The 144,179-nt window shown below is 39.3% G+C and overlaps 1 pseudogene across 1 annotated transcript; it reads left to right on the plus strand.

Moving 5' to 3' along the window:
• The first annotated feature begins 30,381 nt into the window (after positions 1–30,381).
• Positions 30,382–76,721, plus strand: LOC308352457 (5'-AMP-activated protein kinase subunit gamma-1-like; annotated as a pseudogene). Its single transcript has 4 exons — positions 30,382–30,557; positions 31,899–32,007; positions 32,986–33,073; positions 75,621–76,721. The product of its transcript is annotated as a 5'-AMP-activated protein kinase subunit gamma-1-like (transcript).
• The last annotated feature ends 67,458 nt before the right edge of the window (positions 76,722–144,179 follow it).

Genomic DNA, 144,179 nt, shown 5'->3' on the forward strand with positions numbered 1-144,179 from the left:
TGGCTAAAGAATGGGGTGGGGGTGAAGGGCAGATGGGAGGGAAGGAATACAGGCTGGAAATAACTCAATTCTTGTTTTAGTAAGTTGTGTGTGTAGAACTCTGCTGGAAAATTTCACCGGAGTTGCACTTTCAGAAAGATGGTAAGATTAGATTACGTCTTTAAAATAATTGTTCAAATAAGTGGGCTAGCACGGAGAAGCCTGTATTGACTCTCTGTTTACCCAGAAGGGGGAGAAAAGTACAAAACAAGCTTTTCTTTAACTACAATGGCAATCTTCTAATAGCGGCACTGACTTACTCCAAAATACAAGACTCAGAGGTTGATAATCATCTTCAAGCTCAGGTTATTGCATGCAATTTTTCACATTCATTCGACTTTTTTCACAGAGCTCTTAGTAAAGTAACTCTCTTAACAATAAAAGCTTTTATGGAGCCCATTACTCTGGAGAGCTAACCACTCCTGGGGTTTTTTTTTTTTTTCCTTCTTCTTCTTCTTCTTCTTCTTCATCTTCTTCTTTTTATTGGCTCCTTGGAATATTTATGGCTGCCTTTGTTCTCACTGCAAACTTACACATCTGGCTGTGTGTGGCCAGTTTTGTGGGTTTTGTTGTTGTTGTGGGGTAAGCAATGGGTAAGCGGGTGTGTGGATGTTTGGGTGGCTTCGTTTATGCACATGTGATTCGCTTTTCATCACCTTGTCACTGCAAATCTTCGTTTTTTAGCTAGGGAGTGTTCTCTCCTGGACTCTTTCCACTGGGAGCTGTGTGACCTAAAACTTTATGAGCTGCTGTGCTGTCTTCTTCCTGATAAACAGGTTCCCTGATGGAGGGTGTCTTGAGTGAGGCTGGGCTTCAGAAGGAACAAAAGCTTGACTCCCTGAACACGGAATGAACAGATTAGATTCCCCGGTAAAGAGTTTCACTGGGACTGACTTCCACAGGCAGAGCGAGTGCTGTCTGGCCTGAATCAGGTGAGAACAAGGGATCTTGTTCTCCATGGCATTCTCATGGACACAGGTGCAGTGTGCATGAGAATTTTCCATCTTTACTGCTGCTCCGAAGGACTGTATTTAGGCATTAAAACACTGGCACCGGTCTCCAAACTCATAAAGGACAACTCTGCCTTGCCATTATCATCCCTCCTGCAATTAAGCCCGTCTTCTGACCTTGAAGATCAGATAGTGGTTTAGATAGCTGGCTCTCCAGCCAAGGTGTCTGGGCAGGTTAGCTTGCTGAGCCCCAATATCTGCCCCTTGCAAATTGGGAATAATAATAGTATTGACGTTAGAGGTTTGTGGTGGGGATTGAGATAATACAAATAAAGCACTTAAACCCATACTTGACCAGTAGTGAGGTCTCAAAATATTGGACCTTATTAGCCCTCTCATTAGAATTCGAGCTCCTCGAGGGTAGATTTGGTTCTTTGTGTTTGCTGCTGTATCTCTAACACCTGGAACTTTGTAGGTGCCAATAAATACTTGCTGTAGCAATTCCACACCAGCTTAACCTAAGAACTGCCCGTTAAGGAATCAGGGAGAGGGGTTTTCCTAAATATCAAGTACAAGGAAGCCATGGGCCCCCGTGGTTACCTGGTTCCTGTTAAGCACCCATCCAAGGAGGATTTGAAAGGAGTTGGGAACGTTTCACCTCCCAGTAATGCTCATAGGACAGTAACTCTCAAACCCGTCTAGAAAGCAACACAGACAATTCCCCAACTCACCTAAATCCACCTTCCTTACTAGAAAGGACCCCCAAAATTAGCACACCTCCCTCAACATAGCTCATCCTGGAGAAATGCTCCTCACCCACAGGTGTCATGCCTCCTGACCCCTCTCGGCTGTGAGGCTCACTTTGAAGCCCTTTAGCACAGGAGGCTATAAAGTGCTAATCCCCTTGTTTCTGAGGCTCTGTGGCCAATCTAAGCATAAAACTATTTTTTGTGGCCAAAAACAATTGGAGATCATGGGTCTCTGGGCTTTGAATGCAGGACTTTGCAAAGACTTTTTTGTGTGTGTGTGTGTGTGGTCAATATAAATTAAAGCTTTCACAAAACAAACATTCCAGCCCCACTGAGGATGAGGGGGTGCCAGGGAACGTGCAAAGACATTTTTATACCAGCCTGTTCTTTACTGTATCAACGTCATGGTATGTTATCCCGGGGCTTTTTCTGGATACATTTTAGCTGAGACTCTGAAAAGCATAAAAGCAATAGATGGCCTGTGTGTTGTGTGTGTGTGTGTGTGTGTGACGGTATTAACCTCCAGCTTCATTTCCCACTGGATCCACGCTTAGTCTCATCGCTCCTTGAGATGACCAGACGAGTTGAAGACAGACTTGATCCCTTGCCTTCTGCATGAAGCCAGTCCACATGATGGGGTCCATGAAGGACCCATGAGTGGCTTTGTGGGTGATGAAGTGGAGCGGAAGAGCCTCAGTGTGGACGGCACAACCCCAGGGTTTCCTGTGGCACTGGATCCTGTTAGGAACTGCCTGGGATCTACATTAAACACAGTTGGATTCAGGGGGTCAGCTGTGTTCAGTGTCAGGGGACAGACCACTCCCCACCCAGTCCAGGCCCGGAGACTGTGGGAATTATCACAGCGATCAGGAACTTGCTGGAATGTTAACCACTGCCAGGAAGCAATATGGGGAATCCAGGAAATCATAGACTACTTCAGCCCAGGGCACAAACAGTAAAGAACTTCTTTTATAGGGGCTGAAAGGAAGCAGTTGGATCATTCAGGTGTGCTCCTGGTGGCCAGTGGGTTATGACATACTCTCCTAGCACAAAGGAGTCTTCAGTAGTTTCTGGCTGACTGTCCTCCCATTCTCCTGGCTGTGCTCTCAGGCTGCAGTTAGGGAATGTTTGTGCTGCTGAGCCCCAACTTCGCTTAGGAAGCACTGAAAAAAAAAAATACAGGTTCCTTGTACTCATGTGATATAATTATGTCTATGTAATTGAAAATAGATGAAAAAGAAACCTCAAGGGCCTCCTCTAAAACAACAGAGAGGAACATGTTTTAAAAGGAAGATACAGAGATTCAGTATGTGAGGTCTTTTTTGTGACAGGAAACCTAAAATACAAAGAGATTGGGATTAAGCAAAAGGTAGAGAGGATGGCAAGCTGGGAAGTCTGGACCAGAGCCACCAAGAACACGGTCATGAAACCATGAGCAACGTGGAATGTGCCCAAGCGCCGGGAGGGAAAACCTTAGTGGAACAGCCCCATTCCCTTAAGGGTCAAATGATCTGACTCCTGGGACATTTGTTCAAGCTGATGACTGACCTCCCGCACCTCTCCTCCCACCTGAGATTCAAATCTTTAGTTCTGGAGCTAGAGAAGCAAGGGCAAAGAAAATGCAACTTAAACATACCTCTATTCTGTTTTAAATAGGGTCCAGCCTCCTGTACACTTTGTGGTAGTTTCCTTCTATGTAAGCCTGAAAGATGAACTAACGCTCACTACCCTGAGTTAGCTCAGTCTTTGTTTTTTGGAGTTTCTTCTTAAAGTGTTTGTTTGTTTGTTTGTTTGTTTGTTTTAATTTGAGAGAGAGAATACAAACAGGAGGGGCAGAGGGAGAGGGAGAAACAGGCTCCCTGCTGAGCAGAGAGCCCAATGCAGGGCTCCATTTTAAATCATTACCTGAGCTGAAGGCAGAAGCTTAACTAACTGGGCCACCCAGGTGCCCCAGTTTTGTTTTGTTTTGTTTTTAAAGATTATTTTAGAGAGCTAGAGTAGGAGCAGGGGGAGGGGCAGAGGGAGAGGGAGAGAGGCAGACTCCCTGCTGATCACCGAGCCTACCTCAGGGCTCAAGGCAGGGCTCGATCTCACAGCCAACCCCAAGATCATGACCCCAAGATCATGACCTGAGCCGAAATCGAGAGTCAGCCGCCCAACCTATGGAGCCCCCAGACCCCTCAGGAGTTAGCTCAGTTTTAACTGAAGTTCAAAAGCAGACAGTTCAGTAAAGCTTTGGTATTGAAATATAAGTTGATTATTGAAATGTAAATTCTAAAGATTTTAATCTCTTTAGTTAAATAGTAATCTAGTGCAGAAAAATGGGGACTGGGGGTGGTACCAGGCAACTCAGATTTATCTTTCTAAAATAATGGAAAAATTCACGTTTTGTGTCACTTTAAACTGATTTAAATAACCATGCAGGGTCTTACATCTCATGCACACAAAAGGCAATAATGATTATCTAGGGGTGCCTGGCTGGCTCAGTTCGTGCAGCATACAACTCTCAATCCCGGGGTGGTGAGTACAAGCCCCACATTGGGTGTGGAGCCTACTGAAAAAAAAAAAAGAAAAGAAAAAGAAAAAGGATTTTTCTCTAATTCTTTGAAGGTACAGCCTTGGTTGTTCTGATTTCTAGCAAAGGCTATTGATCACCAAGAACTTTGACCTTAAGGAGGTGAAGCAGTGATTCTCAACCAGGTGACACTGGCAAGAATAAAAATAGTTCTGATTATCACACATTGAGTGGGGCGGAGGGAGAAGAGGGAGAAGGAATTTGTGACTGGCAACTAGTGGGTAGAGGTCAGGGTTGCTCTTAAACGTCCTAAAAGGCACAGAATGACCCCTACACGAGGACAGATCTCGTCCAGAGTGCTCTTAATGCCGGGGTCGAGAAACTACAGCATTAAGGGTAAGACTCGTCTATGGTCATGAAAATGTTAACAAGGGAAGTTACTGCAAAGAAAATTTCTCAAACACAACATGTTTTGGAAAATGTGCATAATGTTATAGCAGTTTTGGTTTAATAGGAAAGAAATATATAATTTTTAATTAAATTTAAATAGGTTTAGTTAATGAAGGGATTCTAAGGATCTGGTGGGAAGACTTCTTGAAAGCATAGTGATATTCCTAACTTAATACACAGAATAACACCATTCACTAACCTTTCCAGGAACAACCCACCCAGCCATAGATGGCTATCTGAGGCATTCTGGTAGGTTACAGACGGTAAACGTGAGGCACTGCCTGTTCTCCTGTGGGCGGCACACTATGTGACTCATTCGAGCCTCTGCAGTACAGATGCAACAGACGTCAAAGTGTCCCATTCTGAAACATTATTTTCAGCTGGTTCAAAGTTTCTCCAGAGGCACAGTGTGCATGACAAGCACCTCACGTGTGTGGGGATGAATTTCAGGCGAATGCAATGGGTTCTAACAGCAAGCCTCTCTAGTAGGAATTTACCCTATTCTTGCAAAGGCCATCTTTCTATTCTCTCTGGCATTTTTTATATATTTGACATGTGTCTTGGACCAGTCAGCTTGCTCTCACAAAATACGGCCAACTGGCTTATACACCACAGAAACTTGTTTCTCACAGCCCTGGAGGCTGGAAGTCCAAGTTAGGGTTGGGCGAGGGCCCTCTTGAGTATCAGACTTCTCACTGTGTCCTCACCTAGCAGGAAGGGCTGGGGCGCTCTGTGGGTGTCTTTTATAAAAGCACCGGTCCTGTTCAGAAAGGGCTCCACCCTTAGGGCCTCATCACCTCCCAATGGCCCTACCTCCTAATTCCATCACATCCAGCTATTAGGATTTCACCATGGGAATTTTAAGGGGACACAAACATACAGACCGTCACACTATGATCATGTCAAATGGTGCCCCTGACTTTTCCCATTTTAGGTTTTATCCGCCTTTCTCCTCACTGCAAACATAAATGATCATGAGCATGATTATTATATAAATCTTCCTTACCACTCGTCTTTTAAAATGAATTGTATTAATTTGAAAAATTATATCACGTTTGTACAAAATTAGTTCTCACTAGGCTGCAATTTTAGGAGGAAGAGACACCCAATAAAAATAATTCTTAGGAGACAAAACATACAAACACAGAGGCAATATTTATATCATGGGCTTCTATAACATGCAAAATAATACCTTACAGTCCAACGACTGCGTGCCCTAGAGAAACACTGACGTGGGTTTCACAGGTCTTCTTGAGGTATGCATATCAGACCCTATTCTTTGACCCATCCATTCCAGAAATGTTTATCGAGTGTCTTCCACATGGATGTGTTATATTGGGCACCATATGGCATACAGTTCCTATAATTTGTTGGAAAAGATTTACTTAAGATAAACTATGATTTATCACTGTGATTGTGTCAATAAAGGAATAAATTATAACGTGGGTTTCATTCATTTATTGAACAGATATCTGTCTGACACACCTCTATGGGCTAGAAATCATGCTACGTCCTGAGGACCCGAAGACTTTTTACTAAAGCTGATAATCCTTATTTGAGGAGGATGGGCGTACAAACTTCGCAGGGTGGATGAACAACAACGGTGAGGGTCAATGCGGGATGGCACTGCGCTTCCACCTTAGCCTCCTTCTGGCGAGCCTTCTCGTGCCCCCAGCAGCTGGGAAGCTAAATGCCTTGTTTTCCCAGAATCCCTTGCAGATGCTGTTCCGAGGGCCTGTTCGGTGCGCTCACGCCAGACGTGATGGCGGACGTGAGGAGGAAGCCATCTTCCCGCTGCTTCACCAGTTTTCCGCCAGCAAGTTCCTCCTGAAGAGGTTGGTTTTGCTGTAGCGCTTATCTCCGCGACTGGTTTCACAAGACGTGGTGGCGGTGGTGAGCAGCAGCTTCCTGAGCCTGAGATCAAAGTCTCGTCCCCCCGTGCGGCAGATTCTCCGTCTTCCGGATTGTGGCCCAGGAAGCGGCTTCCATGATGAGAATGGGCCGGTTTGGCTCTGTGACTCTGAGAGCTGTCCTGGAAGGACGCGTTGTGGGCTCATGTCACCAGACCTTCCAGCAATTTTGCAACTCATTCTCTGAATCTCATTCTGCTTTAAAGAGGCCGGTGTCGCCTCGGACAACAAAACACTGACTTGAAAACAAAAGACACGGGAAACACCCTGCCTCGGGAAGCCGTGAGGGGAGCAGGTAAGCTCAGGCCTTAGGCACGTGTGGGATTAGAGTCTTGGGAGGCAGATGGAAGTCGGCAGGGTCTGCTTTGCCAGGATGGGTAGTTTCCCCTGTCCTTCAAGCACTGGAGGGAACTTTGCAAGTTTTAGGCTGGGGAGTGATGCGGGTGTGAGACTCTGGAAAACAATAGTAATACTTTGTTTATCTTTGTGTCGTCAGTGTCTGGTAGAGTGCTTGATGGTGTATCAGCCCTTAAAAAGGACGAGATGCAACATTTTGAGATTAGTGATCTAGGAACATTTATCTGGCTTTGGTGGCTGGCCAAGGAGAGAGGGGAGGCAGAGAGCCCCTGGCATGACCCAGGCATAAGGAAGAGCGTGGGGGAGTGTGCGAAGGGTTTGAAGGAGAGCTCACCGGGCATTAGGGTATCAGTATCAGTCAGGTTCAACAAGAGAAGCAGAACCCACAGGAGATACGTACTAAGAGATTTGGTGCAAGGAGTTGGCTTACGGCTCCTGATTACAGGAGCTGGCGAGGGGAGTCTGAAATCCACAGGGAAGGTGGGCAGGCTGGAAGTCCTGGGCAATGGTGACACTGCAGTCCGAAGGCAGAATTCCTTTCAAGAAACCTCAGATCTGCTCCTTAAGGCATTTCAGCTGATTGAATTGGGTGCCCCCAGATTTGGGGGGCTCACCTCCCTTAGTTACCACCAATGATTATGGCCTTTAACTACCTCTGCAAACACCTGCACAGCAACGCCTGTTTCTGCTCTAGCCTAGCGAAGCTGGTGTATCAAAAAGACCATCACAGTGGCCAACCACCAGCAAATGAGAGCAAGGGGTAGGGAGTCTGGTGAAGCAGGTCCATCTACTCCTCCCGATGTTCCAGTGTGCAGATCTGAAATACAGCTCACTCAAGCAGGAGCTCTGTGGGAATGGTAGAGGTGGTTTACAGCTGAGTTTACTGATAAGCGGAATAACTTCTCTCTTAAAATTGTGTAGCCCTCTAGCTTATTAATCAAACTGAGACAATACTGAGAATAGAAAGGGGGTTCTTCTAATAATTCTGTCAGGACCACGAACAAAACACAGGACAGTCCCAAACAAAGCAGAGTACATGGTCCCCTCACTCAGCCTGAGATGCTTTGGGTCTTTTTTTTTTTTTTTTTTTTTCCCTTTGGTCTTACAAGTTTTTAAATTCCAGCTAGTTAACATGCAGTGCAGTATGAGTTTCGGGTGTAAAAAGTGAGTCATCACTTACAAGCCCCGAAGCTCATCACAATGGCCGTCCTTAATGCTTTGGGTCCTCCTTTTCACTCGCTTTTCAAGGTTTCTGCAGGGCACGTGGACCTGTCGATATCTTCTGCCCACTGTTCATGTCACAGTGGGGGACGAGGAGTGCCATTAAACACAGAGCTTTGTTAGTTTCCTAAAATTTACACGGAACAATTTTACTAGTATTGGAAAATAATTCTAGAAAGCAAGAATTTTTGTCATTGACTGAACCAGTTTGCAAGTGGAAGGATTATCTTTCAATAAACATTAAACAGATAAAAATGGTGAACAATTAATGACCTCTCTCAACATCCATGCCAAGTGATAAAGTGACATTGAGAAGAAAGAGGCAGCAGGGTAGAACATTTAGGAGTTCGACTTTGGCATGAGACTGCTGTGGTTCACATGCCAACTCCTTTTGTTAATTCTGTGAATTGGGACAAGGTGCTTGGTCTCTCTAAGCCTCAGTTTCCCTACCTTTGAGATAAGGAGAAAAATAAAGCCTGTATCGTGGGAGCGTTTAAGGATTAAATGAAACAATGCATGTTGAAATTGTTTGGCATGGTGCCTGGCACACAATAAATTTTCCATAACCATGACTTATTATCATCGTAATATAGCTACGCAATCTTTGAACCAAAATATCAAGTAAGATTTTTTTCAGGCAACATAATAAAATACTACCCATGTATTTATTTTTATGATTATTACTATTTGCTAGGGTTTTATTTCTGCTTAATAGCATGTCCATTCTGATTATATTATCCTGATGGCAACACCAGACTGAATCTGGAAATATCCGTCCATATGACAAACCTCTCCCAGAGTAATGTTAAGCATCATCCACATCTTCAAAACCTTTTCCATAAATGTGGCTCTTCTCCATGAAGTGTAATTATTGAAAACAGCTATGTTTTTGAGATTTCTGCTGCGAGGAAAACTAGCGAAGGCATAGGACTGTTCAACCTAACTAGAAATGATAGGGAATAGAAGAGCTTTCCCACTATGCTTTGTAGTTTATGAGACTATCTCTAAATAATTCATTAGTTCTAAAGTGACATAAAAATCAATTAATTTTAATGGTGGATAACAGATTATGGTATTTAATAGTTCATCTGCTTTCATGAGGCAGAGTGAATTAGACAACACAGTGCAAATCTAATAAGAGTTCGGAGCTCTCATTTGACTGTTGGTCAAATGGAGAAATGATGAGCAGATCAAGAATTAGAAACGAAAGCATTCTATACCAGCTGCATGTATAGTTTATACATAGAATTAAGTTAGGAGCTTTAAGGAACATAAAACGTGTGCTGCATTCCCCTTTAGCATGCTCTTAAAACTTAGTCATTGAACACTATCAGAACTTGTGTAATCTATTAAAGAAATAAGATACCAATGTATGCCTTCCTCTCTCATCTTTTTTTTCTTTCTAAATATAAGAATAACTTAGATGTTGGCATTAAAAAATTTTCAAAAATGGTTGTTTGCGAATAATTGAAAGAGTACCGACCTCTCGGGTTCTGTTTGTCTTTGTGGTAGTTAAAAGAGCCTATTTGCTCTAACAAATCATTTTTATCATTATGAAACAAGCCAATTTTAACTCAGAAAAGTAGCCACTTCTTGATCAGATTTAGCCAGTTGAGACTTTGGGCTAATGACTCCCTCCCTCCCCACAGAGGACTCCAGGTACAGCCCAGTCTCCATCCCCCAGTGGAGGAAAATGTACAAAGGCAGCCTCACTAGCAACTTTCATTTTAAAATGCTGTTGAATGATTTCTTTGAAATATTTGCGGCTCTACAGTGAAGGAATCACGAGGTCACAGTTGCCTGGTTTCTATTGATTCTCCTAGCTAATAAAGAGTTAAACAGTGAAGTGCGGTCTTTTATTTTTATTTTATTTTTTTTCTTTTTAAAGGCATTTTGAAGGTGCTGGAGAGGGAAGGCCCGGTCCTAAGTGGTCATGTGGCTACCGCCATTCATCTTGGTAGTGACTATCTGTCAAAAGTGGCAAGAGTCCCTGTTAACAGCCCTGACCTGAGCAGTAATGAAGGGAGAGTGCACGGCAAAGTGTCCATTATCAGCAGGTCGGGAGCAGTAAATTGGAGCAGTTTGCTTCAATCTGGCTGCAAGTTGAAATGGAAGATAGGTGGGGATCAGCAAGAGGCAATTTTATCCTATGATCATTTTTGTCAGATCGCATCAGAGTGGCAACTTAGTTCGATGCATGATTTCAATTAACCAACTCTGGCCGTAATGCTTCCACTGCCGGGGAAGCTCTTTTCCAAGCCTGGGTTCCTGGTTATTTCTTATTTAAATCCACGTGAGCACACACAGGTGGGAGAAGCTGCGGTTTTAGTAAAAAGGAAGTGACACGTGTGGAAAGAGCAACGGCTGCCCCAAACCTGGCGTCTGTCCAGCAGGCAGCAGGCCAGCCCTGCCCTGGGGGCTCCAAGTGCTACCTGGCTTATCTGTAAATTTCCCCACTCTGAAATCTGTGTCTGTTGACCTTCAACTCTGGATTTTAAATATGTCAAACTTACACGTTGTTGACTCTTTGACAAAAGAATTAGCCTTTTGGATGATGGTTTGAGGGAGGGTTAGGTCACCAAATTCTGTACTTGGGCTAAGTCACGTGAAGCTGCTCAGAAGCGCCTGAAAATGAGTGTGAGGCTGAAGCCTGAAGCTTAACTCTTAGATCCCTGAGCAGTAATGACCCGAAGACAGAAGTGAGTAGTTGTTTCAGTGATTGTACAAAACATAATGCATACTTATGATGGCAAGGCCATCTCTGGTCTCACAGAACTTACACCCAGGGACAACGAAGATCTACACAAATGGCTGTACGAAAAGTGGGGAGTGCCACAAAGGGGAAATAGAAGTCCTGTAGAAATTTAGAGAAAGATAACTTTTGGGTAGGGAAATCAGGGCAAACATGAAAGAGTTAAACATTTAAACCAGGTCCTGGTGCATGGTAGGGTATTTCCAGGTGAACCTGGAGAGTGACTGTATTAGTTTTCTATAGCTGCCCAATAAATTACCATATATTTAGCTGCTTACAACATCCCTGACTTACTAGCTCACAGTTTCGTTGGGTCAGGAGCTAGGTTAGCTGGGTCCGTTGCTCAGGATCTCAGGGACCTGAAATCAAGGAGTTAGCTAGGGCTGCAGTCCCTGTGGCTTGGTTCCCTCCTCAAAACTCATGAGATTGTTGGCAGAATTGAGTTCCTTGCAGTTGTAGGACTAATTCTCCATAGATTAGTGGCTGCCAACTTTGGTGTGTGTGTGGGGGGGGTCATTCTCAGCTCCTACAGGCTACTTGTCATTTCCTGCCACATGACTCCCTCTACAACATGAGTTTTTTCCTTCAAGATCAGCAAAATGGCAGGGGCACCTGGGCGGCTCAGTTGGTTGAGCGTATGACTCTTGAACTCAGCTTACGTCTTGATCTCAGGGTCATGAGTCCAAGCCCTGCTTTGGGCTCCATGCTAGGCAAGGAGTCTACTTTAAAAAAAATCATCAAGATGGATCTTCCTGATTTTAAAAAGAGCCCAGTCTCCCTTAAGTACTTACCTGATTAGGTGACCCCTACCCAGACTGATGAATCACTTACCTCTACCTCAAAAACCAATAATACATTATATATTAGTTAGTTGAATTTAAATTTTAAAAAAATGAAAAAAAGAAGGTACAGTCAAAAGACTGTGCTATAAAATTAAACGAAACAGATTCACAGTCCCATTAACAGTTCTCAAGAGTTTCCTTTTCTCCACATTGTCTCCACCATTTGTTACCTCCTTTTGGTAATAGTCCTTGTAGTAGGCATAAGGTGATATCTCATTGTGGTTTTTACGTACCTTTCCCTAAAGATTAGTGATGTTGATCACCTTTTCTTGTGTCTGCTGGCCATTCATATATCTGCCTTAAAAAATGTCTATTCAGGGGTCACTTGGGAGGCTCTGTCAGTTGAGTATCCAACTCGATCTCAGCTCAGGTCTTGACCTGAGGTGGTGAGTTCAAGGTCGGTGTTGGGTTCTGCCGTAGGCATGGAGCTTACTTACAGGGAAAAAAAAAAAGGCTGGGGGCACTTGGGTGGCTCAGTTAAGCATCAGACTATTGATTTTGGCTCAGGTCATAATTTCCCGGTTGTGAGATCAGAGCCCTGCAACAGGCTGGTGCTGACTGTGGAACAGGTTCAAGATTCTCTCTGCCCCTCTCTCACCTTTGCTGGCGTGCACGCACACTCTCTCACTAAAAATAAATAAATAAGTAAGTAAATATGTATATCTATATATATTTATATGTGTATACTTAGAAATATATGTGTATACATAGAAATATGTATATATATGTCTAGTAAGGTCCCATTTTTAATCAGATTGTTTTTTGCTATTGAGTTTTGTAAGTTCTTTATGTATTTTGGATTTTGACCCCTTATCAGATACATGGTTTGCAAATATTTTTTCCCATTCCCTAGGTTGTGCTTTCATTTTGTTGATCATTTCTTTTTCTGTGCACTAGCTTTTTAGTTTGATGTAGTCCCACTGGTTTGTTTTTACTTTTGTTGCTTTTTGTTGCTTTTGCTTTAGATGTCCTATCCAAAAAATCATCAACAAGAAGCCTTTTTTTGTCTTCTATGAGTTTTATGGTTTCCAATCTTACACTTAAGTCTTTAATCTACTCTGAACTAGTTTTTGTGAGTAGTGTAAGATAGGTTCTAGAGTCATTCTTTTACATGTTGATTATCCAGTTTTCCTAGTGCCATTTATTAAAGAGACTGTCTTTTCTCCATTGAGTATTCTTGGTCCTTTATCAAATATTTTAAGTCTGTGACTTCAAATATATAGCGTTTGCTAAATGTTGCTTATCAGTGATATGTATATGTTTAAAATTCATATTATATATGTAAATAATTTGGAAAAATTTATAAATGACAACTGGGATTATTGAAGAAATACAAGATAACTAGCTCTCATAAGAAAAGTTTAAAGTAATTGACTCATTTAGTCATAAAAGCTTATAGTGGAAGGTAACATAAGTGCTGTCCCACTCAACTTTTTAACCGATGAGTGTTCTCACAACACCCTCAGTGTAAGATCATTCTACCTTTGCTTGGACAATTCCAGAGACAGTCCACTAGATTTTTAGACAGGCTGTTGAAGTTAATTATTAGTAAGTCTTTCACCTCATATGAAGATATGCCTTTCTTATGACTTAGCTCCTCTGTTCATAGCCTGGTTGTTGGAACAGTGCCCAAGAAATCTAAAGATCCTCCACATGACAGCTGACCAAGGAAAGTTGTGGGATTTTTGTGAGGAATGCATTACTAAGGACCTTCCATATTCAAAATTGATGAAAACTGAGATTGATATAGGGTGCTGATTATTTTTCTTTACTGGCTAAAGCTGTGATTCCATGGAGGGAAGGACAATTCAGTAGCCCTCAGCTTTGAACTTAGACAATTTTTGATTAAATTTGAATTATGGAGAGTTGACTTCAGAGAGTAAGGAGAGCTTTTTCACTTAAAAAGGGAGAGAACTGTATTTCAAGGAAATTTTCATGTCTCCAAGGATTCTTTTCCCAAGCATAGGGTAACAGTTAGAGGTATCATATTATTCTCCCAAAGGAGTCCAAGATATCACCATCTCCAGAGATCTATAGGAACAAGAAAATGAATTGTCTTGAATGATTTAAAGATTTGTATATCCTGATGCTGAGAAGTGGACACACAGATTCGTTAGCACTGATGGCATTCTGACTTTGCTTCTCAAGCCAAGGTTTCTTAAATGTACCTCTGTGACTACACTTAACTCTCTCTGTTGATAGATATGACATATCTAGGGCAGATGTGAGTACCATTGCATGTTTCAATATATTTATGTGTGTATTAAACATGTAATATCAGATATCCCAAAGCCATTCATTTGCTTTGTTTAAGCCTTCAACTTTGCATGGGGGCCAATCACTGTTTTCTTAATTTCTTTCTGCTGCTTGATTATTCATATATAGCAGTGCAATGAATTTCTGTACATTGATTTTGTATCCTGCTACCTTACTGAATTCATTTATCAGTTCTAGCAGTTTTTTGCTGGAGTCTTTGGGGTGTTCTATATATAGTGTCACATCATCTGCAAATAGTGAAAGTTTTACATCTTCCTTATTAATTTGTATGCCTGTGATTGCTCTTTGTTGTCTAATTGCTGTGGCTAGGAGTCCAGTACTATGTTGAATACAAGTGGTGAAAGTGGACATCCTTGTCTTGTTCCTGACCTTAAGGGAAAAGCTCTCTGTTTTTCCACATTGAGGATGATGTTTGCTGTGGGTTTTTCATATACGACCTTTAATGCTGATGTATGTTCCCTGTAGACCTACTTTGCACAGGGTTTTATATTGAATGGAATTTGTACTTTGTCAACATTTCTTCTTTTTTTTTTTAATTTTATTTATTTATTTGAGAGAGAGAGATGACAAGTAGGCAGAGAGGCAGGCAGAGAGAGAGGGGGAAGCAGGCTCCCTGCCGAGCAGAGACCCCCGACGTGGGGCTCGATCCCAGGACCCTGAGATCATGACCTGGGCCAAAGGCAGAGGCTTAACCCACTGAGCCACCCAGGCGCCCCCAACATTTCTTCTTTAATCTGTTGAAATGATCATATGATTTTTATCCTTTCTCTTACATATCACATTGATTGATTGGCAAATATTGAACCACTCCTGCCTCCTGGGGATAAATCCCACTTGATTGTGGTGAATGATTTTGTTAATGTATTGTTGGATTCAATTTACTAGTATTTTGTTGAGGATTTTTCATCTATGTTCATCAAAGATCTTGGCCTGTAGTTCTCATTTTTTGTGATGTCTTTATCTGGTTTTGGTATCAAGGTGATGATGTCCTGATAGAACGAATTTAGAAGTTTTCCTCCCTTTCCCATTTTTTGGGAAAGTTTGACAAGAATAGGTATTAACTCCTCCTTAAATGTTTGGTAGAATTTGCTTATGAAGCTCTCTGATTCTGGACTCTCATTTGTTGGGAATTTTTTGATTATTGATTGAGTTTCATTGCTGGTTAATAGGTCTATTTCTTCCTGCTTCAGTTTTGATAGGTTATATGTCTCCAGGAATTTAACCCTTTATTCTAGGTTGTTCAGTTTGTTGGCATATACTTTTTCATAATATTCTCTTCTAATCATTTGTGTTTCTGTGGTATCAGCTGTTACTTCTCTTTCATTTCTGATTTTGTTTGAGTCCCCTTCCTCCCTCCCTTCCCACTTCTCTCTCCCTCTCCCCCCCTTTTTATGAGTCTGGCTAGGGGTTTATCAGTTTCATTAATTTTTTTCCAAGAACCAGCTCCTGGTTTCATTGATCTGTTACATTGTTTTTTTAGTTTCTATATTATTTATTTCTTCTCTAATCTTTATTATTTCCTTCCTCCTCCTGTTCTTGAGTTTGGTTTGTTCTTCTTTTTCTAGCTCCTCTAAGTATAAGGTTAGGTTGTTTATTGGAGATTTTTCTTGCTTCTTGAGGTAGACCTGTATGGTTATAAACTTCCCTCCTTGAACTGCTTTTGCTGTATCCCAAAGACTTTGGACCATTGTGTTTTCATTTTCATTTCTCTCTATGTAATTTTTAATTTCTTCTTTGCTTTCTTGGTTGACCCATCCGTTGTTTAGTAGCATATTATTTAACCTCCCTGATTGTGATCTCTTCAAATTTTTTCTTGTGATTCATTTCTAGGTTCAAAGTCTTATGGTCAGAGAAGATGCATGGTGTGACTTCAATCTTCTTGATTTGTTGAGACTTGTTTTGTGGCCTACGCGATCTATTCTGGAGAATGTTCCATGTGAGCTTGAAAACAATATGTAATCTGCTGTTTTAGGGTAGACTGTTCCTTGTTTTTTTTTTTTACTTACTTGACAGTGAGCACATAGGTGGGGGGTGGGGAGGAGAGGGCAGCATAGGAGAGGGAGAAACAGGCTTTCCACAGAGTAGGAAGCCTGACATATGGATGGATCCCAGGACCCCAGGATCATGACCCAGCCAAAGGCAGCTGCTTAACTGATGGAGCCACTCAGGTGCCCCAGAGTGGGAATGTTCTGAATTACACCTGTTAAATCCATCTGGTTTAGTATGTCATTCAAAGCCACTGTTTCCTTATTGATTTTATGTTGCGTTGATCTGCCCATTGATGTAAGTCAGGCATTAAAACCCCCTACTGTTACTGTATTACTATCAGTTACTTTCCTTTATTTTTGTTAATAGCTATTTTATGTATTTCGGTGCATAAATATTTACAGTTGTTGTATCTCCTTGTTGGATTGTCCCCTTAATGATTAGATAGTGTTCTTCTTTGTCTTTTGTTATAGTCTTTGCTTTAAAGTCCATTTTGTCTCATATAAGTATTGCTATTCTGGCTTTCTTTTGATATCCATTGCATGATAAATGTTTCTCTATCGGCTCACTTAAAAATCTGCATATGTCTTTAGGTCTGAAATGAGTCTTATACTTATGGATGGGTCTTTTTTTTTTTTTTTTAATCCATTCTGTCATCCTATGTCTTTTGGAACATTTAGTCCATTTGCATTCAAAGTCATTATTGATAGTTGTGTATTTACTGCTATTTTGGTACTTGTGGTTGTTTCCAGTACTCTTCCAGAGTGCTAATTTGTTCCTTAGCTTCCTCTAGCCTGCTATTTATTCTGTCTGGTGTGTTTTTAATTTCATTTGTTGTGTTCTTCACCTCTGATTGGTTCTTTATCTTTTAAGGATTTCACTGATGTCCTCCATTCTTTTCTCAAGTCTAGTGAGTATCTTTATGATCATTACTTTAAAGATTTTATTTATTTAGAGAGAGAGAGAGTGAGAACGAGCACAAGCAGGGGGAGGGGCAAGGAGAGAGGGAGAGAGAGAGAATCCCAAGCAGGCTCTGTGCTATGCACAGGACCTTGATTTCAAGACCCTGAGATCATGACCTGAGCAGAAATCAAGAGTCAGCTGCTTAACCAGCTGAGCCATGCAGGCACCCCTGATCATTACTTTAAATTCTCTATCTGGCATATTCTATTTGCTTTGCTTCAATTTCTTGCTGTGGCTTTGTCCCGTTCTTTCATATAGGATATATTCCTCTGTCTCCTCATTTTGTCTAATTTTGTGTCTGTTTCTGTGTTAGAGAAGTCAGCTATGTCTCCCACCCTCGAAAGTAATGGCTTTAAGAAGAGATCCTCTAATGCCCAGCAGTGCAGTGTTCCCTGTTCACCAGAACCTGGAGCTTTAGGTGCTGTCTTCTTTGAGGGTTGCATGTGCCCTGCTGTTGTGTCCTGGCTGCTTTCTCCTTTAGTCCAGTCGTCTGCAGAGGCTCTCTTTGCCTGTTGTGGGAAGTGTTTGGTCCCCAGCCAGAATGGGGTGCACATTTTTGACAAGGTACAGCTCATGCTTCTGCATGGTTCACCACCACTGCTACCACTGCCTCAGGGACCAAAACCCTGTAAAGCATTCAGGTTGGGAGATGTGGTGTTGGCAAGGTTTGTAGTGGTATTCTCGGGGCACTTGCAGGGCCAAGACTGAGGCAGATGTGACTGGGAGAAGCTGTTCTGCCAAAGTGTGGGCGCGGGGCTTGGAGTAAGCGAGCTAGGTAGTGAATTCCCTCCCTCCCTCACTGGGCTCTTTCCTGCAGGTGGCCATGTTTATGCTGAGGGACGGGGGAGGGAGATGGCTTATGCCAGCTCCTTTGTTCATAGAAAAGTCCCTCCATGATCCCTGCCTCTGCCCTGGTGGGACATGCTCCAGAATGAATAAACCACTCTCCTTCTCATATGCCCCAGGCCGTTCTCAAACTGCTGCTTCTCTGCTGCATCTCCACAGGCTGTTTGTCGTGGTATCTCTCTCAGGATGGGAACTCAGCTTCCTGTGTCCTTCAGGCTTTCCCAGAGCCAGTCCTGCTGATTTTTAAAGTTCTAGGCCATAAAGAACTGGTTTTAAGAACTCATGAAATTTGGCCCCTCTTTCTTTCAAAGCCAAAGGTTGAGGGGATTTATTTTCCCACATGGACTCCATATTGGGATAGTCTGTTTCTCTTCCCTCTCCATGTCTCTGGCTTCCCCAGCCCCCATGGATGGCCGTGGTCTGTTTAATTCCCCACTGTCTCCACCTTTCCTCTCTCTTCACTGTGGCTTTTTCTCTCCCTTTTATTGTGGAGTTTGTTGTGCCAGTGTTAGGGTTGGTTTCTAGATTATCGACACTGATGTGAATGTTACCTAGTTGTATTTTGCAGGATGAGGTGAGCTTATAGTCCTCCTATTCTGCTGTCTTCTCAGGCTCTTCTATGACTGATGAAACTTTTAAGATCAACTAAAACCCCAACTCCATCTTTTTTTATTTTTTTAACAAGTCACAAGGCCACTGATTTTCCAAAGGGCACTTCTACCTCTGAAAAATTTCTTCTGTTTTTCTATACACTGAAAATCCTCAGCAGTGGACAGGTTTATGTACAGGCATAAACTGATTTGTCTGAAAAATTATGAGGCAGTTATTGGACTGAGAGAGAAGTGAAATGTTTCCTTATGTCTGAATCCCTCTCATAGGAAGACAGGAAAAAAGGCTATGAAATTGTTCCTCTAACATGAAAGGTATCTATGTCAAAATATTACATTTCGAAATGATTATTATTTAAGTTTCTCAGTCCAGAGGCATGTACAGAATAGGAGTAAATGTGCTCAAGACCTCCTGGTAGCTGAAGTTTCCTTGGCTCTCAAGAGTTGCTCCCCTGATAGAAGGTTAAATACCAGGTTCATATCTTCAGAGTCTTCACAAAAAATTAGTAAGCTGTGAAAAAATGATGAGGGAACTCCTACCTTCCTCAGTAGTTAACCTTGACCTGGATCCTTTCTGTATTACCCAACAAATACAAAGCTAAGGAAATAATCTGTTTATATTGGCCTCAGGTATAATGAATTAGAGGTCCTCAAATGTCGACATTATGGAAAGAGATGAACATTTCATGTAAAATTGGGGGTTTTTAAGGTGTGAGGAAACAGCTTTTAAGATGGTATATCCAGGGTAGAAAGGATGGGGAAAAAAATCATAGAATTTCTAAACTCCTAATGATACATAGTTAGTAGGGCAAAGAGATTATAAGTATTATCCTAATATATGGGAAGAAACAGGTCACAAGATAGAAAAATGGACAAAGGACATACCCAAAGAAGTTACAAAAGATATACAAGTGACTAAAAAGGAAGACAGAGGCTATATTTTAATAATCAAGTAAGTGAAAATTAAAATTGTAAGTCTGTTTGTCATACAACAAACTGGAAAAGAAAATGTATTCTTATTCATTGTTTTGTAAGTGTAAAAATAGAGTTATAAATTTATATACTTTTCTATATATATATTTGGAATATAGAGAGAAAAATTTAAGATATGTATACTTTTTGGCTCAGCAAGAAAGCAATGAAAGGTGTAACCAAAGGTATGGCTATAAACATATTCTTAGAAGATTTATATAGTATTACACAAATTTGTATGAAATCTAAAGAGTGAAATGGTTTACAGAAGTGTGGTACACTTAAATTTATTATACTCTGCGGTCAATTAAAATTATGTAGAAACATCTGCTATTCACACAACTAGAAACTCTAAGTCAGGTAAGATGAATGAAATCCTGATATGTTAACACAAACATCAAAAATATCATTAATGGGGTGCCTGGGTAGCTCAATTGGGTAAGTGTCTGACTCTTGATTTCCACTTAGGTCATGATCTCAGGGTCATGTATTAGAGCCGCACATCAGGCTCCAGTACTGGGCTTGGAAACCTGCTTAAGATTTTCTCTCTCTATCCCTACCCCTCCTCCTTCTGTCTCTTAAACAAAACAAAACAAAATGAAACAAAACAAAAAACACGATTAACAAGAAAAGCAAGAAGTATAAAAAAGGTACATAAACCTAGAATCAATTGTATACATTTAAAAACACAAAGCTACACTATATATTTTATGGACGCATACATATATAGTAAAAGAATTAAAATACAAATGGAAAATCTACACTTCAAGGAAGTAAGGGAGGTTAAAAAGATTGGGGAAAGTTAAATGAGTGCCTTCACCCATATCTGTAACGTCATTCTGAAGCAGTCTAAAGCTAATATAACAAAATATCAATACTTGTTAAACCTGGATAATGTATACTTTTCTACTGACAGTATTATTCCATTTTAAAATATATTAGCAACACAATAAAAAGTTATAAAAATGAATCTTTAACATAGAAAAATACTTCAAATATATTAGTTATCCACTCAATAAGCAAGGTATAAAACATTTGCAACATATAATGCTATTAAAAATTTTTTATATTTGCATTTGCACATAGCTAAAGCTTATAACCATAGGTTTCAAAGTAAAACGTAGTTAACCATAGTGATGAATGGCTGAAGGGACAGATCATGTGAACTTTTTTTCCTAAATATATATTTTCTGGTCTTTATACAATGAGTTTGTAATAGAAATACTTCTATTTTGGTATCAGTCTTCATTTTATATCAGTATTTATGCTTACTGATTTTAATCTGAAATGAAATTTGCATTCTTGGCATCTACTAGAAACTTTGAGAATGTTCCCACCTGATCCCTCAAGAATGACAAAATGAAGAGGCTTCTGCCAAGGACAAAACTTTGTGTCTGTGAACTTCTTGTTTCTTGACAACGTTTACATGTCTCACCCTATCTTTCAGTGGTCATTTTTTTTTTAAGTTTCTATTTAAATTCCAGGTAGTTAACATACAGTGTAATACGAGTTTCAGGCATGCAATGTAGTCATTCATCACTTCCGCACAACACCCAGCACTCATCACAGCAAGTGCCCTCCTTAATCCCCATCGCCAATTTCATGCATCCCCCCTTCCACCTCTCCTCCATTAACCATCAGTTTGTTCTCTGAAGGGTCTGATTCTTAGTCTCTCTCTCTCTCTTCCCGTCCGCTCCTTTGCTCTTTGTTTTGTTTCTTAAATTCCACATGTGAGTGAAATCATATGGTATTTGTCTTTCTCTGTCAGCAGTTGTTGCTTAGCCTGGGTTTTGCAGAATACAGTCAGAGTTTAAATATTCCAGGATCAGATACCTTGCTCAGCCAGCCATTCTTGGAATTTTCCACATTGATGAAGAAGATTGCATGCAAAATAGCTCAGTAGAATAAGGAAGAAGCTTAGTTTTAACAGCATTTTGGTGACAAGTTTGGGTCTGAAGTTGGATCAGAGTTAGCTGCTAAGTTATTGATAGGTGAAGCAGTAGTATCACTTTGTGTGGAAAATACTGAGGGGCTGCCTGCCTTTCTGCCTACTTGTGATCTCTCTCTCCCTGTCAAAGAGATAATATCTTAAAAAAGAAAAAAAAGAAAATACTGAGGGGGAAAAAATAGAAGGGGAAGCCTGGAGAGACCTTTAAAGTTGGGTGGATTTTTCTCATTTGACCAAAATGAGAATATGCTTGAGTGCTGATGGAAAGAGTCCTTTAGTGAGAGAGATTAAAAACACAATTTCCGGGGAGAGAGTGAAGGAGACTCTGACGTTAAGGAGTAACCAGACTCTGAGAGAATGAGAAGGAGAAAACGGGAACCAGAACACATCTGAACTCAGTGGTCTTTGAAAACAGGAGAAAGAGAGAGTCTAGAAACAGAGGTGGGTTTTTCCATGGTGATGGAAAGGTATGGGAGTTCCCTTTTAGTGATTTCTGTTTTTGAAAGAAACTTAATGCTCCATGCCTCTTATATTAACCACAAATATAGGATGAAGACATAATGCCCCCTTCTCTCTCTCTCTCTCACACACACAAACACACGTGCACACACACATATAAGCAGTCACATTCAGGGCACAGTCACACATACATTCACAGATACTCAAGAAGAGGGGGAAATGACTAGTTTATTTTGTGAGATATCAAAATAACAATCACCATGACGGAAATAACTGACTATATTGGGACTGAATTCCATTCCTTATAGTTCATGCTGAAGACTTAATTAAAGTAAAGTTTTTGCCTAAAATTAATTGCAAACAGGGCTTTAAAAGTCAACCAAAGAAATCAGGTTGATTATTTACTTCTGTCCCAATATATGACTAAAAGAGGATGAGCTGTGTAGCTAATGTGGAAAGTAAAACTTTTCTAGTTTTCTTTTTTTTTTTTTTTTGCATTCTTTGAAATGATGTGCAAATCAGAACCAACTGAATTAAGCAGGCGATGCATCGTACTTGAATACAATGATTAATGGTACCTACACAGTAATTTATGGGAAAATGCTATTGAGCTCAGATATTAACCTGCCATTTTTACCACACACTATAGTTCAATATGTATGTGAGATATCACCTTTTTAAAAATAAAAAACAAATTTACATTATCTATTTTTTTCCACATTATCAATCTCAGTAGATAGACTCTTGACCATTTTCAGTACAAAGCAGTAAGCCTCACCTTGGTTATGCCTGTAGGATAATGTTTCTTTACAGTATCATGTTTTATGGGATCCCAGTGGAAAGGAGATAAAGGATTAAAAGTGTTTAAAATTAAGAAATTCACACACTATTAGTATAGGATCATCATTCTTATTTTTAGTCTGCCCAATTTGAAACCCCAGGACTATATAAATATATGTGTGGACGTGTTTTGCATTATTAAAAAAAAAACCTCAGTGGAAGTACAGAATTAAAAATAACTACAAGTAGTTTATGCACAGTTGCTTGTATCTGTACGGATTTTTAAAAACCCTTACTTGTGTTTCCTATTTGCTTTATGCCCTTTAAAGGACTCAGATTCATAATATACAAAGAAGTTTATATGATATATAGAGCAGAGCCATAAACCATATTTTATGCATAACAGTGATTAAATGCACGCTTGATATATTTCACTAAGATGGAAACCATGTCGAAAGGCTTACATTTTGATAACTTTCCTTTTGGGGGGCATTTCTAAATTATTTAAGTTGAAGAATAAAATGAGTTGTTTGTGAATTTACATGCTCTTTTTAATCATCTTTAGGTAATGCTGATATGGCAAAGATGCTAAATTACAGGCAGCAGTGGGAATCTACTGTATAAAAGGCACAGAATCATTTTGTATATGAGTCCATGAGGAATATTCTGTTCAAGGAGAGGAGACATAAGAAAATTACCTAACTCATGAACCACACATTAAGAGCGTAGTCAGCTGTTGTAAATGCGTATCCAACAACAAACCATTATGTATCTTTGGCTTAATTATATGCGCTTATTACACACCTGTACTGGGGAGTGGAGGCTGCTATTTGCATTACTTGTGGTTTTCTCTATCAAAACAACATTAGCATTACGAAGCTTATCAAGGTTACGAATGAGTTCTCTGGCTTGGATTTGTAGTCCTTGTATTTTGTGCACAGCCCAAAGAAGATGAGGAGAACAAATTAGGAAATATTTTAATCATGTTAGCAAAGAATCTCTAAATTTAGAAATGGAGTGAATTTATAGACATGGACAGACATCAGCAAAATTACTAAGCTTTTGTAAATCAGCCTGACGTTTAGGAAGAGTAAAAAAGTTAGATAAATTCAGCATTTAATTTTTTCCCCTAGAGTTCCATCTTAAAGGGTATTAATTATGGTGATGATGATGTTAGTGTTATTTACTAGTACCTCAAAATAAGGGAAAATGTTAAACCACCAAATAGTTTATGATTTACAGTTTTTGCAAGTCACATTAAATAAACAATCTAGGCAAAAGTGTTTTGTATGTTTAAGAGCATCTCCTAACCAAATGGAGGTATTAAAACATTTATTGTGAGGAAAGTGTAAATAGAAATATGTATGTATCAAAACAGCCTCAAAAGATCGTAAGTGGCTCTAAAAAGAAGAATTTTATGGAGTTCATTTATAAATGTCATCAAAACTTGTTACTTTTACAGATCAGATTCCCCTACTGATTTCGATGTGTGCTTATTTTAAAAGCATCGAAGTCATTAACCCAACCTTGAATTTCACCACTGTCTATCCTTAAACTAATTTTTCCATCTCTTTCCTTTACTCCTGTCTTCTTCCCTTTCTAATGGGGAAAAAGTAAGCTTCCACTGAAGAAGATAACACATGTCCTGATGAACATAATCCTTTTACTGTAATTAAAACAAAATCATTTTGGAGGAATAAACGGCAAATGGTGCCCGGTGCCTACAGAAAATTAAAATTCTATTTGGGATTCCCATGGGGTCTAGGACCAATCCCACAGTTGAAGTTTGATAGTTTCTTAGGAAGACAACAGTTTAGTAAAATAAGGGGTTTGGGGGACGCCTGGGTGGCTCAGTTGGTTAAGCGGCTGCCTTCAGCTCAGGTCATGATCCTAGCGTCCTGGGATCGAGTCCCATATCGGGCTCCTTGCTCGGCAGGGAGCCTGCTTCTCTCTCATCTCTGCCTGTGCTCGCTCTCACTCTCTCTCTCTCTCTCTCTGACAAATAAATAAAAATAAAATCTTTAAAAAAAAAAAAAAAAATAAAAATAAAAATAAAATAAAATAAGGGGTTTGGATCCATGAAAAATATGATAATCATAGCAAAAGGAGAAATACTAAATAATGTTATTGATTTATAGTAGGCACAAGAAAGGAGCAGATGGTTGTTTGGAAAAAACAGATAGTCATTTTAGTAGATGCCTCTTAATAGGAAACATGAATTGCATTTCTTACAACTGCAGAAAACCTACAAATAAATCTCTAGAAGTACCAACAAATTTCTAGAAATTGAAGTAATCCTCTGGTAATCTTTTTTCTTAAAGTTTAGGGTTAAATATAAATATAAACAAAATTTTTCCAGCTCTTACATTGTATTTTAAAGATTCTGTGGCCCCTTCTTTCACAAGAGCAGACACTAAAATAAATACAGTCACTTTTCGGTAACACACTGTAAGTTAGAAACTAATTTGGCCTCATTTTATTAATATTTAGAGAGATTATTTTTCAACTCATTTTTTAAAAAATATTTTTGTTCAGTAATTATCACAACATTTTTCTTAGGGATTGCTTTCAGAATGAAACCATCTGATGTGACTAGAACAATGAGGTAATTTTTTAGAACTTAGATTACCTCCACAATGTCTATTACGTATTTTTGCAACTCAGCAAATTATTTCATTTCTCTCTCCCTAGTATGGAAATTTAATCTAGGTATTTATTTCATTTTCAGTAACCTATTTGAAGGAAGACTACCCTTCAGTATACACTATTACATTATGCATTCACAACTGATACTATAAATTATGCAATCTAACAAAAAATTATTAATGGTTTATGAGAAGGGGGGGCACAACTGTGAAATTTCAAGTGCTAGCAATAGAAAGTAATTTTCTCTCTTGCCCATCAGAAAGGAAAAGGAGCCCAGTGAGTGTGTTTAAACAGCTCCATGACATTTACTCTTTCGCACCTGTCACTGTTTATAAGGACAAACAATGGTAAGACCCCAAAACAAACTGGAAATCTAAAGCTTAGTCTGGCTGGCTGGCTGGCTTTCTTTCTTTCTTTTTCCTTTCCTTTCCTTCCTTCCTTCCTTCTTTCGTTCCTCTTTTATCTCACTGGAAAATTTTTTTTTAACTTTTTATCTAAATTCCAATTAAAAAATACATAATGCCTCACAAATTTGCGTGTTGTCTTTGTGCAGGGCCCATGCTTATTCTTCTCTGTATCGGTCCAATTTTAGTGTATGTGCTGCTGAAGCGAGCACAGGCCAGCTTTAAACATCAATAAACAGGTACTTTCAAACCACAGCTTGGCATTTCAGTACTCTTCTGTGGAGGTCCATTTTAACACGTGGTTTGTGACAGCCACATAAAAGGAATTGTCAATTTACTGTATGACATTGATGACCGAATTTGCCAGCTCTTTCCCTCTGTAGTTGTTACTAGCACTCCCCCCAAATGGAATATTTTATAATTATTAAAATCACTGAATGTAGATTGTAACGACATTTCAGCCTATTTAATATCACCTGAATTAGTTAGAGAAGAGATCCTGCAAACCTGGGAATGAATTCTTGTGCAGGGCTGTGTTGCAGAAAAGCAACTCCTCTCTACACTGGTGTAGAGCAAGTGAGCACCTTGACTAGTATCATTCAGAGACATCCCGGGTCAACCCAGAAGTCCCAGGTGAGGGAGGAAACCGTACACTTGCTCAGCTCCATCCATCCCTAGTGTTGCGTGGTTTATCTTTCCCCAGCAGCACTTCTCAGCACCAGGAGGCTTGGTTCAAAGAGTTGATAACTTTTTTGCCAAAGTGGTTGAACAGAATGAGGTCTGCTACAGTGAACATGGGGCCTGGACTGGGTAGAAAAAGTAGGGAGTGTGTGAGAGATCACAGGATCAAGGTCAGAGCAGTAAATCCATGAAGGAGATCCCTGGGATAGCACAGGTCTTCCCTCTCCTAATCTCATGCCCCCCATGATGATACCTGTCATCATATAGCATTTCATCTCATACAGCCTGCTTCTCCCTCACCCACTTCCCTGCTTGTGTTCCTGTTCTCGCTGTCTCTCTCTCTCTCTCTCTCTCTCTCTGTGTGTCAAATAAATAAATCTTAAAAAAAAAAAAAAAACTGCTTTGCAATTTTAATTTTCCCATATGTTGCTAGTAATGAGTGAAATAAATTATTACACATTGGACTATATAATCAGTATAGTGGGTTGAATTGTGTCCCCCTGAAAAGATATGTTTAAGTCCTAATCCCAGGTATCTATGAATGTGACCTTATCTATAAAGAGGGTCTTTAGAGATATAATCCATTTAAGATGATGTCCTTCTGGATTGGAGTAGGCCCTGAAGCCAATGACTGGTGTTCCTTTGTTTGTTTGTTTGTTTGTTTTTAAAGATTTATTTATTTGAGAGAGAGAGTGTATGTGCACGCAACTGAACATGGAGGAAAAGGCAGAGGGAGAACGAAACCCAAGCCAACTCCATGCTGAGCATAGAGCCTGACTCAGGGCTTGATCTCACAACCCTAAGTCAAAACCAAGAGTCAGATGCTTAACTGACCACACCATCCAGGCACCCCTGACTAATGTTTTCACAAGAAAAAAGAACAGCAGATCTGGGTAGGAGACACAGAGGGCCACATGTAAGGAGAAAGGCCATGTGACACTGGAGGCCAGGGTGATGCCCTGACAAGCCAAAGAGTGCCAGTGATTGCTGGCAACCACCAGGAGCTAGGAAAAAGACATGGAATGGATTTTCCCCTCAGAGTGTCCATAAGGAGCCAATCCTATCAGCACCTTGATGTTAGACTCCTGGCTCTTGAACTGTAAGACAATACATTTTTTTTTTGTTTTAAGCCACCCAGTTTGTGATGTTATGGCAGCCCTAGGAAATGGATATATGCATTATATGCAAATCTGTCAAATAACCACAGTTCAGAGTCTTTTTTTTTTTTTAAGATTTTGTTTATTTAATTAGAGAGAGAGATTTAGAATGAGTGGAAGGAGGGCCAGAGGGAGAAGCAGACTGCCTGAGGAGCAGAGGGCCCGACATGGGGTTCAGTCCGAGGACCCTAGAATCATGATCTGAGCCAAAAACAAACACTTAACCAACTGAGCCACCCAGGTGCCTCACAGTTCAGATTCTTTTCTCACAAAAGAAGAGTTAGCATGAGCCAGAACTTCGCATGCCTAGGATCCTGGGATCATGACCTGAGCTGAAGGCAGACACTTAATGGACTGAACTACCCAGGTGCCCCAGAATTGGTTTTTCTATTAAAAATGAACATGTCATTCATGCATTAATACAGGTATATTAGAAATGTTAGAAGTATGTAAACTCAGAGGAAAAAACATTAATAGATTTGGGAGTTTGCAATTTTCTCCTTTTTGGTGGAGAGAACTTCCTACTTTTTCCTGTAGTATGAATTGCTTGTATAATTAAAAAAATAAAGAGTTTGCTTAGTGTATGGCATGAAATTTACATTTCTCTTAGGTCACATGTTTCCCTGACCTTGTGCCGGGAGAAGTAAGGCAATGGATCTATAGTCTTCTTGCCTTGAAATTTTTTTTCTTACCTGCACACACACACACACACGCGCACACACACATCCAACTAATAAAGGAGTGTTAGCTTTATCAGCAATGAGATGTAAAGGAGACATAAATCATGGATGTATCTGACATTTAACCAGTTTAGATTCCTTTCACACACCACTTTCAAGTGTGTCCTTTGATTCTCCATTAGAGAAAACAACCCCGTCTGCTGATCCAAGAACATCTAACCAAGGCTGCCCCATCCCCACAACTCTTGGAAGCCTACTTAGTCACAACAGAGTAAATTGTGACTGCTGCATGCAACTCAAGGGGCCGTGTGTGGCAGCCCTGAGACTAACCCTGTTTTCTGGAAACAGTCGGCATTTTCTGGGGTCTTCAGCTTTAGAAAATTTAAGAATGCCCTGTTTCATGGCATTACCAGTTTTTAAAAGATGGTGATATTTCTAGGATTCCCACTAATTTAAGATCAAACAATATAGTTGCCCTACAAGGCCCTACATGATCCAGACCTACCTTGCCAGATGCTTCCTTACTCTCTTCAGCACCGGCCTCTCCATACTCCACCGAGTGGGCCATGACCTCTCCTGCCACAGTTTCCGTATACTGTTCCCTTCCTCCCTGCCTCTCAACCTAAATAATCCAACTCATACCTCAGACTTCATCTGGGTTTTTGTTTGTTTTTTTTTTTAAGATTTTATTTATTTATTTGACAGAGAGAGATCACAAGTAGGCAGAGAGGCAGAGAGGAGGGGAGCCTGCTCCCTGCTGAGCAGAGAGCCCGATGTAGGGCTCCATCCCAGGATCCTGAGATTGTGACCTGAGCTGAAGACAGAGGCTTAACCTACTGAGCCACTCAGGTACCCCTTCATCTGGATTTTTATTCCTTCAGAGTAACTTCCCTTTCTCCTCCAGACTATGTCAATCACACAATATAGTATTCCTCTCCTTCCTAGCACTAACCAAGGGTGAAATATTCTGTTAGTATGATTATTTTATTTAGTTCTTTTAAAGATTTTACTTATTTATTAGAGAGAGAGCACACACACAGAGGGAGAAGGAGACTCCCTGCTGAGCAGGGAGCCCAACACGGGGCTCAATCCCAGCACCCTAAGTTCATGACCTGAGCTGAAGGCCATTGCTTAACTGCCTGAGCCACCCAGGTGCCCTGGTATGACTATTTTGTTAATACCTATGACATCCTCCAAAATATAAGTTCTATGAGGGCAGAGATGAAGCTGGTTTTTTGTTGTATTTTTTTGTTCACCATACAATCCCCAGCTCTTAGACAATGCCTGGCACATGTTTAGGCAATAAATAAATACTTAATTGAACAAATAAATGGGTGAATTGGAAATAAAAACTTTAAAAATGTTTCAATGCCCCCAATTCTTGAGAACCTCTCCTTTCAAGTCTGAGCGACACGAAACTGTGCACTGGCTCAGACATAGATGGAAGGAGAGCTTTGAAAGTAGTGGAGTTTTGTGGTTATCCCTAAACCGGTGTTTCCCGTGTAAGTATCATTTTCCTTTTGATGTACATTACCAGCAGTTCTCTCATGTATCCAGTTCCCAGCAAGAAACTTTTAGACTTTGTTCTTTCTGTGTGGGTGATGTTTTACATTGTATTACTCAGTAGAGTTATAATGAGGGTATATTCATGATAAAAAGATAGAGTCCTCCATCCCTAAGTTACACATGTATATGTCTGCATTTTGTTTTTTGTTTTTTATTTTTTACCTGCCAACTATTCTCTGATATCCTGACCAGGCCTCCCAAGATGGTGCCTTTCCAGAATGACCTAGTGTACGGGGTCTCTAGACTCAGCCCCACCACTCAGTAAAGCTTCACACAACCTTTTGATTGCTTTCCAATAGACATACCAAGGGCAAGAACGGAGACCAGTTGCAAAGTTTCATTCTCTCTCCATCCCTTATCAATTGCCAAGCCAGGTATTCCTGAAATTTTTCCTGTCCTCTGCCTGGAGGTGGGATTCTTCAACTGCCCAGACAGTCATGCTCATCGGGGCTCACATAGGACACTTGACCACATTGCTGAGTCCCAAAGGTTTTGCTCAAGACCTCCCTCTAAGCCCCGGCTGTCACCGTGGGATACTCACTCCAGAGGAGGGGAAGATTTTTTCATCTCTCTTTTTGTTTAACCCAAGGCAGGACTAAAGGCTGTGGTGACAGCCAAACACCATGTTCTTAGGCCTCACTTGGAACACAGATGGGCAAGTGTCTGCCTATTCTTTCATAGAAATACAGAAAGAAAATGAGATTTTAGGAAGAAGAGGAGCTCTTACTGGGCTGTTTAATGGTGTTACACGTTCTCTCCTTGCAAACAGACCAGTTGTTTCAGAAAAGAGGCCTTTCAGGTATCCTGCTTGAGATGTTCCCAGTCTATTTACTACTTGCACACCCCCAGAGAAGGAAACATCCTTATACCTTAGTGTCTGGGTCTCAGGCACACGAGGGGCATTTCTCCAAAGGTCTCCCGTGAAATAGAGTCAACTAATGACTTTCAGTGACACTTTTCAATGTGGTGCTCATTTTAATTAGACCCCCTCAGCGGGCCATTATGGTCTGGTTCTCTGAAGGCCCCTCCCTCCTTGGAGCCAGAAGTGCACACCCTGAGGAGGAAGACTTGGAGCCAGAAGTGCACACCCTGAGGAGGAAGACTGTGTCTGCTCTGTCCTTTCCCCAGCCGCTCCCACCACTACCAGGCCTTTGCTCACTTGAATCTCCCTACACAACTTGCCTACCTTTCATGCATGACCCTTTTCCTTGTTTTTAAACAAGTTTTAAAATTTTTGTCAGGATCTGATTGGCTTTCTTCAACAATTCATGAAATGGGCAGCATCCCATTTAATAAATGGAAGGGTGCTCCCAACACTGGGCCTTTTTCATACCTCTTCCTGGCATTGAGCTTGACAAGAAAATGACGAAAAGGGAGAACCACCCACGTATGTTTTAGAGATGAAGTGGGAAGCCTTACATCACCAGCCTTATAAAAATCTCAGGCTTTGCCTCTTCCTGTTTTAAGGGGATATTCTGCTTGTGGAAATCTGACCAGGCTGCATTCTGCACCATCCCAGCCATGGAGAAAGCTCCCTATTCAATATGCATCCAAAGACACGAGTGTATTATTCCTTCCAAAGTCAGCTGCAATTGAAGCTCACTAAATTGACTCCACATCTTCCTATCTTGAGTAGTGACAGAGGAATACCAAGTATTTTTTACTAAAATGCTCATTTTTAACCAACCCCTTCTTTGAAGATTTTTCTATCACTGATGCAGAGGACGTGCTCTTTCCTTCACAGAAGACAGCAGAGCACCAGCAAGTTGGGGTTTGAGTCCAGGGGCTACTGTCAGTGCCTCAGACACTTACCTAGCAACTGTGTCCTTTGGCCAGCAATGTCCCGCAGAATTGAGGGCAGAATTTATTATAAATGTAAGGAGACTAATGTCAGAGGGAAATTCTGGGCATGTGTGTGCATGTGTGGGGAGTAAGGCTGATGCAAGCACATGCCTGTCCTCACCCCCTGATGCACCATATTAATCATGGCCAAGAAAGTAATAATTGATATCTCACATAATAGAAAAAAATGTATTTTAGCAAACAACAGCTTACACCATCTGAGCATTTCCTGAGCATTCTACACTGAGCCAGCTGACAAGTTTCTTTTGATTCATCTGTTCACTCTCCTCATCTTCAGGGGACCCCACCATCTCCCCATGCTGCTCTTCCTCTTGCAGAACCGTCCTGCCCTGGGTTGTGTGGAGATCGATGCAATGGTGGATGATAGAAAAGTAACACAAGGAAAGGCAAGCAAGGGGAAAATGTGGCATTGGGCAATCGGACCCTTAGGTTGTTTTTACTTGATTCACGTGGGAGAAGCACGTCTTCAGCAAACACTAGATTCCTCAAGGTTACTTTTGTCCCATCTCACAGGGATTATCATTTCCTAGATGATGCTGACGCAGCAGGTGCCATGCTGAGAGCTGTGCATGTGTCAGTTCATTTCATTGTCACAGCGCTCCTCTGTGGCCCTGCTGTTATGATCCTTTTTACAGCTGCAAACACTGAGGTTCAGAGAGGTTGAGTAACTCATCCAAGGTCAAATAGACGACGGGAAGATGCAGGGTATCAACTTGACTGTGCAGCCTGGAACCTGTGCACTAAATTAGTGCTTCTCTGCACTTTTTTTTTTTTTTAGTCTTAGAATTCCAAACTATTTCGTAGGTTTCAATAAGCAATCACAAAGAAGTAGCCAAAAATGTAAAACCTATATAGAGAAAGCTCTGAAAATGGGTGAATTTGCCATAATTATAGAGGTAAAACCTAACACTCTGAAATATGAACCTTTTCTCCTGGCCTTACATGAATTTCCTTTTACCCATGGAATCACAAAATGGGACCTCCAGAGCTCAGTGTCACCCCTTGTCTCTCCATGCAGCCGAGATCTAATCATTCTGCAATACAAATATTACTCTGCTGTAAATTAGCCTCAGAGGTGGAGCTGGCCTTAGAGCTGAAGTGCATTTTTAAAATCACAGCTGCTAAGTAGTACTGAGTTTTTGCCAGAATACAATTTGACCAGCCCTGTCCCCCCAGATTTATTCTGAAGTTTACAAATATTCCATATTATCCCCTTGTAAGAACAGGGACATCAAAGGAGGCATTCCTCCCATAGCTGATTTTGCTACCACTTGGTCCATTAAATTCCCCTGGCACTTGTTGAGCTTAAACAAACAACTCCAAATGGGAGAAAATAGCATTCTGGTTGCTATTTGTTTGATCAGGCTGTGAAAAACTCCATCACTCAGTCAAGCCTGCATGCTGAAGGGGCTCGATTGACGGACCACAGATTTGCGGTGCGAGCCTGCATCGGTGAGTGGAGCCGACTCACAAAATGACTATTGATCGTGACGATGGTAAGTTTTTATCTGGTAGCAGCCTGGAGAAACAATACCAAAAAAAAAAAAAAAAGATCTGCTTGTAAGTGATGCCCAGGTAGGGTTTGGACTGAGAGACAGACGTTTGAAGACCTGTTCTTTAGAACACTCCTTGACTTTCTCTTATTTTGAGAGCTACTCTGGCTGCAGAAAAGGTTTACACCCACGCATCTATGGAAATACAGACTTAAAGAAGGGGGGACTGAGAAGCCTCATTTAGAAAGTTAGCTTTTGAATATTTTATTGCTGTCCATCTCCTGTGCCCCAGACTGGCTTCTTGAGAAAACCTGATTTTATTTCAGCCTCCTCCTCTGTTAAAATTCTGCTCTTTGAACCCAACTCTGGGTTGAAACCTTGTTGGCAAAATAAATAAGCTGGTGTCTGCAGCTAGATGGACCCTTCAAGCCTTCCCAAGGTGAGAAAATGTTATTTTTCCTTTTATGTGTTGTGGTTCATTGGATGGTATTTGTCATCTTGTCACGTAATAGGAACCACATTCACAGTGTTGAAATACACCCTGAAGCAGCAAGCGCCTTGGATATGGGAGCGGCCTTAGGGTTGAGGTCCTCATCAGCCCCTGCATGCACTCACAGGCTGATGTGTTCTCGGCAAGAAGAGCCTCCTTAAAGTGTACCATTTCATTCACGTTTTGTCACAAGGGTCGGGTCACACAGGAACGATCTTCCCATTGGAGAGGGAAAGGGATAATTGGATTGCCTTTAGATGCCTTCTACCATATTTTGCATTGACAATTGAAAAGGCATGAAAAATCAGATGATTTTATTTTATCCTCTACCACACACACACACACACACACACACGCACGCACACACACACACCCCATTCTGATGGGGAAAACAAATAGGTGTTTTATTTATTATGAGGCTAGCTATAGTGCAATCATGGTGCTCGTATATAGCCAAGGATTTCTCAAAGGTGCAAACTGAGAGCCCTGCGGAGGGAAATAGTTTTAGGCTTCCCTCTTGGGGAAACTACCCCTTTGCTGTTAGCTCTGTAGAGTCTCCAGGAAGCTGCCTGTAGGGGAGCCTTATACTCAGTCCATGAGCTTAACCCTATTGCTCCTGCTCTCTTGGGTTGCACAGTGTCCTTTAAGATTTTTTTTTAACTTCAAGCACAGTGAAGTGCTTCAAACACAAGGATACTTAATCCTTTGTCCACTATTATATCTTCTTCTCTCCCCCTCCCTCCCTCCCTCCCTCTCTCTTTCACTGTCCCCTGTGGGGAAAGTACATGGGATGATTTTCCCGTTGACTTCTTCCAGTCAGGATTATCATGGCTTCAAATCTCCAGGAGAGATTGACAAATAGATTTCTTGAAGCAGTTTGTAAAAAAAACTTTTTCACAAATGATCTTGGGATCTGTCTGAAGAAAACAGACCCAAGAACACAGAATGAGAAAGTGTACGAATACTTAGAGGCTAACGATCTCACCAGTGGGTTCTTGTGATATTTCTGGTGTTTCAGATAGGAGAACCCAAGTTAAAGAGGAAAAAGAGACCCCCTAAAGCTCTTCAAAGATTTAGGGAGCCATTTCAGCTGTTGCCTAGTATGTTCGGGGAGAATGTCCTGTTGAAAAAAGTAAGAGTTTTCAAACATACAAAAGATATGAACGACCTCATTGCCATGATCAAAGTGTTTCCCTAATGGACTTCTGGCTTTCCTGTCCGATCCTTTCTCTAAATGGCTCTCGATTGGGTTAAAGCCAACTAAAGTGGACAACTAAAAATACTGAAGTATTTTTTATAATACTCTCTATTTTATTTACTTAGTTGCTTTGTATTTATTTAGGCAGCAATTTTTTGTATAGGACACATGAGGAGATAGCCTTGCTCAAAGCGATGTGTTTTGAGTACTCAATTGAACTGGTCTTATGGCTTCACTTGAGTACTGGAGTACACTTACCTGCCTTAAGGATTTCCGTGCTAAAATTGTTTTAGCTAAGGTCTAGAAGTAGAACTTTGAGGCTTCTGGTCCCATTTATCTATACATTAAAATAGATGTAAATTATTTTCTAAGAAGAGGCTTCAAGAAGCTCATAAAGATAGAATAGTTTTAAAGTGCCCTTTTTCTGTGGTCCTATGTTTTTTGCTAGATGCCAGTAATTTCATAAGTGTCAACCATACTCGTGGTTAGAACTTCTAAAGGTATAATTCTAAATTTAGTTGTGAGCAGAGAGCAATCATACTCCATATAATTGCCAAAGAGCACAATCTCTGTACTTGAATTGCCTTTGGGATAAAGATGTTAGCCCATGTCAGTAGGCTCTTAGCACTGGTCATGTACTACCCTTACAGATATTGTTGAGGACATTGGTCATTATGGTGCACAGTACCATGTATGTGGGACCTTCAGGATAATTTCTTCCTCGTCCTTAGTGTCTGGAGGAACTGAGCGTCTTCTAACATTTGTTCATTTTTGTTTTATGGGTAATGTGGCTGGTGTGTTGCCATTTGTTGCTTACAGGGGTGGTCCAGATAGGAGCATACTAATACCAAGATGAGCATGGGCCTTTGGGGTAGTCATTTTATATAGCTTTACCCTGAGATCTGTTTAAGGTCTTTGTCCTTCTTTTTCCTTTTTCTGCCTCTATTTGATTTTCTCTTGCTGCAGTTTAGTAATTTGGCAAATCATTTTTGTGGAAAAGAAGATGAATCAATATTGCCACTTAAGGGAAGGAGGATATTGCCCCCAAAGACGCAGAAGAAGAGCTTGACATATCACACAATAAGCTGGTAAAAATGAGAGATGATTCCTGTTCAATCCCTCAAAAGAATTCAAAAAGAAAAAAAGATCTCTGAAAAAAAGCAGGCATCCTCAGGAAAAATCAAGCTGTGGTAAAGTCAGAGCTACAAATATAGCTAAAATAAGAAAATAGTGCAAGTAGAAAAAAATCACAATAGTGATGGAAAAGTGTAAATTTTTTTTTAGCTTTTGCTTAAATTCCAGTTAGTTAACATACAGTGTAATTAGTTTCAGGTGTACAATATAGTGATTCAGTAACTCCATACAATACCTGATGCTCATCACAAAAGTACACTTCTTCATCCCCATCACCTCTTTCATGCATCCCCCGACCCTCACCTCCCCTCTGGTAACCATCACTTTGTTCTCCATAGCTAAGAGTCTATTTCTCAGTTTACCTCTCTTTTTCTTCTCCTATGATCATTTGTTTCTTAAATTCCACATATAAATGAGACCATATGATATTTATCTTTCTCTGACTTATTTCACTTAGCATAATACTCTGTAACACCACCCACATTGTTGCAAATGGCAAGATCTCATTTTTTTTTTTTTTTATGGCTGAACACATACACACACACACACACGCATACCACATCTTCTTTATCCATTCATCAGTCAAAGGACTTTTGGGCTCTTTTCATAATTTGGCTATTGTTGATAATGCTGCTATAAACATCAGGGTGCTGTATCCCTTCAAATTAGTATGGAAAATGTAAAATTGCTTTGATGTTGTTTATAGATAGCATAAAAAATTTGCAAATCTGAATTCATACTGTGGAGGACACACCACAGTGTACCTGGGAGTTATTCTCCAGAAGCAGAGTAAAAAATGCAAAGAAGTAAGAGAGATGAGAAAAAATGTGGAAGACAGAGATTTCAGGTCAGACACATAATAATTTTCCAAATGCAAAAACCAGAGTGATACATGTGAAATGATAGTCAAAATGTACTGGAAGACATTTTCTTGAGCTGAAATAAAATCACAACTCAAAGGGACTTATCAAAATCTAGGCAAAATTATAAAAAGGACCTACATCTAAATAAACACTAATAATTTTTAAAACCTAAGTTCAAGAAGGATGTATAATTTTCAGAAAGAAGCAACAATAAGAACACTCAAATTTCTCTTTTTTAACATGATTGAAAGGAAGAAAAAAATTAATATCTATAGAATTTTAAGCTATAAAAGGTTGGAAAGCAAGAATTTTATATAAACTCTGATGTCATGGCTGTACAGACAGTCAGTCAAGGGTTAAAGGACATAACACTATGTGTCCTTCCCAAGAAGGATACCTGAAGATGAATCCAGCTGACCTAAATAAATGACTAAGCAAACAAACAATACAAGAATGCAGCATTAAGTGTAAAAGACTGGCAGGATTCGTTGAAACCAATGTAAAATTTAGAAAATTAAACTATTGTAATCACAGAGTTCAGTGAGAAACCTAGAACTATTAGTGAAACAGGAGATTCAAGTGATTGAAAATGTTGTATAGGGGCACCTGGGTGGCTTAGTCAATTAAGTGTCTGCCTTCTGCTCAGGTCATGGTCCCAGGGTCCTGGGATGGAGCCCTGCATCAGGCTCCCTGCTCAGCGGGGAGTCTGCTTCTCTCTCCCCCTCTCCCACTGCGTGTGCTCTCTCTCTCTCTCTAGCCCTTACTCTCTCTCAAATCAATAAATAAAATCTTTTGAAAAATGATGTATAAAGGTAAGCTGGCTTTATAACCTTAAATGAAGTAAAAATTTGGAATTGGAGTTCTGACAGGCCACAGAAAAGTAAGAGACCACTAAGGTCTTAAACATATGTTATGTGAGGTTGTTGAATCAAAATGTATTTTTTATGACCTCAAGAATGAGAGAAACAGAAGTTTCAGGATTAATTTAATATAGGTCACTATAGAATTCAAAATTTCTGCCTTCCCAGTAACTGCAAAAAAATACCAATAGATGAATAAGTGTCTACCTAGCAGAAGATAGAAAACAAAGACAATAGTATCATCAGGAAGCTTAAAATGAGAAAAATAAACATGCCCATTTTGACAATACATGCCAGTAAGCTACCACCTCCCCATATCCCTCGACCCTCAGCCTGATGGAAAGATCATTTTATTGAAGAAACAGAATAGCAATGTGATCCTTGCAGACAACTTGATATAGAAAGTGGTTTTTTGTTTGTTTTGTTTTATTTTTAGGTACATAAATCCATACTTTTGAACATAAATACTGTGGTAGATTGAAGATGGCCTCAAAGTCTTTGTCACTCTTGTCCCACCAAGAGGTGGAGTTGACTTCCCTGACCCTTGTCTTGGACACACCTTGTGACTTGTTTTGACCAATGAAGAGCAGTGGAAGTTTTGTTCTGGGCCTAGGACAGCCCGAGTTTGTGCTCTCTTGGAATCTTAAAGCCACCATGCTGTAAGGAAGCCCAAGTTACCTTGCTTTAGACAGAGGCCACAGGAAGTTTTACCCGAATATATTTTACCACAATAAAAAAGTACATCAAAAGCACAAATACATGTTCCCTTCATGTCATTTTACCCTACCCTTATCACAATTACTTTTAGTATTAATAAGGAATTTTCCCACTTACAGTTTGCTCAATTTTTTTAATTTGAAAAATCCAGATATTTTGGAGGGTTGCCAAATGAAAATCATTATCTAGTGATAATCTATCTAGTGATAACACCCTCAGACTTCAGACCGATGACATTTCTGTGAACACTGCTGGCCAGATGCGCACTGTGGGGGTAGTAGCAAATTCCACACAAGCAATATTTTCTACCAAGGAAATACTCTTCTTTTCTAAAGTTCCAGTTAATAAGCAAAGCAACCTGATTGTTACCATAGTCTCAATTTATTATGTTAGCTATCCCCTCCTAACCCAAATTGTATAGTTAGCATCTAGAGGTGTAGTTTCTGTTCCTGAAGTAAACAGATTTCCAGGGGACCATGTGTGGGAATCTTACTGCATCTTTCTCGTGGCTCAACCTTATTCCATCGTCTTGTCTGCTGGAAATCTCCTGGGTGAACCCTGCTTCCATCTCATACCCACCTTTTCCCTCCTGCCTTTCACTATGTCCTGAACTGCTTGAAGCTATCCTCTACTCCTGCTCTCACCTTGGTATTTCTTAACTCCGTATCCTTTTAGAGCTGTATTCTCCCCCTACAATTTTGTTTGTGCTTCTCCCTTACACACACACACCTCTGGCAAACCTCCACATATCATTGAAACTCTCTTCAACTATCACAGCCTCCTGATAATTTTTTTGGATCCTCTCCACTCCACCTTCGCTAGACATGCAAATCCATGCACACTTCAAGAGGATTTGGATGACTTTCCTCTGGGCTCCTCAGGGTTTTTCTCTCTTATCATACTTATTACATGGCATTACATTTATCTCTTTCTGTGTTCATTCAACACCCCCCCCCCCCCCGCCCATCACCATCCCTTCTCACTCACCTCTAAGTTCTTGGAGGACGGGAGCTCTGCCTTGTGACTTCTGGATCTCCCAGCACCGAGCAGTAACATCAGTGGCTGGTGACTGATTGACCAAATAAAGAAGATGGATTCCTAATGAGTGAGTGAGTGAGTGAGTGAGTAGCATGGACCCCACAATGTTAGTGTGTGCAAATAGGAATGCAGAAAATGGCATGGCCCCTGCCTTTAGTTCATCAATAACCAACTTGTCAGTTATTCAGTAGAGTAGAAAGCCTTTACATTTCTTGTTGTTCCCTCTACCAATAATTACATAAAAAACCTTGAAATGGTCAGCCACAGTTGTAGGATTTATATCTATTGATATGACATTCCTGTTTTACTTCAGAATCTACTTAACTACAAAATGAGTCAGTTTCAGGAAACACTTTCCAGCTGAATGTTGTTCTATAACAAAGTTCATCAGAGACAGAAAGAGTTAACTCTGTACTTTTCTTAATAAAATTGAAGAGGCAGGGCATCATTTTTTTGAAGTATGGCATGCTCTGTGACACCATGTAATTTGGGGGGTATCTATACTTTGCTTGGAAAAGAAAAAACAATACCTAGTTTCTTTTTAAGACTATTTTTGCTGCCAGGAAAAAAAATCATTTGCTCTGTCACAATTATGGCCATAAATCTTAGAGTGAGGACATTTAATGATGGCTACAAAGCTTCCTTTATTTTACCTTACATAGACAGACTTCAGACTTACTAAACATGTCAGGAAAAGCAGACTGGGTCCACTTTAGTTCTTCAAATGTATGTTTGAGAAATGTGCCATTAAAAAGAAATACTTCTCTGGCCCTGATTTTGCCTGGCCTAGGGTAAGACTTCTGTGTTCTCTATGTAATCAATTAATTACAGTAAATGATTTAATGATAAGTAAAAGATTTAGACTTTCACTTCTTAGTTTACTGAAATCATTGAAATAAGCTGGTTTAATCCACTTTCAGGTTTCTTTATGACTTGAGGTTCCATGAGCTTTAAAAATTTTTAATTCATTTTGATGGAGCACCTGGATGATTCAGTCAGTTCAGCAACAGACTCTTGGTTTTGACTCAGGTCATGGTCTCAGGGTCATGAGATCAAAGCTGGTGTGTTCTCCTCCACCCTCAGTGGGCATCTGCTTGGGATTTTCTGTTTCCATCTTCCTCTGCTCCTTTCCCTGCTCATGATCTCCCTGTCCCTCTCTTTCTCTCGCAAAATAAATAAATTCTAGAAAAATAAAATTTTTAATTCATTTTGAATAGGAAATAAATGCTTGGAATATTAAATTCAAAAGGCCCCAAAGAGAATGGTGCAAGATCTCCCCCACCCCACCTCGGGCTCCCTGCCTTCCCTAACACCTTCCTTGATCCAACCGTGTGTACCACCTGCTTCTGTATCCTTCAGAAGTATTATATGTAAACCAAATATAAACATGCAGGTTTTGTTTTTTTTTAATTGAATATCTCTGAGATCACTCTGTATCAACATACATGGAGTTTGTTTTAAAAGCTGCATAGTATTCCTTCGGATGGGTAAAACAATTTATAATCAGTAGCAAAGTGATAAATATTACAAATGACATTTCAATGAATATCATTGGAACACGTATCTTTGCACACATGTGAAATTGTATATATAGCTTAGATACATAAAGAGGAATTGCTAGGTCAAAGGTTATATCACTTTTCTTTTCTTTCTTTTTTTTATTTTTTTAAATAGTAAGGAAGATTTTATTAAGGACTATTGTGATAGGTATCTAGACTCTCAGAATAGGAGACAGAGATTAGGCTCAACTCTTTTTTTTTTTTTCCTTTTTTTTTTTTATGATGGACATTGGAGAGGGTATGTGCTATGGTGAGCGCTGTGAATTGTGTAAGACTGATGATTCACAGACCTGTACCCCTGAAACAATATATTTATATGTTAATATATCCAGTTTTTTCTTAATGCATACTATAAAACACTGTCCATAGATTTATACCAGTTTATCCTACCACCAAAACAAGCGTGCTGGAACTGTCCTATTTCTTATCAAAGAGTGTATCACTAAAATCGATCTTGACCAAACTTACAGGTTAAAATATGCTCCCAGATATTATAAAATATGGGGGAATCCTTATGTTTTTCTAAGACAGCCATTTGGAAAGCATTTTTAAATGTGAGAATCTTCTTATTTAGAATATTTGAACTCAGTTTGATGCCTGAGATAATCTGAAACGGCTTAATACCCAGGGAAAAAAGAAATTTTCAAATTGTATGGGTGGCGAATTCATTCATGAGGGATCTGAAGCATAAGCCAAAAGGAGGAAAGGGGAACTTGAAACTTTTCTCCCTTTCCTTTTTTTCCAGCCAAACCCTCTCTCTCCTGAGTTATCTTTGCTTAATCCTCCTCCACCTTTTCCACATTTAGTAAAGGGACATGCAGTTTGCATTGTCTTTATTCCTGAGTGTGGTTACTCAAAGTATAGTGACTGGATAAAACTGCCTGTCTGGACATTCAGCAAAGAGATAGGACATTTATGCTTGTCTTTTAACCAGGTTACCCGATCATCCTCTGTGCTAATTCTCCTTTGGGGTTGAGTTTTTATTTTTCCTTTCTTTGTCTTCTTAGGAAAGAGACCTATTCTTTGAATCTGTAGAGCTGACTTAAATGCTCACTTTTCTGAAGCAGAGCACAAATTAATGTAATCTTTATTATATGCTAGTCACCGTCATTGTGGTTAAGTACCACGTAGCGCAGATGCAGCATTTTTTAACGACACACGCAAACACACACACAAACACACAGGCACCATGATTTCTCTTTGATGAATATGGCAAGCTGTTCATTTTTTCACAGCTGTAAAAAAGACCATCAATTGTAGTGAGTAAAATGAAAGTACCCATTTCCTCTTCTTGACTGAAAAGAGAGAGCAAAATCAAGTTAAAGCAAAAACTTGACTAGGATTCTTATTCCTGGCCATATATTTCTACTTGAGCAATATTTTAAAAATTGTATTTGGCCATTCTAAAAATTAAAAGACAAAATTGGACACAATGGGGGGCCTCACTGGGATAGTATTGCAAATCAGTATTTAACTGGGCCATAGCAGAGTCTAACTGAAGATTTACATAAAAACCAAAACATAAAATTAAAAAGTAAAAAGTTTCAGTAGGTTTTCAGTCCAAGTATCCCTTGATAGAAGCAAGGTCAGTAGCAAAATCTTTATCACACTTGCTAAAGAAGTCAGTTCCTTACACATAACCTAAGTGGTCAGTGTGAGTGCTGGTAGTTTCAGTTTTGCTTTTGTTTAAAAATACATGTGTGCTAGGTGGTAAATGAATGCTGATGAAGTATACCATTCCACTTAGCTCTGTGAGGAATATTAATGTTCTGTACATAAGAAAATGGGCAAGGACTTCTGGGGGAACTGTTAGGTCAAAGGCAAAAGCAAAAGGAAGATTCAGTTACAAAACACGCAGAACTTCTAATACGACATAGCAAGAAAACAGTACAAAGCATCCAAAGCACTAACCAAAAATGTGTTGGCAAGATTTCTGTAAGGAAAGTAGGGATGCTGGAAAAATGGAGGAAACTAAACTGCCAAGGAGGACAATGGGCAAAGGGACATGTTGATGATGTGGGTTGACATGTTAGGGCCCATAAATAGAGGGTGTTCTAAGAAGAAAAGGACATTTTAAAAATAATACTAACATCTCATCCAGAAGAGCCTATACTTTGAAACTCTTTTTAGCTAGGGAATGACCTCTCCATTCTATAGCAGTGGTTCTTACAATGTGGTCCCAGACCAGCATCATTGGCATCACTTCTAGAAGCTTGTTAAAAATTGCAAATGGTCCCACCCCAGATCCATGAATCTGGGTTGAGGCCCAGAAATGTGCATTTAACAATGATTCTGATGCAATTTTGTCTGGCCCCTACTCTTCTATAGATGAAGCCATTGTCTCGGAGCTTCAGAAAAATCTGTCAGGGGGTGCCTGGATGGCTCAGTCAGTTAAGCATCTGTCTTTGGCTCAGGTCATGATCCCAGGGTCCTGCTGTTTGAAAAGGATATTAACTATTTCTTTTTTCTCTCCATTATATCAGTTTGAGGCAAAGATCATAATGAACACGAATCCCATGTGGAAATCGTGGAAGATGAGTGTTTCTAGATGGCAAAGTGTTTTGGAAGTTTAAGTTAGCCTGCTCATATGCCATAGAGACCACTGTGATTTTTCTATTGTTGAGCAGTGTGATTATCATAATAATAGTCGATATTGATTGGGCATTTAGGGAGGCATTGTGTTGAGAAAAATCTTATTTAACTTCTATGTCTGTGAGGTAGATACTATTATCATTTTCATTTTATAGCTGTAACAAAGAGGTTAATTAACTATCCAAGATCATCCAGTTAATAAATAAGTGGTAGAGAGGACATAGCTGGTCCTGATGCCAGATTATATGCACGTTTCTACTTCTCTGTGCCTTTTCCTTGGCCCCAGACAGTCCTTCAGGACTTTTCTTCTATTCTTGATAGCTTCCACCACCCATTGCTCTGGGGTTTTATTCACAACCAACATCCACAAAGAAGTAAGACACCATCTAAGTAACTTTTCTCCCCACGCATCCCTCTTCCTACAGAAAAAATACGCAGTACACATAGTTTCAAGGGTCTCATTGTCCTCACAGTGGGAAACCCAGATATTTTAACCTAACATGGGAAGGGTAACATCCTTCAAAATCTGTATGTGTGAAACTAAGGTCTTCAGATTATGTTTTATCACCCCTGACTTCCTTATCATGCAGAAAGCTGAGTCTCAGGGAGCTTCTCTGGCCTCTGTAGATTTTGAGAAGAGGCAGAGGGGAGTGGGAAAATAGGATCAGACATGTAAATGGGCTTTTCTCAGTGGGGATTTTTCCTAGTACCTTCCTCATCACCTTGATGTTTAACATCACCACCATTGCCTTCCTTCCTCAACCCCCTCATCCAGTTGGATCCCAATTTCTATCTGTTGCATTTTCTAAATAACCCCGCACTTGGTCACCTCTTTCTGCTTCCGCTGATGTCTTGAATATCACCTGATGAAGTTTTTTAGATTATAAACAGAAGGCAATAGAAAGATACAGAAAACATTTAAGGCAAGGATGTGGCATAATCACATATGTATTATATTATAGAGTCGTCATTCAGACAGTTGTACAGAGGCTAGACTGGCAGACCAGCAGTCAGAAGAGAAATGAGTTAGGCATGAATGAAATAAAAAGCACGAGAGCTCTGAACATGGTGCCAATGATGGAAACTTACGTATTGGTTTCTGTTTCTGTTTCTGCCAGTCCTCTAGGGCTAAAAAAAAGGTTTCTTTGTACCAAATAACAAATTCATTTAACATTCATTCAATAAATACTTACTACATGAGAGACATGAGCTATGGCAATACAATAGTAAAGAAAACAAAATGCAAACATGCTTTGTGTGGCTAGCCACCATTATACCTTTACATGAATGAATGCTCTGAGAAAATACCTTAGTAAGGGAATGAAGACAAAGGTATTCACACATAGGTCATTGATTTGAAGATAAAGACACCACACCAAGAGAGAAGTAATGAAGACAAACTTCCCCTCCTTCCTCATTTTAAGTAGGTCTTCCCCCGGACAGAAAGAATATAACTCGCCTTTGGATACCAGTAGGTAGAAACATGTGTTCAAATTTTTTTGGTGAGCTGGCATCCAGCAGAGTGTGAGCTCCAGAATGACTAAAACATAGACCAGTTAAATCTGAATTTGAGAAAGAGAAAAGGCCCTTAACTCTACAGAAATGTAGATGGAAGTTCAGGTAAAAGCCTTGGCACCTCCAGGAAGGTCATGAGGTCATCACCCTTGGGCATGGACAGGTATTCAAAGCAGAGCGAAGGATTACAGTGGATGAAGGACTGTAGACAAAAACAAAAAAACAAACCCTGGTGAGGGTGTGGTGAACAGAGCACTAGGTTTGGAGGCAGTGAACCTGAATTTGATTCCCTGCTTTGCCCTGCATAAGCTGCATGGTTTTGAGCACATGAGGCAATTCCTCTGAACCTGTTTTTTCATTTTTAAAATGGACACAGACCTATTTTAATTACACCACCAGTATAAAAAGGAAAGATTAGGATGAGATACTAATAAAAAAAAACTATACAGGGGCACCTGGGTGGCTCAGTGGGTTAAAGCCTCTGCCTTCAGCTCGGGTCATGATCCCAGGGTCCTGGGATTGAGCCCCGGATCTGGCTCTCTGCTCAGCGGGGGGCCTGCTTCCTCCTCTCTCTGTCTGCCTCTCTGCCTACTGGTGATCTCTGTCTGTCAAATAAATAAATAAAATCTTTAAAAAAAAAAAAAAAAACAAGGGGCACCTGGGTGGCTCAGTGGGTTAAAGCCTCTGCCTTCGGCTCAGGTCATGATCCCAGGGTCCTGGGATCGAGCCCCGCATCCGGCTCTCTGCTCAGCAGGGAGCCTGCTTCCTCCTCTCTCTCTGCCTCCTTCCTCCTCTCTCTACCTGCTTCTCTGCCTACTTGTGATCTCTGTCTGTCAAATGAATAAATAAAATCTTTAAAAAAAAAAAACAACTATACAACATGAAACTTTCATTGGTTTTATCTTATCTCATTATCCTGTGAAGTGAGTCACTTCATACTTTTTTTTTTTTTGAGAGGAAGCATATAGACCTGTGGATAGATAAATACACAATGTACAGAAAGGAATTATTATTACCCACTACCATGTGAGTGCCTAAAAATAGGGACTGGGTCTTAACCAGCTTTTTAATCCGAGAATCTGACACCTAATCAATTGTCATTAAGTGTTTGTTGGATGAATGAATGAATGCTGCAAAATAGAAATGTTAATAATTTTTGTAGGGCTGAGTTGAGAGAAAGTATTGATGGTCTTCCATACCTTTCTGGGGATGGAAATAATAGAGTCATAGGATTCACTTTACCTATTTTGTGTTATTTAAAACTGGTCTGGAGTATAGCTTAATTTTGACTTGTAGATTGCCTAGTTTCTTGCTACTCAAAGTGTACTTCTAGAACCGTACGGGTCTGCAAACTGTTACTGGTCTGTAACAATATAATACAGATAAAGAGAATAAGCATTTAGAAATTTTTTTAAAGTTTTTTTGTTTTGTTTTGTTTTGTTTTGTTTGAGAGAGCATGAGAGTGAGAGAGAGAGAGAGCATGAGAGGGGAGCGGGTCAGAGGGAGAAGAATACTCCCCGGTGATCAGGGAGCCCGATGTTGGACTCGATTCCAGGACTCCAGTATTGACCTGAGCCTAAGGCAGTTCCTTAACCAGCTGAGGCACCCCCGCACCCGCCTTTAGAAATTTTTATAGCAACTTGGCAGTGTAACTTTACATCTATTGAATCTTCTAAAAAGTTGTCTTGCCTGTTTTGTGTCTTTTAAACTTATTTTTCTATTCATTTTATTGTATGTTACAAAAATATCGGTATATGACAGATTGTGGTGGCAGGGGGGTAGGAGGGGGGGTGAATAATCCTTCACTGCAGAGAGTTTGAGAAGCACTGGCCTGGCTTATTGCCCTTGTGCTGTCATTAATCTCTCAGAAACTCAATGGGGGGCCACCTTCTGGCTCAGTCAGAAGAGCATGTGACTCTTGACCTTGGGGTCATGAATTCAAGCCCCATGTTGGGTGTAGAGATGACTTAAATAAATAAAAAACGTAAAGAAAATGATCACTAGTAATATTCAAGGTATCATATCCAGGGACACCCTTGGACCTTTTATGATTTCTGTAAAATAAAATTGGTTTCAGAAAGATAAACAGGTCCCAGTTTAGGTAATTACCATGGCGCTTAGTCTCAGGAGAACAGAGTAGTGGAAAAGGTCCAGGAGAGCCAAGATTTTACCCGAATTCGTCCATCTACTAATGGCGTGACCTTGGGTGAGGAAGAACTCTCAAGTTCTTCCTCTTAATAGAGGAATATTCTATTAGTAAGGAGATAATTATTTCTGTATTAGAGGATTTGGAAGCATAAATGTCTCCACAAAGGTTGCTTAGCACAGGATCTGACACACAGGAGGAACTCACTCATTTTGGGTGTTAATATAGTTGTTTTGGCAGATCCTCCGGAAGGGGCTGGCTAGGGTCCGTGGGCTCTGATGGCAGAAAACAGCTTAAATTCTGGTAGACAGTTTAGGCTCAGATGGTTCTGATCTTGGCTGTTAATGTAGATCAAGGCTTCCTAGGTTTCATGGGTGTACGTGTCACCTGGGCATCTTATTAATGTGGAATGTAGTAGACCTGGGGTCTGTGAGTCTACATTTCTAACCAGCTTTCCTGTGAGGTGGATTCCACTAGTCCACACAATACAAGGCCCTAGAGCAAGGTTCCAGTGGTAAAAACCACCTGGAGGGCTTGCTAGCATAGATGGCCAAGGGGCAGAAGGGTGGCCCAGTTTCTGCTTCTCTTGGGTGTGACCTGAAAACGGGCATCTCTAACCAGCTCTATCAGCATTAACGATGCTGTAGCTAATTTTTTTTTAAAGATTTTATTTATTTATCTGACAGGCAGAGATCACAAGCAGGCAGAGAGGCAGGCAGAGACAAAAGAAGGGAAGCAGGCTCCCCACCGAGCAGAGAGCCCGATTCAATTCGGGGCTTTATCCCAGGGCCCTGGGACCACAACAAGCTGAAGGCAGAGGCCCCAACCCACTGAGGCACCCAGGGGCCCCCTGTAGCTAATGTTTTAAGAGCTTTGAGAACCATTGCCCAACGTATGAGGCAGAAATCTTGAGTTATTCATTGATCTTTAATAAATCACCTGACTTCCTCTAGTTTCCTCCTGTATAAAATGAGGGCACACTGAATGATTTTTAAGTTTCCTCCTAGTTCTAAAATCTATCCTTTCTGGCGGTTGTCTCAAATACACATTGGTAATTGTAGAAATCCATGTAAATACATTTTTATCAGTAGTGTTTCCTTTATTCACAGATAACTAATGATGACACAGAGGTACCTGGGAAAGAACTCCTATCAGCAACCTTATTTGCCCTAATGGGATGTGGTAAGGCAGTTTGGGGCTGATTTTTTTTTTTTAATAGAACCGTTGCTTTCTAAGCCTAGAAGTCGCAATCCTTCTGTCTGTTCTCCTCATGAGCAGCCCAACAAAGAGCTCTTCTTTTTTTGACTTAGAATATTGTAGACTGATCTTAATGTTATCATTGAATGGCCAGAAACTATAGTGAGCACTTGGTGTGGGCTTAGTCCTCACAACTACCATGTGGATTAGTTATTAATCCCATTATTTTTAATTAGAAAACTAAGGCTTAGCGATTTTAAGGTTCCCAAGTTCACACAGGTGTTAGTGAGGGAGCTAAAATTCCAAGCCAGAGAGATGGCAGAACCTGCACTCCTGACATCTGAGCTCTTAATGATGTAGAACAGAATTAAAAAAATAAATAAATATAAAGAAAGAAAGGAAAGAGGAGGCTGTTGGATGTTTTCATGGTTACTTACCTTGTTTTTCCCAGCCCTCTCAATCCTTAATAATCAACAATGGTGACAAAGCAAAAATCATTTTGAGTTTGGAAGATCCCAAACACAGGAGAGCACGTATCTGTGATTTCATATATATATGTGTGTATGTGTTTATAAGTTCACAATCATTCTAAACTAATCTCTGGTGACATGTCAAGAGTGGTTAACTCTGGGGAAGTATGGACTGGATAGGAGCAGGAGGGAACTTTCTGGGTCATGAAGATACTGATCTGGGTAGTAGTCACAAGGTGGTATATATAAGCAATAGTTCATTGACCTGAACGTGTAAAGTTTGTGTATTTTACTGCATGTTAATTCTACCTCAGTAAAAAAAGATACCCATGAGCAAAATGCATACACATGCACATATTCATACACATATGACTGTATTTTCTAATTTATATTCAGCCACATATTAGTGATTCCTCACCTAGTTTCTGTGGTCATTCGGAATGAGCACCCCATTTTACCAACAGGATTAAGTCAGGTGACTTAATCTGAGAGTGGGGACTCTCTAGCCCATGACTGATTTTCCAGTTCCTGATATTCTTCATAACTTTATATTAATTACAGAGACAACGCACGCCTTTATGCTTTTGGCCAGACATTCTTGTCAAAAAGCAAAATTAGGCCTAAAACGTCTGGCCCCAAACCATAAATTACGTTTTTCTCACCAGCACATGAATTTTTTTTCTTAAATTTATTTATACCAGCACATGAATTTATACAGTATGTTCAGGAAGATTCTAAAGGGGCAGTTGTTTTCAGTGAACTGCTTGACATCCTAATATTTGGTTCACCTGTATTTTTCCGATCTTGGCCTGCAATACTGTGTCCCCTCTTTTCTTTGTAAGATAATGGAAGATAATTTCCTGAGAATCTCATTGGCTACATCCGTCCATTCGTGGGGTCACTTAATTTAGTGTCCTCATTAAGTACCCCTCTTAAAGTTTAATAATTTTGCTGGCTCCATGCTCTCCCATCCCTCCCCCAATGTATTTTGTGTAATTTGTTCTTGTTACAACTCATCCCCCTTCATCTGCCTATAAACTGTAGTCATGATATTTCATGATATTGTCGGTACCATATAATTTACAAACGGCCTCACATACCTAAAGGTCTGTTTAGAAAGAATAAATTGTTGCCGAGAAAGCTCAGGGAAACAAGTGGAATCAGGAAGTTTCGTTAGAGACAGCTCGAAGAAAGAGATTTTTATAGTGGTAGTTTCTTATTCTTAGACAAGGAGGAGACACTTGCAGGGTAGGGGTGCAGGGGGGGGCGAGGTTAAGCAGACAGCAATTTTGTGTTTCTAGTTAAACTGTTTGCCACCAGTGGCAAAACAGAGTCTGCCACTATTAAACAGGCGACATCAAGGTAAGTGGCTTTGGCATACTAAAAATATTTCAGTGCAAAGATTAATACGAACTGTTCTCAGGGAGAGAACTGCAGAGCTGAAAACAAACAAACACAAAAATAAATGCATCCCTTTGAAGTACTTTTTGTGCATGGAGGGTCTGCCTTGAATGCTGAAATGAACAAAAGCCGAGAATCCATAGGAGGCAACATTTTTAACCTGTCCCATTGTACCCAGGTGTCAGGGAGATGCTGAATGGCCCGTAATTCTCCAGGCTGTGGAACAGGAATGGCGGTCTCTCCCCCACGCCTTGATGTACAGTTCCTATTAAATGTAACAGGAGTTACAAACCATGAGAGAAGAAAACCAGATCTGTCTCCTCTACTGCATTAGAATTGAGAAGTGAATTCTCTCTTCTCACTGCATGGGGTTTCATTGAAAATAACGGCATTATGTCTAAATGTACCGGAAAAATAGATGTCTTCATTAACTGCAGGGTCCTCCTTTTCCTTTTCTGTTCTGGAACAGTGCGATACTAGTGTTATTTTAAAATATTTTTAAAATTGTAATTCTTATAGAAGTGTTAGAACTGTGAAATGTCCATCGCAGCATTGAGAGAAAGTATTTCCCTGGTAAAGATGTCATACTTTAAGCCATGTTCGTCTACGCCTGTCCTAACAGAGAAATAACGAACAAATATTGCCGAGGTTCGAGCGGTATTTAGAGATTTCCATTTTAAGGCACATTAAGATGCTTTAGGAGTTAAATAATTCTCCCTACCACCCTTCCCACCCACCTGGAAACCATGCAGTCAAGTGGGGAGAAAATGTGGCTCCCCATAAGGGTTTACTTCCTAACGCTGCTACCTGATTTCAGTTTCCAGAGAAGTGGCAAACCAAAAAACAAACCAAAATCAAATAAACAAACAAAACCCCCTCCTATTAACATAGGAACTCCCTGGTGTTTCAAACTGAAACTCATGACAGGATCTCACATTCTCTCAAATCTGGTGTCATTTTTCTTTAATATAAAAGGTCGGATGAGGCTGAGAAACATGATTGGTCTCTGGGGCAGAAACGGGGCTGGGGATCAGCTTCTCTTAGGAACACATTAAGAGCCTGTATAACTTTAGAAAAGTTGATGTGATGGAAGGTTAATACATTGGGGGAGATCTCACTTTAAAACGGTTTCGTACTATTCTTTGATAAGGCACTTTGTTTGCCATCTCAGGATGCTGATGAGGGCTGGTATTTTTTCCTCACTGAATAAATGACATCACACAAGTGGCATACACAATAGCAGATATAAGTCCATGAGCCATGGGCATCGCTGGGATTTGGGAAATGAAGGGGTGTGGGGGGAGGGGGCGGCGGGGAAGGTCCTAAGCAAAGCTCCGTCTGCTCAGATGGCTTTCATTCTCTGGGCATTTGTTATTTGTGTATTTGTCTTTAAAGAAAGACCTTATCTGTCTTTAAGATTCTGGAAATTGATGTAGGGTTGTTTTCTCCTTTGCATGAGAAATGTGATTGTAAATACTACTTCTCTGTGCATTCATGAAATGGCGATATTAAGAAAATATATCTTGATCCACAAAAATCTAGACACTGATTTTGGTGTGTTAGCTGTTCTTCATATAAAATGTTATGTTCATAAAGGCATGCACAGATAATTCTTTGTATGACTTAATAAACAGTCCTGTGTATGTGCTTTTGAAAGACGTAGTACTTCAGAAATACAATATATTCCTGTTTTCCTGAGGAAATTAGGGAGTGTGTTTAATTAATGCTGAAATGCAGTAGAATTCCTATGGAAGTCCTTAAGACATCCACATGAATACCAAATGAGTTCATTATGATCTGTGTTATTACAATGAATACCAAATGAATTAATAATGCTGGGACACTCAAAATGAAGTGTTACCAAGTGTTTTGGTATAACAAATATGGTTAAATATTATGTGATTAAAGTTATTATAAGCTGAGTCTCCATCAAAAGCAAGCAAAATTCCAGCTCTATTGCAGGGAGTTAAGAGTGGAACCAAACTGTTGTTTCTAAGCATTGCAATTCTTAACTTTGAACAGTCCCTTAGAGCCTTGCTCCAAATACTGTAATCATTTAAATTACCTTGGTTCCAAGTGGCAGAGGAGGTGGGTGGGGGAGGATGGAGTGATGGGGTGGGGGTGGGCAGGAGGTTGGTGGGAGGAGCAACTAATAGACCTCGGGAATACGGCAAAATCGCAAGTATCTATGTGATTTCCCGCCGTTTGCATATTAAGAAGTGGAGTTTCAGCTTAATGATTCTCTTCTAACGATAAGCTTACCACCGTAATTACTTAATATGTATTTCAGGGTAGTGAAGCCATCATAAACACAGACAGTTTCTTCAGTTTTGTAGCTCAAGTCCTACTTTTATGTGCCAGACATTCCATAACAATTTCTAAAATAAATTATTTTTAATAAGGTACCCCAACTGTGTTTGTGTAAATTATTGCCCCACGTTCTGTTGTAGGAGAGCTGGACTCTACATCTGCGTTGTTTTATTTATGCACTTTGATGTAATACGTTGTAACAATTCATATCTATTATAGATTTAGTAAGACATGAAGGCATAAGTGGATTTAATCAGACATGTAATTATTTTTGTGCCTCTAACGCAAAAATATGCATAAATGAATTTATGGTTATTTGGCAATCGTGGAAATGGTCTTTATAAATGTTGAAACAGCTGCTGGCAAATATATTTGCTAAAGAAGGAAAACGGCACTTATCTTCTGGTCGGTTAAATGATAAAGGAATTATTGTTAGCTGTAGGCAGTATCCTAGCTGTTAAATATTTGCTTCATCTTCCTTAATATTACATAAACATACATTTGGGATAAGAAAGCCTGCATTTCTTTCCTTCCGTGATAATGGAGCATGTTTTCTTATATGAGGATTTTTAGAACACATCTGTATCCTAAAAAGCTCTTTTTATTCTCAGTCTAAGCAGTTTCTGTCATGCTGTTTGACTTTTACCTTCCCATTTATTCTATTATTTGTGGTATCATTCCAGTTGTTGAGATAGAATACTCTCATTTAAAATAATGGGCCGTGATAATGCATACACTTCTGTCAAATATGTTGATTTTGGTGTCTATTAGGATTTCTCACTGCTGCTTTCACAATGGTTCTAAAACATTTGTAAAACTTTTCTGCCACAGAGAGTAAAATGCAGTCCTTGTACCACCTGGTTATGATTACTTCGTTGCGTTGAAGCATCTAATAAATTACATATCAGTAAATGTAGATCTTGGACAAATAGCCCGAGAAAATCTAATTTTCTTGAAGTGCATCTTTTTTCATTCTTTCAAGTTTTCAGTTTAAATTTAGTGCCTTTGACTGGTGAAAAATTAATAGCACCGGCACCTGAAATTTTCTCTATAACCTGTGGCAGAGAAAAAAAGCTAGACCTGCTCTAATGTGTCAATTATGACCCAGATGGATTACCATATGAGGAATTATTTCATTTTTCTTGGATCAAATATAAAACAGCTATAATATATTTAAGTTGTACTGGAACCGCCACGCTAAAGACACTCCTGCACACGGGCAAGGGCAGGCAGTATAAATAAAGCTGTCACTCTCTCTACAAGGTGAGCTTGTATTTGAGCGTGCATCTGGGTTTTATGCATATGATGATTTTTAATACTAACCATTTGGGTGATACTCAGATAATAACACACCAGTGACTTAAAAGTCACTTGCATCCGACTTTTGTAAATCACGGGGTTCTCTTTCATTCAGGTATGTTGTTTCAGTGATCAGTAGCATTTCCAATAAATTATACACTGACCAGTTGCAAGAGCTTCTGCCTGTTATTGGAACAAACTCTGTGCAAACCTCATCCATCAGATGCTGCACTCCCAGCCCTGGGCCCCTTGCATAGCTGAGCTCCTTGGCAAACGACAGAGTGCCCTCTGTTGATGGAAAAAGGAATGTGCGGCGGAGGCTGCAACCAGTTTTCCGATCAGAAGTCGCAAAGCTGCAATTAGCCAGTACACATCTGTGATGTAAAAGTCACGTTTTAAACTATAAAAATATTGATTTAATGGGCACTGATAGAGTGTAGACGATTGCAAGTTCAGAGGCAGTTGTAGGATTATACATATTTACACACAGACACGTTAAATATTCAGTTTCTATGTACCTGGATATGCTAGCCTAGGTAAGACTTTTTCACTCTGTGTAGACATAGATCCACCTACACACGGGTGTATTCCATTCACATGTTATTGAAACCGAATTGAAAACTTGGCATGAACAATGATCTCAATGCCAAGAATCTATCCTTTAAATAATTTTTAAATGAAAAACTGTACCAACAAGTCAACTGAACAGGAAGATTTCTAATTCCCTCAGGCTGAAGGGGTGGTGTGGGGTGGGGTGGGGGGTGAGGAAGGGGAGGGGGACAGAAAGCAAAACCACTGAGAAGCAACCTTTAGTTCCAGTGCTGTCTCTGCAGGGCCAAGAAAAAAGTGGATAGCCTGGTTTGCTGTTACTGCTTTTAAACCAAGCTCTTACAAAACAGTGAATTTTATTATAATTTTAAAGCAGTAATTCACTAATGGGCATTCACCACTTCTGTATTTCCATTTTCTATGTATTGGATTGGGGAGGGGGGTTGGGTAGAAAAATCTCAACGAGGTAGCATCTTTACATTTTAAGACCATTTCATATGTTAATCAGTTTAAAAGCAAAACTAAAAAGTACTAACAAGCACCAAAATACTTTCAGGTAACATTTTAAATTGTGTGATAGTCTTGACTGTTTTGGAGAAATGTACTCTAGTTTCTGTTGCATGTTTCAAATATCTTCCGCCTGAGAGGTTGAATTTGGGGGATCTGAATGTATTTAAATTCTCCTCTGGCTGCTCTTAAACCTGGGTATTTGCAACCACAAAATTAACTTCATGTAGTATTTTGATTGCAATCTTCAATTGCATTATTACAAAGGGAGAGTTTTCTTTCTTTTTTTAAGATCCCATTTGCAAATATGAAGTGAAATTGAGAGTTAATAAACTAATCTTTATGCCATTGCCAAGAAACAGTGTTACCAAGAAAGGGAGGGGAGAATGTTAAATTGAATTTTCCAGCTATATTACAGATATTGATGAAATTGACCAGATTAATTGCTCAGTACTCTCTTTCATTTTCCTTGCAAAAATTCTGAGTTTCTTTTTTGAACTAGTTTGCTGATTCTTGACTTTTAACTGTTTGAAATAGATATCTTTATCTATTTGAAACAACTTTGTTAATTCAAATACTCTCCATATGATTTGTTTGTATGAGATATGTGCTGAAGAAATAATTTCAAATGTGAGTTGGAATTCTCAGCTGCTGCTAATGGTCAGACAAAATGAGGCCAGTGATGCCTCTGAGGTTGTTAATACAAACAATCCAAATAGCTACATGAAGACTAAAAAATTCAGTTAGTTGGCATGCCTGACATGTCAGCTCACTGGAGCTGGTGTGTTAGGGGGGAATTGCAAACAGAGGAGAATGAGATACTGTTGTATGACAAGATTGAAAGCATTGGAGTTTGTTTTTTTAATTCCCAAATGTCTTATCAATACTCCCTAAATATGCTTTTCTATTTATAACCATCCTAGCTCTTACACTTTGATGTCGTATTTTTTTAGCTTTTTTTTTTTTTTCTGAACCAATCTTTTTTTTTTTTTTTGGCCAAGAATGTAATTATCTTTCTTCTATTTCTTCTTTCTTTCAAACAGCAAAATTACACTTAAGCAGCGACAGGAAATAGAACCCACATGCGGTGAACACTTGATTTTTTTTCCATTGTTTAACAACTGAAAAAAATATCCTTCTCAGAAATGCAGCTACATCAGAAATGAAAATGAAATTCCAAAAATTGTTTGCTTGGCCTCTACCGCTTTAACTGTAGCTTGAAACGAAAATAAATTTACACCTAAAGGAAAAAGAAGTTTAGAAGTCAAAAAGGAGCTAAATGCAAGTTATGGTTTGCTTTTATATTAATAAGAGTATTTCACTTTTTAAAGTTCTGTCCTTTTCCCAAGTGATTTTGTTATTTATATGAATTGAATGTAAAATAGTCTTGTGGTGTGGTGCTGTATTTTATAAAGCAATTCCGTTGAAGAGGTGCTAAATATTTTAGTAACAGCCCACCAGAGGGCAGTCAGCTTTTAGTCTAGCAGATTTGAAAGAGAAATTTATTGCTATAGTTGAATTTTAAATAACATATCTATCTAAATTGTATTCTTTTGTGCATCTAGGAGTGGAACAAAATAAAAGTCATGACTCAAGAGTGAGAAACCTAAGGCTTTGATCATTTTGAGTTTAAAACCACCCAAGGACTCACAGCTCTAACTTTTGCCCATCTGTACACCCTCACACTCAATTTTTCCATTGCGATATTTATGTTTGGTTATAAAGTCAGATTTATTTTTATTTGCTATGTCTTGGGACGTTAATATTTTATAATCAATAGAGACTTTGGGACAAGCTCTTAGAGAGAGAGAGACAAGGAGAATGAGACTATTTTCTTGCTTACTTCTGTCTATATTCCTATTCCAAATGAGTCTACTGTGGTTTTAATGGAACAGTGTGCTGAATAATATATATGTACAAATGATACAGAAGAAATTTTGGAACAAATGAGTGGGGTTTGGAGAATCCATAATTCGTTTCTTTATGCAGACACCATGGGTGTGGGTGTTCATTGTCCTCTAATCATCTCAATAGATGGAGGTAATATTTAGAAGAGGATTTTAAAAATACTGAGATTCTTGCCCATGCAGTTTGTTTAATGTAATGAAGAGCCACTGAGGTTTGGACAGGATTTTGTTGTTGTTGTTGTTGTTATTAGTATTAGTTGTAAAACTCTGGTTGTCAGTTCTAAGCCCTGGAAACAAAATGTTCCTTCTAAAGCCTGCAGAAGAGAGAGTGAGTAATAGCCCCTGATGAGAGCTCAGGTGCTTTCAGATACCCGCTTATCTGGTTTTCTATAATAATCCTGCAAGGAAACAAGGCCCAGGTTAAATGACTTGGATAAGATAACAGAACAGACACTTATATCCTGTCATCTGTATCTTCAGTAACTTGCCTTCCAACTCTGAAACCAAGGAAGAAACTAGAATTGTGGGGTATCTTTTTTCCCCCCAGAGGTTTGTTGATTTTTTTTTTTTTTAAGATTTTATTCATTTGTCAGAGAGAGAGCATTAAGCAGTGGGGGGCGGCAGGCAGATGGGGAAGCAGGGTTCCTGCTGAGCAAGGAGCCCCATGCAGGACTCAATCCTAGAACCCTGAGATCATGACCTGAGCCAAAGGCAGACGCTTAGCTGACTGAGCCACCCAGACATCCTGTTTTGTTTTGTTTTGTTTTGTTTTGTTTTGTTTATCAAAATGGAAACCAATTTTTTTTTTCTGATCATAAAATTCACCTAGGGTGAGGGAAGGGAGAAGTAGATAAAGGGGATCAAGAGGACGCTGTGTTTGTAAGAAATAATGATCATCACCATCACAGAGATGAACACTTAGCATATGGTGTATGTACTTTACCAACTGAGTGACCCCAGGCGTTAATCTCCCTGGGCTACTTTTTTCTTAGTAAAACGAGGATAAATACCTACCTCACAGAGCTGTCAGGGAGTCTTGAATTATGATGGCATAGGCAAAGTGCCTGCCAAATAGTAAGTTTTCAATAAATGTGGGAAGGAAATGCCCCCTTAACTGACTGGGGACCTCAAAGTCAAAAGGAGAGAAAATAGTCTATCCTACATAAAAAGCAAACTCTCTTTTAAATGCTAGATTTCTAAATAAAAAAAATAAATACATGCTAGACTTTTGTATGTAAGGACTGAGAATTCCAAATTATGTTCTCCTTATCTTGCTCCACACATATAAAGGAAACCTGAAATTAATTCTCTTCTAGAATATATTTGAATAGGAATTTTTAGGGGAAGCAAATGTAAAAGACCCAACAAAAATTTCTTGGAGAGATTTTTTTTTTCCCACTGGATTCAGTAAAGCCTCGGGACAAGAGTTATGGAGGAGTGCAAAGTAAACTGTAAGACTCTTTCCCATCATTCCTCTTCTTAGATAATCTCTCCGAGTATCTGTAAGTACTCAATTACAAAGATTTGAAGTACATGCTCAAGACCCACCTGCCATCACCTAAGCTTGGGACCCGTTTTGTTGCAGTCAGTACCAAGATGCTAATCCCAAGTCCGTTTTTTAGAAACGATTTCTGCTTCAAATGTAAGGCTCCACCGTTGTTAGCTGGCCTGGCTCAGTGAATGTCAGAACCTGATGAGAGTTGACTGATGATTTCCTATGCATGCTGTCGTCAGGCAGGGCCAGAAGTTTCAGCTAAAACATGAGCATCATGCGTATGAGCGTCCGTGCTGTAGAAATGCTCTGTTGTGAGTAGGGCTTGTCATCATCCGCAGGCGCCAAGCCGTAAGACCAGGAAGGCTGTGGGCCACTGCCTCTCAAAGATCAAAGGTGCCAATGAGAATTTGCCCAAACTGCACATTGACAGGTATTACCAGAGTTCGTGGCCTAAGGCTTGGCCATAAATACCAATGGCTGATTATGTGATGGACTGTTCCCATTTATTCATGGGAGAACTCCCTGAGCCAACACCCAAAATAGCCCTTGCTTGATAATCAGCCTTTGGGATTTTTAAAAAATGAGTTGAGCTTGAGCTCTGTCTGAATGCATGTCTGACAGCTGCCAGTCTCAGACAGGGACACATTCAATAGATTGAAGCTTAGGAGTGAAGATGTTAATCCCTTTGAGCCTAGATAGCTCTGAGTTCTCATAGGCCTTATCTCATGCACTTCTCACAACAATCCTTATAATCTGGCATTTTATCAGTGAGGTGGTTGAGGTCCAAGTTAAGAAATTCGCCAAAATTCTCAAAGTTGGCTCCATGGTATCCTAACTCAGCGTGACAGAGCCGATGCTCAAATCTTGTCTTTCTCGACACTAAGCTTGGTACTTTGTAGTGATCCTGGAGCTGCATTCCTCTAAAGATTCCCTGAAAGCTGCCAATTAATGCAGGTCCTCGAAGGGCCTTGGGTAAGGCAAGGAACTTCCATATTAAGAGTCTACTAGTTTCCTCCACTGGGAATCATCAGAGGTAAGAAAACACACATCACAACTGACATTTACAACTCTTATTTTTACTGCCTGTACTTCAGAAAGTGGTAAGTATCAATCTAGCTACTGGCATTTAGGGCTGGAAAAAAAATGCTGAAGTAATCCAATGGGCCACATCCTTTTTTGTCAATACTACAACTTCTGGACTTAAATAGGAAGTGTCCAGAAGGCCCAGTGTTACATTCAAGAACTGTGTCCAATTACTAATCTATTAAGCAAAACTGTTGGTCTAACCCCCTCTGAGTGAAAGCCACAGGAGAGAGGGCTATATAGTTTTCCACCTAGGTCCCACAGTGGCTCCATGGAAGTGCTTTTCTTGTCATCTTTGAGCATTTACATTTTATTCTGTCTTTAGAGAGCTAATTTTCCTGTGCTTAGATTTCAAGTTTCTAGAGCTCAATGGCTGTCTCTCTTTGTGGCATAATGAAGCAAAGTTTGTCTCACAGAGTATCAATCAGGATAAGCTAAGCTATAATTCAATGGCAGACAACGCTCAAATCTCAATGACTTCACATTACAAAGGTTAATTGCTTACTCATAGAACACGTCCATTTTCAACGGACTGGGAAGTCTGCTTCATGCTCTTCTCACACTGGGACCTGGCTGACAGATAAGCCTCTTTCTGGAACATTCTGGACACTGTCTGAAGGGAAGCAGACTCTGCAGGGAGTCAAACCAGCACTTCTCTATTTAGGAAGTGATATTACTTCTTCCATCTCTTTCATAAGAACCAGTAACATGGCTGTATCCTATCCCTCCACAAGAGGACCCGAAAGAAGGGTCCTGGCAGAGCAGACAGCAGGTGCTTCCCTGCTATGGTTTGTGTTTTAGAAAGGGCGGGGGAAAGTTTCTTTTCAAGATTTTCTATCCTTCTGACTCTTGTCTTTTGCATGTTCGCACTCACACAAGAACCGTTTTAAATATTATAACGTGTATGTTAAAGGACATTTGGGAAACAGGGACACGGATTTTGAGATGTTGATGTTCTACTGTCCATTCATAGCATAGCATCGAACGTTTCTGCTTTGATCCATGTATGTGATTGTGTTCATTGAGCGGCAAGTAGACAATGGTGAGCAAGCTCACAGCAGTCATGTCACCCACAGAGCTGGCAGAGTGTAAGGGATACAATCCCACAGGCCACCACTACAGTGTGACATGAAGTGTGAGGTGCTGGACATATAGAGGAAGGGTACTCAACCCAGGTAAAGTTTCAAGGAAAAGTTCCTGGAGGATGTCGCATCTGGGCTATGACAGCAAGGGGGACTAATACCTTTGACATATTTCCTTTCTGTCTTTTCCTCCAAGCCTGGTTTGTTATTTTTCACAATTGTAAGAACACTTTGAGCCAAGTTTGTATATTGCTTGGAGAAAGGAAATGATAATCCATCAACTCAATAGAATACACAGCTATCCAAGTGACAGTTAGGAAATTGAAAGATAGTATAGAAAATGTTATACAGTGTTACCTGAAAACACTGGTTTAAAATTGCAACTTCTTATTAAAATAAATAAATGGATTAGATCTGGAGGACAGCATAAAATCTGGAGACAACTGAGACTTTTGGGTGGGATTGTGGGTAAAGTTTTATTTTGATGAATTTGCATTATAAAGTTTGACTATATTTGCTTTAATGTTGGACTCTAAGTTAATATATGTACCACACACACAATAGAGCCCTGTAAGTTTGTTCTCTGTCCCTGCCAGAGAAGAATTCTGCATCTATTTAGCTAAGGCATTTTTTTAAAAGATTTTTATTTATTTATTTGACAGGCAGAGAGGCAGGCAGAGATAGAGAAGGGGAAGCAGGCTCCCTGCTGAGCAGAGAGCCTGATGTGGGGCTTGATCCCAGGACCCTGGGATCATGACTGAGCCAAAGGCAGAGGCTTTAACCCACTGAGCCACCCAGGTGCCCCAAGCTGAGGCATTTTTTAAAAGATTTTAAATATTTATTTGAGATAGAGCGAGAGCAAGAGCGAGAGCGAGAGCGAGAGAGAGAGAGAGAGAGAGATAGCAAGCATGAGCAGAGGGGAGGGGCAGAGGGAGAGGGAGAAGCAGACTCCTCGTTGAGCAGGGAGCCTGATGCGGGGCTCGATCCCAGGACCCTGAGATCATGACCTGAGCCGGAGACAGATACTTAATGACTGAACCACCCAGGTACCCCTAGCTTAGGCATTTTTGTACTTTTACCTTTGTGCCACGTTTTTTGCATCATGTTAAGTGAATGTTTTTCTGTGCATTGTCCAGGATACAGGATTAAGATTTGAAACAAGGTTTTAAATATCTTCTAAATACTGATGGCTACAAGTTTACAAATCTGGCTTTAGATAACGTATATCTAACCCTTTACTCAGCATCTCTACTTTACTGTCTGAAAGAAATTTGGAGCTCAACAAGCCCAAAACTTGACTCCTGATTTCCACTCCTCTGCATGAATCTACTCCATCTGCAGCCTTCCCAGTCTTGATTTTTAAGATACTGAAATAACTTCTGACAAATCTCCCAGTATCTACCATTGCCTCTCTGGAGGCTATTCCCAGCTCTGCAACCAGAACCTCTGATAAATCTAAATTCTGTGATGTCATGTTTCTGCCTAAAGTCCTCCAATGGCCCCCATGCAAGCCAAAATCCTTAGAGTGATTCTGAGTCATCCTTTCTGGATTTTTCCATTCTTCCCTTCACTCACTCTGTCTCAGGCACAGTGGTCTTTTTGCTGTTTCTCAAACAAACCAGCATAATTCTGCCTTAGGATATTGGCTTCAGCTCTTCCCTCTTTCTGGAACTCTTTTCTCCCTAAACATCTACTTTGTTAACTCCCTGCCATTGTCAAGTCTTTCCTCAGTCCCCACCCCAGTGAGGGCTATAGCAAGGACTCTATTATACTGCGCCCTGCACTTCCTCCCTGCCCCCAGCCCCTTATCACTTACCATATCGATTCTAACAGAGCACATAATTCACATGTGCTATTTCCTGTTTATTATCTGTGGGCATATATACTTCTCTAGGGTGGGGAATCTCTGTTTTATTCATGAATCATCTCAAGCATGTAGAGCACATAGTAGGTGTGTGATAAGTGCTGTCAATGAATTAAAGAGTAGAGAGAATCTACACATTTTCTGCAAAACTGACAGTAGGCATATCTTCAAATAGAGGCACTGAAACAGAGATTCAGTTTAAGGATCTTTTCTAAAGGTAAAGCCCAAAAAGCTAAGCAAACAAAACTAGGTGTTTAGATTGCTACTTTTTAACTCAGGGAAATCCATATTACAATAATTTGTTAATTCCAGTAAGACCGCAAGATATGAACAAAATTCACACATGTGGAATTTTATGGTGTGGGTACAAAAAACATACGAGCTCGTGTTTTTATTTCTCAGTGTTTTATTGCCTTAGCCAGGATGTCAACTAACTATATAAATTTCAACATTAAGAGGTACAAATTAACTCACTAAAATATCTGTCAGAGCTTTCTGCATTAATCAAATTTGATGTATTGTAACCTACAGGGGAAAAATATTTGTGACAGAAACTCAAAAATAATTGAATAAGCATAATATTAGAAAGCATGCACTTGAGTTATTAGGCTTAAATGAAGAGAAAAAAAGCGGGAACGTGACGTTCCTGTTGTACTTTCACACTGCTGTTTATTATAAATTTCCTACATGTTGTGGAGAGATTTCCTGCCTGTTGTATATTACTTATGAAAGACTTTAATCTTAATTAGACACACCGAAGTTATAGTAAAATATGTTTCAATCTATTTTAGTTGCTTTAAATAGTTGTAAATTTGACATTCAGTATTCATTAATTTTTAATATTAATTTTGTAAAAATTCTATTAAGCTTTCGCCAAAAAAACCCCGTAATTCCTCAACTTGAATAAATAGTTTCTCTCATTAGCCAGAAACCAACATCATGTTTGATGGTGAAGCACCAAAGGCATTTCCATTAAAATTTTAAAGAAAAGAAAAGGATGTCCTATCTCAAATATTATATAACATCCTTTTGAGTATTGTGGCCAATTCATAAGAAATAAAAATAAGGGGTGCCTGGGTGGCTCAGTGGGTTAAAGCCTCTGTCTTTGGCTCAGGTCATGATCCCAGGGTTCTGGGATACAGGCCCGCATCAGGCTCTCTGCTCTGCAGGGAACCTGCTTAAAAAAAAAAAAAAAAAAAGAGGCATAACTAGTGGAAGGAGAAGAAAGATTATATTTTTAAAGATTATTTATTTGAGAGAAAGAGAGAGGGGGAGAGATAGAGTACAAGCAGGATGGGGGCAGAGGGAGAAGCAGGTTCCTTGCTAAACAAGGAGCCTGATGTGGGGCTCGATCCCAGGACCCTGAGATCATGACCTGAGCTGAAGGCAGACACTTAACCGACTGAGTCACCCAGGCACCCAAAGAAAGATTATTTTTAATCAATAAAATCATATCCTTGAAAGCCAATGAAAATCTCTTAGAATCATTAAGAATTTCACTAAAGTAATACTGAAATATGAAAACTTAATCGCTATTTTAAATAAATATAAAAATGTCAAAAATATCAAAAGCTAAGATTATGTTCTTATTTATGGCAATGTATAGCAACATACCTAGAATGCAAAAGAAACTGTGCAGCAATTATAAGAAAGGAACTGTAATTTTTTTGGAAATAGTGAAAGATTTGCCTGCATGAAAGCCTGAACAATAAGAAGATACCAGTTCATCCCAAATTGATTTATAAGACTAACATTATTTTAATTGAAATAGTTCTTTTCTTGAACTGGCCGATTGAATGATCTTACATGTCTTCCTACTTGAATGGCTTAGAAATTACGTCTGTTACTCTGTTCTTCTAGTATGGTTCCTTAAATTTTTAATGAAACATGTTTAATAATAATAAACATGTTTGTCTATCAGTATCAAGATTTATGGCTTATTTTAATTCATCACCTACAATTGCCAACAATGTCCAGGTTCAGCTGAGATCCTCTGAAGTTTTTACTGCATATTATTGTGGTTTTTCTTTTTTTTTTTTTTTCTGGAAAGTTTTTCAATTAATTTGCCATAATCTCCTTAGCCACTTCATTCAAACTGAGCTATAAATTTTACCAGTGTATATTTACCACAGGTTCTTATGAGACAGAGTCAGAAATAGTCACAGATATTCCATGGCACCCTCCCCTCCCCCCACCACACACACACACACACACACACACACACACACACACTGATACAGATGATTCCATCTTTCCAACTTCATTCCTGATGTCAGTTGTCATATGACGTTGGCATAAGGGTAATGGACAAGTTCAAAAACAGATGAGTGTTTGCTAACTTACATTGGAAAAGACAGGGAGTTACTCTAGAAAGAAGGGGCAAAAGAAGTAGACTGGAGCACTGAGGGGCTGCACGTGGTGTGAGAAAGATTTTGGAGACTTTAGAAGAGAGAAGAAGAAGCTTTTGGATTTGGAGGCAGCTGGCACATGCAGGAGATATTAAGAAGAGAAAAAAACCTGGGTTGGGGGACCTGGGTGGCTCAGTCAGTGAAAGTGTCTGCCTTCTACTCAGGTCATGATCCCACGGTCCTGGGATTGAGCCCCAAATCATTCTCCCTGCTCAGCAAGGAGCCTGCTTCTCCCTCTGCCTCTTTCTCTTCCCACTGCTTGTGCTCTCTCTCTCTCAAAATAAATAAATCTTTTTAAAAGAGTTAAAAAAAAAAAAAAAACCTGGCACAAAAGACTTTAAGAAGTTTTGCAATGCATTATGAATGTAATTCCCCTTTGGTGTTCGCCCAGGAACCTTCAGAAGATATTTTAGTGGCTTTTCATTTTACCTACCTACTTATTTGCTTGTTTGTTTTCCCATTGTATCTTTGAATGCAACTACTTATTGACACTGAACCATAGGGTGCCTCAGCTTGATGTAGATTTTATCTGTGTATCATTCCATTTGGAAATTCAGACCCAGAGAGAAAAATCAAAATCCTTTGGCACCTGAAAAGGTGTTAACAGCTTTAGTTAATTGGTCAGTTACTTTTTATTTTATAATAAATTATCTGGAAACTTAGTGGCTTCAACCTGCGCTTATTATTTGCCATGACTTTGTGAATTGGGTGGGAATGTCTTCCCAGGTGAGTTGTCTTGGCTTGGCCTAGTTCACATAATAGCAGAATTCCCAGAAGCTCCTGCTTGAGCTCTGCTTACTGCCGTCCCATTGGCCAAACCAAGTTACCTGGCCAAGCCCAGAGTTAGTACAGAAGTTAAATCCACCTCTTGATGGGAACTGCTGCAAATCACTTTTCAAACAGGCTGGGATAGAGAGAGGGGAGTGATTTGTGGCCATGTGTGCAATCCGCCATTTTCAGGGAAAGAACATGGCAGTAGGGTAATGTAAGCTAATTAAAAGGCCTTGATACTTAATATTGAACTGCTATAAATTAAAAACTAGTTAACTAAAGAGCAAGAAATGAGGTTTGGGGAGATATGGAATGGAGAAGATGGGTGTTTTCCCCCCTTTGTTTCTTTATATCACTGTGGTGACACACACCTGTTACTTTTATGATTTGTGAGATGGAATCTAATAGAGTATATCTGTTCTCTAGTGCTTCTGTAATAAATCAAAGATTTAATGACATAAAGCAAAACAAATTTATTCTCTTAGAATTTCAGAGGTCAGAAGTCTAAATGAGTAGGTAGGACTATATTCTTTATGGAAGTCCGAGGAGGAGTCCATTTGCTTGCCTTTTCTAGCTTCTAGAAGCTATCCACATTCCTAAGCTCATGACCCCATATCACTGGGACTTCTGCCTCAGCCTCCTCTCCTTTTCTGACTCTGACATTCCTGCCTCACTCTAATAAGGACCTTGTGATTACATTGGGTCCATCAGGTAAGCCAGGATAACCTCCCCATCACAAGATCCTTAATTTAATCACATCCATGAAGTCCCTAAAGTAACATAATCACATGTTTGGAGTTTAGGAAGTGGGCGTCTTTGGGGAGCCATAACTCAACCTGCCACAATGTATTTATTAAATTAACTGTTTGATTTTAAAACCCCTCAGGGACTCTGATACTCAACCAGGTTAAGAAACCCTGGTCCAAAGGTATTGATCTTCTTTTCAAGGTGTCCACAGTATTAAGACCCATCTTCTCAGAAAATCATCCCATAGTCTCTATATGATCAGGCCTGAATGTCTACATATTACCATGTGAATTGCAAGGAAGCCGCATACTTAGATAAAATAATGTTTCAGTCTGGTATTTATGCTGTTTTTGTTTCTCTACTAAGGGATTCATTGTGCACTTTTTCTAGAGTAACTGGACTTGACTGAGCTTGACCTCATGAAGGAGATCCCAGACCCTATCTGTGGCGAACCCACCCCTAGACACACAGAGACCTGGCAAAGAGAAATGAACTTTACATTTGGTACACTATTATTACTTAAGCACTGCTGTCAGTCCCTTCTGACTGATCAGTAAGTCAAACATAGAAGTTTTCCCACAAATGGTTGGTGGTACTCGGTACTCTTGTATGTTTGCTGAGTACGTGGCAGCATCCAAATCTTTTGCATGGAGGAGTATCAGGGTAGTACATTCTGGTCAAGTGGATATGGAGATTTAAGTTGAACAAACATAAGGGCTGTTGGCTCCAGAAATAAGTTGATTGCCTTCAAATTCCATTTTCCTATTCACTCATTGTTATCAGCAAGGCTGGGAAAGACTCGGAAACTGCTATGAGAGTGCTAGCCTTGTAAGTGGAAATCAAGAGTATCAATGTCCATCTCCTGGAGAAAGTACAAAATTTAAGACTGAGAAGGGGTATTTTTCTGGTCTGTGATTCATAATAATTTTAATTGAAAAGAAAATACACATTCAGTATTCATACCTTTAACTATGATGAAAATCATAGTTTATGACTAGCACATAGTTCCATGGACTTCAGACAGAACTTCATATTGATCCTCCTGGGGGAGGGGGCTTCACTGTGTACTGTCTTTGTATGTCTCAGGCTTCCGGCGTTGACATCTTAACCAACGGCCTGGGACGGTAGACCAGATCCCCTGGCACCTTGGTCTTGGACTTCCCATCCTCCAGAACTATGAGAAATAAATACTTGTTATTTAAGCTACTCAATCTATAGTAGTTTGTTACAGAAGCCCAAGCAAACTAAGACGTCCTCCTAGTTCTTAGAAGTTTTGTTCTGCGTGGTCACTCTGCCTGGAATGCCCTCTCTCTGATCTATGCGGAGCTGGCTCTTTCTTGATATCCAGATCTCTGCTCGATGGTCACCTCCTGAGAAAGGGCCTTCACTAATATCGTCCATTCTAGAGGAACTACCAAGACACACTCTGACTTTCCCTAATTTAACAATCTTCATATTACTTGGAACTTGCTGATATTTTCCTTTTCTCAGACTTTTATATCTGTTTCTATTGCCTTTCATGACCAATTAGAATATAAATCCAAACAAACAAGGAGAGAATTTGTATGTTTGGTTTACTCCAATGTTTCCAATGCCTAGAAAAATGCTCAGAACATAGTGAGCACTCAGGAAACATTTTTCATACTAATGAGGAAAGCCAGAACATCACACCAACATCCAAGTTAGCCAGCTGTTGCTTCCTCTTTCCAGCTTTCGAACACGTTCTTTAAAAGTGTATGTTACTTGGAGTCTTAAGGATTTATTTCAATAACCCATAGGATTCTAAAGTAGCAAGTGGTATCTTTTCTTTAACCGTATATTTACTCTGGAACTAGATTTCTCAAGATGGCATAATTCAAATGTTCTCAAGCATTTGAATTACAGCCTGAATTTGAGTCACCCATCTTATTAGCCTCTGATATTGCCTTAAAAAAAAAGGCTTGATTGGTTCAATTTTTTTTTTAATAACCTAAGTAGTTTTATTAGGATGGAGATGTGGTTCTTAACATTTTCTTTAATGTCACAAATTTTGAAAATGTTTAATGACTCCTCCATTTTGTAGAGAATAAAGTATAAATTCCTCAACCCAACATCCAAAGATATATCTGGTTCAACATCAATTTCTATTTCAATACAGCAAAGTGACTAACAGCACATGGAGGCAGGCCACCTCAGCCTGAATCCCAGCTCTGTGACTCATTAGCTGTGAGCCTGGGCAAGGAGCTCTGCCTCTCTGCGCCTTTGTTTCCTCATCTGTAAAATAAGTCGAATATGGAGTGGAATTCTAGTACCAGAGTTCACGCCCTGCAGCCAGAGACTACCAAAAACAAAGCTAGAGTTAGCCCAGCTGGGACTGTTGTTCCTTGCAAGAAGGGAGAAAGCACACTGTGAGGATCTGAGAGCCATTTCAGTAAGACAGTGTTGGAGAGCACTTTGTATGGGTTTTGACCTGGTGTTAGATGATTTGGTGGGGGTGTGGGGGTTTGGGGGGGTGGGGGGGTGGCGGCGCTCAAGGAAGCAGAGCTTTGCGGGAATTGGATGCTTTCTGGAAGTGGAAGTAATTCTGTGATTGGTTATCTTAAGTCATATCTAGGATAAGGGAAGACTAGAATGAGGCTAAAGCTGTAAATCTTATGGGAACAGCAGTCACTTGTATGAACTAGGAGGGGGGCAGGTAGCATTTTGTGGTTTATACCATGACCTTGTTTTCATCTGTGCTTAGATAAGATTATGAAATTTGTTTTTGTTTCTTGGGGGGGTTGTGTGTGTGTGTGTGTGTGTGTGTGTTTGGTTTTTTTGGTGTCACTTTATCACGATCAAAGAGTGACCCTATCAGATTTTAGAGTTCTGGGAGATTCTGAGAACACCATGATCTCACTATGAATGCCAGGTCAGCTACTAACCACACAGAGACCCGGCTGTTAGGCCAGATCCCCAAGGCAGGGGTTGCTTTTCTTGCTTTCACCGGTCATCTCAGAGATGACTGTGCCTCTATCCATCCATGACTAGCCCACATGTGGTTATGTTTAGATTTTTTTGGATCATAGGATCGTGTAATGATATAGCTTTTGTCCCCCAAATGCTGTACAAGTTATAAGTTATTGTAATTTTCCCTGGAAAGACCTAATCCTCTCTCTCTGAATGTAACTAAAGGTGTAGAAAGTCCCTGAGATTTCCTCTCTTAGAGAAGGTTGCAGTTGCCTCGGAGTGAGTGGGTAAGGGTCTGGGCTAAAATAGTGACAGTGTGGATGTGGAGAAATTGGGGTCCAAGATGTTGAAGAGGTCGCATTCCCATCAGATCACCAGAAATGGGAACTGAGAATTCACACATTGCTAGCGTAGGAGACTGAGTATTAATGATGTTATCAGTGAAGATGGAGCTTGTTAGTGCACAGCAGGTATTGGGGGAGGTGACAGTTTCTGCTTGGGACATATTCTATTTGAGGAGCTCGAGGTAGAGAGGACCTGTAAACAGCAAAGTGCGAGATTAAGTGGAGAGGGTTAGTGCTGAACCTCATCAACACAGAGAAAGCAGGGGAGTACCTTAGATGACAAAGGACAGCACAGAAAATGAGAAGAGAAGAGCTCCCAAACAGAACTCAAGGAAGCAACTGGAAAAATGAAAAAGTATGAGGAGTTATCCAAAGTCAAAATCAAAGTCAAGAAAGGGCTAACAAATGCACGCTCGGAAGTCAAAAACTATGACTACCCAGTAAATAGTGGCCATTGTCACTTATTTGTTTATTCAAGCTATTTATTGAGCACTAAGTGCCAAGGGTTATTCAGATCCTGGAAATAAAATAATGGGGAGGGGAAAGAAAGGAGACAAAAATCTCTGCCCCCATAAAGCTTATAGTGTAGTGGGGAAAACAAATAATAAAATGAACCACTAAATTAAGTGAGATTAGAAGGTAATAGGTATTTTGAAAAAAATATATAAGATAGTAGGACAATGGTTTAAGCTGGAATATGCGAGGGATGGGGGTTTTCAATTTTAAATAAGGTGTTCCTCACTATGAAGTGAACTTTGCAAAATGATTTAAAGTACACGAAAGATGAAGTGATACAGTTACCTTGTCAGAACATTCTAGACAGCAAGAAAGTTCTCACTGCTCATGCTAGCTAGACCAAGAGAAGAATAGCCTTTCCTTATGCCTTACACATAGTAGGTACTCAGTATATGTACAGTGAATTAGTACAGTGGATATTCAAAAAAGTATCAAGTCATCAACTCAATTTATGGGCATGACAATAGATTGATTTGGAAAAGAAAAATAATTAGTAATAACCTTACCAATAAAATATACATTTAAGTATTGCAGCTTAACAATTTACCTCATTTTGTTTCCTCTCTTCTTTGCAAGAGTAGGTATCACAGAGATAACTCATGAAATAGCTGTTTGAAGGATTAGAATGTGGGTATTTGGGTCAACTGGCTTGGGTTTTTGTGGGAGCTGAGATTTTGTTGTCCTTTTGCTTCTATCTGTTGTTTCATCAAAAAGGACCTTCTTATATAAACATTACAGACTTGTTCTGGTTGACAAACAGAAGTACATGATGATTTCTTACGGCTGAGGTATCTGATATAAAACGGGTCTCTCTCTGCATGTACATACACAATTTATAACAAGACTGTGTTAAAAGTTAAATGTGTCTTGATTTTTGAGAACTGAAATATTTGCCTTTCTGCCTGTGCCATGAAGAGTTCATAAATGATGGAAGTACTTCGGTTCTCAGCAAGATGCTATTTCTTCTCAGTGCTACCTCTTTGGGGGAACAAATATGAAAAATAAAACGTGTCATTTTACATGATACAGAGCCTTTTTATTGTCACCTTCCTGGCTTTAAAAGTGAATGGGACAAATCACAAAAAGACATATTGTAGGTGCAGGATCTGTGTTAAATTTAGATATTCTAATGGAGGTTACAACTCGGTGAGTCTTTTCTGCGTCTCTTATTTCTTCCATTCCTTATCCATGGGCAGAGGGACCCGGTAATAAAGCACTGAACTGCGAATAGGATGATTTATGTTTGTCTGGCGGCCTTTCTCAGCTCATATGTCTTGGAGATGATGATTTTCCTACTAACTGACTACACTGGAGTGTTGTTAATATCTGTCAAGCCCTGGGAATTTCAGAGAGGTGGATGTGTACACATGGCTTTAAAGACCATTTGCCAGATTTTCACAGAACACAGCCATGATGATCAATTACACACACACACACACACACACACACACTTTGTTTTCAGTCTTAGAAACTGATACTTATAAAATTAATGGAACTAACTACACTGAGATTACTTCACATCCACTAGGATGACTATAGTAAAAAAGACAAACAATAACAAGTGTTGGTAATGATGTGGAGAAATTAGAGCCCTCATGTGTTGCAGTTGAGAATAGAATGGTAGTCATTATAGAACACACTTTGGTGGGGCGCCTGGGTGGTTCAGTGGGTTAAAGCCTCTGCCATCGGCTCAGGTCATGATCCCAGGGTCCTGGGATCGAGTCCCACATCGGGGTGGGGGGGGTCTCTGCTCAGCAGGGAGCCTGTTTCCCCCTCTCTGTCTGCCTGCCTCTCTGCCTATTTGTGATCTGTCTTTCAAATAAATAAAAATAAAATCTTAAAAAAAAAAAAAAAGAACACACTTTGGCAGTTCTTCAAAAAGTTAAACCTAGAGTTACCGTATGACCCAGAAATTCCATGCCTACCTCTACACCCAAAAGAATTGAGAACATATGTCCACATAAAACTCATAAAAAAATATTCATAGCAGCATTATTCATAATAGCCAAAAAGTCAACACAATGCAAATGTCCATCAACTGATGAATGAATGGTTAAATAAAATGTTGTAAATCCATACAATGGATTAATATTTAGCCACAGAAAGGAATGAAGTACTGATAAATGTTATAACATGGATGAGTCTTGAAAAGCATGCTAAGTGAAAGGAGCCAGGTACAAAAGTCCAATATTGTTTGATTCCTTTTATGTGTAATGTCCATAATAAGTAAATCCACAGAAACAAGCCAAAAAAGATTAATGGCTGCCTAGAACTGGGGAGTTTGTGGGTAAATGGGGAGTGACTGTTAATGGTTATGGGATGTTTTTCTTTCAGGTGGTAAAATGTACCGAAATTAGATAGTGCTGTTATGTGCACAACTTTGTAAATATACTTAAAAGTCTTTGGATTGGGGGCCCTGCATATCTCAGTGGGTTAGGCCTCTGCCTTCAGCTCAGGTCATGATCCCAGGGTCCTGGGATCGAGCCCCGCATCAGGCTCTCTGCTCAGCGGGGAGCCTGCTTCCCTCTCTCTTTCTGCTGTCTCTCTGCCTACTTGTGATCTCTGTCAAATAAATAAATAAAATAAAAAAGTAAATAAATAAATAAATAAGTCTTTGGATTGTACACTTCAAAAGAATGAATCTTACAGCATGTGAATTGTGTCTCAGAATTATTTTTTAAATGTTTATTTACATCAAGGATTTGAAATTTGATTGAATATTGGATGATATAGAGGTATTATAGTTAATTTTTGATATATTATTTTTTAATTTTTTAACACAAAATTTAGTTTTTGGTAAAATATTGTGGTAGTGTTTTTAAAACAGGTTATTTATACAAAGATGATCATTAAATACTTATGAATAAATTTTTTAAAAATTAGTTGCAGGAGCACCAGGGTGGCTCAGTCGGAGTGTCTGACTTTTGATTTTGGCTCAGGTTATGATCTCAGGGTTATGCGATTGAGCCCCATGTGGGCTCTGTGCTCAGTGTGGGGTCTGCTTGTCCCTCTCCCTCTGTTTACCTCCTTTTCTCTCTGTCTCAGATAAATAAATAAAATCTTTTAAAAAGTAAATTGCAAACACATATTGCTAAGGTAATACCCTGTTGCTGGATTTCCATCACGAGGACATGGTGGTCGTAGACTCTAAATCCCAAATTAGTGCTGTGATCTTAAGAAAATTTCTTAACTGCTACAGAACTTAGTTTCCTCTTCTATAAAGCAGAAGTTTTGAGGGCACCTGGGTGGTTCATTCTGTTAAGCATTGACTCTTGATTTTGGCTCAGGTCATGATCTCACAGGTCATGGGATCGAGCCCCACATCGGGCTCCACAGTCAGAGGGAATTTGATTGAGATTCTTTCTTTCCCTCTTCCTCTGCCTCCCCCCAACCCTGCTCTCTCTCACTCTCTCCAAAATAAATAAATAATCTTTATAATTTATAATAAATAAATCTTTTTTTAAGCGGAAATTGTTATAAGGACTGTAAACTGTTATAAGGACTGTAAATTGTTATAAGGACTGTAAACTCCAAGGGCGGTTGTGAAAGCCAGCAGGCACCTGAGAAATGATTGTCACTGTTGGTAGGACAGGGGGTGGTGGGGATAGTTAACTTCCTTACATTGATTCTTAGACACAGTTCTTTTTTCCATTTTAGCAACTCTGAAATTAGGATGCACATACTAATCAATGGCATATCATAACTTAATTAGAAATATTTTTCTTGGTGCATAAAATGAGCATCTTATACACAATAGCTATTTATAGTCTATGAAATAACAGTGTTGCTGGTACTATTATCAGTACTCTTACGATGGTGACATAGACTGTTTTCATTTTCTGTCCCTTTAGCCAAATGTTCTTCCCAACACATTTGATCCTCAAAGAATACAATTTATTTCTACTGTCTTTGCCCACCCCCCTCCCCGTTTCTTGTTGTCCTCATTTATTACTCCTTGATGTAACAACTACCATCAATGTGGCTCTAAGCAATCAATTTAAACGCCTTCAAAACAGGTAAATATGTGAGACACTGGGTGTATTCATCCTTTTACAATGTATACATACATGTACATACCATTATGTCTTTCTATTTTCAGTATCTCACAGTTTCGTCGATTATACCTCAGTAAAGCCGAAAAAATTTGCTTAAAACCACAAAAATAATAAACAACTAAAAATAGATAATAGATCATTAAATCCAAGAAAAAGGATATTCTTTTAGAAAAGAGGCCACAGTTTGAAAAATTATCTTCTTCAAAAATGATATACATAGGAAATTTTAAATGTGCAAGTTAGTCTTTATTTTCCAAGGATAAAGAAGACTATTACATGTAATTCAAATACAATCCTTTCTACTTAAAAACAAAAAACAATTTCTTTCATCTTAATTTCCTTATATCTGTAAGGAATATCTGTAAAATGAGGATAGGGATAGCTCTACTCTAATGAGTTTAGGTTTTAGGCAGTGTTCTAGGCAATGGGATAGAGCAGTGAACTGTAGGTACCCAGGTATTTAGCCATGGGAAGCCTACATTCTAGGGATGTGGGGGTGGGGGAGAAGAGCCGTCCATAAACAATTACTACATCAAGTAGTTAGATGCATTATAAAAATAATTTAATTGAATAAAGTGGTTAGAGTGTAATGAGCTGCTATTTTTTATGGATGTTCAGGGAAGCCTTCTCTGATTAGGCAACATTTGAGTAAAATTAGTAAGGCAATTAAATAATCATGATGAAAATATTCTATAAACTATGAAGATAAAAAAGCACTTTCTCTTAACATGCTGTAAAATCATTGTGTTCTAGGTTAGGCCCTAAAAAAGCACTCAGCCCAATGTCTCTGTCATTATGAAGTTCATGGGCTCGTCTGGGAGACAGATATGGAAATGATGATTGCTGTGATATGATAGCATGATACTTATCATATGATAGTATGACAACTACTAATGTAGAAAAGTCTAACACTTCCATGAAAACATACGAAAAGAAGACCATAGCAGAAAGCTTCATGGAGGCAACCCTATCAGGTCTCCTCCCTCCTCGGGAGCTTTGTACTATCACTTTCCTATCGCTCAGTAAATGTTGTTTTGTTGCCAAACAAACAAACAAAAAAGGAGAAGCAGCAGACTTCCTGGATAAAATACCATTTGAGTCCAATCTTTAAAAATATTTTTAAATTAAAATGTTATATGTTAATAAAAATAATTAATAAAAGAACTTTAAAAAATTATACATTCTTAGAGAAAAGTTCCTGTAACACAGAGCACACCAGAAAGAAAACACCTCTGTCACCTCTTCATAGTCTCATTTTCTCCTTTCACCTGTGAAAATAAGAAAAGCCTTTCCCTTCTTACCTCTAGGATTGGCAAGATAGTAAATATTTTAGGCTTTGCGGTCCCAACAGTCCCCATCACAGCCACTCAGCATTGCCACTGTGGCACAGAAGCAGCCACAGACGATACACAGACCAATGAGCATGGCTGTGGCCCAGTGGACTTTTATTTACAAAAATAGGCAGCCACCTGGATTTGGCCCTAGCTTGTCAACTCTTGCCTTACCCCAAACCTCAGGGATGTATAATAAAGAGTGTGGTGCGAGAGCTTCCTAAAGTGAGCATACCCCGCCAACACCTCTTGAATTGGAGACGGTCATGTCCTCCAGAGACCCCAGGATCCAACAAGAGTGTGTGCCTCCTTCATGAAGTCTCCCCACTGCGACAGCCTGATTCCCATGAGCTCCAGCTTGGTTGTGTTTGCTACTCCCCTGCAGGTGAAGAAAGCTGTCTTTGCTTTGGTGACTAAAGGTGTACGGGCTGCCCCTTGGTGGGATAGTAAGAAGCCAAGCACCGAGTTCACCCATATCCTGCATCACTTCTATAAATCAGCCTCAGTCCAGATCTATGAGCTGGAAGAACACAAGCTAGAAACTTGGAGAGGGCCGTACCGACAGGATGCCTTCAGACCACTAGCCTGCGTTTCTCCTAATGCCAGCTTCTTTGATGCTGTCTCCTCATTAATTCAAAATAAGAGCCATAGGCTGCCAGTTACTGACCCAGAAGGAATCAGGCAACACTTTGTGTGCCCTCACCCCACAGGCACCTCCTCAAGTCCCTCAGATGGCCTGTCACTTGAGTTCCCCAAGCAGACTTCACGTCTCCGTCTAGGGAGGGGCTGTACTGCCAACACTGCTGTGGTCTGTACCCCCACCCCTGTCCGTGTGGCTCTCGGCATCTTGGTACAACACCACCGGGGGTAGATGAGAAAGGGCATGTGGCCCTTGATCTACTCCAAGATTGATGTTCTCTATGTGGCAGCAGAAAAGACCTACAACAACCTAGATATGTCTGTGACCAAAGTCCTGCAACATCGATCCTATTACTTTGGGGGTGTCCTCAAGTGCTGCTTGTGGGAGACTCTGGAGACCGGCAGCAGCAGGCTGGTGGAAGCAGAGCTCCACCAACTTGTGGTAGATGAGAGTGGTGTGGTCAAGGGGATTGTATCACTGCCTGAGTCCTGTGGCCCTGGTGCTCGCAGGAGGAGAGAAGCCCTGAGCTGGGAAAGGGGTCAGGCAGCACCAGGGGATATGCCCCACTCACTGCCTGCCCCAAGTTTCTAGGAACCACAGATGAAACCTCAAGAGAAGTGTGACTCTGTTCCCTGCTCAGGAGAAAGGGAGGGTTGGGGAGGGGGGGTAGGAAGGAGAATGGATTTTTCACTGTCCTTATCCTCACACATACAGCCTAGCCCATCCTAGCCCTTGTCCTCTTAGATGGAGCCGCTGTTCTGGGTGAATGATGGCGGTGTGCCCCTCAGGCCAATTCTGATCTCTGAGAGATCTCCAGACCTCACCCAGCCTTTCCCTCTATCTCTGCCCCTGACTGTACCCTAAGATAATAGCACAACAAAACTCTTCCTCAAGATATTTTTATTCATCTTGTTTCATGCTGTGTGGAGGAGGCTGAGGCTGTTTAGCGACATTTCTCCCCATGATGGGAGTGGAGAGGATTGTGGGGCAGAGGGGCTTTGGGTTCCTGTGCTGTGCGTATATTAAGGGAGATGGGGATTAGGTGGAGGAGGAGGGCAGAGTGATTAGCTGAGGTTATTGCTTTTCATGGCAATCCTAATTAAAATGACAGGAACCTCTTCATGGTGAAAAAAAAATAGTGAAAAAGAAAAGTGTGGTGCATGTCCAGTTTTCTGTTTTAGCTGAGAGTTAAAAGATGCATAAGAATTTTTCAGGATAGGGGTGCCTGGGTGGCTCAGTGGGTTAAAACCTCTGCTCAGGTCAGGATCTCAGGGTCCTGGGATCGAGCCCCGCATCAGGCTCTCTGCTCAGCAGGGAGCCTGCTTCTCCCCCCTCTCTCTCTGCCTGCCTCTCTGCCTACTTGTGATCTCTGTCTGTCAAATAAATAAATTAATTAAATCTTTAAAAAAAAAAGGAATTTTTCAGGATAGTGAGTCAAGGGAGGAACAGTACAGTCAAAACAGATTGAAAGTCATGTACAAAGTTACAGCTATGAAAAAAACAAAAACAATCAATTCATGGACTATTCAGAGAACTTAACTAACCATAGTATTTCACAAGCTAAATTAAACTGCTCCTCTGTAATAATAAATTAATGATAATCTTCTCTTACTGAGGGGGGAGGTCATGAAAAGGAATGACTAGTGATATCTCTAGATAAAATTTTAATTTTTCCTCCATTGTGCTTTTGGAGTCTAAGTTACCTATGGGAGGAAGAAATGTTCATACTTCCATTTACAGTCATTCCCTAGTGTTCAGATGTGAAGAAAATGAACATAATGACTTTAACATCTTCATTTCCCTCTTGACTCCAAGTACAATTCTGAGGATCTTCTCTGATCCGCCATAGGCTTTAAGTCCGCCATATTTACTCCTGAAACTCAACATCTGTTAGCCTCTGTGACACCTGTTTCTTAAGGTTTTTTGATTTTTTCATTTTTTTTCCTTACACATGAACGAGATGATCTGGAACTTCTAAGTGGTTCCTTTAGGCCTGCATATCCCTGCTAAGACTTTTTCCCCCAACCACTCCTAAATTTTTCTTCTTCTACCAGTATGGCCAATTATGTAAACAAAGCCAAGTAATGATATATACCACTTACCAAGAAAATCTCTCCATGGGAAAATGAAACTAAATGTTTGCCTGATGTGTTTGGGCAAATGTGTGTATTATCTCTTGAAGATCTGCCACTGGAATGATGATAGCAATTCAGGTATTGGAGACAGGTGTAGGTTTGAGTTACATACTTAGAACTATAGTAAGTTAAGCAAATCACTTTACTTCTCTGTGTCTGATTTATAAAATGGGTATTTAATTACTTCCTATGGTTGTGGTATCAAAATTCACTGGGTGAAAACTTGAGCTGGTATCCAGCAGGTTATAGGTGCCTAATTAATATTAAGTCCCTTCATTCCCATGAATTAACACATACACCTCTTTATAAGTTTAAATACACCTTCATCAACTGAAATACAGAAGAGCATCAGTCTTCATAACTACAGAATTATCCGATGCTGAAAGTCACTTAAATAGTTCAGGTTTTTAAAAATTAAAATAGCATTTAAATCATCTTGAAGAAAAGGGGAGGGGAGTGAAGGAGAAATTAAAATAACCTTCCTACCCTCGCTTCTGTTGATTTAGTGCTTCATCTTAAGCTTTAACATGCTCATAATTTCTAGTAATATATATTCCGAGCCCAACTTTGTTCTCACTCTTGTTTTTCTCTCTTCTTTCACTTGGCCTTTAACTCATGTTAGTTGTTGTATTTTATGTTCACCTGTAAGCTTCCTGAAATCCTTTTTGGAACACAGTGGGGTATAAATAAAATAAAATACTGTGTGTTGGACATGGCAACTTCAGAAAGAGAGCCCATAGAAATCAATAATTCTTACCAGTGCCTGCAACAGTTCAGTCCCAGCCCTTCATCTGGGGCTTGTTGGGCGCAAAACCTGCAGTTTGCCTTTTCCTGAACCTGGTTTACTATTTAGAAAATTAAAATTGCTAACGTTTATCACATCCTTAGTACGTGCTGAATATCAGTCTGAGAACTTTTACCCATGTTTTTTCCCATAATTTCCCCAACAATTCTAAGAGGCAGATACTATTTACTATACCTACAGTACAGATCACCCAGAAATGGGTGACAGAGTAATGAAATAAAAGTTTCTTCAGGTCACACATGTGGTAAGTGGCAAGCTGGGATCCCACCCGAGGCAGGCTGACTTCAAAGCCCTTGGCTCAGAGGATTTATAAAATACTTGGGAAAGACTTTTACAGTTTCTTTCTTTATTTGGTTTGAGTCTCATGGATATATATAAATCATATGAGAGACTTTTTTTTTTAATAAATCATTTTACTGCCCTGGAGGTGTTATTTCTTGGTCCTTTCCTCAGCGTATTTTTCAAAAATTTCCATCCAGACTTTTCATGGCTAGGAGAGAGAGATTGAGTGAAAATAACCTGCCCTTTCAAACAGATCAATTCAACAAAATAATCATAGAGGCATCACTGAATCAGACCCAGTGCGAGATCCTCAGGCTACAGGGTTCTTTGGCAGCATGGTATCTAGCCCATATTTTATCCAAATATGAAACATGGCATGATAATACTGTGACGAGAGATAGGATGGTAGTAATACACGATACTCTGAGAGCATGAAGGGTCGGTACCACACCCAAATGGATCATTTATAGAAGGCTTCCCCCAGAAAAATTGCCTTAGTTGAGGTCTTCTGAAAGATGAGAGGAGAAAAGTGGCAGTGTTCAGGGTATGGTGTGTCAGGCTGCTTGGGACAACCTGATAGAATACCACAGTGTGAGTGGTGTAAGCAACAGACATTTATTTCTCCAAGTTCTGGAGGCTGGGAAGTCCAACACCAAGGTGCCAAACATTGTGGTTTCAGCTGAGAGCTCTCCTCCTTGTAGATACCTGACACCTTGTTGTGTCCTCACATGGTGGATTGGGGAGTAGAATGAAAGAGAGAGCGCCCTCTGGTGTCTCTTGTTATAGACACTAATCATGTCAAAGAAGAGTCCCCCTCTTATGACCTAAGTTAGTCTTAAGTACCTTCTATAAGTCCTTTCTCCAAAAACAGTCCCCTTGGGAGTTGAAGCTTCAACATGTCAATTTGGAAGGCAAACATTCAGTCCATAACAGGTAAGTAGGGGGAGGGAAAATAGGGTTTGAGCATGGAAAGTATTTCAGGAAGACAACGTAGAACTGAGAGGCTGTTCTTCCAAGGATCTGCACATAATTCAATAGTGAAGGGGTTTGGGTTATTAGAGAGAGGCGGGGTACCAAGGTAAGCTGGAGTTTAGACTTCATCCAGAGAGCAATAGTATTAAGAAACCATTGAAAGACTTTCACCTCAGAAGGGGCATGATGGAGCTAAATTTTTAAAAGACTCTCATCATGGGCACCTGGGTGGTTCATTTGGTTAAGTGTCCAACTCTTGATTTCTGATCAGGTCATGGTCTTGGGGCCATGAGATCAATTTTCGAGTTGAGCTCCAGACTCAGCATAGAGTCTGCTTGAGATTCTCTCTCTCTCTCTCCCCCTCTGCCTCTCCCTTCCCTGCTCGCATGCCCTTGCTGTCTCTCTCTCTAGATAAATCTTAGAAATCTCAGGGAAAAAAAAGGGAGAATAGACTGGAGAGCAGCAAGAGAGAAGGCAATTATTGAAGGAGATGGTAGTTTTAGTGACAGCAAGGGCAGAAAGCAGTGACAGGTACGTTTAGGGAGTCAAAACAGCATGACTTGTTGACAAATTGAACACCAGAAGAAAGAGAGAGAGGTGTCAAAGATGGCACCCATGTTGCTGGCTGGGGCTTCCCCAGCACTTGGCACTGGAGGAAACAGGAGAGACATATAGAACACAAAGAGAGAATTGTCACTGTGTCCCAGGCAAGGCAGTGCGAAAACTCTCTCTTGGTTGCTAACCGCCCCAAGCGTGGCTGGAGTCTATGACACCCAGAGCTTTCTGTCACTGAGCCTGCCTTTGTAACCACCTTTAAGTCTAAAAGTTTAAAACTAGTAACACCTCATTAGTGTTTGTTCATCAGCCTTTACCGATTTCCACATAAGCTTGTGTTCTGATTATTCCTTTTATCTTTGGTTTATTTTCTCAAAGCACGTGGGGACTCTAGAGCTAAAAGAAATAGACCTCTGTGACCTTGTCAGTATATATGTAGACAAAGAATATGCAGTTAAACATTGTATTAACAATAATAGTGATTGATGTTACAGAGTGTTACCAGGTACCGAGTGCTGGTTAAGACATGTATGTTAAATTTAATCCTGACAACCACTCTCTGAGGTGGGTACTGTTATTACCTTATAGGTAAAGACACAGATTTTGGATTGAAGTGACTTGCTAGTAAATTACCCAGCTCGGAAGTCAGTCTCAGACACATTGGCTTTTGATGCTCTAATCCTGATTTGAATATCATTTTGTCTTTCTAGTTTTAACTCTAGGATGCTTTAACAATTGGGATAGGATATTAAACATTTTATGTAATCAAATTGTTAGCATTTGTACTGCGGTTTAAAATAACTTCTAGTTTTTATAGTAATGGAGTCTTACTGTGAGAAAGTTGAAAAAGAAGAAAGAAAATAAAAATAATTCATAATCCTACCACTTGGAGATAACTACTATTATAGTTTTGATATATTTCATACAAGGATCTTCCAGTATATATATATTTTTAGTTCAGATCAGTATTTATACATCTTAACCATGTTTTTTTCATTTAAATTATAAATATAACCCTGTCTCCATGCTCTTGAATATGATTTGTAAGTGTTCTTTTCAATGGCTAAAAAATACTTCATTGTATGGGTATATTATATTTAATATATTATATATAATATATATAATATATATAATATATATTATATTTAATATATATATAATATATAATATATGGGTATATTATAATTGATGCAACCATTCACACATTTTGAACATTTAATTTTTTTCTCATTTTCCTACTACTATAAATAACATGTGGTATTTCAAGTTATTTCTTGTAAATATAGTACCAGAAGTGTAATTATTACTTCAAAAGGATAGTCAAATTTTTAGGGCTCATATTACTTTTGAAAAACAGTGGAACAGTAGATACTATCATCAACAGGAAATGAGAATTCCTGCCTCCTCATACACTCACCAGTACTATGTATTATCACTTTTAAAGCTTTATTAATAATTTTAATCTTTTTAATTATTATTTTTTATTTTTTGGCTACAAACAACACTTAACATTGTAAGACACCTTTGAGTTTATTTTTGTCTTTAAAAGAAATTATTTTTCTTTTCCTGTCCCTCATCCATTCACCTGTTTCTTCATTCAAAAAACATTTATTGGTTGACTATTATACACCAGTCCCTATTTGAAACTTTAAAATAATGGCAGTAACCAGAAAGGCAAGGTCTCTGATCTCTTGGTGCTGTCAGACTAGGAAAAGTCATATAGTAAATGGGTTAAAAAAAAATTTTTTTAAATCTGATCAGAAAGGGCTATGCAAACCACTTATTTAAAAGAGGTAACATGGTAAAACAATAGAGCATAGTTCTTAAAACTTTTGGTCTCAGGAACCCTTTACAATTTTTTAAATTACTGAGGGCCCCAACATGGATTATATCTATCAACATTTAGTGTATTAGAAATAAAAACCAAAAAATTCTTAATACACAAGAACACTCACGCACCCATTCCATTAATAGCCATGAAAGAGATGTAATCACCTACCAAGTAGCCTCTGGAAAACTCCACTGTGCACTCATCAGGAAAGGAGGGTAAAAAGATAAAGAGTGACAGTATTATTTTGAAAACAGCCTGACCTCGTAGATCCCTTGCAAAGATTTCAAGGATTCTTGGAATCCCCAGACCATACTTCAAGAAATACTCCGATGGAAAAGGACTTGATACTCTGCACTGGGAGGTTAGAGGAAGTCTCTCTGAGGATATGACATTTAGCTCAGAAAGCAAGTGATGAGAAAGAACAGGAGTGAGAATGTCAAAGGGAAGAGCTTTCAGTTCGTTAGAATTCATCAAGTCGCGTATGTATGTGTGTGTACATACGTATGACTCGGTGAAGCGTAGCATATATATACACATGTGTATACATATAGAAACACACCTTTACAAATATACTATGCTTCAATGAGAATGTTTTTCAGCAAGATTTGAAAGGACAGATGGGTGGCTTAGTGGGTTAAGCCTCTCTCTGCCTTTGGCTCAGGTCATGATCTCAGGGTCCTGGGATCAAGACCTGCATTGGGCTCTCTGCTCAGCAGGGAGCCTGCTTCCCCCCTCTCTCTCTCTCTCTCTTCCTGCCTCTCTGCCTACTTGTGATCTCTGTCTGTCAAATAAATAAATAAAATCTTTAAAAAATAATAAATAAATGGACAGATATGATAAAGGTTAATTAAAAAATAAGGAAAAATTTTATTAAAAAATTAAAAATTTTTTAAAAAAATAAGGAAAAGCATACATGCCAGGAGTCGCTCTACTAGACTCAGCATTTTTATTAATACTAAAGACATTCGAGCCAATGAAGATTTCAGATCAGGTGCCTTGTTACTGGAAAAATAAAAATAAACTTGCTCTATACCCTGAGAGTCCTTATCTTTGGACAATAAGGTCTTTCTGAGACTCAAGTTCTATATTGACTCTTGTGTTGTTTTGAGTAGGAGAAAAAATAAACATCCACAAATTTGGGGCCAGAAACATAATTTCTACCCCTGAATTTAGGGCACCAGATGGTCAGACAACAGCTTCGTATTTATTTGCAGTCTCTCATCAAAAAATTAGTGCCCAACAATTGAATGAACTACTTTTCTTTATTCTTTTCAAAAATCTAAATTTATTTTTATATTACCAAATTAAAATAGTGTCAATGTAATTTTGTAATACATTAAAAAATATAAAATCTAAAACCCTAGTAGATTATTAACTTTTCTCTTACTTCCTTTTTTAAATTGGCATGATTTTTACCTGATACAACTAAATCTCACAATATTGTATCTTGCTTTTTCTTTTACTTGTAATTTACTTATTCACTTATTTAATTATACTTATGATTTATGTTCTGTCCTTGTACTGGAATATAAATGTTATAAGAACAGGGTAGGGAAGTGATGCTTATTTTGTTCATTGTTATTTTTCAAGTGCTTAAAACAATACTTGCTATATTATAGGTGCTCAATAAATTCTTTTTTTTATTTAATGTTGAACATAGCACATGTATCTTTTCATATTGCTATAGACTCCTAACTATTCTTTCAGGTAAACTCTATTCTTCACTCTTGATGAAGTAATCCAGAATAAAAGCTTCCTACTCAATGTTCTGTATTTCACATTTCAAGATACTAGCTTATCATTAATACTCTTCTGTTCATAACTGGTTGCAAACTCAAATGCCTATGTAAGTTTAGGCAGCTAAATAAATTAGCATGTGGGATCTAAAAGAAGGTTGCAATAAGGAGTGGTGGGGTCTGTGGAAAATTTGAGGGCGCATCTCCCCCCATATCCAGAGGGGGCCCCATGCATTCTACTTTAGCTGATGATAGGCATGCAAGAATTAGAACCCAGTGCTATCAGGTCATCTGATTTTTTGATGAGAAGACAGAAACTGGAAATTTTATCTCTATGCTGCTGATTTTCGATGTTGGCAAGTAAATCAAACTTTTTTAAAAAAAACATTTTATTTATTTATTTGACACAGAGAGATGCAACAAGAGAGGGAACACAAGCAGGGGGAGAGGGAGAAGCAGGCTTCTTGCTGAGCAGGGAGCCCAACGCGGCTTCACCATCCCAGGACTCTGGGATCATGACCTGAGCTGAAGGCAGACGCTTAACGACAGACACCCAGGTGCCCTAAATCAAAACTTTTATAAAGCACTGTGAAGGCCTATCCATATGGCCAAACAAAATGCATCTAAGGACACAAGAATATGCCACTTCACACACAGTAGAAAAGCTCTTATTAAAAGACAAACAAAGACAAAATAAATAAGCATTGGCAAGAATGCGGAGAAATTGGAATCCTTGTGCACTGCTGGTGGGAAGGTAAAAATGGTGCAGTCATTCTGGAAAATAGTGTGGATGGAGATGGTCATGGCTATGCTTGCATGACAGTGTGTGTATAATGTATACCACTGAACTGAACACCTACAAATGGCTACAGTGATAAATTTTAGGATGTGTACAGTTTGCCAGGTTTTTTTTTTTTTTTTAATTTTAATGCATCTGTGGGAATCCACCTCCAATCTGAGACCTCAAGTCTAGTGCCCTCTGTCAACTGTGCGTCTGCAAACTGGTTCTGCAGTCACGTGTGCAGGCTCTCGTGCCTATGTGACTGCAGGGCTTTGATCTTCTGTGATCAGGTGGTTCCCGGCACAGAATGGGCTGCTGCAGAAGCACAAGGATCAGTAGAGATAAAACAAACACTAGACGGGGATGTTACAGAAAGAAGTAAGTGCTGACTCAGTCTGGGCTTTTAACCATACACTTAAGTGCCTTTCATCCTATTATTCTATGAGCATCCTTGATCGCAGACAGTGTTTTAGAATAATTTGCCTTCCAAATTCCATGCCTGTGAGTATCAGTGATTCTATGTGAAGCCCTAGGAAAGATACCTAACTTCGCTGTGGTTTTCTGTCATCATCAAAATAAAGACAACAGTACTTGCAAACAGAAATAGCTAGAATGTGCTTTAAGATCCTTCAATTAATATTGTACAAGTAGAATAAAATTATTACTGTGACTCATACCTACTGTCCTTCACATGACTAAATCATACTTAACACCATCACGTGCTAAAAAACTGGTCAATAGGGTATGAGCTGAAAAGAAAAACTCATGAAGTAAGCAATAAGAAAATGAATAATATTTTTTAAATTATGTGGATGGTAAATGTATCAAACCCAGTTCAAATTCTGGTTTTGGTTTTTCAAATATGCTCCAACTGAATATTCCAAAGTTAGTATTCCCATTAATAGGGCCACCATTTTGGCAAGAAGAGACAAATAGAAATTGGCTTAAAGCAATCATATAGGGGCGCGTGGGTGGCTCAGTGGGTTAAAGCCTCTGCCTTCGGCTCAGGTCATGATCCCTCTGCTCAGCAGGGAGCCTGCTTCCTCCTCTCTCTCTCTGCCTGCCTCTCTGCCTACTTGTGATCTCTCTCGCTCTGTCAAATAAATAAATAAAATCTTTAAAAAAATAAAGCAATCATATATAAAAATTGCCAATTCTGAGTCCAGTTGATTTTTTTTTTAAAGAAGAAAAAGTAAAAGTAGAAAATCTAATAGATTACAACCACTTGGAACAAATTCCCAAAGGGTATCTGAAATCTTATCTCCTTTTTCTTTCCTGTTTGCTTGCTCTCACTCCCCTCAGAAAATCCTCATTTTAGGTGGCAGCAAGAGTGCTGCATAGCCTTAGCAAATCAAATACTTTTTATTGGAGATCGTCTCTGGGGGAAAATGGATCTACCTGAAAGATTAGATGAACTTTAATTTTTAATCCAGAAATGTGTCCTTAATAAGAGTCCTTTACATAGCAGATACTATTTTTTATTATTAATGTGAGTATTGAGGGACCTCAAAGCATGTCTTCTCCTTGCCGGGCTCCTTTAACAAGGTGGTACCAAGGGAAGTCTGCCTTCTTTTCCACAACTGGCTCACAGGACATTTGCTGAGTTAAAAGAGATGAGAAAGATATAACTTTCTATATTCTGTGGTGGCAGAGGTAATACAGAGAGATACTACAGAAAAGTATAAATTATCTAGGTTTTTTCCTTTTTAATCTATGATTGGTTTAGGTAGTTTAATATGTAAATGAAAGTGGAGTATTTGTTTTCAGACATATTGGTATTCCTTTGTTTTATGGATTTAGAGTCTTCTAAAATGAGGAAAGATGACCAATTCTAAGACTGAAAACACATGTATTATAAATCAGGTTTATGGTTTGTTTATTTAGGGAGAAATTAGAAAAGCACCCAAAACAGAATAAAGTTTGTAAAATACATTTTTTTTTAAATTTTTTTAAAGTAATCTCTACACCCAACCTGGGACTTGAACTCACAACCCCAAGATCAGGAGTCTCATGTTCTACCACCTGAGCCAGCCAAGTGCCCCGTTTGTTAAAATTTTTAATTGAGGTAGAAAGAGTAAACGTCTTCATGTGTAGAATCAGTAATGTGATTCTGCACCAAACTGAACATTTTATTCAATTTAATGTTCCCAAAGAGGAAAAAAGGGAGGGGGGTGCCTGGGTGGCTCAGTTGGTTAAGCTGCTGCCTCCTGCTCAGGTCATGATCCCAGGGTCCTGGAATTGAGCCCACATCAGGGTCCCTGCTCAGTGGGGAGGGAGTCTGCTTCTCCCTCTGCCCTTCCCCCTGCTTGTGCTCACTCACTCTCTCTTTCAAATGGATAAATAAAATCTTAACAACAACAACAACAAAAATCAGCAAATGAACTGCCCTCTCTCCTTCCCTTGTCCCAAACTTTGAATAGTATTAGGTAGAATCTTACATATGACTGTTTTTTAAGTCAGACAAACTTGAAACTAGCAATTTCTTATGGTTCAAACTTCACATTGATTTCTTTCAAATCATGAAATTTTAGAATATCTGAGCTAAGATACTGCCCACATTGTATGCAGATGACCAGGTGTCCCCTTTGGGTAAGGACCATGTCACCTGGAATTTTTAGGCTCTGGGCTTTGTCAAGAGCCACCTGTGCTCTTGAAACTATGCTTGTAGAGATGTATTTCCTGTGAAAAGGATGTACCATTGTCTTGCATTCATGCAATGACCAATTGCAGTAATGCAAGGATAAGTGAAAAGTCAAGTGAACTATCAAGTTACAAAATAATCTTCCACGTGTCTTTTCAAAACATTCTGGCTTGTTGTGTGACGGGCTAGAAGCAACAGCCCCATCAGGGCTCAGCCTTGTCCTCTCTCATTTGTGTTCCAGTGAATCTTGGAGAATGTGCTTTTGCTCGGAGCACATCAAAGGGAAGGATCAAGCCCTTGGTATTACTGTGAAATGTGATTTGCACACCACTTTATATGTTAGTAGAAGGCAGTTGTGTGAATTGAGCCTTCTGTGAGGAATACTATCAATGAGATTCCGGGCCCTAACACATGGATGTTTTCAGTTGTTAGTGATTTATTTTACGGATCCTTTCGATTTCAATGTCAATCCTTTCATTTGAGAATAGACTCTTGGTCTTCAGGATTCTAATACCAGTCACATAGCTAAAATTAGAACTCCTAAATATTTGTTGAGTGCCTTTAATCTCTATGACTCTAGAAAATAAAAAGAATCCAGGAGCGTTGGGAGGGAGACTAGAGACCTCTTTACTGTTTAGTCTCCGTCTAATCATTTATGGTTCCTGCTCCGACAAACTAGAATAGCCTAGTCACTTATTTATTCCTCCTCTAATTCTGCCACTTGAGTGAAAATCCAAGTCACTCTTAATTTGTCTTATTTTAGCAACGTATAATCTGGCTAATTTGTTCCTTGAGAATTAAGTTGCAAGTCAGACATCTCCCTTTAAGCCGGAGGTCCATGTTATGTCCAAATATCCAGACAAGTTGGGGGAGGAGAAGGAAATCTACCAAATATCTTGATGATTGATGTCAGAGAGCACAGTATCTAAGCAGGTGGAAAGGCTGTATGAATCAGAAGCCCTAATCTGCGTGCTAATGGACCATTTATTTGCAATTCATTTTCCTTGGGGAAAAAAAAGTCCTATGTCAGTCTTTCTTATTTTGAGTGCAATATGCATATCTGTTGATATTTGAAAAAAAGAGCTGCACACATACGGGGATTCACATCCCTGAGCTGCATAATTGGTTTCCGTTTCAAAATAGAAAGGTACCAGCCAAATGATTCACATGAGGTGTTTCCAAACACTCACTTGATAAAGTGATTAATACTGTAAATAATCTATTCAAGGCTTTTCATAAAGCAGTAGATTTTGCTAAACATTAAATGACAAAAAGAGCCTAAAGTTTCAAATTGCAGAAAATTCAGAATTGCGTTATTTCAAGAGCAAACGTACCCACATGGCCCAAGTTGTAGGGGTCTGGCTACAGGAATCAACAATGTTCTGGATCCATTTATAGTTTGTGCCACTTCTAAGCTTAAATATCAATAGAACGATCAGGCTCTTGTGGCTGCCTGGGACTTCCAGGACTCAAGCATCATTCCAAGAAACTCCCCATTGGCTGGTGCCCAATTCATTTGTATGATTGCATAGACCCATTGCACAAGAAAAACACCGGAGTTGGGAGGCTCCTCTTTTTTCTGTCACTTACCAAGGTTGAGTTGCCTGCTTTGTCTATCCCAAGTTGAGAGTGGAAGCTGGGCAGAGAATGAAAGCCAGTCAGCAATTGCATAATATCCTAATTCACATATCATAGCATTTTTACTCTATTATTCTTCTCAATATCGTTTTGACAGCTTCTAAGGCCTTTGGGCATCCAACTTGCGCTCAGAAGTGTATTCTGACTTTCATGTCAGTATTTATAGGCCAATAACCATTGAACACCCAGGATTAGAAAAAGAGCTAACATATTTGATTGCTTGTATGGGTTACTTGAACCCTGTAAGGTGGGTAAATTTGTTATTCCTATTTTAAAAATGAGAAAACTAAACTGATGAAGGTCAGTGTATCAGTTTCCTAGGACTGTTGTACCAAAGTCTCACACATGGGCTGGCTTAAAACAGCAATTTATTGCCCCACAGTTCTGGGGGCTGGAAGACTGTCAGCAAAGCTGTGCTTTATCTGAAACCTGTAGGGCAACGCTTCCTCGTCTCTCCCTGGCTGTAGACAACTCCAGCTTGCAGGTACCTCACTCTGATCCTGGACCTTTCCATCCAACATTTTCACATAGCATTCTCCTTCTAGGTCTCTGTATTTTCACATAGCTTTCTTTCTTTTTTTTTTTTTTTTAATTGAAGTATAAGTGACACAAAGCATTATATTAGTTTCAGGTACAGAACATAATGATTCATTATTTGTACATATTGCAAGATGATCATAAGTCTAGTTACTCTATGGTAACAAATGTCACTATACAGTAACAGGGATGAGTGACTTAAGATTTACAGTCTTAGCAATACAGGATTATTAATTCCGGTCACTGTGTTGTACATCGCATCCCCATGACTTGTTTATTTTACAACTGAAAGTGTGTGCCTTCGACCTCCTTCACCCATTTCACCCATATTCTACCCCCTGCCTCTGGCAACCACCAATCCGTTCTCTGTATCCTTGAGTTGGGGGTCGGTTTGTTTAATTCCATGTATAAGTGAGATCCTAAATTCTTTATCTTTCTCTGTCTGATTTATTTCACTTAGGATAATGCCCTCAAGGTCCAGCTGTGTTATCAGATTGGTAAGATTTCCATTTTTCTGGCTGAATAGATTCCATTGGGTAGATACGTCTTTTTCTGTCCATTCATTCATTGATGGACACCTATGTGGTTTCCAAATCTTGGCTATTGTAAAATAATGCTATAATTAACATGAGGGTACACCTGTTTTTTCAAATTAATATTTTCATTTCTTCAGATAAATACCCAGAAATGGAATTGCTGGGCCATGTGGCAGTTCTCTTTAAATTTTGTTTTCTATAGGCGCTATACCAATTGTACACAATGGTGTATAAGGGTTACTTTCCCTTCTCTCCACATCCTCACCAACACTTGTTATATATTTTTGATTATAGCCATTCTATAATAGGTGTGAGGTGGTATCTCTTAATGGTTTTGATTTGCATTTCCCTTATAATAGGGATGTTGAGCATCTTTCTGTGTACTTGTAGGCCATTTGTATGTCTTTTTGGGGGGAAATTGTCTGCCCATCTTTAAATTGGATTGTTGTTTTGCTATTGAGGTGTATGAAATTTTTATAGATTTTAGATACTAATGCATTATTAGATACATGATTTGCAAATATTTTCTCCCATTTAGTAGGTTGCCTTTTCATTTTGTTGATGATTTCTTTTGCTGTGTAGAAGCTTTTAAGTTTAACACAGTCCCCCTTGTTTATTTTCCTTTTGTTGTATTTGCTTTTGGAGTTAGATTTTAAGAAATCATCACCAAGACCAACATCAAGAAGCTTACCAGTACCCCTGAAACTAGTAATATGCTATATGTTAACTAAATTGAATTTAAATAAAATTTAAATTTTTTAAAAAGATTTATGTATTTATTTATTTGACAGAGATCACAAATAGGCAGAGAGGCAGGCAGAGAGAAAGGGGGAAGCAGGCTCCCCGCTGCAGAGAGCCCGATGCAGGACTCGATCCCAGGACCCCAAGATCATGACCTGAGCCGAAGGCGGAGGCTCTAACCCACTGAGCCACCCAGGTGCCCCTAAAATTTAAAATTTTTAAAAAGAAGCTTACCACTTACATTTTCTTCTAGGATTTTTATGGTTTCAGGTCTTACATTCAAATATTTAGTTCATTTTAAGTTAATTTTTGTGTAAGACAGTAGTCTAGTTTCATTCTTTTGCATGTGGCTGTCCAGTTTTCCCAACACACTTACTGAAGAGACTGTCCTTTCCCCATTGTATGTTCTTGTCTCCTTTGTCATAAATTAATTGAGGTATTTGATTAATTGAGCATATATATATGGGTTCATTTCTGGATTCTTTATTCTGTTTCATTAGTCTATGTGTCTGTTTTTATGCCAATACCATATTGTTTTGATTACTTACAGTTTTGTTACGTAGTTTGAGATCAGGGAGTATGATGCCTCCAGCATCATTCTTTCTCAAGTCTTCTCCCTTTTCCTATTGAGCTGTCTTCCTCTGTACCACAATATAGCCTCCTTCTGATGCTCTAATTGATAATTTTCTTTTTTATCAGTATTAAAATACTAACTATGACACATTTTTATCCCTTCTGCAGCTTCTCAAATTCCACATCAAATAGTGGAATTTGTTGTAGAATGTGTGTATATTCTGCCTCAATTATGAACTCACATACAGCTAGTGATCTTTCTTACCTACATGTATCACTGACGCTATTGTAAATGCATCGATGCTATGCATTTTCCTCTTCTGTGCATTAGAATATGCTCCAAGCATACTCTGTCCTTGGGGTCACTGCTATTAAAGGAAGAAAACTCTAATTTGGCCACACAACCACCTTAGACAAATTCTGCTTATCTAAATGTCTTAGTCTGCCAATTCTCATCAGTTTATATGTAATGAAATACAAAAACTCTACAAAACTTTGTGTTAAATTACTTTTGCTGGTGTTTTGATCACTGGTTAATTCAAGCTGAACAAAACAAAATCTCATTATATAATCAGTCCCTTTTATAAACATAATTAATCAGTTAAATATTTTAGACTATATTTAGTTTGAACATATTCTTTTTAAGTACTGCAAATATCTGGCAAGATAAACTTAAAACTTAATGAGCAAAGGGGTGACTGGCTGGCTCAGTCAGTGGAGTGTATGACTCTTGATCTCAGGATTATAAGCTAGAGCCCCACATTGGATATAGAGATTACTTAAAAATAAAATCTTTAAAAAAAAACTTAATGAGCAAATAATCCTCTTTTAAATATAATAGGTTAAACCTACAAATAAAAATTTCAAGTTGTCTCAAAGATTCTGATACTATTATAGCTTAATAAAATTTTCTCACACCTTTCTGCTTCAAATGGATAAGGAATTTAAAACATCTTCAAATTATAACCAGATTCTTTTGACTGTATTTTTTTAAGATTTTATTTATTTATTTATTTATTTATTATTATTATTATTTATTACTTTATTTTTTACTTTATTTGTTTATTACTTTAAGAGAAAGCATGAGAAGCATGGGAAGGGCAGAGGGAGAGGGAGAAGCAGACTCCCCACTGAGCAGGGAGCACGATACTAGGCTTGATCCTAGGAATCAGAGCTTGATCCTAGGAACCTGGGATCATGACCTAAAACGAAGGCAGTCCACTCAACCAACTGAGCCACCCTGGCGCCACTCTTTTGACTTTTTTTTTTTTTAAGATTTTATTTATTTATTTGACAGGCAGAGGTCACAAATAGGCAGAGAGGCAGTCAGAGAGAGGAAGAAGCAGGCTCTCCACTGAGCAGAGAGTCTGATGTGGGGCTTGATCCCAGGACCCTGGGATCATGACCTGAGCTGAAGGCAGAGGCTTTAACCCACTGAGCCACCCAGGCACCCAACTCTTTTGACTTTAATACAATGGTGTCACCCTGTGTTCTCTTTGTATTAAAGTCGAAAGAGTTTCTTTATGTTCTCTGTATGAAATGTCATTTAATTAGTGGAACAGATTTGCCATAGAACTTGGAACCAAGATACGGTTACTCATTGTGAGAAATTCAAGATTGAAACATGGGATCAAGGATTGTGTTAGTCTAGAATGCTTTTATCTGAATTACATGAATACAGTGAACTATTTTTAAAGGGCATTGTGTCAGCAGAAGACTCCAAGCCTGTACCATACAGCTGGAATTTAGTTTAATGACCTATACTTCTTGAGTTTTTATACCTTTCATAATTCATTCATAATCTCTTTTAATTTTAGCACCTGACATCTTTTAATAGAATATTGTACTTCCCTTCAGTTTGCAGATAATTTCTTACAGCCTTTATTTGGATTCCGCAAATTTCTTCACTGCCTGATTGAAGTCTGTATACTGATCTTGCTATTTTTGTCTTATATAGCTCTTGGCCACAACTCTGTGTATCCTTTTATGCCATATAATTCACACATTAAAGTGAGCAATTCAGTAATTTTGCTATATTCATAGATATGTGCAGCCAACACCAGCAGAATTCTAGAATATCTTCATTACGTCAAAAAGAAAACCTGTACCTTTTAGCTATCTCCTCCACCACTCCACATCTCCATTCCCCAGTCCCTTCCTAGTCCTAGGAACTACTAATCTATTTTGTGTCTCTATTGGTTTCCCCATTCTGGACTTTCGTATGAATGGAATCATATAATGTATCATCTTTTCTAATTGGCTTGGTTGATAGGAATGCAACATTATCAGCCAGGAGCAGACCATGAAACACAGGTTTGCTGTCAGAGATACCCAGACTTCATTTAGAGTAGAAAACAAAATGATGGTTGTTTTTCTAGCTAAAGATGGTGCTGTAGAATGGAAATGGACATAGAAAAACCCAGTTTCACTGGACCAAGTTTGCTTGCCTAGTTGGGGTGAGTGGTAAACCAGCCAGAAAACTTAACAGGGAGATTCCAGATATAAGAGAGCAATAAGTAGTCTGAGTTCAGCTTCTCACACATCCCTGGTTCACTGGAATACATTCATGCCTAAAAGCAACTTGAGGGAGGTTAGCAAAAAGTGTAAGCAAAGGGAGAACTGAGAAATGTCTGAAAATTTGAAAGCATTCCTCAGTGCACACAAAGATAACTTCAATACAGACTGGAAACTCTATAGTCTAGAGATACTTGAGAATAACTCTGCCCAAATTAGTATTTGAACTCTAAATTATGTAGACACAGTGGAGACTTCTAGGAAGTTAGGTTAGAAAAAAGTAGAAACACTAAAAAGACATAAGCAGATGAGCAGTATGGGATACACACATTCTGAAGTTTAAATTCAGGCACATTACTAAATATAACTAATAACACTCCAGGAAAAAAAAGACTTCAAAGAGTATCTATAATAGGCTATCTAAAAAGTCCACTTTTCAACTAAAAATTACTAAACATGAAAAGAAAAAGGAAGATGTAACTTATACTTAGGGGATCTGGGGTGGAGAGAAAGGGGAAATCAATAGAAACTGACCCTGAGTGGGCCCAGATTCTGGAATTATCAGACATATAGTATATACTTTAGTGCAGATATTATAAATACATTTTAAAAATTAAAGGAAAATATGATGGCAATAAACCGATGAATGGGGAATCTCAATAAGTAGAAACTAAGAAAAGAACCAAATACACTCTACAACATGATACCTACTGTAGGACCTGGTAGTGCAGTCACAGCCCAGTAAGAAAAAAACAAAACAAAACAAACAAACAAAAAAAACAAAGAGGAGAAAGTGATGGAACCTGTGAATTAGATCATGTCACTATCCTGCTTAAAGTCCTTCAGCAGGGGTGCCTGGGTGGCTCAGTGGGTTAAAGCCTCTGCCTTTGGCTCAGGTCATGATCCCAGGGTCCTGGGGTCTAGTCCCACATGGGGCTCTCTGCTCAGTAGGGAGCCTGCTTCCCTTCCTCTCTCTGCCTGCCTCTGCCTGCTTGTGATCTCTGTCTGTGGAATAAATAAATAAAATCTTAAAAAAAAAAAAATCAAATCCTTCAGCAACTTCTACTTGCCCTTGGACAAAAGAAAAAATACCCCCTAAAAAATTTAAAATTAAAAATTAAGAAAAACCATAAACTCAAGAGTTGAAAAATACAATAACTGAAATTTTAAAATGCACTCGATGAGTTCAATAGCAGATTTGAGATGGTAGAAGAAAGAATAAGTGACCTTTAAGATAAATCAATAGGAATCACCCAGCCTAAAGAAGTAAGAAAAAATAAACAGAGTCTCAGGGATCTTTGGGACATTATCAAGCATTCCAACATACATGTAACAAGAGTCAGGAAAAAAAAGATGTTGAAAAAGGGCTGAAATACATTTGAAGAAATAACTGCTGAGAATTCCCCATTTGGCTGAAACACATTAACCTACAGATCCCAGGAGCCAAATGAGTCTCAAGAAGGATAAACATAAGAAACCTAAACACAGATACATCATGTCAAACTGCTGAAAGACAAAATGTTGAAAACAGCAAGGGGAAGATGATGCATCACATACTGAAAACAATACAACTAACAAGTGACTTATCAGAAACAATGGTAGTCAGAAGACAGCTACAGGGCATATTCAAAGTGCTGAAAGAAAACCGTGCCAACCAATAATTCTGTATCAAATGAAATACCTGCAGACAAAAATCTACAAGAATTTATTGACAATTGATGTTTTCTACAAGAAATACTAACAGAAGACCTTCAGGCTGAAGGGAAATGAGATCAGATGGTAACTCAGGAAAGCATCAGAAATGGTTAATATGGGAATTAATAGATTTTTAAAGTTTTTCTTTTAATTCCAGTTAACATAGAGTGCTATATTAATTTCAGGTCTACAATGTAGTAATTCATGGATCAATATATATTTTTAAAAAGCTGTATACATACATACTCTTCTCACCCTGATATTTTTTAAAACCATAAGATTACATAAAGTAATAACTATAAGACTATATTGTTCGGTTTTTGGCATGTGCACATGTAATATATATAACAATAATAGCACAAAAGTGAGAAAAGTTCATGGAACTATATTGGAATAAATTTGCTCTATTAACAGAAAGTAAGTATATTTCTTAAGTATATTTATTGGAACGAACCTGAAATAGATCGTGATAGGATAAAAGCACATATGTTAATGCGTAAAATAGCCACACACACACACACACACACACACACACCCCACAAAAATTATAGCTAAAAAATTCACAAAGGAAGTAAAATGGCCTAATTAAAAATATTTTCTTAATATAAGAAAGGCAGTCGAGAAGGAACAGAAAAACAAAAGGTATGATATGTAGAGAAAACAATGGGAAAATTACAGGTATAAATTCAGTAATGTCAAATAATTAGATTAAATTTGGATGGGCTCACTGCTCTAATCAAGAATAGATTGTCAGATTGGATTAAAAAGAGAGATCCAACTATATGCTATTTACAAGAGACAAACTTTAGTAGATTTAAAGATATAGATAGGGAAATGCACATCAAAATCACAATGAGAAACCACCACACAACTGTTAGAATGGCTAGTGTCAAAAAGACAAGCAATAACGAGTTTTGGTGAAAATATGGAGAAAAAGTAAACCCTTGTGCACTGCTGGTGAGAGTATAAATTGATACAGCTGCTATGGAAGACAGTGTGGAGATTCCTCAAATCATTGAAAATAGAACCACCCTATGACCCAAGAATTCTATTTCTGGGTATTTATCTGAAGAAAATGAAGACATTAATTTAAAATATATGCATCCCCATGTTCATTGCCGCATTATTTAAAATATCTAAGACATGGAAGCAACCTAAGTGTCTAGCAAAAGTTGTATGAATAAAGAAGATTTGATATATATGAAATGTATAATGGTAGCGAAATAAGTCAATCAGAGAAAGACAACTATCATATGATCTCTTTGATATGAGGAAGTGGAGATGCAAGGCGGGGGCGGGGTGGTTGGGGGGAGGTAGGAAAAGAAAAAATGAAAAGATGGGATTGGGAGGGAGACAAACCATAAAAGACTCAATCTCAAGAAACAGACTGAGGGTTGCTGGGGGAGGGGGTACGGGAGAGGGTGGTGGGGAAATGGACATTGGGGAGGGTATGTGCTATGATGAGTGCTGTGAAATGTGTAAACCTGGCGATTCACAGACCTGTACCCCTGGGGATAAAAATACATTATATGTTTATTAAAATAAAAAAATTAAAAAAAAAAAGAAATGTATAATGGGTTACTGTTCAGCCATAAAAAGGAAGGAATCTTGCAGCTTGTGACAAATTGGTTGGATCTTAAGGACATTATGCTAAATGATGAAAGTCAGGGAAAGACAAAGGGATCTCACATATGTGTGGAATCTAAAACAAAACAAAGCAAACAAACAAAAAGACCAGGCTCATAGGTACAGAGAACATGTTGGTGGTTGACAGAGATAGAGGATGGGGGTAGGCGAAATGGGTGAAGGTACAAACTTCCAGCTAAAAAAAAAGTCAGAGATGTAATATACAGCATTGTGGCTATACTTTAAAAAACTATATTGCATATCTGGAAGTTGCTAAGAGAATCTTAAAAGTTCTCATCATAAGGAAAAAAAAATGTGTAACTATATATGGTGTTGAGATTAACTAGACCTATTGTGCTGATCAGTTCCCAATATATAGAAATATCAAATCATTATATGAAATGAAAATAATGTTATAGGTCAATTATATCTCACAAAAATTTATAAATGCAAATAGGTTAAAAGTAAGAGGGTGAAAAAAGTTATACTATGCAAATAGTAACCATAAAAGCAGAAGTAACTATAATGTCTTTAAAAACAGACTTTAGAACGAGGAATATGACTAGAGACAAGGAGGTTCATTTCACAATGATAAAGAATGTCTCAGAGAGAGAGAAAAATTATAAATGTCTATGTACCTAGAAAATCCTTAAAATATGTAAAGCAAAAACTTAAAAATTAAAAGGAGAAAAAGATAATTCAACAACTGTAATGGGAGATTTCACTGCTCATCTCCAGTTGAGAGAACAACTACAAGTAAAATCTGTAAGGATGTAAACGTCTTAAACATCATTCAGACTACTGGATCATACTGATAAGTATAGGACAAACCATGCACAATAACATACACTTTCTTTTCAAGCTCACATAGAACACTCTCTGGCATAGACCATGTGCTATGCTGTAACAAAAAAGTCAATAACTTTAAAGCAACTGAAATCATACAAAGTATGTTCTCCAACCACAGTGCAATTCAGTTAGAAAGCAGCAACAGAAATCCCCAAATAATTGAAAATTAAACAATCTATTTCTAAATAACTCATGGATCAAAGAAGAAATCACAAGGAAAAATAGAAAATACCTTAAGCTAGATGAAAATCAGAACAAAAAATATCAAAATTTATGGGACACAGTATTGGTAGGGCTAATCATCCAGATGGATAGTCAGAGATCTGAACAACTTCAGTGGGAAAATTAGTTACAGGAAGGATGGGCACAATGTAAGAATATTTATGTCACATGTGACTGTAGCTGTAAGGAGCGTGGTCGTTAATCAAATCATCAGGTAAATACAGTGACTCACCCTATGATGCCAGCTTCTTACCCTAGCCATCCTTTTTTTACGAAGGGGAGTTTATAAACAAATTGACCAGGTTGCATCAATGAAGTCATCACAGGCTCATGCTTATATATTCTTACTTCCCATTCCCCCCACCACTGAAGTTAATCATTTGTCTTTATTTATGGTATCTGTTGACATGTGTAAGATATGTAAGATTCTATGTTGCCAGATCATCAGTATTTTCCTTTGGGGTTTCTTCTTTTGCATTTATGTGTATATACAGACTTCTCCATCCTCAAGGTAATAAAATATTCAATTATGCACTTAATTTTCCTCTAAGTTTTATTATGCCTTCATCAAAATATTACTTTTTGCTTGACTTAAATATTGTGTTCCATGGTACTACTGGCTAAAGCACAGTTTATTGTTACATGGACTGAAATAAGAATCCATTCTTACTACCCTGGAACAATTATGCATTTTCTTAAACCTTAAAATAGAACAGTTTGTCATGCCTTCTAATGTCAAAATCATAAATAGCTTGTAATTTACCATCATACATTGGGCCACAATTTTTCTGCATTGCTCTTTCTTCACCTTTTCTTCATATATTTATCATATGCCAGATGAACCTAGAAATAGTGTTTGTCCGGTATTTAATCTTTACTCCTTATTATTGCTATTTTAGGTGAGTACAAATAATTTTCCAGGTTGAGGATTTAGTCTACAACCCACATATGCTTGGGAAGCCTGTTCCTAAGTAAATTTTGTGACCATATTTCCACATTCACTAGAAATAAGCAAAATGAAAATGATGAGTAAAATATTCAAATTTTTTCTGCCTACAGCTCTGTTCCTACAATTTTTTTTTAAATTATCATCTGAGACAGTAATCTGAGAATCACACTCTTCTCTGAGAACAGTGTTTTCCCTCATTTTCTTTCTGTAAGCTTCCAAAATATTAACTAGTTCTTCTTAGATCTCAGGAAAAAGCAAAAAGCTTCCACGGGCACTTTGATTCCTTTGGAATGTCTAACAGCTTGGAATTCATACTCATTCACTTTCACATCCAGGCACTATTAAGTATCTTTCCTCCTTTGAAACTGTGCGGGGGCGGGGGGGAGGGAGAAATGAAGGTAAAATGAAAATATACTTTTTTTAATCACTTGACACTACACTCGCGACTAAGAAAACAGAAAATAGCTCCCAAAGTGCCACTTAATTGTCATGAAAATGGTTCTTTTCTGAAGAAATTATGACTTTATTATTTACAATATATGATAAGTATATACCATATAGTCTACTACATATGATAGTGATAATTATGAAACTGCTGGACTTTTCTTTGCCAGATCCAAGAGATAAGTATACCTAAGTATCATGCTTTTATTCTTTGAAAAAAAGTTAGCCTTATAGAAGAATGAAATAATGGTAGAAACATGCGTAAATACTGCCAGAATGCATGTTTTCATTTGCACAAGCTTTCTTCTTACTTGGTTTCCAGAGAAGAAAAAAATTATTTGTTGTTTTGGAAAACAGCAATTCTCATAATCCCTCTCCTCCTTATTGGCCATAGACTTGCCTTTCTTGTAATGCCTCTATCAATAAAAAATTGGTTTAAGATACTTTAGTAGCCAACAAGAAAGTGTGGTAGTGTCAGTACCACTAATGACATAGTGGGAGAAGAGAAAATGGTACAGATTTTTTCTCAGGTCATATGCAATCAGACTCAAATCACCTGATTTATGATAGAACAATTGTCACTGATTATACAACTCTTCTTTTCTTCTATTTTCTTTATATTCTTCCAAACCAATTATTTAAAGTTATTTATTTATTTATTTATTTATTTATTTATTTATTTATATTTGAGAGAGATAGAGAGAGAGAAAGAGAGCATAAGTGGGGTGAGAGAGCCCATGCATGGCTCAACATGAGGCTGGATCCCAGGACCCCAGTATCATGACCTGAGTAAAAGACGCTTAGCCTACTGAGCCACCCAGGTGCCCCTCTTCCAAACCAATTATTTATTTGAGATAGAGCACACCAGTAGGGGGAGGGGGGATGTGGTGCTGGATCCCAGGACCCTGAGATGACCTAAGCCGAAAGCAGATTCAGGTACTCCCAAAACCAATTTTTAAGAGACAATACCTAATTCCTAATTTTCATCATCTACAGTGTTCATTCTAAATATATAATAGATAAACCAAGAACATCATTAGACCATTGCTTGAAAATATTTGGTTATTCCCAGGTTTCAAACTGAATTTCCATAATTTTAAATTATATTTTGCTTTTTCTGAGAGTCAAAATCATGTCTTTTGAGTTAGCTCTACATGTTGAAAAAATGAAGTCTTCCATTGATAACACCTTCAAGATTTGTGCCGTAGGGAATGCTTTCTGAGAAATCAGACCAGTCAGTGACACATATCTGTGTTCTTTAATTACAGGTCTGACAATGTCTGCCAATAAGACTTTATTGTAGTCTTGGCCTAATAATGTATTTCCCTATCCTACCTAACGTGGAAACACACTGAAAGGATGCATATGGGAACAGTGAAATTTGAATCAAAGTAATTACATTTTAAAGATTTGGGATCTTTATTACAATTACAAAAAGTCAATAATATAGTTTATTATTCTCCTATTTCAAGTCTTTGACTTGTAATCCTATAGATTGCTGTACTGATTTATTCTACGGATTGCTTTAAAAAGGGCAGCATCAGTAATATTCATTTACAAATTACTGCATCTTGTTGTCAGAATCTTCTAAAATATTATTCTCAGCATATGTGATTCATGAAGACAGGCAGATGGTAAATTTCCCTTTGGCAAAACGCATTAAAATTCTTTCATTCTGTCGTCCTTTTGCAAGTTCTTACTGTTGTAAGCTCTTACTGTTAACAAATTGGGTGAGATAATGCTTTTAGGAGTATGATACTCCAAAGAGAAAAAAATAAATTCTTTTCTCTTGGTTATAGTTCAGTTATGTTCACAGCAGCCATAAATCACTAAAATGTTAAAGGTCACGTGAGTACCAGCTTGTAGCACACACTCTCCTCATTTGTTCTATGCAGCTATGGTTATGCATTTAGCTGGCAAGTTAAATCACGCCCTTTTCTGTTAAGTGTCTAATAACACTCAAAGGAAAGAAGCCGCTCTGAGTCTCACCATTTCACAGACAATGGAACCAGAGACCAAAATCATCTGTGAGTCAACATGAAATGATGAGCAGGTGAGAAATGTTAAGAAATAAACAGTGGAAATGTTAACAATCTCAAGAAGCTTGAAAGCCCCTCGTTTCTCTTTAGAAATATACCTGAGAATCAGTGTTCCCTGGTCACTTTCCCGTTCTTGTGTTAATGACATAAAAGGCTAAGAATGTACATGCATATGAATTGCTATAGCTCACTGTATCTTGGGGCCAAGATGATTCCACTGGGGACTCCCTGGATTTATTCAAGCTTCAATAACCAAAATGGAAGGCTCAACGGCTTTGCAACAAGAGAGAACAAGAACCCCCCAAAATCTTTGTTAATATTTCTGTTTGGTTCTGGATGAATTTCCTAAAATCCATTAACAAATGACTCATTTACCAACATTAGGTCCGAAGAATCTTTACAAATAATAATTTATTAGTAATTTAATAGTGTTGTAAGGATCCCTCGTATTCATGGAAGCCCTAATATCTCCCCTCTCTGGCCTATTTCTCTTTTCAGTCCCCCTTGTTTTCCAGCTACAGGAAGAAGCTGGGGCAAGACAAACCTAACATCCCTCAACATTCTATTATGATTTTTGTACAAAAACAACCACAGTTGTTATGACAATGAAAAGCAGTCAACTGAAACTAAATAATTAATGGAAACAAGTAAATTAGCTAAATTAGCTTTCAGAGAATTAGACAGACTGCATCCTGTGTGTTGTTACCGATTCTCATAGGATGCAGCTCTGTTCAGGGACAGAACTGGGGGAAATCTGTACCGGATAGCAACTTTCAGTCACAACCATGAGATGGAAACTCCCCTCAGACAGTATGATCCGCAAACACCCAGCAGCATCAGACAATGAGGAGGCTTGGGGTGTGCCTAAAAGACAGTAAATCAGACCCTGCAAATTCGAATCATATGGCCAGGACCCCAGAGACAGGTGTGCAGCAAAGTGTGTGACTGCTGGGAAATTCCTCCTTAGGTCTAATCCTTCATTTTGTTTCTCTCCTCTTATTACATTGTTTGGGGCATCTGTATTATACTTCTTGGTGTGCAAAGTGCTCTGCCGGGTAGTGGCTTCTAAGTCTCCGAAGAATCCTGTGAGTTAGGTATATGTTATCCAAAGAGAAGAAATTGAAGCCCAGTCAAGTTTGCAACTTGTAAACACCCAGTGATTGATGGGCCAGGGACTTGAACTCAGATTTTTGAATTTATATTTTACGCCATGTCAACTGCATCACAGTACCTGTTACTTACACAAGCAGAGACAAACAGATTAATCACCATCCTCCACACAGTATCTACAAAGCATCAAGGAAACATCTGATCAAATGAAAGGTGGGAAATGCTTCATACTATCTTCTTTTAGGAGACTTACTATGTAGTAGCTGATTAAAGGTTCTGAGAAGTCCTCACAGAAAGGAATTCTGTTTCAACTTGCTTTTTCCAGGCCTTCTCTAATTTTTTAGTCCCCAGTAAAATGTTTCCACTTAACATGTATCAGCATGTCCGAGAGGCATATTCAGTAAAATATACCTCAGATAGACTGCCAGGTGAAATACAGGTTATCCTGTTAAGTATGAATTTCAGATTAAAAAAAAAAAAGTAATAGCTTAAGTTTACCCCAAATATGGTTCTGGGATATATCTAAACAGAACAATTGTTTGTTTATTTGTTTTAATCTGAAATTCCAATTTAACTGGCATCCTGTATTTTCATTTGCTTGATGTGGCAGCCCTAACCTTGGTCTTTACTCATTACTGTCTTTCCCTTTCTGTAGCTACTCAGTGAATAATACAATGTAAGAAGAAAAATTCTAAAGCATACCTACAATTTTATTTATTTTTTCGTACCGTATAACTATTAGAACAGGTAATATGTTGATGATGAGTGTTCCATAGTAATGAGGAAAATTCATTAGCCATAATATAAGAACCATAGAACAAATTAACTCTATACTTCTGAAATATAAGCTGGAGTTATAATGATGCCTTCTTTCCCCACAAATGTCCTTTGAGCCTTTTGAGTCCCAGAAAAGAGTCATGGAGCAGCCACATAACAAAAGCAAGCAAGCCAGCTGAAAAATGAGAAACTGACTTGGGGCTATAAAGTGTGCATGGCACCGTCTTCAGTGCCTCCTGATTATCTCCAGATGAATGACCTGCCAGTGTCTGGGTCCTGCAACACTATCTTCCCAGGACCAACATTTAGAAATTTCTGTTATCACTCAGTTTTCTCCCGAACCCCACATATCTAATCACCTTCTAAGCCCCTGTCAATGTTTCCTCCAGAATAACTCATAACTCCCCACAGTGGTTATGCCATTTGTACTGTTTGTACATCCTTCTTGTCTTTTTTTTTAAAAGATTTTATTTATTTGAGAGAGAGAGCATGAGTAGCATGAAGGGCAGAGGGACGAGCAGACTCTGCTGAGCAGGGAGCCTGAGGTGGGGCTTGATCCTGGGACTCCAGGATCATGACCTGAGCCGAAGGCAAATGCTTAACCGCCTGAGCCACCCATGTGCCACCCTCCTTGTTTTTTACCTACACCCTCCTGATGGGCCTCCGTGCCTCCAATCTCTCCCCTCCATGATCCCTTTTTCATACCACTATCAGAGTTACTTTAAAAATCACAGTTTATGGGGCCTCTGGGATCGAGCCCTCCCTGCTGAGCAAGGAGCCTGCTTCTCCCGCTCCCCCTGCTTATGCTCTCCTTCTTGCTATCTCTCTTTGTGTGTGTGTGTCAAATAAACAAATAAAATCTTTTTTTTTTTAAGATTTTATTTGTTTATTTGACAGACAGAAAGAGATCATAACTAGGCGGGGGAGAGGGGGAAGCAGTCTCCACACTGAGCAGAGAGCCCAATGTGAGGCTCGATCCCAGGACCCTGAGATCATGACCTGAGCCAAAGGTAGAGGCTTAACCCACTGAGCCACCCAGGCACCCCACAAATAAAATCTTTTAAAAAAATAAAAAATAAAAATCACAGTCCAAACATCCCTGTTCTGCTTAAAAATATACAATGATTCCCATAGCCCGTATTTGTTTGTTAAGGACCCATTGGCCAAAGCAAGTCATGTGACAAAGCACTAATTCAGGTGTTGGAAAAATAGGCTTTATCTCTAATGGAAGGAGCTGCAAAAGCACGTCACAAAGGAGCAGGTACATAGAGACAGAAATAATGTGACTGTTGGTGCTATCTACCACATATAGACACCTGACTAAAAGATAGAGCTGGGACTTTGTCTTTCAAACTTCCTAACTGTCTATCATACCATACTGACACTTCCAGAGGAAGCACCCCAAAATATTTTAGTTCAACTAACTCTTTTATGAGGCCACAAGAATACCAGTAAGCTGACTTTCAACATAGGCCTTCATTCCTTACATCTTTATTTCTTTGGTCTCTCCTGCTGCTCAAACGTCTATTTTAAGGGGCACACATGTCTCTGGCAGTTACTTGGACTCTGGGATCTGCCTCTCCCTCAATGACCTTGTGACCTTGTCTAAGGCCACATATTGAAATTTTGTCTTTTTAAGTCAATTATCAAATGTTGACCACATACTGTGTTTCCATGTTTACTTTGGTTTTCAAATTCAGTCAGAAAGTAGAAACCTAGACAGCTCTAATTTTATAATGAGCTACTGATTTTGGTATATTTGGGATTTAGGATCTCCAGACTAGTAAGTCTCAATATTAACCCCAAAGTGTACGTCCCAGTTTACATTTGCCTTAACTTATGGGCAGTGTCACTGAAGGAGATTTGTGATAAACAATATAAATAATGCTATTTAAAAGAAAATATATTTTATGGGAAAAGATTTGAAAATCTTGTAGAAAATTGTAGACTATGTTTAGACATTTTGAATTTTTCTTTTCATATAAGCACTTCCTTACCCTTTCGAGTTGAAGGGTTTTAGTGTAGACATTTCACTCTTCTATCTCCAATCTGTATTAAAGTAATTTCTGCTTCACCAGACATCTTTGACCATCACTTCCCTGAACTATGGCCCCAATAATCTATGTCGCAGCAAAACACAAAAATAATATCAAAAACTATTTTTCACTTTACTCCAAAATAGAGAAACACACTTCACCAAACTTGATTTCCAGATCTGTATTAAGTTTATTGTCTTGATGAGCTTGGTTATGTGATTTCCAATAATATTTGTCAAGGATATAAATGAATACCAGATTAGATCTGGCTGACATACTGAGAATTGGCAAGTATAATAACCTTGGTTCTCCGCTGTAGATAACAGAATCTCTTCCTTTCTAGGTTCAATACAGGGACCTATTGTGGAATATAGGTAGCTTGTACAATCACTGGAGGAGCTCTAGGAAGAAACTAGAGACTCGTGTTCTAGCAGGGGTAGGCAAAGCCTCTTTGGGCAACGAGCGCCCCCCTGCCCCTGAGTGTTGCTAGGCTTGTCACCTTTGGGAAACCACCGAATCCCAATGATGAGCTGCCACGGGTACCAGCTCCAGAGTCCTGTTGCTGCCACAGGCCATGCCAGCAAAAGGGATGTCTTACCCTGCGGAGCTTCCCCCACAGAGCTCAGTTCCAAATCCCAGTGTTGTGTGAGGCCATGAGGATTGGAATCACAATGCTGTACTATTGCATTTCTTCACAGAAGCATTCATTAAAATTAAGAATATAAGGCTGAAACAGACTCTTTGGTAGGGGAAATGGTGACTTCAGGTTTACCTTGCTGTGTTTAAGTCATCTTTCTCCCCAGAGTTGTGAAGCGGAGTCCTTTGGATTCCTTGGACTTTCATTAAGCCAGATTGCATCTCTACTAAGGGTTATTTCTCTGTCTACCATAATAGTGCCTTTGTTTTGTTGTTGTCAATCATTTCATTGAGTAAGTATCTTTTTTTTTTTTTTAAGATTTTATTTATTTATTTGTCAGAGAGAGAGAGAGAGAGAGCGAGCACACAAGCAGGCAGAGAGGCAGGCAGAGGCTGAGAGAGAAGCAGGCTCCCTACAGAGCAAGGAGCCCATATGGGATTCGATCCCAGGACCCTGGGATCATGACCTGAGCCGAAGGCAGCGGCTTAACCCACTGAGCCACCCAGGTGTCCTGAGTAAGTATCTTTTATTTACTACTATTTCTCTACATTTTCATAAATGTAAGATAAACCTCAGTATTTGAGTCTATATACTTTGGGAGCTAACATGTATTGGTTTTGTCCCTAAGACAGTAACAGCTTTGTGCAGACTATCCTATAGTTGATAAAACCATTTTTTTAAAAAATTTTATTTATTTATTTGAGAGAGAGAAAACATGATACTGGGGTGAGGGGCAGAGGGAGAAGCAGATTCCCCATGGAGCAGGGAGCCTGACATAGGAATCGATCCTGGAACTCCAGACTTGTGACCCGAGCTGAAGGCAGATCCTTAACCGACTAAGCCACCCAGGCACCCGTGATTAAATGCATTTTTAATGTGTCTCTAGCACAGCTATATTCCAAGACTGGTGTGGTGAGTTGTGTTTCTGTGCCCCTCCCAGGGATCCTCATAAACACTTGGGGGCACATCTATCTATACTTACTGATAACCTACAGAATAGGACCTCTGATTGTTAATATTTAAATCTTAAAGGGAAGGGTGACCTCTAAAGTCTAGAAAACTTGAAGACACTTGAGGTTTCAATTTTTAAAACAGTCCAAGAGGCATACACTGCACTTAACACAAGTGCTTGGTCATTGTTAACACCCACATAACTCACCTGGCTCTAGATACATCTTACCCTGCATCCAGTTATGATACCTTCCAGAACTGATTTCATTATCCCCAGGTCATGGAGTTAGCATTTTTTCCCATAGATTTCAAAGGTACTTCAAAGAGATGATACCCAGATGTTTAGAACAGTAAGTTAAAAATGAAATAGTTCTCTACAATACTAGCTTTAAAATATGCAAATGGGAAACCCCTAAAGCAATAGCAATGTTGGACTTCTGTGGTTTAAGATGGTTGTTGATTGGCATGTTGGCAAATGATCAAATGATGCAGAAGAATTTTCCTCATTATGGAAGCATTCACTCTTGACTATTGTAATCTGACTTCTTGGCCAGTTCATTCAGAGCAGTCAGCCATGAATGTCTAGTCCTATCAGTCTATTTAAGGCTGTTTGCTAAGGCTCAGCCAATTTCTATATAAAAAGAAAATATGACCTCAAGAAACTAAGAGATCCCAAGAAGAATGGTATACCTTATACACCTGTTGTGATAGTCAAAGCATCTAACTCTAGAAAAGGAAAGATACCCCCTATGAAGGAAGACATTGTTTTATATTTCAAATTCTAATGACCTAAAAACCAATTATCTATAATGGAGATGGTGCAGAATGTAACCAGTAGTAAAGTTTCCTGATATATTCCACATTAAAATTATTGTGTAGTAGGCATTTCTATAAGGCCTATAGTATCAGAGTCCAATGTACCCACGAAGGTCAATGTTAATTCCAAGATCTCTCTAAAAAGCTTAGAAAATTCTTCATCCAGGAAATCCTCTTGCATGATGCCAGAATTTGTTGGTTTATTTGTAAATAAAAATGGCCTATTTCCCATGCAAAAAAATTAATTTAGAGCACCCTGGTAGACCTATTTCTAAAAATTAACCAATTCACTAGAGTTCTGGTAATGGTGATTGTAGAAACTATGCCACATTAAAAAAAATTTTTTTTAACTGAATTAAAAAAAAATTCAGATGCTAAAAAACACCCTAAAGCACATAGAAGCTATTAGATGGCTTATTTTTTTTAAAAAACTACAATTGGGAATGATAACAGTTCTCAGTTTGAGCTTTCTGGACTGTGGGCACTTGCCAGTCCCCAAAGCTATCATTGTGGAAAACAGAAGCGGTGGAAATTACAGCCCATAGCAACTCGAGGTGTCAGAGATCAAAGTTCAGGGCTGGAAAAACGGGTGGAATTTTAAAGGAGAAATCCAAGCATCAAGAGAACTAGAAAAGGAAGTAAGACTCAAATTCTGCCCCAATCCTGGCTGACAGCTTAATTATGCATCATGAGAGTTTCATGATGTTTCATGTTTCATGTTTCACACAGCCCAGGAAAAACAAAAACAAAAACCAGAGACCAGAGAGGAATTGCCTCTTGCAAAATGGATCCATACAAGGCTTATCTGGGAGTTCGCTACCTCTTTTGGTATTGTTTTTTGTTTGGTGGTGGTTGTTTTTCTTTTTTAACTGAGAGCATGGCTCAGGCAGTAGAAACCTGAAGGTAGTCCTAGACTTGAAGTATCAGAAGACAAAGCAGAAGACCAGTAGTGAAATTCCTTCCCTAGAAGCAAGGAAAACACAGCCAGGATGAGCGGGTCTCTGCCCCACCCTTAACTGACTAGCAAATTATGTAAACACAGGGGAGATTCCATGAAGTCAGATGGAAAAAGCAGTGGTGGGAAACCAAAAGGACAGGGCAGAGACATCACTTACTGTAAACCATAGGGGAGACAGAGTTTGCAATTTGTATCTAGGCAAGTAAACTGCTTACTAGACCAAAAAACAAAACAAATCAACTATCTTCAGCAGACTACAAAAGAATTAAGAGTTGCTACAACAGATCATCTAATATATCCAGTTTTCAACCAAAAAAACACTAGTCATACAAACAGCAATATGAGACCCATAGTTAAGAGAAAAGCAGTCCACTCTCACCACTTTTATTCAACACAGTCCTGGAAATCCTAGTTACAGCAGTCAAACAACAAAAAGAAGTAAAAGGCATCCAAAGGGCAAGAAAGAAGTCAAATTTTCACTATTTGCGGATGACATGGTACTCTATACAGAAAACCCAAAAGACTCCACCAAAAATTACTAGAACTATTTCATGAATTTAGGTAAGTCATAGGATACAAAATCAATGTACAGAAATCTTTTGCATTTCTATACACCAATAATGAAGAAGCAGAAAGAGAAATTAAGGAATCAATCCCAATTACAATTGTACCAAAAATAATAATATACCTAGAAATGTACCTAACCAAAGAGGTGGAAGTCTTATACTCTGAAAACTATAAAAAACTGATGAAGAAATTGAAGATAACACAGAGAAATGGAAAAACATTCCATGTTTATGAATCAGAAAACTAAATATTGTTAAAATGGTTATACTACCCAAAACAATCTGTAATTTAATGCAATCCTTATCAAAATACCAATAGCATTTTTCACAGAGCTAGGACAAACAGTATAAAATTTGTACAGAACCACAAAAGACCCCAAATAGCCAAAGCCATCTTGAAAAAGAAAAGCAAAATTGGAAGCATCACAACTTTGGACTTCAAGTTACATTACATAGCTGTAGTGATCAAAACAGTGTGGTACTGACACAAAAATAGACATATATATCAATAAAGTAGAATAGAAAACCAAGAAATGAACCCACAAGTATATGGACAATTAATCTTTGACAAAGCAGGAAAGAATATCCAGTGGGAAAAAGACTATCTCTTCAGCAGGAGTTGTTGAGAAAACTGGACAGCAACATGAAAAAGAATGAAATTAGACCCCTTTCTTAGTCTATACATGAAAATAAATTCAAAATGGATTAAAGAACTAAATGTGAGACCTGAAACCATAAAAGTCCTACAACACAGGCAGTAACTTCTTTGACATTAACTGTAGCAACTTCTTTCTACACAGGGCTCAAGGCAAGGGAAATGAGTAAAAATTAATTTTTGAGACTACATCAAAATAAAACTTCCTCACAGCAAAGGAAACAAACAACAAAACTAAAAGGCAACCTATGATGTGGGAGAAGATATTTGCAAATGACATACCTGATAAAGGGTTAGTACCCAAAATATATAAAGAACTTATAAAACTCAACACCCCCAAAAATGAATATTTTAAAAAATGAGAAGACATGAATAGACATTTTTTCCAAAGAAGACATCCAGATGGCCAATAGAAACATGAAAAGATGCTAGACATCACTCATTCTCAGGAAAATCCCAATCAAAACTATAATGAAATATCACTCACATCCATCAGAATGGTTAAAATCAACAACACAAAAGATGGGATTGGGAGGGAGACAAACCATAAGAGACCCTTAATGTCACAAAACAAACTGAGTGTGGCGGGGGGGTAGGGGGCAGAGAGAGGGTGGTGAGGAGTGCTGTGAAGTGTGTAAACCTGGCGATTCACAGACCTGTACCCCTGGGGCTAATAATACATTATATGTTTATAGAAAAATTTAAAAATTAAAATTAAAAAAAATCAACAACACAAGAAACAACAGGTGTTGGTGAGGATGTGGAGACAGGGGAAACTTCTTGAACTGTGGAGAATGCAAACTGTTACAACCATTCTGGAAAACAGTATGGAGTTTCCTCAAAGAGTTAAAAATACCCTATGATTCAGCAACCACACTACTGGCTATTTGTCAGAAGAATACAAAAATAATAACTCAAATAGATACATGCACCCCTATGCTTATAGCAGCATTATCTACAGTAGCCACATTATGGAAACAGCCCAAGTGTCCATCAACTGATGGTGGATAAAGAAGTGGTAAATATATAAACAGTGGAATATTACTCAGCCATAAAAAAGAATGACATCTTGCCATTTGTAACAGCATGGATGGAGCTAGAGAGTATTATGCTAAGCCAAATAAGTCAGTCAGAGGAAGACAAATACCATATGATTTCATTCATATGCAGAAATTAAGAAACAAATGAACAAAGAGGAGAGAAGAGAGCAGTAAACCAGAAACAGACTCCTAACTATAGAGAACAAACTGATGGTTGCCAGAGGAGAGGTGGGTGTGGGGATGGGTGAAATAAGTGATGGGGATTAAGGAGGGCACTTGCTGTGAAGCGCACCGGGTGTTATATGGAAGTGTTGAATCACTACATTGTACATCTGAAAACAAATATTACACAGCATGTTAACTAACTGGAATTTAAATAAAACTTTAAAAAAAAGGCCCAAAAAATAGAAAAAAAGCAGTCAGTAGAAAGTGACCTCAAGTGGGTCCAGATGTTCGAATTAGCAATTAAAGACTTCTAAGCAGCATCTGCATATGTGTGGATATCCAAAGTATTAAAGTAAAATATATTCAAAGAATTAACAACATAATATCAATGAAAAAAAAAACCACAGGAATCTCAGCAGAAAATAGAAATTCTGTAGCTGAAAATTAAAACAAAGTTTTTACACATTGATTCTGTTACCAATAGTAGAGTGAAAATTAAAAACTTACCAAAAATTAAAAACAGATTAACAGAAGAAAGAATCCATTACTTGAAATTGATAGAAAGTATCCAGTTTGAAGAGAGAGAAAAGAGATTGAAGAAAAGTGAACAGAGCTGTAGAACCCATGTGACAATGGGAAGTGATGGAACGGGAAAACAACTGGAACTCCATGGCGGGGAGGGGGAAAATACTTGAAGAAATAATGGCTGACGACTTCCCAAATTCCATAGGAAATACTAACTTATCGGCCAAAGAAACTCAACAAAAACGTAATAAACACAGAACCACTCCTAAAAACATTATAAGTCAAACTTCTGAAAGCCAAGTAATAAAAAAAATCTTGAGGTCTGGGTAAAAGAGTCCATTCCATTAGAGAAACAAGGATAGATTAATGGCTGACATATCATTTGAAGCCCGAAGGCCATGAAATGATATATTTAATGTGCTGAAGGAAAATACTTCCTACTAAGAATTATACATTCAGCAAAAATATTATTCCACAATGAAGATAAAATAAAGATATTGTCAGATAAGCAAAAACCTGAATTCATCACCAGCAGATCTGCACTAAAAAACCCAAAAGCAAATTTTCATGCTAAAGGGAAATGACACAGCATGTGTACAGGGAAGGCAAATCTGTATCCAGAGTGTTTATTCCAGCAAAGACAAAACACTGCCTCTTTCAAGATGGAAGTGGTCCAATGTAATCAACCTGCCACCGGGGAGCTGGCTGATCACCCCAGGGAATGGTGCCATCTTGGGAACTCAGTGTTGGTCTCTGATACTGGCAGATTGTTCAGTCAGCGGTGGCCATTGCCAGGTCAGCCTTAACGAGAAGTCCATTTTGCTAACCTCATGCATAACCTCATCTCTGCTACCATGGACACTTTGTTTATGAACCCATTGGACAGTGACATGGGTGACTGGGAAAAGAGACCTACTGGTATCCACAGAATGGGTCATCCTATCCACTTGATTATTAATATCCTCTTCTGCTGAAATCACCTTTGGTGAGCATTCATATAGAACACAGATATCTCCTTTTTTTTTAATCAATGCGAAGAGCCCTATCCACAGACCTCTCCTCCAAATTTCCTTGTCACCAATTAATCAATCATGTTCCTTCTAAGTCCCTGACCATCCAAATCACTGACCACAAGCCACAAAAATGTATATAATTACATGTCTGGTCAATTCTCCTTCCAGAAAGGGAACAACCAGGTGCACTTCCTCAAGTTCCCCCCACCCCGCTTCAAAGATTTCCTCTGAGGAAGGCTGGAATAAAGAGTAACAGTATAAATTTTTGGCAGTGTACCAAGGTCCTTCCTCATGGGGACTGGCCTCTCATGCAAGGGATTCTGGATATGCAAACTGGCTCAGGTCTGGGAATCGATTGAGGGGCTGTGACTCTATTTATAGATTTTTGTTCGCTTGACCTACAACTCTTTTGTTTATACAAATCAAGTAAAAATGCAGTAGGCTTCCTTCTCTTAACTTCTAGGAACAGTATGATCAACTAGCTACCCCAGATAACCCAGAGGTCTATGGGAGTCAGGTTCTCCTGAGGGCTGCTTAGACTCTGCTGCTCATTATGGTAACCACTCCCATCTTACCTTTGGCAGCAGAGTGTTGCCACGTGGCCCCTGCTCCTCTGTCACCCCATTGCATTGAGGTTTCCCAATTCACTGACCACATTTTCCACTCTAAGATCTTCCTTACAGAGAAGAGCAATCACAGAACCACCCTCAAGAATTTATTTCTCACAGTCATGGAAGGTATGCTTTCTGGATCTTCCCATTGTGGGTGAGCAGGTCTTAAATGACAGATTCACTCTAACATTCCAATCCTCTGCAGCATTTGAATTTGCTTCTTTACACCAAACTAAAGCAGTTCTGGTATTTCTAACTTGTGTGTGCTGGGCCATCTTTTGGTCCATATTTCAGCCAACCAATCAAACTGTTAGAGCCTTTCCCAACTCTTCAAACTTCAACCTTAATGTAGCATCTTGGCTTAGTTAGCGCATGTCAAGAACTTTCTGTCCAGCAGCATCCACTACCGAGAGCCCCAAACCATACCTTCACCATGTTTTAAAAGTGTCCTAGGCACTGAAAGGAGTGGCCCCATTAAGTGGTAAAATAGGGATTAAGTAAGGTCAGGGACCAAATATCCAGCATGGGAGGCCAATGACACGTATGCAGATCCTGTCAATGAGAGGTCCTCTTTCTGCTAACCAGAAGGGAGGTCATCAAAGGAGCTTTCTCATGCCTGTCAACTGAATAGATATCAGCTAGATTGGGACACTAATTCATCCCTTTGACTTCCTAGCACTAGCTCTCAATGGGGCCTGCTGGAGTAGAGGCAGAACAGTTTCTGGGTATTGACTTAACTCAGTCTGAGTGGTCCTTCCAGATTTTGACTCCATTCTGGTCCTTTCAAATTCTGGCTCCATCTTGTCACTCCTGTTTCCTCCCCACTCCTACCATCCAACAAATGTATGGTGTCTTGATGTAGCAGAGACCATAAAATAAGCACTCTACCTGTCATGTAAATTTTCAAACCTTTCCCCCACACACACACCTTAACCTTGGCTTTTGAAATTCAATAACCGAGGATTTGATTATTTTTTTCTCTGGTTCTCTATGCCAGCTCACCATGAAACAATACCTCAAGTACAGCTCTCAGCAGGCGTGATCACTCACCAAATACCAGAAAAGCGACATCTGTTCATATACCAAAATAATATCTTACTGAAGTAGGAGAACAAGGCCAAGGATGGAGGCCTGAGAGACATCAGCATTTAAAAGAGAAGATGTAGAAATGAAGAGAATGGACGCCTAGAACACCCGAGTGTTAATATTTTTAGAAACAAGGAATAAAGTAAGACAAGGTTTTTAAATACCCGTTGGCTTAACTTATCAGGTCCCTACCACACTTTGTATCTAGGGGGGCTGCAGGAGTATGGAATCAGAGACATTTGAGTTTCTTTTTCTTTTTTTTTTTTAAGATTCAATTTATTTGTTTGTCAAAGAGAGAGAACAGCAGGCAGAGGGAAAAGCAGGCTCCCTGCTGAGCAGGGAACCCCATGTGGGACTAGATCCTAGGACTCTGGGATCATGACCCGAGCCACACCTGACTGAGCCCTCCAAGTGCCAGAGATTTGAGTTTCAGTCTTAGCTCCGCTCCCTACTCAGAACAGGTGTGGACCCTGACGAGTTAGCCTCTCATACACCAGTTCCTCTTTAAAATGACCTAAAATGCTTTAGTGGACGCCTGGGTGGCTCAGTCAGTTGAGCATCTGCCTTCAGCTCAGGTCATAATCTTAGGGTCGTCGGATCGAGCCCCACGTCAGGCTCTCTGCTCACTGAGGAGTCTGCTTAGCTCTCTTTCTCTCAAATAAATGAATAAAATCTTAAAAAAAAAAAAAAAGATACAGAAGCATGAAGAACAAAGGACAGTGCTGCTAGCATAGCATATGGTGGCTCTCATAGACTCTGCCCATTGCCCTTACACCTTTACCCATGCCTCCTGTCTCCCTCAGGCCCCCTGTTCCCCACCTCCATTGTTTCTCAGCAGTGTTACCCATCCTCCTTCCCCTCCCCACCCCATCCCCCAAGCCTGCTCAAATGGACTGCACTCTCCCAGGCCCATTACCCATAATGTGGTCCGTGTGGTGCAGAGAGAACCAATTAGTCCAAAGGCATGTTCCTGTTAGCGAACAAAACAGAGCTAACTGGCTATTTAAAGTCATGTAGGAACCTCCGCACACAAAGCCCAATTATTTGGCTGAATTTTTCATTTTCCAATTGCTTATGTTGGTGCTGTGTAGACAAAACCTAAGCTAATTACTCTGTAGGTTTCTGGCTCTAACAGTATCAACAGAATGTGGAAGTCACATATTTGAAGATGCAGCCAAATGGGGTTCCCGGGAAGAGGAAATAAGCAATGGCTTTTCCCTAAATTTGGGTCCGTATTTATTTCTAGTAAAAGCTCATAATGAAAATTGCTATGTGCACTTCTGACAAACACATTGAGATGAACAGAGCGTCATTACTTGGCACAATACGGTTTTTGCTCCATAGCTCTTGTTTGTATAGCATTTTCATCATTTACCAGAACTTTGTTTTTCTAATCACTAGATTGATAGAAGTAAGTGTGGAGTACAAGGAAGAAAGAAAAAGCTTGAAAACAAATAGCCAAGTGCTGCATTTTTATCAACCCCGTTGCTTAATTGATAATCAGTGCATTTCCATTCAGTTTAAAACCAATTATTGTGATTTAGCTGTACCAAAGAAAACTCTCCTTTTCAGCTCCTTGAGGTATGATAGGTGATTTTTAACACGTCAGTTTAAATAGATTTTATTAGGCAGATTATGTATAATCAAGTAACAATTCTATTTGAACAATTGTCAGGGAACCTCACAACTGTTGTCAGAATTTTGTGCTGTGAAACATAGAGTAGTTTTATCCCTGTCAACATCTCCCTGGTTTAAAATGTCTTTAGCACTGATGGACTTATCAATCTTCATCTCGTTTCTCTTAGGTCTGTTTTTGGACTCCCCTCAGCAGCTCTAACTCCGTTTCCTGGAGGGTCACTAGTCGCATCTCCTCTGTCATTCTTGACACAAGGCAAAGAGGATTTAAACAGGCTCTCATCCCAATAGTGAATTCCGGGCCCCTGTGGCATTCCTAAATTAAAATTCTGGCTTCGGGGAGATAGGAGGGGGCTTTTCTCTAAATTTGGGCCCATATATATATGAACACAGGTCTGGACTCCTGAGAAATTTTCCTCTTCCTTTTTCCTTGTGTTGTTACTATCACGACCTTTGTAAGCTTATTAAAGGTACAATTGAGTAAATCCCCATTTTAAGATTATAAGTGGGAATTCCAAAAATTCAGCCACTATAAATGGGAGTTCCTTTATTATAAGACTGATAAGCCAATCAGAGTCAGCCCACCTCTGAGCCAAGCAGATGGAGTTCCTGGGCCTGGGAGAAAATTACTAATTGCATTGCTTCTGAAATGTTCATTATTGTGAGGCATTCTTAGGTTTTTACATTCATTATTATCTCGGTTAATTTTCGCAAAACCCTATGAGAAGATATGAGTATTCCCATTTGACAGATGAGAATGCTTCCATGTAAAGAATTCAGATACCCTGCCTGGGGGACACAGATCACTGTCATGTTCATCTCTAACCCAGATGTGGCTCACTCAGAAACCCTAGCTTTTACCTACCAGGTTGTAAGTTCCCGTCTTTGTCCCTCTCCTTGAGGGCTCAAAGCCTTCCCCCAAATCTCAGCCCATACAAACTGAAGACAGACTTCTCTGATAACACCAGCAGCCTGAAAGACTCCAGAACACTGCCGGTCCCCCTACCCCAGTATCAAGATCTGCCTGCCTGGCTGAGACTGCAAGCTCTTCCAGGAACCACTTGTCTCCCCGCTGAGTGGCTTGAGGTGCCCTGGGCGGTGAAGGCACTTAAACCGTGTGACCTTAGCTGAGTAACTCAGACTCCTTTGCAAATGAATGTTATGGTACTGATCCATGCACTTCTGTCATGCAGATGACCGAGGTTGTGTCTGTGAAGGCCCTGCCCTAGCACCTAGGTACCTAGAGGCTCAGACAGTGAGTGGTACCGCCCTCATTTTTGCCAGTGCAGTTAGCAGCTCTACTCAAGTTCAATGGGCTTGTCTCCCAGCCATCACTTACTGGGGATCTTGCCAGCCTCCAGCCTTTTCCTTGATTGTGTTTATTCTCTGCTACTAGGAAAAAGCCTCCTTCAGGTTCTGAAAGCCTGAGATATAATAGGCAGTAATTGTTGAGACTGGTTTCTGTTCTCTAAATATAACATTAGCATTTTTTTAAAATGTTCTCGGGTTTTGGGTTTTGGTTTGTGGGGGAGGAGTAAAAAAGCCCGAATGAAATACTCGACAGCTTTAATGTACATGACGTAAACGTTAGCAGTCTTAAGTTTTAACTGACAGAAGTCTTCTCTTCTTCGGTCCCCCCACCCTCACCCCCCACCTGTCAGGTTTCCTCTTTCTTTGTGTTGTGTTGCTACGTCTGATTCAGTTGGGACTTCCCAGACTCAAATGGGACAGGAAGATTCCAAGATGCCAAGGAGTCAATTCTCCGAGACGGACAGAAGGGTCAATTTGATACCCTATGGATCAAAACTGGGACACTTTTTATTTCAAAAAAATGTACGGTTAAAAAAAGTTATTTTATGGGCTCTATTCTTACAGAGATACTGGTATAGTGACATGAACGAACAGATGTTTCTCCATAGTTCTGATGTGCCTTAGAAAGCCTTCAGCTTCTAGAATACATTTCTCTAAGCTCAGAAGCAGAGAACTGACTTTGTCTGTGGAGAGCTGGGCTCTGATCTCATGAGGGAGAGAACACAGGACTGCAGGTCAGGGTCCTGGGGTCCAAACTTGTTCACTACTTACCTACCTGTGTCCCCCATATTGCGCCTTGTTTTTCTTACTTGCATTACAATGCAAGTAAGAGATTTGGAACAGAATTTCTTTGAGGTCCTCTAGAGCCTCATTGTTTGTGATTCTGACTTTAGTCCCTCTGGAAAAAGAAAAAGAGGCTCAGGAAAAGGAAGACAGAAGTCCAGAATTTAGGACACTCATACAGATAGTGCGCATATACTAAGCATTCAGTTACCAGAATGTGTTTTGCCCCAAGGCAAAGCCTGAATCTTACAGCAAGGCAGTATTGTGTATCAGAAAGAGGCTCTGAAGTCAAATCCAGGTGTAAATCCTATTTGTACCCCAAATTTGCTTGGTGGTCTTAGGCAAGGGGCTTAGCCTGAGTGTTAGATCTATAATCCATGTGGACTAGGTATGCTGTTGCTTACTTGATGAGGCTGTTGTGAATATTACGTGAGAAACTCACTTAAGGTGCTCACAGATGGCTTTCTGTCCCCTTTCCTCCCTTCCTTCCTGGTCACAGGAAGTGTAGACTAGGACAACCTGAAAGGATATCCGATGACCAAAACTGGAACACTTTGAAGGACAAAATAAGTAACTAGGGTGTTGGATCATAACCAACAGAATAAAACAAATATCCATAAGTCCATACCAACACAAATTAATGATTGAATATGTAAATAAAGATGGGCAGCTTTTCTCTACAGAAACACTCAACTCAATAATATGTAACAATGGTTCAGACGACATCCTCCAATGGATGGTGAATTTAGTAGGCAAATTTGAGGAAAAACAGGATATTCTTGTGGCCTTAAACTAAATGATTGTATTAATTATAAAATAAAAAATAGTAGCTTTAGGGGTGCCTGGTTGTCTCAGTCACTTAAGCATCTGCCTTCAGCTCAGGTCATGATCCCAGGGTCCTGGGATCCAGCCCCATGTCGGGCTCTTTGCTCAGCAGGGAGTCTGCTTCTCCCTCTCCCTCTGCCTGCTACTCCACCTGCTTGTGCTTTCTCACTGTCAAATAAAGAAATACAATTTTTTAAAAATAAAAAAATAGTAGCTTTATAGTGAAGAAACCACCATGCATTACCTTAGCCAAATAAGTAAGGAGAACATCACTAGAATTAAGACATATGGACATCTTGTGTCCTCTGATGTGCTCTAAGAAGGCAAACCTTCTGTTATATCCTTCCTCAAACTACACAACCCCAATCTAATCATGAGAAAACATCAGACAAACCCCAGTTGTGGGGCTTCCTACAAAAACACCGACTCTTCAAAAGTATCCAGATCATGAATGACAAGGAAAGACTGAGAAACTATGACAGATCAGAGGAGATCAAGGGGTCATGACAGTAAAATGCAACATGGGATCTTCAGTTCAATTGAGGACAGACAAAAGACATTAGATGAAAAAACAGAAAATCCAAATAAAGTCTGTAATTTACTTAATAGTATTATCCCAATGTTACTTTCTTAGTTTTGATCACTGTTTTATGGTTATATAGAATGTTAACATAAGAGGAAGTGAGGAAAAAGTTATATGGAAAAATCCATACTATTTTTGCAACTCTAGGGAGCTAAAATTCTTTTAAAATAAGAATGTCTTTAAAGAGGGCAATGCTCTTTGTCAACATGACTCCAAGTACGTGAGAGTCAACATTTAGTAACTCTTTCAGCAATAATGTTAGGTCTGTTGGATTTAATTTTTTTTTTTTCTAGTTGGGGCTTCTTTTTTAAAAGGACAACTCTGGAAGCATGGGAAGTGATATCTTCTCTGGGAGGATTTAACTTTATTTCAACTTTCCCAGGAGCAGCCCTGCCCTCTCTCTACTTACATATTTGTACTCAGCACTAAGAATGTACCAAAAATGTCCCTCAGCAAGTCCACAAGAAGCACTTTGAGGTGGAAAAAAGATAAGATTCAAATCCGTTTTTTTTCTGCATTAGAAACATTGTAATGCTAGTCTTATTGAAGTAGAGGTCTTTGATCTTCATTAATCCTATAAATGGTCACTAGAATTTGTGTATTTTTATTTGAAAAAAGATCACACAACAAAGATCTATTAAATAGTTGGAGTCAGGGGGCGTCTGGGTGGCTCATTTGATTAAGTGTCTGCCTTCCTCTCAGGTCATGATCCCAGGGTCCTCAGATTGAGCCCCTGCGTTGGACTCCCTGCTCAGCATGGGAGTCTGCTCATACCTTTCCTTCTGCCCCTCCCCCCTCCACATGCATGCTCTCTCTCTCTCTCTCTCTCTCTCTCCCCCTCCGAAATAAATTAATTAAATATTTTTAAAAATTGACATCAGATCCAAACCTACCACTCTTCATTTTGCTTTAAAAATCTTATTTCAGAACTTATCTCTGACAAGATGTCACTACCTTTTAACTCTGAAAATATGGGAGTCAAATTGGAATTTGAAACTCCCACTTCATCAAAATAGCACCTGCTTCTATTTCTATTTGAAATTTTTTTTTCATAATTTGAAGGGCAGTGATTCAGCCATTGTATTCTTAGGAGAGATAATCAAATTTCAGCTTTGCTTCCCCCTGCCTCCTTCTCTTCCATCTCTGCTAGAGAAGTCTTGAAAGACTATGACATTGGTATGCAATAAAAACTTTGTTCTCTGCTATAAAGAAATGAAGCCAAGCATTGATTCATCCCACCAGTCCAGGTAGAGCCCTGAAATTAGATGGCAGAAACTGCGATTCATCTGCATAAAACAGTTTTCTTTTCCCTCCTCTTCTGATAAAGAGAACCTCCCTCTCCTATGGCGAATAGGAAACCAATCGCCCTGTTCAGGGACGAGGAGGTCAGTCATCAAAACTTGACCAGTTAGGGTCATTCCCAGTACTTGAGCTGCACTTTTTCTCTGTGAGGTTATTGAATCTTGAAAGCAGAATGTCTCCCTGGAGCCGTGTACAACACCATCTCTTTTACCAGGGGAAGACAAATTTCAGAAATTAAAGACAGCGCAGGGTGAAGCAGAATTGAGACATGGAAAGAAAGAGGAGATTGGGGGTGGTGAGGGATGAAGGAAGAATGAAAGATGAGAGAAAGTTAGAGACGGTGAGGAAGAAAGAGAGCTGGGCACAGTTTCTGTGGACATTGACGCCAGGGCCCTCCGTCTCTGTCATCTGAACTCTTCTGGGCTCTTCAGTTAACAGGCCCAAGACGGTCCTGTTTTTCTTTAGCTCCATGAAGTCATCATTCTGCCACTGTGAGAAATAATCCTTGTATTTGTCAGTTATACCTTAATAACACTGGTGGCTGGGGGGTAATATGGTTTACAATTTTTAGTAAGAAAATTAAAACTGGCATTCATGCTAAATATATATAATCAGAAGATTTTATTTATTTGAGAGAGAGAGCATGAGCAGGGGGAGGGGGACAAGCAGACTCCTTGCTGAGCAGGGAGCCCCACACGGGACTCGATCTGAGGACCTTGAGATCACGCCCTGAGCCAAAGTCATACGCTTAACTCACTGAGCCACCCAGGCATCCCTATCTACTTTAGATAAACATCCTGATGAGCATCATCACTTTATGTGTCTAATCAGATAAAAGAAGCAGCTAAGCTCTGTAACAGACTTCTGTGCCTTGACATCTGAACATGACTTTGCCAGTGCAGAAGATGGGCTTGCAAAATCAAAATTGGAACTCAGGGTGCCTGGGTGGCTCAGTCGGTTAAGCGTCCAACTGTTGGTTTCGACTTGGATCCTGATCTCAGGGTCATGGGATTGAGTCCCGCATGGGGAATCCATGCTCAGCCAGAAGTCTCTTGAAATTCTCTCTCTCCCTCTGCCTCCTCCATGCTCTCTCTCAAATAAATAAATGAATAAAATCTTTTTTTAAAAAATTGGAACTCAGTTACAATCCTTCTCTCTAGGACTTGTGTTACAGAGAGTTCCAGAAAAGTGAAGTTGACTTTGATGCTAGTTTCTCCTCAGTGTCCTCCCTCCCCCACCCCCACCCCCAATAAAAACAGTTTCTCCCTACTCACATGCAAGGGAGAGAAAAGTGAGCTGATAAGTTTTATTAATGTGTAAAGGTTATTGAACTTACATTTTACTCTTCCTAGTTATATAACTATATTTCATAAGGGTTAACATCAATTTGTAATCTGAAGACATGGTTGTCTAATGGTGAAATTACAAGGACTGTAGCATGTGGAGGAGAACGACACTTTGTGTCAAAGAAATTATCCTCCTATTTACATAAGGAGCTATAAAAGTGACATTTTAGATATTAGAAGCTTGAGCATCTCTTTACATTATTGAAAATCCAGATATGTGGTCATCCAAGGGATCAACTCCTTCTTTGTTTCCTAGGGTAGAACAAGCCATATAATTTCACAAAAATAACTTACAATTATTTCTGCCAAGTTCCTTCAAAATCCAGACACATTAATGTCCCAATTCCCCTTGACTTACTACCCTGAGACTTTCATCAGCAGACCGTTCCTTACTCTCTGGACTCATACAAGATCAGAAAACGAATGTTCAAGCCTTAAATCTCAACTGTTCTTAATTAAAACAAAATCATGTTTATGATTTCTGTTCATGCAAGTCACAAGTCACACCAGCAGGATACTACGCAAACGGCTGATTTACACAACTGAATAATCAAAACATCTGCAAATAAAAAGAACATTGGCAAGAGAGAATTTCTGGGGAAGGTGAAGAAGAATCCAGATAATCTTTGGATGTATTTCCATCAGGCACTTTTCAGTGGAGACACCCACCCCCCTTCCAAATGCTCTCCCCTCTGCTTGATCTCTCTTTTGTTCTTCATCCCCTCCATTCTCTGTTCTTTTTTCACTTTTCCTTCTATCATCCCAGCTTCCCATCTCCTTCAATTAATTATTCGGGTTGTGTTTGCTGGGAAGCTAATCGATTCCAGGCACTGAGCTGAACACTAGGGATTAAAGGAACGGAAGAGAGCCTGTGATAGCAGTTCTCTATTGCTCAGTAACAAACGGCCACAAATATAGGAGTTAAACCAAAACCCATCCATCAGCTGGGCCTGGCTGGAATCTCTGTTCAGGGTCTGACACGGCCAAAATCAAGGCTTCAGCCAGGCTGGGGGGAGTCTCAGGTGGAGATTCTGAGGACAAACCCTTTTCCATGTGCATTCGTGTGGTTGGCAGGATTCCGTCTCTTGCAGTTATGGGACGGAGTCCAGGTTTCTGTGCTGCCTGTCATCCGGGGCCTCTCTCACTTCTTAAAGCCACCTGCTTACCTGTTCGCATGGCCCTTTCCTTCCGCAAGCCAGCAACCATGCGTCCATGCCTTCGCTCTCTCTGCCTTCTTCAGCCACCAGCAGAGAAAACTCTCTGCTTTTAAGGGCTTATGGGATTATACTGAGCCTGTTCAACTAATACAGATTAATTTTCCTATATAAGAACATAATCTCAGGAGCGATGGCTCCTGATTCACAGATACTCCCAGATCCCAGGGTCTTGGGCAAGACATTTATGGGGTCCCTTGCAGACATTCTCCATACTACACCTGCCATCGCGGTGCTCACGATCTAGTGAGGACACACTAATAGCATTACAATGAGACGTGCTTGGTACATACCATAGGACATTACTCAGTTGTAGAAAGGAAGGAAATGTGATACATGTTACAACATGGGTGAACCTTGAAAGCATTAGGTAAGTGAAACAAGCCAGACACAAAAGGACAGAGATCTTAGGATTCTACTTATATGAGACACTGAGAATACACAAATTCATAGAGATAGAAGGTAGAATAGAGGTTGCCAGGGAAGGGGGGAAAGGAGGAGTTCTTGTTCAATGAGCACAGAGTTTCTGTTTCAGATGATGAAAATGCTCTGGAAATGCATATTGGCAATGATTGCACGGCATTGTTGTTGTTGTTTTTTTAAGATTTTATTTATTTGACAGCTAGAGATCCCAAGTAGGCAGAGAAGCAGGCAGAGAGAGAGAGAGAGAGAGGAGGAAGCAGGCTCCCCGCTGAGCAGAGAGCCCGAAGTGGGGCTCGATCCCAGGACCCTGAGATCCAGACCCTAGCTGAAGGCAGAGGCCCAACCCACTGAGCCACCCAGGTGCCCCTGCACAGCATTGTTAATGATGGACTTACTGGCCCGAAATTGTAACAACAAAACATGGTTTAAACGGTAAGCGTCACATTATGCCTGTTCTACCACAATCAAAGAAATTAAAATGTTGAAAAAATGAGAGCGGGAGCATAAGAAAAGAACAGCATAAGCTGCCTTTTGGAAGATCAAAGTGTCAGATGGGGCAGGAGATAAGATCAGAGTGTGGGCACAGAGGAGGGTGTGGGCCTTGTGGTGGGGATGGGCGATGGTGTAATTTCAGTTCTCTTTTTGGTCATCTCAAGCCTAGAGTTATTTGTTCCTTTTGGCCAGATATGAGAAAGGCCTGACTTTCTCACCCAGGCTGCCTGGAAAGCAAGCTTCATTTACCAACCACTGGCAGTCATAGAACTTTGAGTGTTGGTGGTAGAGGTGTATGTGAGTAAATAATGTTTGTTACATGTCACGCTGGTGACCCCAAGTTCACCTGGTGTCTAGGAAATCCAGACAGAAGGAGGCACAGGAACTGAAACTACTCAGTGCTAGAAACTACTCCTGGATTACTGAGCCTTAGGAGATCTCTGCTGGTTGGATGCTATTGTCCCCAGTTTTACCAAGCATATAATGGAGAGTCCGAGAGTTTAGATAATTTTTTCAATGTCTGGTAGCTAGGAAGGCAAAGCCCCTTCCCACAGCAGGGTCTGTAGTGTATGTTGTTCCCTTTATCTCAAGTATCTTCTTTCTCAAAACTATCACCACCCCCCCGCACATGCATCTAACTTTAACTTTCTGCATCTAATTCCTACTCATTGTGAAGCAGAACTGTCATGTTCAGCTTCATAGATTCTGCCCTGCTTAAGACCCAGGAGCTCTGTTCACATAGATTTCAATGGAAAAGATGCCCCCGGGGTTTGTACAGTGCCCAACCCAAACAAACATACATGGCCAACTTCTCTTAAGGTTTTGGCTTAGACATTACTTCATTGGAGGGGGGGGTGGCTGCTGTATATCTCCACTCCTATATTCTCCTCCAAAAGCATCTATTACCAGCCTACTTACATCGTTATTTGCCTGTTAGTGTTTGAGATCTGACTTCCCTATTAAACTGTAAGTTCAATCAAGGGAAGACTCTCATCTGCCTTGAATCTTGAACAAATGAATGATTTGATTTATGTGAGTTCAAAGCAAAGCTCTTTAAATTGTAACTTACTGGTTTCTGTGTTGAAAATACAGAAGGATGCAGAGCTCAAAAAATCACATACCAGCTCTCTAAACCCCCATTTGGGATTATTCATTTGTGTCCATACCATGTTAGAGTACCATTCTTTGCAACTTGACTAAATATGTTGATCATAATATGCCTTAACGTGACTATATCGCCTGCCCAAAGGGCACTCTACAGAGCCACCTTTTGTACCACATGACCATGGGACTGAACAGCATACCCTCAAAATTCATGTCCACCTGGCACTTGAGAATGTGACCTTATTTGGGAATAGGGTCTTTGTAGGTGTCACTCCTTAAGTCAAGGTCGTACAGGATTAAGTTATAGGCCCCAAGATTCAATGACTGGTGTCCTTCCTGGAGAAAGGAGGGAGAGTTACAGACACAGGGACAGAGCAGACATAGGAAAGAGGGCCTGTGGTAGAGGCAGCAGAAATGGGGGGATGCGGCCGCAAGCCAAACAACACCAACGACACCCAGCCACCCCAGAAGATAGGAAGGGGCCAGGAAACATTCCTCCCTAGAGCCTTCCGAAGCAGAATGGCCCCACAGACACTGATTTCAGACCTCGAGGTTCCACAGCTATGAACAGGATAATGTCTGAAACCATTCAGTTTCTGGGACTTTGTCACAACACTCTTAGGAAACTAATAAAATGACCTTTCCTGTAACTGCTTAGGGTTGCGATAATGTCAGGTGCTCTAACAAAGAAACCTCAAATTTTCAGTGGAAAATAGACTTCTTAATAGAACTTACTAATAGAAGTTTGAGATTCCCTAGTGACAGGGTACTGGAGATGTTTCAGGAAATTGGTGGCTGTCCTCTGCATGGTGGTTTGGTGATCCAGATTCTTTTTATCTCGTGTCTGCACTGTTGTCTGTGGAAAATGAAAGCGAGAATGTAGACCGCATACCTATTTTTTAGTTGCCGAAAGGGACACAAATTTCTGCACGCATTCTGTTGGCAAGAATGGTTACATGGCTCCAGTAGATAAGAGAGTGAACACAGGTGCTTCTGAAGGACAATTGTATCTTGTGGGAAGGGAACACACATTTGGAGGATAGTTTGCTATCCCTGCTGTGTTGTCCTTCCAACCTCAGCTGATGTGGCCATTCTGAGCAGTGACCTCATACTTGGCCTAAAGCCAGGAGCTTGATTCATCAGCTTTTAATACTTAGGAATTTTGATTTGGAACCTCAGAGAGAATCCAGCCCTTAGAAGAGGAGCTAAAGCTGAAAAGATAGACTCATAGCTATAGATGGTGCCATGGCCATGAACAACTCTGAGAAACCCAAGTTACTGGGAAGAATAATCAGGAACCTTAATGAATATTCCACTTAACAGAAAGAGTGTAAGTAACTATCGGACATCCAAAAGTAGCTAGGTGATGTTAATAGAAGAACATCGAAGTGAAACCCCTCAAAAGCTTTCTGCTAGAGCCCTTACAGTAGGTATGGATCAGGTGTCAGGTCCTCTAAGACTCCACTACATTTCCTGTTTCTGAAATCCCCTGCCATCCCAGCTGCCATTGTTACACACATGTGCTTACAGTATCCAACCCCTACCCCACTTCCAGGCCGTCCATATACACTTAACACCTGTGATCATTTGAGTACTTATTTCTTTCGATCCAAAGGCTGTCACAAGAACAGCCATCTCATATGTATTATCATCTGCATATTAGAGAGAAAGAAAGCAAATTAACTCGTGGAAGATCTATAGCAAGAACACCACGGAACTCTGACTCAGAGGCCCATTCCTTGCTTTGCTGGGCCATTCTGCTCCCATGGACAAGCTTGTGGTCAACTAGAGCTCATGCTGTATCATTCAGGGTCCGTTGCAGACAGGAGGATCCATTCTAGCTACGTTAAGCAGGAAAAGATTTATTACAGGGTATTGGTAGCGAACAAGACTGGCAGGAGGAAAGCCATGGTCAGATACACCCAGGAGATATGACGAAACATTCCGTGAGGTTGTAGCAAAACCCACATATGCTTAGCATCTATGATGTGGGCAACTGGTGGGAAAACTCTTCATGGCAGTTGTCCCAGAAGAACAAAACTTCACTGCTATGGTGCTTGTCTGAAGAGCCAGTTCCCTCATAGATAGCTACCTCCTCACATTTCTCTCTTCTGCTATCAAGTTTGTTTCTCAGCAGCACCTAGCTCACAAACCGAAACCTAGTTGCAAGGGAGCCTGGGAAATCGAGTTTTTAGCCCTGTAGTATTTATAGTACAGGAGGGCAGTTGGAAGGGGATCTGAAAGAGTATTAAATATGCCATTCGCCAGAGGTTGCCATACATATCAACTCCTGGAAACTGACCTACAGGGAAAGAATTCCCATTACACTCAACCACAGTGTGTGGTAGGAGTGCTACTCTCTGTGTTGGTGAATGGAATCACTCTCCATGCTTCCTCCAGGAAGACAGTGACAGAGTGAAAGGGTAGACCAGGTCTTCTGAGCTTTGCATAGTCACCGATCTGAAGGACTTTGACAGTAATGTCATTCTACCCACCATCCTTTGGGGTTAGATAGAGAACAATTTCACCAGCACTGATTATCAAATGTCTGGAGGTTATTGCAGAAGTTTTTAAATTACTTGATATTTAATTCTAGGTCTCCTTTGAGTGTCAGGAGGCAGTATTCACAAGCAAAGAATAATAAGATACTCAACTTAAAAAATGTTGGGGTAGGTGAGGGGAAGATGGTGGCAGAGTAGGGGGACCCTAGGCTCACCTCGTCCCACAAATACAACTCAGTAACTATCAAATCACCCTACCTACCCCAGAAATCGATCTGAGAACTGGCAGAACAAACTCCATGACTGAAGGGAGAGAAGAGGCCACATCAAAGAAGGTTATCTCAATGCTTCAAAAATAATTACCTCGTTAAAAAAATGTCATGACTCTTTTTTTTGAGTTTTTTTTTTTTGAATTTGACAATCAATGGCATTAAAGAATAGGAAAGGAAAGAGGACAGACAGTAAAACTGAAAGGAAACCTTACTAAGTCTCTAAGAGTGAAAAGTCTGGATGAGATAGGAATTGCTATTTATGAGTAGTAGACTCAACTCTGATTTTTCAAGCTCAAAGGAAGAGCATTAGTAGATTGGGGAAACTAAAAACGATAGCAGATAATTACCTCAGAGCCTTCCTCAAGTGTGTTCATCTCACAGGCGAAGATTACATAATCCACTCTACATGCCACCACCAAAATCATCTCCCTAACACATTTCTTTACTCATGTCACTCTCCAGTCCCGAAACCCAAGCAGTTCTCTCATTTAAAAAATAATGAATTTCTAACAGTCGGGGTCCTCCCTATTCTGGGACCAAGCTCTAGCTTTCCACTTTATATAAATTTTATATTTTGTGGTAAACCTGAACTCTTCCTTCTCCCCCCAGTTGCATGGCAATTACCCACCTCTGTATGTTTGTTTATGCTGCTTTCTCTGTTGAAATTATCTCTGACTCTCACAGTTCTATTTTTTCCACGAGGTCCGCACTCCTATCACCAGTCTCGTCTGTAAGCCTTCCTGGACCACCCACCCTAACCAAGAGTAACCTCCACCTTTCTAACAGCCTCAAGATCTCTATTACAGCATTTTCACATGTTCTCTTATGTTACTCTTTTTGATATATATGGTTTTTTAGCTCTTGCTTCGACTTCTTCCCAAGCTCTCAGGGTCAGAGACTATATCTGATTCATCTGCATATCCTGCAGAGTTCACTGTCCAATGATCCACACACAGTAGGGATTTAATACATATTAGCTGTGTGTATACCCCTGTGTATGAACGAATCAGGAAGATTTAGAGGAAAGAGTTATGGTGCTCATAATTCAAATGTAGGCGATCAAACTGACCCTATTGAACTGTAGCTTCAAAATATTTTTCTAGAATGTGTACTGTAACATCTCTCTGTTCGTAAAGAAATCAATCCCCGATCCTAATTTTCAGTGTTTTGCCATGCTCTGCATCTAACAGCGCAGTAGGGATCTGTGTCAGAGGAAATGATGGCTCTCTAGTTACACACAACTTACACAGGATTTTGCACAATCGTTTGCTGTTTGTCAATGCTAACCTGCTTCTCGGCAAAAAAAAAAAAAAAAAAAAGCCACATCAGATGAACTATGGTTTCCTTGTCTTTCTCAGAGCAGCAGTAACCCGGGCCACATCTAGTTAGAGGATAGAGTTGTTAACCATCATCAACAGGAGACTTAGCCTCGACGTGGAAACACATCGGCAGCTCTTTGGCGGGAGGCTGAACTATCTGGGTTCCTTGGTGTCACATTCATTTTGTGCCCCTCTGGGGGACTGCTGGAAGCAAAGTGAAGTTATTGGGGCCCTCGAGATACAGTAAATTGACTCCTAGGAGAAACTCCTTCAACGTCAGGTGATGGGATATGTGTGCTATGAAATTTTAAAATATATATGTGTATATGGTTGTAAATCAAGGTGCATTCTTAGCTAGATTGAAGTCTGCTCACGGATCTGCTCTTCTCCCCACAAAAGATGTTGAGCTTTGTTTGTTTTTCTCCCCAGAGGAGCAGCACCTTAAGATGCCACATAATTCCAAGTGATATCAGAAAGTAATCTCCTCTGTTCCCTCATGAGTTTCAAGAGCTAATCCCTGGGGGACAGGGGAAGAATTTTGCGATTTATCAGCTGCCTTGTTTAAACACTTCACAAGTGAATTATTGCAATCTGCATGAGGGACTCAAAATAACAACTCTCTGTAAACACTGACCATGATTCAATCATTGAAGAAGAGGACAGGAAAATATGACCTGTGTAAAATGGCAGTCCTTTTCTTGAAGTCAAGAAGAGATTCATAAAAATCACTAAATTCTGCCACAAGTCACTATATTAAAAGTGAAAAACTTGATCAAAGAAGGGACACAGATAAATGGAAGCCATGGGCATGTATTATTTTGACCAGTAGGATTGACAGATTTTAATAGGATTAGATGGTTGAGATTTCTTGTAGTCAGGAGGTCTCTTTGAACAGAGAACTGAAAATGCTCACTTGTCATTCTTAGATACTTTTTGTCACTGCCTTTATTCTTTATATCCAAGATGAACCTAAAGTACAACTTAAAATACTCCTTAGTGAGACAGTTCTGGTTGTCTATTGTTCTGTCCTAGGTAGAGGGAATCAAATTGGCTTCTACCTGCCCAATAGAAAAAAATAAAAATAAAAAGGAAAAAATCCAGTCTTTCAGTGCCATGAGAGGAAAGAAAAAGAAAAAAAATACCATAAAAACAGTAAATTGTACTCATGATAACCTGTCTTGGAAATATTACCTGGTAGTCAATGAAGAAAGACATGCAAAAAGTGCCAGTTTTTTTCCCCACCAAATCCTAGGAGGAGAGAAAATAGTATATTCAAACAATAAAACAATAATGCATTTGTAGTAATACTGGAAGTCTTTAGAGATTTCTAAAAACAACATTGCTCATTGAGTATTATGTATGTATCAGATACTACCCTAGATACTTTCTGTAAATTGTCACTCATAATAACCACCAACTGGTTATAAGTATTACTGTACTGCTATTTTCACCCTACAGAAGAGGAAACTATTGTTGTGTAAAGATCAGAAATATATCCGAAGCATTACAGCTAGCAATTTGTAGTACTGGCTTCAAATCCAGATCCATGAGAGTAAAACTTGTGTTCTCTCCCTCATATTATAATGATTCCCAACATACTGGGCCCAGCATCAGAGAAACAGTCTAGAGTGTATCTTAGCAATACTCTGCAGAGCTATGTGTTATAGAAGGGCATTTCTAAACATGGTCTCCAGTTTTGTATGAGATTTGGAATTTAAGAACCATGCTGACATGAGCAAATGAAAGACTGTATGTATTTGACTTATATACAAATTAAATTAACGAATAGGCAGGGGTTATCAGTCAGAAGATTTCCTACCATTACCCTACCCCCAAGAAAATACACATTTTCCTTTTCAGGCTATCCTTTGTTTCTCTGTCTCAGCACCAATCTCTTGATTCTCTGCATGTCTCACCTTCTCTTGTTGCTGGTGTCTAGTTGTATGGGGCAGAAATTGTATGTACTCCACTCGCAAAGGTACAACCTCATTTTCCTATTCCTCTTTTTGCAGCTTTGCACACCTCTCATTCTTTTATAGTTTTTGTTTTGTGTTGTTTTGTTTTGCTTTGTTTTGGGGGGCAGCAAAGCACGGTTTATTAAACAACAGCAAAGTGATAATACAAAGCTCCCAAGGAGGGAGGGGACCCAAGAGCGTTGCCCCGTGTATTCCTTTTTCTCTTCCTCTTGGCCACTGGTGACTCTATCAACCCTGAAGCTCGAGCATCATTGGGAATTTCTCATGTGGCTCTGGATCCATTCTGTCATCATTTAGAAGAAAAATGGTTTTCTTCTAAAATGTAGAGGCCCCATGTTTGTAGTCTTTTGTCTTCCTGGATTAATCACTTTTTTTGACCATGTTCTCTATTCTGACTTGCCCTGTATTAACAGGTGAATATGTTTTTGGCCACATCTTGTCTCCATTAACCCTTACTCATACCGCAATTCATTCTGGTTCCTTCGTCTTGAAATTTCCTATTTCTTATCTCCCTCCACCATCTTGGCTTTCTCTCTTACATAGACTGTCTTTCAAACTATCCCATTATCTGTTTGCCCATATGTGATCCTACTTCTGCCAAACAGAAGTACATCCATAGCTTCATGTGATCTGGACAGAACAATTTTTGCCATATCATTATCACTATGCCACAAAGAATTTCTCTAATAGTCCAGTGAAAAATCTATAACCATTTTTTTTTCTTTTTTTGATCCGTAGACTTTGGTGTTGCCCAGAGCCTTTTCTGGAAGAACCCCTGATGTTGAATCTGATCACAGATCAGGCCCCCAGTGACCAACACTTTGGCTTCCTGACTGGGCAGCATATCGTATACCTGTCAACTAAATCATCTTCCAACAGCCCATCACCAGGTTGGCTTGTTTCAATAAAGGGCACTAGGTAAGGATAACAATCTTCCTCTTTCCTTTACCATTCTTTCCTCCTCCCTCTTGCCCTCACTTTATACACAATCTGTGTGATCCACAAAATATCTACTATTTACCCCATTGTGTTATGTGTCCCTTTTTATGTGTAAGTTTTACGTGCCAACCAGATAGAAGACTCTTGCAGAGCAGAATGCTCATCCTATAATCTGTATGCCTCCAACAGTATCTAGCACAATAAGCAATAGATTCTCAAAAACTGTTCTTTAATTTTAATTTACTCCCCGGATGCACCTGAATTATAGCATTATTAGGTACTTTTGATAATTTAAAGAGGAAGAGACTCTGCCCAACCTAAAGCCTTTTTTCATAAAATGGAATTTATTTTAAGGAAAAGAAAAACAATGATATGTCTGGAAACTTTGGCTAAGGAGAAATGGCATTTAAACTTCATCTCTTGGCCCCAATATTGGCACCACGCTAATATTTAGTTTCTGGAACTCTTTAGTTCATGTGGGTTCCAATTACTCTGACTCTCTTATCAAAAATGTAACTTCCCCTGTAGGATCAAGCAGAACAGACAATATTTACACATCATTTTCCTAATTAGTTTCCCAAGCAATAGTCACTACAGTTGAAAATTGTCATTGCCACATCTTAGAAAACAAAGATCATGTGGAACTAAAACTATATAAACACCAAAGTGATCATAAAATGCACATTTTATGTACATACAATACATTTAACAAATATTAAGGGCTTTTGGGGTACTTGGGTGGTGCAGTCAGTTAAGCATCTGACTCTTGGTTTCAGCCCAGGTCATGATCTCAGGGTTGTGGGATCAAGCCCCCCCAATCAGGCTTCATGCTCAGCGGGGAGTCTGCTTAAAATTCTCTCCCTCTGCCCCCTCCCCATGCTCAAGCACTCTCTCTCTCTCTCAAAAAAATAAAATAATAATAATAATAATAATAAAACTGTTTAAAATTTTTTTAATTAAAAAAAACACATGTATTAAGGACTTTGGTCCTAATGTTTATGTCTCCCTAAAATTCACGTGTTAGAATCCTTCTACCCAATGTGATGTTAGAAGGTGGGGCTTTGAGAGGTGACTAGGTCACAAGGATGGAGCCCTCACAAGTGGGATTAGTGTTTGTATAAAAGAGACACTAGAAAGCTCCCAGGCCCCCTTCTACTACACGGAGATACTAGAAGTCTGCAACAATGAAGACGATCCTCACTGACCATGCTGGCTCCTTGATCATGAACTTCCAACCTCCAGAACTGGAAATAAATTTCTGTTCCATATAAGCCATGCTGTCTGTGACAGTTTGTTAGAGCAGCCCCAAAAGACTCTGTTGTCATTTTAACCTATCATGACCAAACTTCAGTCTGTTCACCAAATAATTCAGGTACCTCAGTGTTATAATTTCAAGTTAGCTAAAGTCTATAAAATTAGCTAGATTTTGGGTTGTATTTAGTTTTTTAAAAAATTTTGAATGTGTCCCCTTTAATAACTTTTAATTTCATTAGCTGTCCCATCCTCTGTAATTAAGAATCAATATTATAAATTTCCATACTTTGTACCATGCACTGCATGTCCCCACCCACCTAATGGAAGGTAATGCTCTTTAGCCTTAAAATAATTGTTTTCAATAACAGAAAATGTCCTTTCTCCCCTCCTGTCAAGGTTAATGATTATAACATGGGAAATATCTTTGCAGTTTTCCTCTTCTTGGAAGTTTTCTATATTTAACATCTCAAGAGCTTCTTTAAAATAAGTATGCTATGGGCTTATTTTCTGGATGTACATAATTTACATCAAGTGTCCAATTAACAGTTTTTCCTGACTTTTTCCACACAAATGGACCTTGTAATCAGCACTTAAAGCACATTGTATCTAGCCTCTTTCAATGCATTAATTTAGTGTGTGTAATTTCATTTCTTAAATTCCAATAAGCCTTCATTTAAAATTCTTAAATATCTTGAGCTCACGGTATTAAGCAAATTTCTCCCAGCATATGTAACCCCAATATTATACCCTGAAAATATTAGTTTCTTGTGGGTGAATGAATCTATTCTATCGTCATACTAATTGATGAATGTTCATCCCATTTATTTAGTCAGCTACTAATTATTGATCATCTCCTATGGACTATGTACTGTGCTAGATATTGAGCACACCAAGGTGCAAAAGAGACAGGCATCAATCTGTAAAGTGCCACAAAAATAAGAAACTTGGGAGGTAAAAAGGAGGGACATCTAACTTAACATTGTGTGGGAGCCAGCTGGGGAGAGGGGAGAGTTGGGTGTTGGTTAAGAGAACATTTTCTTAGAGGAAAAAGACCCAAGCTGAAATCTGGAGATTAAGCAGGAATTATCCTGGGAAAGGGAGAAAGGAGATAATAATAGTTAATACTGACAGTGCCTCATCTGAGCCCCATACTGTTCTGTACAGATAACAACTCACTGAATGTTCCAAATAAGTGGGTGATGCAGGTACTTTGAGAATATAGAGACAAGGAAGTGGCAGAACACCAAGGTTAAATTATACTTGAGGTCACACAGCTGGTAAATGCAGAGTTGTGAGTTCAAGTCCAAGCATCTGAGCCCTGCCTATAGTGTCTTTTCCAGCAGAGATAACACAGCCCCAAAGGCAGCAGTAAGAATAGAGCCTACATTTGCTGAGCATTTTGTCAAGTCCCAAGCATGTTATCCCTCATATTATGCTATGAATTAAGTGTTATTTGCCTTGTTGTTACAGACATAGATTCAAAAGCTTAAAAAGGTTGAGTGACCACAATGAGAGACTACTCTATACCCAGTAGGATGGCTATAAAAACAAACAAACAAACAAACAGAAAGTTCCAAGTGTTGATAAGGATATGGGGAAATTGGAACCCTTGTACATTGTTTTTGGGAATATAAAATGCTGCAGCCACTGTGGGAAACAGTTTGGTGGTTCCTCAGTAAGTTAAGCACAGAATCACCCTATGACCCATTTCACTCTTGGGTGTGCACCCCAAAGAACTCAGTACAGGTGTTCAAACAAAATATTACACATGAATATTAATAGCAGCACTATCCACAAGAGCTAAGGGGTGGAAACAACCCAAATGTCTGTCCACTGAGGAATGGATAAACAAAATGTGGTATATCCATACAATGGAACATTATTCAGCCGCAAAAAGGAATGACATACTGATACATGCTACAAGGTGGGTGAATCCTGAAAACAGAGTGCCAGGTAAAAGGAGCCAGTCATGAAAGGTGACATATCATATGATTCCATTTATATGAAATACCCAAAGATGGTAAATCTATAGAGACAGAAAGCAGATGAATGGTTGCCGAGGACTGCAGGGAGGGGGAATGAGAAATTCTTGCTTAATGAGTCAGCATTTCCTTTTTGTGGTGATGAACATGTCTGGAACCAGTTGGGTTATGGTTGTATCACATTATGAAGGTGCTAAATGTTACTAATGGGAGATCTTATGTTACTCATATTTTACCAAAATATTTTAAAAGGTAAAAAGGATGGTAAAAAAAAAAAGAAAAAGAAAAAAGTTAAGTAAGTTGCTCAGGGTCATAAACACAACACATCAAGGAAAAGCTGCTTTTGAAATCAGGTAGGGAAGACATTGCAGGAGTTCCAAATTGTCTGATGTGACTGCAGTGAGTTGTGAGTGTCAAAGAGCAAAAGAAGAGCAAAGGATGAGGCAGGAGGAGGGATCAGAGTCCCCAAGGTGAAGACACCTTGGAAGGTTGGCAGAGACAAGCCTAGAGACAGAGACACAGGAATGGGGCCCCTCTGGAGGAGAGAAGGGTCACCAACCCATCACTTCCATCAGGATCTTCCCCTGGGACCCAGTGACAGGCCCTTCCCTGTATGGACCATGTCCTCAGGGTTTCTGGATTGAGAATGTGACCTCCAAAACAGAATAGACATAGCAGCTGCTCTGTAGCCATCTGCCACTTCTACCCGCACAGTAAAATTAGAAATGCTCACTTCTGCACTTCAGATACCTCTTCTATAGAATGAGGATAACAATGATAGTTCCTATTTCATAGATTTGCCTAAGGACCAAATGAGTTGATATATGCCAAGTCCTTGGCTATCGTGCCTGGCAGAGTCTACTCATGTTTTGTTATTATTACCTTGATCATTTCTATAAAGTGAGCTTGAGATCTTTTCATGTTCATTACATAGGATAAAACTGTCTTATCTGGAATGTTCCCCATGCACACTACATTTTGCTAACCTGGGACTGATCACTGAAACCTGACCTCATGGGAAATAGCGTTATCTACCATTTCATATGTTTTTTTACAACTACAATATAAATTTTCTTCCTGGTTACTTTGATAACCAAGAAAGAAATGTTCTTCTCGGGTTAGTCTGTACTTGTCAACATATAATTTAGTGGCACTAATTAGGAGACTCCTAATAAATGTTTAATATAATAAAATAAAATAATGAACTATACCAAAGAGTTCAGGTAGAAAATGGTTTTTCAGGCTTTCCAGCAAAAACCTATGCTTTTTGTCATTACGTGTTGTGTAAACATTGAGATCTTTCCTACAAACACACAGTGAACAAGGACAAAGGCAGTGAAACGTTGATCATTTTCCTTCTGCAACTGTCCGTCGTGTTTTAGGACTTCCTGCCCCAGGATCCACTAATTGGCTATGGCTCACACATCCTCACGTAAAACACGTATCAGTAAAATGCAAAAAGGAGCCCTCTTCACTGTAACCAGCATCCAGGAAATGAAAATTCAGGTCTTGACATGTGAGCCTGTTTACTAATGACAACAGTGTGATAAGCATTTCATCAATCCTATTTATCAGATTGTGAAATACGCCAAAATCACTGTAGGCAAGTAACAGTAGGAACAGACTTTTAGAAAAACAAGGAGGTGTTTGTGCTTCTTTCATCTAAACCAGAGCTTTAAATGAACCTCTGTAAAGTGTCCAGAGTAAACCTCTTAGGCTTTGCAGGCCCTGAAGTCTCTGTCACAACTACTCAGTTCTGTAATGGTGATGTAAAAGTAACCATAGACAATATGCAAATGAATAGGCCTGGCTGGGTTCCAACAAAACTTTAATTACACAGGCAACAACATGGATGAAACTTGAAAGCATGGTAAGTAAGCCGGACACAGAAGAGCAAATATGTGATTCCACTCATATAAGGTATCCAGAATAGAGACAGAAAGTAGAATGGTGGTTACCAGGGGTTCCAGGGAGGAAGAAATGGGAAGTTGGAGCTTAATGGGTACAGAGTTTCAGCTGGGGATGATGAAAAAGTTCTGGAAATGGATAGTGGTAGTGATTGTACAACATTGCACATATATTTAATGCCACTGAACTGTACACTTAAAAATGGTTAAAATGGTAAATTTTATGTTATGTATATTTTACCACAATTACAAAGAAAACTTTAACCCCTGAAACAAATAATACATTATATGTTAATTAATTGAATTTAATTTAAAAAAAGAAAAGAAAACTTTATTTTACAAAAATAGGCAGCTGGCTTTCCAGGCATAGTTTGCCAACTCCCTGATGCAAACTACCCTTTGTCTTGCTGACTGTGCTCCTTTCTTTGCTTCATACATCTTTGCTATTATGTCTGCTGCTGCCTTCGCTTTTTTTTTTTTTTTTAAGATTTTCATGTATTTGTTTTCGAATGAGAAGAAGTATGTATTTGAGAGGAGCAGCGGGGAGGTGAGAGTGGTGGCAGAGGGAGAGGGAGAGAGAGAATTTCGAGTAGACTCTGCACCAAGCACATAGCCTGACTTGGGGCTCAATCTCAAGACCCAGTGATCCTGACCTTAGCCAAAATCGAGTTGGATGCTTAACTGACTGAGCCACCCAGGCACCCCTGCACCTGCCCTTCAATTCATTCCTTCACTGAGCCATATGGTCAGAATGTTGCCTTATGTACAAGGGAAAGAGAACCATTTGCATTCACCGGGGGCTACTCTTCTTTCTAGAGGTAGTCCCTCCTAGAAGCCGCAGCTCCAGCAGATGCAGATCTAAAGCTATAAATGAGTGTGCTGTTCTTTGTATATAAAAATGACCATTGTAGCCAATATTGCACTGTGTGTTAACTACCTAAAATTTCAATTAAAAAATAAATAAAATTAAAAAAAAATTTTTAATGACCATCATGACCCAAAAACATAAACTTAGGCAGGTTTCCACTTTTTCCAGTGGATCTACAAAGCCTTCGATTTCCCTATTTACCGCTTTCCCTAGGTTCTCCATGGCCAACGGCATGGATTAGAATGCTAGTGTTAGAGCACGTGGTTTGTGGCTATCAGAACTCTTCTCTTTGTGAAGGTGATGGGCTGTAGCACACAGGCTGAACCCTTGGCCCTGAATCATCACTCTTGATCTAACCAATTTGGTCAACTCACCTTGAGTTAATCATTTCCGGAAGACAATGAGGAGTGTTGACCTCTGAGGACAAACCTGATTCTTCAAAGCAGAAACCTAGGCAAACAAAAATGTTCGGATTTTTAAAAGGGACCTATTTAGAAATGAGTATTTGAAAATACGCATATTATTATTGGAAGATACCCTGATCTCAGGGTCCTGGAATGAAGCCCCACGTCAGGCTCCCTGCCCAATGGGGAGCCTGCTTTTGCCTCTTCCTCTGCCTCCTCTCCCCTACTCCCCTACTTGTGCTCTCTCTCTCTTCCTCTTTCTCAAATAAATAAACAAAATTGTTTAAAAAATGTTTAGAGTCCCTAATTAACTTCAGAGGCTAGTCCATCAAAATTGATGACCCAAGAGTTGACCAGGGTAAGCTACCTTTGACAAAGCCACCATAGTAAGAATAATAAATTCTCCATCTTTACATGAAGTGAAATTTTTTTTTACTGATCTAAGACAAAGCTCTTGATTCCCAAAGCATTTCTGCACGAAGAAAAAAACATTACTTTTACTATATTACTTATTATGCAACATTTTTAAAGCACCCTTCGTACCTGCTTTAAAGAGTCAAGCCGTATGACTTGTACACTTCAATAATTCTTAGTGTTTTTCTTTTCCCTCTAATTTCTGTAATAAATCTTTGCATGTCAATGTAGAAAAGACATTGAATTTAAAAGTTTCAAAAGTGCAGACATCACATAACCTCAATAATGTCATTTGATACCAAAATAGATTGGTTTAAATTTTTAATGCTGTTCCCATTTTTTTTCTTTCAACACTTAGCCCTGCTACCAATAAGATGCTAATTGATTGAAAACAACTTATTGGACTTCATGGGGATAACTATTGTTTTCAAAGCACAAAGCAGAATGTATTTATATTCAAAACTCCATTTTCTTTCAGTCCTTTTAATCTGAATGTAGTAAAAATTGTGTTAAAATATTTAATAAGTTAAAAATGCTGAAGCATGATTGTGATAGTCTACTTAAGCTGGAAACCTATTGTAGTCTTCACGTTGTGCAGATTCTCAGATATAAGGGGGAAGACAGAGAGCAATGATGTCTGAAAATTTATAGTCACCACAATGATTAGGTTACAACATTCATTTCTAAGCACATGAAGTATTTACACATCACTTGAAAAATCACTCCAGTTTCCGGGATGTTACCTGTTGACCTGTGAAAGTGGAAGCAAGTGAATTTTGCCATCAGTATCCTTCTTTCATTTTGAAGTTTAATATACTGTCATTGGTTCTCCAATATCCGCGGTGCCAATTTCCCGCTGATGTCTTATATCTTGGGTTTCTTTTCCCCCGTAGAAAAGTATCATGATGAGATCAGGGAAGTAACTTGGAGCACACAAAGCCCATGTAATTACATGGTGTTCCCCGCACAATTCACAACATTCTGACACTGGATATCATCACAAGGGTAAGCAAGAGCAAAAAGCTTGTCAGAGAATTTTGGCTATGAGGGGAGCCTAAGGTGAAGGGCAGGAGGGTTTCCAAGCAAAGGTGGATGGGAATACTTGGAAATCACAATGTATATGTGGAAAATAACTTGGTTTTCTGGTCATTTCTTGGATGCCTTTCTGTGAGGTTCATTTTTCTTTTAAGAAGACAGAATGTCTTGGACATAATGTTTCTGAGAAGAAACATTCACAGAAAACCTTGTTTCCAACCACAACAGGACATGGACAATTGTCAGGATTACATAAATAATTTCTTTCTAAAAAGTGCTTACAATTCTGCATTTTGACAGGACTTGACTAGCTACGCTAATTGGACTCATGCAAACACAGCTTCCAATTTTCCTATTGAAAGTCGAGGGCCACACTGTTAGTAATTCTCCAGCCTAACTATTGCTCTCTAGGGTTCTAAATGCTTGCCGAGTTTCCAAAGCACCTGTTTTTGTCCTTCTATATCGTTTCTCTCTCACTCTGCATAAAAGGAGTTGGAACAAATACTTTCCTATAAATCCAGGTGTTGTGACCCTAAACCGTTTTTTTCTGTGGTTTGTTTCTTGATTTTGAATTTCTTGCCATGAGTCAGCCTGTGCTGTCTTTGCATAGCTATTAAAACACACTCCCAACTGCAGGCAGTCGCACTGAACAGCTCTGGCTGTACATGAGACCGAGAGAACAAAGGATCCTTCCCTGTCTCTGAAATTCCTTAGCGGCAGAGGCAGCTCTAATCACAGATTTCGCCAAAAATCACTACTGACACCAAGCTCTAGGATTCTAAGCATCAAGATAACTGTTACCAGTGAGTTTTGGTTGCTGCCCTGTGCCCTGTAGATAGATATACCTGCTTCGGTTCCCCAATGAGCAAACTAGGCGGCCATCATCATCTTTACTTCACAAGTGTGTAAACTGAGGCTAAGGGAGGTTAAAGAACTTAGCCAAAGTCTTCCTGCCTCGTTAACATTGAAATCGGGATTTAAGTTGCTAACATCAAATCCTACGATCCCTCCATCACACAGCACCAAATTATCACCCAAGCTTCCCGTTTCCCTCTTCCGGATGTGGAAAATCTGCAAACCTTGCCATTGTAAAAAGTTAAAATTTTAAAAGCAACCTACAAAAAGCTGCATATACAGTAGATACTGTAGGCTGCTAATTTACTTTCATAAATGCGTAAAATATAGGAAAAGACTGAGAGCAAATACACTGGCATATTAACAGTAACTATCTTTGGGCAGATTACTGGTAATGTTATATTTGTTTCTTGTAAGTTTTTTTAACTTGAAAATTTTCTGTAACAAATATGATCTTTTTAAATTTAATGTTTAATATTTATTTAAAATGCAAGCAATGTCACTTTGTATATGCAAATGGTATAATGGAATGGGTTTTCCAGAGTGACTCATGCATTTGTCATGTTGTCATGTTCAATTGACAATTATCATTGGGCTTAGCATGTCAGTGAATATTTTAATGTCCAAGGGAGGGCTTTTATATGCAAAGCGAACCACTTAGAGCTGTCTAAATATGCAATTTGTAACTGTAGTTAATTAAAAGACTAAATTTTACTTAAACCTCTAAATTCAACTTAGAATTTTTGCTACTTGATTTATGAATTAAATCACTTTTATTAAAAATAAGCATAATCACTTTTACTTATACTTTTATTAATTTTTAATAATCTTAGTATATTAAATGATCTCATGTCATTACCAAAGCACATGCAAGAAGTCTTATTTCACTAAATTTCCTTAAATATTTTAACTTACATATGAAAATTTAATTTTCTTTCCCTCAAGTACATCATATTCCTAATAAGGACAGGTTATAAACTAAAGCAATCCTTATAAGTTCTTAAATGGCTTTTAAAAATATAACAAATAGAATGTATAACTTTAGTAAGCATTCAGACACTGTTTATAAGCTTAATTAATTATATTCCCAAATGCATGTCAAATTTAAGTCACAAGTGGCAGTCAGGCATTCCTAATTAAAGGACGAAGGCAAAAAATTAGATCCTCTAACATGTCAGACAGTCTCTAACATGGCATCTCTTGGACATTTCAAAACTATATATAGAAAAATACATTATTATTGTGACTTTAAATATATTCCACATAAATGGACTTCAGCAGTATTAATATTTTCTATAGATTTATTTTATCATCTCCATATTTATTTTCATAGTTTTCTGGGTTTGCAAAGTCATTTATTCAACTACAGAATGAAAATTACTATCTCCAACAGGACCAGGTTCCTTGGGTAAAGACTCAAAACTAAGATACAGCTACAGTTCTGGGTAATTAGCCTGAATTTGGGGACGAGAATGTAGGAGCAGATTAGTGTTTCTTTTTCCAAACCAATGTTGCTTACCACATTAGTGGGGGGACCACAAAAAGTTAGTTTTTATCTGCCATATAGTTTTATGCCCTCCTAAAATATATCTTCTGGGTATATTTCAAATTTCCCCTTTATATAAATATTTTCAACTTTTTATTGACTGATTCAGATAGATGGAATTCTGTACCACCCACATGGAATTCAGCTAATAGCCTTCTAATTATTAGAGTTAATTGAATTTTGTACCCCCTTCATAGTTATTTCATCTTTTTTTATGTTACTCATCATCTATTTCTTTGACCACTATTTGATGGCCATTCTATTAGCAGTATGATAGTTTACTTACAGATTATATAGATGTAGGCAACATGCTTATAAATTGCTTTAGTTCAGTCCTCCAGCACAGGAAAATATTGTCCATGTTAATTTATCAAAATTACATTTAGGTTGGGGTGCCTGGGCAGCTCTGTCAGTTAAGTGGCTGCCTTCAGCTCAGGTCATGATCCCAGGATCCTGGGATCAAGCACCACGTCAGGCTCCCTGCTCAGCGGAGAGCTTGCTTCTCCCTCTCCCTCTACCTGCCTCTTTGCCTACTTGTGCTCTCTCTCTATCAAATAAATAAATAAATAAATAAGTAAATCTACCTTTAAAAAAAATTTACGATTAGGTCACAGTTTAGGGGCAGCTAGTCCCCCTAGCCACCAACCCCTAAGGCCAGCCATAGACCATCCAAATTAATCATCCAATAACAATCTTTTCCACATAAGCATGA

Source organism: Martes martes, assembly GCF_963455335.1.
Source record: "Martes martes genome assembly, chromosome: 11".
Taxonomy (NCBI): domain Eukaryota; kingdom Metazoa; phylum Chordata; class Mammalia; order Carnivora; family Mustelidae; genus Martes; species Martes martes.